Below are 144,179 nucleotides of genomic sequence, written 5' to 3'. Positions count from 1 at the left end.
CTGTTTCCGCCCAGTTTTGAACCGGGGACCTTTCGCGTGTGAGGCTAACGTGATAACCACTACACTACGGAAAAAACATGTTAAAGTAACTTCAATGACTGTATAGAATTTTACTTATATTCTTTGCATGTATTTGCGTTCCCATAATGAGGAGCACATAAAACACAGAGTTTTCCTTTATGTCTCAGAGGTCTCTGCTTCCGCACGGTTTTGAAACAGGGACCTAGAACGTTTGAGTCAAACGTGATAACCGCTACACTACGGAAACTGCTAGTTGAAGAGTCTACAAGGAGTAAACAGAATTTTACTGATTTTCTTTGCATTTATATGAATTCCCATAACGAGGCACTCTTGAAAAGAATTGTTCTCCTCTACTGTTTCAGAGATCTCTGTTTCCGACCAGTTTTGAACCGGGGACCTTTCGCGTGTGAGGCTAAGGTGATAACCACTACACTACGTAAAATACATGTTAAAGTAACTTCAATGACTGTATAGAATTTTACTTATATTCTTTGCATGTATTTGCGTTCCCATAATGAGGAGCACATAAAACACAGAGTTTTCCTTTATGTCTCAGAGGTCTCTGCTTCCGCACGGTTTTGAAACAGGGACCTAGAACGTTTGAGTCAAACGTGATAACCGCTACACTACGGAAACTGCTAGTTGAAGAGTCTACAAGGAGTAAACAGAATTTTACTGATTTTCTTTGCATTTAAATGAATTCCCATAACGAGGCACTCATGAAAAGGAATGTTCTCCTCTAATGTTTCAGAGATGTCTGTTTCCGCCCGGTTTTGAACGGGGGACCTTTCGCGTGTGAGGCGAACGTGGTAACCACTACACTACAGAAACTTCAGGTTGAAGAGTCTACAAGGAGTAAACTGAATTTTACTGATTTACTTTGCATTTATATGAATTCCCATAACGAGGCACTCTTGAAAAGAATTGTTCTCCTCTACTGTTTCAGAGATCTCTGTTTCCGCCCAGTTTTGAACCGGGGACGTTTCGCGTGTGAGGCAAACGTGATAACCACTACACTACGGAAATTATATGTTTAAAAAACTACAATGAGTATATAGAATTTTACTTATATTCTTTGCATGTATTTGCATTCCAAAAATGAGTACCACATAAAACGCAGAGTTTTCTGTTACGTCTTGTATGTGTCAGAGGTCTCTGATTTCGCACGGTTTTGAAACTGGGACCTAGAGCGGTTGAGTCAAACGTGATAACCTCTACACTACGGAAAATGCTAGTTGAAGAGTCTACAAGGAGTAAACAGAATTTTACTGATTTTCTTTCCATTTAAATGAATTCCCATCACGAGGCACTCATGAAAAGGAATGTTCTCCTCTAATGTTTCAGAGATGTCTGTTTCCTCCCGGATTTGAACCGGGGACCTTTCGCGTGTGAGGCAAACGTTATAACCACTACACTACGGCAACTACATGTTAAAAAAAGTACAATGAGTATATAGAATTTTACTTATATTCTTTGCATGTATTTGCGTTCCCATAATGAGGAGCACATAAAACAAAGAGTTTTCCTTTATGTCTCAGAGGTCTCTGCTTCCGCACGGTTTTGAAACAGGGACCGAGAGCGGTTGAGTCAAACGTGATAACCGCTACACTACGGAAACTGCTAGTTGAAGAGTCTACAAGGAGTAAACAGAATTTTACTGATTTTCTTTGCATTTAAATGAATTCCCATAACGAGGCACTCATGAAAAGGAATGTTCTCCTCTAATGTTTCAGAGATGTCTGTTTCCGCCCGGTGTTGAACCGGGGACCTTTCGTATGTGAGGCAAACATGATAACCACTACACTACGGAAACTACATGTTAAAAAATGTACAATGAGTATATAGAATTTTACTTATATTCTTTGCATGTATTTGCGTTCCAAAAATGAGTAGCACATAAAACGCAGAGTTTTCTGTTACGTCTTGTATGTGTCAGAGGTCTCTGATTTCGCACGGTTTTGAAACTGGGACCTAGAGCGGTTGAGTCAAACGTGATAACCTCTACACTACGGAAAATGCTAGTTGAAGAGTCTACAAGGAGTAAACAGAATTTTACTGATTTTCTTTGCATTTAAATGAATTCCCATCACGAGGCACTCATGAAAAGGAATGTTCTCCTCTAATGTTTCAGAGATGTCTGTTTCCGCCCGGTTTTGAACGGGGGACCTTTCGCGTGTGAGGCGAACGTGGTAACCACTACACTACAGAAACTTCAGGTTGAAGAGTCTACAAGGAGTAAACTGAATTTTACTGATTTACTTTGCATTTATATGAATTCCCATAACGAGGCACTCTTGAAAATAATTGTTCTCCTCTACTGTTTCAGAGATCTCTGTTTCCGCCCAGTTTTGAACCGGGGACCTTTCGCGTGTGAGGCTAACGTGATAACCACTACACTACGGAAACTACATGTTAAAAAAAGTACATTGAGTCTATAGAATTTTACTTATATTATTTGCATGTATTTGCGTTCCCATAATGAGGAGCACATAAACACAGAGTTTTCCTTTATGTCTCAGAGGTCTCTGCTTCCGCACGGTTTTGAAACAGGGACCTAGAGCGGTTGAGTGAAACGTGATAACCGCTACACTACGGAAACTGCTAGTTGAAGAGTCTACAAGGAGTAAACAGAATTTTACTGATTTTCTTTGCATTTAAATGAATTCCCATAACGAGGCACTCATGAAAAGGATTGTTCTCCTCTACTGTTTCAGAGATCTCTGTTTCCGCCCGGTTTTGAACGGGGGATCTTTCGCGTGTGAGGCGAACGTGGTAACCACTACACTACAGAAACTTCAGGTTGAAGAGTCTACAAGGAGTAAACAGAATTTTACAGATTTTCTTTGCATTTAAATGAATTCCCATAACGAGGCACTCATGAAAAGGAATGTTCTCCTTTAATGTTTCAGAGATGTCTGTTTCCGCCCAGTTTTGAACCGGGGACCTTTCGCATGTGAGGCAAACGTGATAACAGCTACACTACGGAAACTACATGTTAAAAAAAGTACAATGAGTATATAGAATTTTACTTATATTCTTTGCATGTATTTGCGTTCCAAAAATGAGCAGCACATAAAACGCAGAGTTTTCTGTTACGTCTTGTATGTGTCAGAGGTCTCTGATTTCGCACGGTTTTGAAACTGGGACCTAGAGCGGTTGAGTCAAACGTGATAACCTCTACACTACGGAAAATGCTAGTTGAAGAGTCTACAAGGAGTAAACAGAATTTTACTGATTTTCTTTGCATTTAAATGAATTCCCATCACGAGGCACTCATGAAAAGAATTGTTCTCCTCTACTGTTTCAGAGATCTCTGTTTCCGACCAGTTTTGAACCGGGGACCTTTCGCGTGTGAGGCTAACGTGATAACCACTACACTACAGAAAATACATGTTAAAGTAACTTCAATGACTGTATAGAATTTTACTTATATTCTTTGCATGTATTTGCGTTCCCATAATGAGGAGCACATAAAACACAGAGTTTTCCTTTATGTCTCAGAGGTCTCTGCTTCCGCACGGTTTTGAAACAGGGACCTAGAACGTTTGAGTCAAACGTGATAACCGCTACACTACGGAAACTGCTAGTTGAAGAGTCTACAAGGAGTAAACAGAATTTTACTGATTTTCTTTGCATTTAAATGAATTCCCATAACGAGGCACTCATGAAAAGGAATGTTCTCCTCTAATGTTTCAGAGATGTCTGTTTCCGCCCGGTTTTGAACGGGGGACCTTTCGCGTGTGAGGCGAACGTGGTAACCACTACACTACAGAAACTTCAGGTTGAAGAGTCTACAAGGAGTAAACTGAATTTTACTGATTTACTTTGCATTTATATGAATTCCCATAACGAGGCACTCTTGAAAAGAATTGTTCTCCTCTACTGTTTCAGAGATCTCTGTTTCCGCCCAGTTTTGAACCGGGGACCTTTCGCGTGTGAGGCGAACGTGATAACCACTACACTACGGAAATTATATGTTTAAAAAACTACAATCAGTATATAGAATTTTACTTATATTCTTTGCATGTATTTGCGTTCCAAAAATGAGTAGCACATAAAACGCAGAGTTTTCTGTTACGTCTTGTATGTGTCAGAGGTCTCTGATTTCGCACGGTTTTGAAACTGGGACCTAGAGCGGTTGAGTCAAACGTGATAACCGCTACACTACGGAAACTGCTAGTTGAAGAGTCTACAAGGAGTAAACAGAATTTTACTGATTTTCTTTGCATTTAAATGAATTCCCATAACGAGGCACTCATGAAAAGGAATGTTCTCCTCTAATGTTTCAGAGATGTCTGTTTCCGCCCGGTTTTGAACCGGGGACCTTTCGCATGTGAGGCAAACATGATAACCACTACACTACAGAAACTACATGTTAAAAAATGTACAATGAGTATATAGAATTTTACTTATATTCTTTGCATGTATTTGCGTTCCAAAAATGAGTAGCACATAAAACACAGAGTTTTCTGTTACGTCTTGTATGTGTCAGAGGTCTCTGATTTCGCACGGTTTTGAAACTGGGACCTAGAGCGGTTGAGTCAAACGTGATAACCTCTACACTACGGAAAATGCTAGTTGAAGAGTCTACAAGGAGTAAACAGAATTTTACTGATTTTCTTTGCATTTAAATGAATTCCCATCACGAGGCACTCATGAAAAGGAATGTTCTCCTCTAATGTTTCAGAGATGTCTGTTTCCTCCCGGATTTGAACCGGGGACCTTTCGCGTGTGAGGCAAACGTTATAACCACTACACTACGGAAACTACATGTTAAAAAAAGTACAATGAGTATATAGAATTTTACTTATATTATTTGCATGTATTTGCGTTCCCATAATGAGGAGCACATAAACACAGAGTTTTCCTTTATGTCTCAGAGGTGTCTGCTTCCGCACGGTTTTGAAACAGGGACCGAGAGCGGTTGAGTCAAACGTGATAACCGCTACACTACGGAAACTGCTAGTTGAAGAGTCTACAAGGAGTAAACAGAATTTTACTGATTTTCTTTGCATTTAAATGAATTCCCATAACGAGGCACTCATGAAAAGGAATGTTCTCCTCTAATGTTTCAGAGATGTCTGTTTCCGCCCGGTTTTGAACGGGGGACCTTTCGCGTGTGAGGCGAACGTGGTAACCACTACACTACAGAAACTTCAGGTTGAAGAGTCTACAAGGAGTAAACTGAATTTTACTGATTTACTTTGCATTTATATGAATTCCCATAACGAGGCACTCTTGAAAAGAATTGTTCTCCTCTACTGTTTCAGAGAGCTCTGTTTCCGCCCAGTTTTGAACCGGGGACCTTTCGCGTGTGAGGCTAACGTGATAACCACTACACTACGGAAACTACATGTTTAAAAAAGTACAATGAGTCTATAGAATTGTACTTATATTATTTGCATGTATTTGCGTTCCCATAATGAGGAGCACATAAACACAGAGTTTTCCTTTATGTCTCAGAGGTCTCTGCTTCCGCACGGTTTTGAAACAGGGACCTAGAGCGGTTGAGTCAAACGTGATAACCGCTACACTACGGAAACTGCTAGTTGAAGAGTCTACAAGGAGTAAACAGAATTTTACTGATTTTCTTTGCATTTAAATGAATTCCCATAACGAGGCACTCATGAAAAGGAATGTTCTCCTCTAATGTTTCAGAGATGTCTGTTTCCTCCCGGATTTGAACCGGGGACCTTTCGCGTGTGAGGCAAACGTTATAACCACTACACTACGGAAACTACATGTTAAAAAAAGTACAATGAGTATATAGAATTTTACTTATATTATTTGCATGTATTTGCGTTCCCATAATGAGGAGCACATAAACACAGAGTTTTCCTTTATGTCTCAGAGGTCTCTGCTTCCGCACGGTTTTGAAACAGGGACCTAGAGCGGTTGAGTCAAACGTGATAACCGCTACACTACGGAAACTGCTAGTTGAAGAGTCTACAAGGAGTAAACAGAATTTTACTGATTTTCTTTGCATTTAAATGAATTCCCATAACGAGGCACTCATGAAAAGGAATGTTCTCCTCTAATGTTTCAGAGATGTCTGTTTCCGCCCGGTTTTGAACGGGGGACCTTTCGCGTGTGAGGCGAACGTGGTAACCACTACACTACAGAAACTTCAGGTTGAAGAGTCTACAAGGAGTAAACTGAATTTTACTGATTTACTTTGCATTTATATGAATTCCCATAACGAGGCACTCTTGAAAAGAATTGTTCTCCTCTACTGTTTCAGAGAGCTCTGTTTCCGCCCAGTTTTGAACCGGGGACCTTTCGCGTGTGAGGCTAACGTGATAACCACTACACTACGGAAACTACATGTTTAAAAAAGTACAATGAGTCTATAGAATTGTACTTATATTATTTGCATGTATTTGCGTTCCCATAATGAGGAGCACATAAACACAGAGTTTTCCTTTATGTCTCAGAGGTCTCTGCTTCCGCACGGTTTTGAAACAGGGACCTAGAGCGGTTGAGTCAAACGTGATAACCGCTACACTACGGAAACTGCTAGTTGAAGAGTCTACAAGGAGTAAACAGAATTTTACTGATTTTCTTTGCATTTAAATGAATTCCCATAACGAGGCACTCATGAAAAGGATTGTTCTCCTCTACTGTTTCAGAGATCTCTGTTTCCGCCCGGTTTTGAACGGGGGATCTTTCGCGTGTGAGGCGAACGTGGTAACCACTACACTACAGAAACTTCAGGTTGAAGAGTCTACAAGGAGTAAACTGAATTTTACTGATTTACTTTGCATTTATATGAATTCCCATAACGAGGCACTCTTGAAAAGAATTGTTCTCCTCTACTGTTTCAGAGATGTCTGTTTCCTCCCGGTTTTGAACTGGGGACCATTCGCATGTGAGGCGAACGTGATAACCACTACACTACGGAAACTACATTTAAAAAAAACTACAATGAGTATATAGAATTTTACTTATATTCTTTGCATGTATTTGCGTTCCCATAATGAGGAGCACATAAAACAAAGAGTTTTCCTTTATGTCTCAGAGGTCTCTGCTTCCGCACGGTTTTGAAACAGGGACCGAGAGCGGTTGAGTCAAACGTGATAACCGCTACACTACGGAAACTGCTAGTTGAAGAGTCTACAAGGAGTAAACAGAATTTTACAGATTTTCTTTGCATTTAAATGAATTCCCATAACGAGGCACTCATGAAAAGGAATGTTCTCCTTTAATGTTTCAGAGATGTCTGTTTCCGCCCGGTTTTGAACCAGGGACCTTTCGCATGTGAGGCAAACGTGATAACCACTACACTACGGAAACTACATGTTAAAAAAAGTATAATGAGTATATAGAATTTTACTTATATTCTTTGCATGTATTTGCGTTCCAAAAATGAGTAGCACATAAAACGCAGAGTTTTCTGTTACGTCTTGTATGTGTCAGAGGTCTCTGATTTCGCACGGTTTTGAAACTGGGACCTAGAGCGGTTGAGTCAAACGTGATAACCTCTACACTACGGAAACTGCTAGTTGAAGAGTCTACAAGGAGTAAACAGAATTTTACTGATTTTCTTTGCATTTAAATGAATTCCCATCACGAGGCACTCATGAAAAGGAATGTTCTCCTCTAATGTTTCAGAGATGTCTGTTTCCTCCCGGATTTGAACCGGGGACCTTTCGCGTGTGAGGCAAACGTTATAACCACTACACTACAGAAACTACATGTTAAAAAAAGTACAATGAGTATATAGAATTTTACTTATATTATTTGCATGTATTTGCGTTCCCATAATGAGGAGCACATAAACACAGAGTTTTCCTTTATGTCTCAGAGGTCTCTGCTTCCGCACGGTTTTGAAACAGGGACCTAGAGCGGTTGAGTGAAACGTGATAACCGCTACACTACGGAAACTGCTAGTTGAAGAGTCTTCAAGGAGTAAACAGAATTTTACTGATTTTCTTTGCATTTAAATGAATTCCCATAACGAGGCACTCATGAAAAGGAATGTTATCCTCTAATGTTTCAGAGATGTCTGTTTCCGCCCGGTTTTGAACCGGGGACCTTTCGCGTGTGAGGCGAACGTGATAACCACTAAACTACGGAAACTACGTGTTAAAAGAACTACAATGAGTATATAGAATTTTACTTATATTCTTTGCATGTATTTGCGTTCCCATAATACGCAGAGTTTTCTGTTACGTCTTGTATGTGTCAGCGGTCTCTGCTTCCGCACGGTTTTGAAACAGGGACCTAGAGCGGTTGAGTCAAACGTGATAACAGCTACACTACGGAAACTGCTGGTTGAAGAGTCTACAAGGAGTAAACAGACTTTTACTGATTTTCTTTGCATTTAAATGAATTCCCATAACGAGGCACTCATGGAAAGGATTGTTCTCCTCTACTGTTTCAGAGATCTCTGTTTCCGCCCGGTTTTGAACGGGGGACCTTTCGCGTGTGAGGCGAACGTGGTAACCACTACACTACAGAAACTTCAGGTTGAAGAGTCTACAAGGAGTAAACTGAATTTTCCTGATTTACTTTGCATTTATATGAATTCCCATAACGAGGCACTCTTGAAAAGAATTGTTCTCCTCTACTGTTTCAGAGATCTCTGTTTCCGCCCAGTTTTGAACCGGGGACCTTTCGCGTGTGAGGCTAACGTGATAACCACTACACTACGGAAACTACATGTTAAAGTAACTTCAATGACTGTATAGAATTTTACTTATATTCTTTGCATGTATTTGCGTTCCCATAATGAGGAGCACATAAAACACAGAGTTTTCCTTTATGTCTCAGAGGTCTCTGCTTCCGCACGGTTTTGAAACAGGGACCTAGAGCGGTTGAGTCAAACGTGATAACCGCTGCACTACGGAAACTGCTAGTTGAAGAGTCTACAAGGAGTAAACAGACTTTTACTGATTTTCTTTGCATTTAAATGAATTCCCATAACGAGGCACTCATGAAAAGGATTGTTCTCCTCTACTGTTTCAGAAATCTCTGTTTCCCCCCGGTTTTGAACCGGGGACCTTTCGCGTGCGAGGCAAACATGATAACCACTACACTACAGACACTACGTTTTAAAAAAACTACAATGAGTATATAGAATTGTACTTATATTCTTTGCATGTATTTGCGTTCCCATAATGAGGAGCACATAAAACAAAGAGTTTTCCTTTATGTCTCAGAGGTCTCTGCTTCCGCACGGTTTTGAAACAGGGACCGAGAGCGGTTGAGTCAAACGTGATAACCGCTACACTACGGAAACTGCTAGTTGAAGAGTCTACAAGGAGTAAACAGAATTTTACTGATTTTCTTTGCATTTATATGAATTCCCATAACGAGGCACTCTTGAAAAGAATTGTTCTCCTCTACTGTTTCAGAGATCTCTGTTTCCGCCCAGTTTTGAACCGGGGACCTTTCGCGTGTGAGGCTAACGTGATAACCACTACACTACGGAAAAAACATGTTAAAGTAACTTCAATGACTGTATAGAATTTTACTTATATTCTTTGCATGTATTTGCGTTCCCATAATGAGGAGCACATAAAACACAGAGTTTTCCTTTATGTCTCAGAGGTCTCTGCTTCCGCACGGTTTTGAAACAGGGACCTAGAACGTTTGAGTCAAACGTGATAACCGCTACACTACGGAAACTGCTAGTTGAAGAGTCTACAAGGAGTAAACAGAATTTTACTGATTTTCTTTGCATTTATATGAATTCCCATAACGAGGCACTCTTGAAAAGAATTGTTCTCCTCTACTGTTTCAGAGATCTCTGTTTCCGCCAGTTTTGAACCGGGGACCTTTCGCGTGTGAGGCTAACGTGATAACCACTACACTACGGAAAATACATGTTAAAGTAACTTCAATGACTGTATAGAATTTTACTTATATTCTTTGCATGTATTTGCGTTCCCATAATGAGGAGCACATAAAACACAGAGTTTTCCTTTATGTCTCAGAGGTCTCTGCTTCCGCACGGTTTTGAAACAGGGACCTAGAACGTTTGAGTCAAACGTGATAACCGCTACACTACGGAAACTGCTAGTTGAAGAGTCTACAAGGAGTAAACAGAATTTTACTGATTTTCTTTGCATTTATAGGAATTCCCATAACGAGGCACTCATGATAATGATAGTCCTCCTCTACTGTTTCAGAGATCTCTGTTTCCACCCGGTTTTGAACCGGGGACCTTTTGCATGTGAGGCAAACGTGATAACCACTACACTACGGAAACTACATGTTAAAAAAACTACAATGAGTATATAGAATTGTACTTATGTTATTTGCATGTATTTGCGTTCCCATAATGAGGAGCACATAAAACACCGAGTTTTCCTTTATGTGTCAGAGATCTCTGCTTCCGCACGGTTTTGAAACAGGGACCTAGAGCGGTTGAGTCAAATGTGATTACCGCTACACTACGGAAACTACGTGTTTAAAAAACTACAATGAGTATATAGAATTGTACTTATATTATTTGCATGTATTTGCATTCCCATATGAGGAGCACATAAAACACAGAGTTTTCTGTTACGTCTTGTATGTGTCAGCGGTCTCTGCTTCCGCACGGTTTTGAAACAGGGACCTAGAGCGGTTGAGTCAAACGTGATAACCGCTACACTACGGAAACTGCTGGTTGAAGAGTCTACAAGGAGTTAACAGAATTGCACTGATATTCTTTGCATGTATTTGAATTCCCATAATAAAGTATTTCTGAAAAGCCGAGATATCTCTTACGAATATGGACCTTTTGCAAGTGAGACAAAGGTGTTGAGCACTAAACTATAGAAACTTCTGGTTAAAGCATCGACAAGGAGTAAACTGTATTTTATTGATTGATGTTGATTGATTGATTGATGTTTTTATATGAATTCCCATAATGAGGCATTGATGAAAAGCGACATTCTATGATTTATCCAGGTATTACACACGCCAGAGACCTCTATTTACGCCTGTTTTTCAAACAGGGTCATTTTGCGTGTGAGGCGAAAGCCATACTATTATGCATCGGAAACTTCTGGTTGAAAAGAATAATGAGTAAACAGAATTGTACTGATTTTTGTTGCATTTATATGAATTCCCTTAATGAGGAGCACATAAAAAGCAGAGTTTTCCGTTCTTACTTTTATGTGTCAGAGATCTGTTTCCGCCTAAATTTTGAACCTTTTTGCGTGTGAGGCAAATGTGATAACCTCGACACTACGGAAACTGCTGGTTGAAGAGTCTACAAGGAGTAAACAGAATTGTACTGATATTCGTTGCATTTATTTGAATTCCCATAACAAGGCATTCTGGGAAAGCAGTGTCTGCTGTCTTTTACTTCTCGCAGTCAGAGATCTGTGTTTCCGCCTGGTTTTGAAACAGGGACCTTTCGCGTGTGGGGCGAATGTAAAATCCACTACACTACGGAAACTTCTGGTTGGTCCATAAACAAGAAGTTAACTGTATTCTACGGATATTCCTTGCATTTATATGAATTCCCATAATGAGACATTAATGAAAAGCGGACTTCTCTGTTATGAATCAGGTACTTCTCGGATGTGATAATCACTACACTACAGAAACCGCTGGGTGAATCACCTACTTGGAGTTAACAGAGTTCATGAGGCATTGATGAAAAGCAGAGTTCTCTGTTATGAATCAGGTACTTCTCACATGTGTCAGAGATCTCTTTTTCTGCCCGTTTTTGAACCGGGGACCTTTGGTGTGTGAGCCGGATATAGTAAAGCTTTACTTTCCTTAATTTGTCCTATTAATTCTCTATAGTCATGTCACTATGGGTGTAATATATCTCTGGCCACTGGTTGGTTTTGTGGCTCTGTTCCACACCCCATAGGCTACTGTCTGTCAATACTATAACATTAGCTACTCCTCAGTAAAAGGCACATGACAGCCCGCTATGAATTTGCAAAAAGGCACCTAAAGACTTTCAGACCATGAGAAACAAGATTCTCTGGTCTGATGAAACCAAGATTGAACTCTTGTTAGTTTGTTATTTTTTATAACATTTGCAAAAATGTCTAAAAACCTGTTTTTGCTTTGTCATTATGGGGTATTGTGTGTAGATTGATGAGGGGGGAAAAACAATTTAATCAATTTTAGAATAAGGCTGTAACGTAACAAAATGTGGGAAAAGTCAAGGGGTTTGAATACTTTCCGAATGCACTGTATGTGTGAAATGCTTGATAGTGTGTGTGATGTAAACATAGAGGTCTACTTTCTTGGGGACCTGAATATTGACTGGTTTTCAGAAAGCTTTCCGCTCAAGAGGAAGCTTCTCACTGTAACCAGTGCATGTAATGTGGTTCAGGTTATTCATTAACCTACCAGTGTGTTTACATACACTACAGGAACAAGATCATCCACATGTATTGATCACATTTTTACTAATACTGTAGAACTTTGTTCTAAAGCTGTATCCGTACCCATTGGATGCAGTGATCACAATATAGTGGCTCTATCCAGGAAAGCCAAAGTTCCAAAAGCTGGGCCTAAAATAGTGTATAAGAGATCATACAAAAGATTTTGCTGTGACTCTTATGTGGATGATGTTAAAAATATTTGTTGGTCTGATGTGATTAATAAGGAGCATCCAGACGCTGCACTTGATGAATTTAGGAAATTGCTTCTTCCAATTATTGATAAACATGCACCTGTTAAGAAACTGACTGTTAGAACTGTTAAGGCTCCATGGATTGATGAGGAATTGAAAAACTGTATGGTTGAAAGTGTCGTGACGTGACTTTAACATTATTCTGAAGACTGTTAGCTCTAATTAACTAACTATGTTTAATTGTTACCCGATTAAATGAATCATGTAACAATTAACTCATCAGGATCTGGGGCACCACGAGAGCAGTGCTTTAAAGAGTTACCATCTCCTGAATTAAACTCTAAAAGGTCTTTACCTATCGCATCTATAAACAGTGAACTTATTAATCATAACGTCGTATCATGTCATCATTCTGAAATTCATAACCTCCTTGCATCTGCAAAAACTCTAGCCTTACTTATGACTCAATACTACACAAAAGTGTTTAATTATTTATTTACTAGCTTATTAAATGGGAACACAGGATAAACACACACACTCTGCAGCGGTTAGTGACTGGAGAAAACAGGTCCCTAGTGGAATGACAACAACATGGCTGCTTTTTCAACAGAAGAGATGGAGAGGAAGAAAGAGAGGGACAGAGACACTTAACCTTGACACATTCAGAAACTACTCTCACCTACAGTAATTACATACTTGGCACATGAACCGCCGCCCACATTGAGTAAGAAATCATGAATGTATTTACGTGAAATGTCTTAGTTCACCAGGGATCTCTCGGTGAACCGGGCTACCTTGGAAGGGGGGTGGGCCTGTTCACGGCACGCTTGTAAGTCTCTTATTGTTAAAAATGGTTCCAATAGTCTTCTACTGTTGTCTTTCTTCGTAGTTGTCCAGTCTCCGATAACTTGTCACATAGTCCTGAACAGAACTACAGAATAGATTTTCCTTCCATTTGCTCTTGAAGTTGCTTCTTTGAAGATAGGCTAGCCAGCCGTATCGATGGTTCCCCAGTGGGGTGATGAGAGGTTGGTTCTTTCAAGATAGGCTAGCCAGCCGTATCGATGGTTCCTCAGTGGGGTGATGAGAGGTTGGTTCTTTGAAGATAGGCTAGCCAGCCGTATCGATGGTTCCTCAGTGGGGTGATGAGAGGTTGGTTCTTTGAAGATAGGCTAGCCAGCCATATCGATGGTTCCTCAGTGGGGTTATGAGAGGTTGGTTCTGTGAAGATAGGCTAACCAGCCGTATCGATGGTTCCCCAGTGGGGTGATGAGAGGTTGGTTCTTTCAAGATAGGCTAGCCAGCCGTATCGATGGTTCCCCAGTGGGGTGATGAGAGGTTGGTTCTTTGAAGATAGGCTAGCCAGCCGTATCGATGGTTCCTCAGTGGAGTGATGAGAGGTTGGTTCTTTGAAGATAGGCTAGCCAGCCGTATCGATGGTTCCCCAGTGGGGTGATGAGAAGTTGGTTCTTTGAAGATAGGCTAGCCAGCCATATCGATGGTTCCTCAGTGGGGTGATGAGAGGTTAGTTCTTTGAAGATAGGCTAGCCAGCCGTATCGATGGTTCCCCAGTGGGGTGATGAGAGTAGCTTAATACGATAGTTTGAGCAGAGTAGCAGATGGTCCTACTTAAATTCACTTTCCAAGATACCTTACTTAGGACCAGTGGTGGAAAAAGTACTCAATTGTCATACTTGAGTAAAAGTAAAGATACCTTAATAGAAAATGACTCAAGTAAAAGTGAAAGTCAACCAGTAAAATACTACTTGAGTAAAAGTCTAAAAGTAGTTTTAAATATACTTAAGTATCAAAAGTAAAACTAAAAGTGTAAATCATTTCAAATTCCTTATATTAAGCAAACCAGATGGCGCCATTTTCTTGTTTTCTTAATTTACAGATAGCCAGGGGCACGTGCCAACACTCAGTCATCATTTATAAACGAAGAATTTGTGTTTAGTGAGTCCAGATCAGAGGCAGTAGGGGTGACCAGGGATGTTCTCTTGATAAGTGCATAAATTGGACCATTTTCTTGTCAAAATGTAACAAGTACTTTTGGGTGTCAGGGAAAATGTATGGAGTAAAAAGTACATTATTTTCTTTAGGAATGTAGTGAAGTAAAAGTTGGCAAAAATATAAATAGTAAAGTAAAGTACAGATACTCAAAAAAACGACTTAAGTATTTTTACTTAAGTACTTTACACCACTGCTTAGGAAAGGTAATCAGCCGTACCAGTGATTATCCGGGAGGTGGGTTTATTTTCTTCACCTCGTGTTGAGATTCAAAGTTCCAACCATTTTAAACGTGTGGCTGCCAGCTCACGCTTTTTTGGTCTAATGTGTTCATTCGTAACCTAACTTTTATACACTCTGCTCGAAAGGGGGTGGTTCCGTCAGGTTGACACGCTTTCTGACCTCACTTTGGGTGGTGACTACTAACTGTGCAAAGTTATGAAAAACAATTATCTCATGTAAGTTCTCAAATCACGTCCCTCTTTTAACAAAAACACTTTCATCATTTTTCATATTATATGCCCAATGCATAGGATGGACACTTCGTATATGTAGTGGGTATACTTTCCAAGTTACAGTATTTCCTTTATAACATTTTTAATGACATCACAAAATAATAAACCAAATGACATTCTATAGATCGCCTCCGACCATTCCCCACGTTCTATGTTAGAAATATTGTTCCAATATTCTCTTTTGAATGTGTTGGAGTTTCAGCGGAAAAGGTCTGTGGAGACAAAGGACATTCCTTTGGTGAATCTTGAGAGGGAGGGCCTTCTTTGTTGATTTACAACAGGGTGTGAGCTCTTAACCCCCCTCTATGGTGAATCTTGAGAGGGAGGGCCTTCTTTGTTGATTTACAACAGGGTGTGAGCTCTTAACCCCCCTCTATGGTGAATCTTGAGAGGGAGGGCCTTCTTTGTTGATTTACAACAGGGTGTGAGCTCTTATCCCCCCTCTATGGTGAATATTGAAAGGGAGGGCCTTCTTTGTTGATTTACAACAGGGTGTGAGCTCTTAACCCCCCTCTATGGTGAATCTTGAGAGGGAGGGCCTTCTTTGTTGATTTACAACAGGGTGTGAGCTCTTAACCCCCCTCTATGGTGAATCTTGAGAGGGAGGGCCTTCTTTGTTGATTTACAACAGGGTGTGAGCTCTTAACCCCCCTCATTGGTGAATCTTGAGAGGGAGGGCCTTCTTTGTTGATTTACAACAGGGTTTGAGCTCTTAACCCCCCTCTATGGTGAATCTTGAGAGGGAGGGCCTTCTTTGTTGATTTACAACAGGGTGTGAGCTCTTAACCCCCCTCTATGGTGAATCTTGAGAGGGAGAGCCTGGCCTTCTTTGTTGATTTACAACAGGGTGTGAGCTCTTAACCCCCCTCTATGGTGAATCTTGAGAGGGAGGGCCTTCTTTGTTGATTTACAACAGGGTGTGAGCTCTTAACCCCCCTCTATGGTGAATCTTGAGAGGGAGGGCCTTCTTTGTTGATTTACAACAGGGTGTGAGCTCCTAACCCCCCTCTATGGTGAATCTTGAGAGGGAGGGCCTTCTTTGTTGATTTACAACAGGGTGTGAGCTCTTAACCCCCCTCTATGGTGAATCTTGAGAGGGAGAGCCTTCTTTGTTGATTTACAACAGGGTGTGAGCTCTTAACCCCCCTCTATGGTGAATCTTGAGAGGGAGGGCCTTCTTTGTTGATTTACAACAGGGTGTGAGCTCTTAACCCCCCTCTATGGTGAATCTTGAGAGGGAGGGCCTTCTTTGTTGATTTACAACAGGGTTTGAGCTCTTAACCCCCCTCTATGGTCAATCTTGAGAGGGAGGGCCTTCTTTGTTGATTTACAACAGGGTTTGAGCTCTTAACCCCCCTCTATGGTGAATCTTGAGAGGGAGGGCCTTCTTTGTTGATTTACAACAGGGTGTGAGCTCTTAACCCCCCTCTATGGTGAATCTTGAGAGGGAGGGCCTTCTTTGTTGATTTACAACAGGGTGTGAGCTCTTAACCCCCCTCTATGGTGAATATTGAGAGGGAGGGCCTTCTTTGTTGATTTACAACAGGGTGTGAGCTCTTAACCCCCCTCTATGGTGAATCTTGAGAGGGAGGGCCTTCTTTGTTGATTTACAACAGGGTTTGAGCTCTTAACCCCACTCTATGGTGAATCTTGAGAGGGAGGGCCTTCTTTGTTGATTTACAACAGGGTGTGAGCTCTTAACCCCCCTCTATGGTGAATCTTGAGAGGGAGGGCCTTCTTTGTTGATTTACAACAGGGTGTGAGCTCTTAACCCCCCTCATTGGTGAATCTTGAGAGGGAGGGCCTTCTTTGTTGATTTACAACAGGGTTTGAGCTCTTAACCCCCCTCTATGGTCAATCTTGAGAGGGAGGGCCTTCTTTGTTGATTTACAACAGGGTGTGAGCTCTTAACCCCCCTCTATGGTGAATCTTGAGAGGGAGGGCCTTCTTTGTTGATTTACAACAGGGTGTGAGCTCTTAACCCCCCTCTATGGTGAATCTTGAGAGGGAGGGCCTTCTTTGTTGATTTACAACAGGGTGTGAGCTCTTAACCCCCCTCTATGGTGAATCTTGAGTGGGAGGGCCTTCTTTGTTGATTTACAACAGGGTGTGAGCTCTTAACCCCCCTCTATGGTGAATCTTGAGAGGGAGAGCCTTCTTTGTTGATTTACAACAGGGTGGAGCTCTTAACCCCCCTCTATGGTGAATCTTGAGAGGGAGGGCCTTCTTTGTTGATTTACAACAGGGTGTGAGCTCTTAACCCCCCTCTATGGTGAATCTTGAGAGGGAGGGCCTTCTTTGTTGATTTACAACAGGGTGTGAGCTCTTAACCCCCCTCTATGGTGAATATTGAGAGGGAGGGCCTTCTTTGTTGATTTACAACAGGGTGTGAGCTCATAACCCCCCTCTATGGTGAATCTTGAGAGGGAGGGCCTTCTTTGTTGATTTACAACAGGGTTTGAGCTCTTAACCCCACTCTATGGTGAATCTTGAGAGGGAGGGCCTTCTTTGTTGATTTACAACAGGGTGTGAGCTCTTAACCCCCCTCTATGGTGAATCTTGAGAGGGAGGGCCTTCTTTGTTGATTTACAACAGGGTGTGAGCTCTTAACCCCCCTCTATGGTGAATCTTGAGAGGGAGGGCCTTCTTTGTTGATTTACAACAGGGTGTGAGCTCTTAACCCCCCTCATTGGTGAATCTTGAGAGGGAGGGCCTTCTTTGTTGATTTACAACAGGGTTTGAGCTCTTAACCCCCCTCTATGGTGAATCTTGAGAGGGAGGGCCTTCTTTGTTGATTTACAACAGGGTGTGAGCTCTTAACCCCCCTCTATGGTGAATCTTGAGAGGGAGGGCCTTCTTTGTTTATTTACAACAGGGTGTGAGCTCTTAACCCCCCTCTATGGTGAATATTGAGAGGGAGGGCCTTCTTTGTTGATTTACAACAGGGTGTGAGCTCTTAACCCCCCTCTATGGTGAATCTTGAGAGGGAGGGCCTTCTTTGTTGATTTACAACAGGGTTTGAGCTCTTAACCCCCCTCTATGGTCAATCTTGAGAGGGAGGGCCTTCTTTGTTGATTTACAACAGGGTTTGAGCTCTTAACCCCCCTCTATGGTGAATCTTGAGAGGGAGGGCCTTCTTTGTTGATTTACAACAGGGTGTGAGCTCTTAACCCCCCTCTATGGTGAATCTTGAGAGGGAGGGCCTTCTTTGTTGATTTACAACAGGGTGTGAGCTCTTAACCCCCCTCTATGGTGAATATTGAGAGGGAGGGCCTTCTTTGTTGATTTACAACAGGGTGTGAGCTCTTAACCCCCCTCTATGGTGAATCTTGAGAGGGAGGGCCTTCTTTGTTGATTTACAACAGGGTTTGAGCTCTTAACCCCACTCTATGGTGAATCTTGAGAGGGAGGGCCTTCTTTGTTGATTTACAACAGGGTGTGAGCTCTTAACCCCCCTCTATGGTGAATCTTGAGAGGGAGGGCCTTCTTTGTTGATTTACAACAGGGTGTGAGCTCTTAACCCCCCTCATTGGTGAATCTTGAGAGGGAGGGCCTTCTTTGTTGATTTACAACAGGGTTTGAGCTCTTAACCCCCCTCTATGGTCAATCTTGAGAGGGAGGGCCTTCTTTGTTGATTTACAACAGGGTGTGAGCTCTTAACCCCCCTCTATGGTGAATCTTGAGAGGGAGGGCCTTCTTTGTTGATTTACAACAGGGTGTGAGCTCTTAACCCCCCTCTATGGTGAATCTTGAGAGGGAGGGCCTTCTTTGTTGATTTACAACAGGGTGTGAGCTCTTAACCCCCCTCTATGGTGAATCTTGAGTGGGAGGGCCTTCTTTGTTGATTTACAACAGGGTGTGAGCTCTTAACCCCCCTCTATGGTGAATCTTGAGAGGGAGAGCCTTCTTTGTTGATTTACAACAGGGTGGAGCTCTTAACCCCCCTCTATGGTGAATCTTGAGAGGGAGGGCCTTCTTTGTTGATTTACAACAGGGTGTGAGCTCTTAACCCCCCTCTATGGTGAATCTTGAGAGGGAGGGCCTTCTTTGTTGATTTACAACAGGGTGTGAGCTCTTAACCCCCCTCTATGGTGAATATTGAGAGGGAGGGCCTTCTTTGTTGATTTACAACAGGGTGTGAGCTCATAACCCCCCTCTATGGTGAATCTTGAGAGGGAGGGCCTTCTTTGTTGATTTACAACAGGGTTTGAGCTCTTAACCCCACTCTATGGTGAATCTTGAGAGGGAGGGCCTTCTTTGTTGATTTACAACAGGGTGTGAGCTCTTAACCCCCCTCTATGGTGAATCTTGAGAGGGAGGGCCTTCTTTGTTGATTTACAACAGGGTGTGAGCTCTTAACCCCCCTCTATGGTGAATCTTGAGAGGGAGGGCCTTCTTTGTTGATTTACAACAGGGTGTGAGCTCTTAACCCCCCTCATTGGTGAATCTTGAGAGGGAGGGCCTTCTTTGTTGATTTACAACAGGGTTTGAGCTCTTAACCCCCCTCTATGGTGAATCTTGAGAGGGAGGGCCTTCTTTGTTGATTTACAACAGGGTGTGAGCTCTTAACCCCCCTCTATGGTGAATCTTGAGAGGGAGGGCCTTCTTTGTTTATTTACAACAGGGTGTGAGCTCTTAACCCCCCTCTATGGTGAATATTGAGAGGGAGGGCCTTCTTTGTTGATTTACAACAGGGTGTGAGCTCTTAACCCCCCTCTATGGTGAATCTTGAGAGGGAGGGCCTTCTTTGTTGATTTACAACAGGGTTTGAGCTCTTAACCCCACTCTATGGTGAATCTTGAGAGGGAGGGCCTTCTTTGTTGATTTACAACAGGGTGTGAGCTCTTATCCCCCCTCTATGGTGAATCTTGAGAGGGAGGGCCTTCTTTGTTGATTTACAACAGGGTGTGAGCTCTTAACCCCCCTCATTGGTGAATCTTGAGAGGGAGGGCCTTCTTTGTTGATTTACAACAGGGTTTGAGCTCTTAACCCCCCTCTATGGTCAATCTTGAGAGGGAGGGCCTTCTTTGTTGATTTACAACAGGGTGTGAGCTCTTAACCCCCCTCTATGGTGAATCTTGAGAGGGAGGGCCTTCTTTGTTGATTTACAACAGGGTGTGAGCTCTTAACCCCCCTCTATGGTGAATCTTGAGAGGGAGGGCCTTCTTTGTTGATTTACAACAGGGTGTGAGCTCTTAACCCCCCTCTATGGTGAATCTTGAGTGGGAGGGCCTTCTTTGTTGATTTACAACAGGGTGTGAGCTCTTAACCCCCCTCTATGGTGAATCTTGAGAGGGAGAGCCTTCTTTGTTGATTTACAACAGGGTGGAGCTCTTAACCCCCCTCTATGGTGAATCTTGAGAGGGAGGGCCTTCTTTGTTGATTTACAACAGGGTGTGAGCTCTTAACCCCCCTCTATGGTGAATCTTGAGAGGGAGGGCCTTCTTTGTTGATTTACAACAGGGTGTGAGCTCTTAACCCCCCTCTATGGTGAATATTGAGAGGGAGGGCCTTCTTTGTTGATTTACAACAGGGTGTGAGCTCATAACCCCCCTCTATGGTGAATCTTGAGAGGGAGGGCCTTCTTTGTTGATTTACAACAGGGTTTGAGCTCTTAACCCCACTCTATGGTGAATCTTGAGAGGGAGGGCCTTCTTTGTTGATTTACAACAGGGTGTGAGCTCTTAACCCCCCTCTATGGTGAATCTTGAGAGGGAGGGCCTTCTTTGTTGATTTACAACAGGGTGTGAGCTCTTAACCCCCCTCATTGGTGAATCTTGAGAGGGAGGGCCTTCTTTGTTGATTTACAACAGGGTTTGAGCTCTTAACCCCCCTCTATGGTGAATCTTGAGAGGGAGGGCCTTCTTTGTTGATTTACAACAGGGTGTGAGCTCTTAACCCCCCTCTATGGTGAATCTTGAGAGGGAAAGCCTGGCCTTCTTTGTTGATTTACAACAGGGTGTGAGCTCTTAACCCCCCTCTATGGTGAATCTTGAGAGGGAGGGCCTTCTTTGTTGATTTACAACAGGGTGTGAGCTCTTAACCCCCCTCTATGGTGAATCTTGAGAGGGAGGGCCTTCTTTGTTGATTTACAACAGGGTGTGAGCTCTTAACCCCCCTCTATGGTGAATCTTGAGAGGGAGAGCCTTCTTTGTTGATTTACAACAGGGTGTGAGCTCTTAACCCCCCTCTATGGTGAATCTTGAGAGGGAGGGCCTTCTTTGTTGATTTACAACAGGGTGTGAGCTCTTAACCCCCCTCTATGGTGAATCTTGAGAGGGAGGGCCTTCTTTGTTTTTTTTACAACAGGGTGTGAGCTCTTAACCCCCCTCTATGGTGAATATTGAGAGGGAGGGCCTTCTTTGTTGATTTACAACAGGGTGTGAGCTCTTAACCCCCCTCTATGGTGAATCTTGAGAGGGAGGGCCTTCTTTGTTGATTTACAACAGGGTTTGAGCTCTTAACCCCACTCTATGGTGAATCTTGAGAGGGAGGGCCTTCTTTGTTGATTTACAACAGGGTGTGAGCTCTTAACCCCCCTCTATGGTGAATCTTGAGAGGGAGGGCCTTCTTTGTTGATTTACAACAGGGTGTGAGCGCTTAACCCCCCTCATTGGTGAATATTGAGAGGGAGGGCCTTCTTTGTTGATTTACAACAGGGTTTGAGCTCTTAACCCCCCTCTATGGTGAATCTTGAGCGGGATGACTTTCTTTGTTGATTTACAACAGGGTGTGAGCTCTTAACCCCCCTCTATGGTGAATCTTGAGAGGGAGGGCCTTCTTTGTTGATTTACAACAGGGTGTGAGCTCTTAACCCCCCTCTATGGTGAATCTTGAGAGGGAGGGCCTTCTTTGTTGATTTACAACAGGGTGTGAGCTCTTAACCCCCCTCTATGGTGAATCTTGAGAGGGAGGGCCTTCTTTGTTGATTTACAACAGGGTGTGAGCTCTTAACCCCCCTCTATGGTGAATCTTGAGAGGGAGAGCCTTCTTTGTTGATTTACAACAGGGTGTGAGCTCTTAACCCCCCTCTATGGTGAATCTTGAGAGGGAGGGCCTTCTTTGTTGATTTACAACAGGGTGTGAGCTCTTAACCCCCCTCTATGGTGAATCTTGAGAGGGAGGGCCTTCTTTGTTGATTTACAACAGGGTGTGAGCTCTTAACCCCCCTCTATGGTGAATATTGAGAGGGAGGGCCTTCTTTGTTGATTTACAACAGGGTGTGAGCTCTTAACCCCCCTCTATGGTGAATCTTGAGAGGGAGGGCCTTCTTTGTTGATTTACAACAGGGTGTGAGCTCTTAACCCCCCTCTATGGTGAATCTTGAGAGGGAGGGCCTTCTTTGTTGATTTACAACAGGGTGTGAGCTCTTAACCCCCCTCTATGGTGAATCTTGAGAGGGAGGGCCTTCTTTGTTGATTTACAACAGGGTGTGAGCTCTTAACCCCCCTCTAAGGTGAATATTGAGAGGGAGGGCCTTCTTTGTTGATTTACAACAGGGTGTGAGCTCTTAACCCCCCTCTATGGTGAATCTTGAGAGGGAGGGCCTTCTTTGTTGATTTACAACAGGGTGTGAGCTCTTAACCCCCCTCTATGGTGAATCTTGAGAGGGAGGGCCTTCTTTGTTGATTTACAACAGGGTGTGAGCTCTTAACCCCCCTCTATGGTGAATCTTGAGAGGGAGGGCCTTCTTTGTTGATTTACAACAGGGTGTGAGCTGTTAACCCCCCTCTATGGTGAATCTTGAGAGGGAGGGCCTTCTTTGTTGATTTACAACAGGGTGTGAGCTCTTAACCCCCCTCTATGATGAATCTTGAGAGGGAGGGCCTTCTTTGTTGATTTACAACAGGGTGTGAGCTCTTAACCCCCCTCTATGGTGAGTCTTGAGAGGGAGGGCCTTCTTTGTTGATTTACAACAGGGTGTGAGCTCTTAACCCCCCTCTATGGTGAATCTTGAGAGGGAGGGCCTTCTTTGTTGATTTACAACAGGGTGTGAGCTCTTAACCCCCCTCTATGGTGAATCTTGAGAGGGAGAGCCTTCTTTGTTGATTTACAACAGGGTGTGAGCTCTTAACACCCCTTTATGGTTAATCTTGAGAGGGAGGGCCTTCTTTGTTGATTTACAACAGGGTGTGAGCTCTTAACCCCCCTCTACGGTGAATCTTGAGAGGGAGAGCCTGTCCTTCTTTCTTGATTTACAACAGGGTGTGAGCTCTTAACCCCCCTCTACGGGTGAGAGTGGGTCTTATTGAAGTTATTCATTGCAAACCTGATCTGACCTATTTGGATTCTCGTGGACAGTCTTTACAAAAGAGATGGGGCAAAAGGAGTGGCTAATAAGTCTGGCTGCACTTCTGACTGGCTGACTTAACGCACATTGAGGAATTATGTGACTAAACTCAACAAAAAGAAGAAGAAACTGTATTATGAAGCCAAGATCAATGATATAAAGAATGATGGAAAAACACTTTGGAGTACTTTAAATGAAATTGTGGGCAGAAAGACAAATTCAACTCCATCTTTCATCGAGTCAGGTGGCTTATTCATCACAAAAGCATTTGATGTTGCCAATTATTTTAATGTTTACTTCATTGGCAAAGTGGGCAAACTTAGGCAGAAAATGCCAACAACAAACATTGAGCCATCGTATTTATGCATGAAAAAAACAAATAATGAAAGAAAAGCAAGTTTGAATTTTGTAAAGTTAGTGTGGGATAGCTGGAAAATTATTGTTATCGATCAATAATGACAAACCTCCGGCATTGACAACTTAGATGGAAAACTACTGAGGATGGTAGCTGACTCTATAGCCACTCCTATCTGTCATATCTTTAATCTGAGCCTAGAGGAAAGTCTTTGTCCTCAGGCCTGGAGAGAAGCCAAAGTAATTCCGCTACCCAAGAGTGGCAAAGCGGCCTTTACTGGTTCTAACAGTAGACCTATCAGCTTGCTACCAGCTCTTAGCAAACTGTTGGAAAATAATGATGTTTAACCAAATACAATGCTATTTCTCTGTAAACAAACTAACAACAGACTTTCAGCATGCTTATAGAGAAGGGCACTCAACATGTACTGCACTGACACAAATGACTGATGATTGGTTGAAAGAAATTGATAATACGAAGATTGTGGGAGCTGTACTGTTAGATTTCAGTGGAGCCTTTGATATTATTGACCATAACCTGTTGTTGAAAAAACTTGTTATGGCTTTCAACATCTGCCATATCGTGGATTCAGAGCTATCTATCTAATAGAACTCAAAGGGTTTTCGTTAATGGAAGATTCTCTAATGTCAAACATGTAAAGTGTGGTGTACCGCAGGGCAGCTCTCTAGGCCCTCTACTCTTTTCTATTGTTACCAATGACCTGCCACTGGCATTAAACAAAGCATGTGTGTCCACTCCAAGAAAAGCAAGTTTGAATTTTGTAAAGTTAGTGTGGGAGAGCTGGAAAATTATTGTTATCGATCAATAATGACAAACCTCCGGCATTGACAACTTAGATGGAAAGCTACTGAGGATGGTAGCTGACTCTATAGCCACTCCTATCTGTCATATCTTTAATCTGAGCCTAGAGGAAAGTCTTTGTCCTCAGGCCTGGAGAGAAGCCAAAGTAATTCCGCTACCCAAGAGTGGCAAAGCGGCCTTTACTGGTTCTAACAGTAGACCTATCAGCTTGCTACCAGCTCTTAGCAAACTGTTTAAAAAAATGATGTTTGACCAAATACAATGCTATTTCTCTGTAAACAAATTAACAACAGACTTTCAGCATGCTTATAGAGAAGGGCACTCAACACATACTGCACTGACACAAATGACTGATGATTGGTTGAAAGAAATTGATAATACGAAGATTGTGGGAGCTGTACTGTTAGATTTCAGTGCAGCCTTTGATATTATTGACCATAACCTGTTGTTGAAAAAACTTGTTATGGCTTTCAACATCTGCCATATCGTGGATTCAGAGCTATCTATCTAATAGAACTCAAAGGGTTTTCTTTAATGGAAGCTTCTCTAATGTCAAACATGTAAAGTGTGGTGTACCGCAGGGCAGCTCTCTAGGCCCTCTACTCTTTTCTATTGTTACCAATGACCTGCCACTGGCATTAAACAAAGCATGTGTGTCCATGTATGCTGATGATTCAACCATATACGCATCAGCAACCACAGCTAATGAAGTCACTGAAACCCTTAACAAAGAGTTGCATTCTGTTTTGGAATGGGTGGCCAGTAATAAATAATAATCTCTAAAACTAAGAGCATTGTATTTGGTACAAATCATTCCCTAAGTTCTAGACCTGAGCTGAATCTGGTAATGAATGGTGTGGCTGTTGAACAAGTTGAGGAGACTAAATTACTTGGCGTTACCTTACATTGTAAACTGTCATGGTCAAAACATATAGATTCAATTGTTGTAAAGATGGGGAGAGGTCTGTCCGTAATAAAGAGATGCTCTGCTTTTTTGACACCACACTCCAAAAAACTATTCCTGCAGGCTCTAGTTTTGTCTTATGATTATTGTCCAGTCCTGTGGTCCAGTGCTGCAAGGAAAGACCTAGTTAAGCTGCAGCTGGCCCAGAACAGAGCAGCACGTCTTGCTCTTCATTGTAATCAGAGGGCTGATATAAATAATATGCATGCCAGTCTCTCTTGGCTAAGAGTTGAGGAGAGACTGACTGCATCACTTCTTCTTTTTAAAAGAAACATTCATGTGTTGAAAATCCCAAATTGTTTGCATAGTCAACTTACACACAGCTCTGACACACACACTTACCCCACCAGACATGCCACCAGGGATCTTTTCACAGTCCCCAAATCCAGAACAAATTCAAGAAAACAACAGCTAATGGGGATCCTAATAAAATACCAAATACCAAAATACCAAACACTCATAAATATGCCATTGATTTCATTAAATTCAACCTCAATGTTAAGCAATCTTCTCTTGTTTTTTAAATTTAAATATTGTCTTTATATGCAATAAAATGGCAAATGCAACGTCCTCTAAATGCAAGACGTCCTCCAGCCATGTCTGAACTTTTACTTTTGAAAAGCGATATCCCAGGTATAAATGCAGTAAAGAACACACACAAAAGGGTAACAAAATAATATATAACAAATAAATATATTTTAGACAACTTTTTAGGTATTCAAGGTGTTGGTCTGATGGGAATCTGTGTTGTCATCTTGCATGAGGAACAATAGAGGAACAATAGAGAACAAAAGAGGAAATCCCCCACTTGTGCCACGTCATGACTTACCTGGACCACCTATTGAGATGCACCTCTTGTTCAGTAAATCAGGTGTTACATGAGGTGAAAAGGAGACGAGTGCCATTTTAAGAAAATAAAAAGCAATGTATGTACATTCACATATAAAACTGTTTACAATAAACAGACCTAAAACAACTATCTAGGTTTGTTCCATTAAGAAATGAATAAATAGGTGTTGATCATGAAGCGTGTAACTGCCGAGGTAGAATATTGAAAGTGGAACATTCCATTTTATTAGATTATCTTCAGATTGTGCTTTTAAAAACGTTACATCTCACAGGATATAGATGCCTTGCTCTGAAGAGGGACTCAGTTAATCACAGGATATAGATGCCTTGCTCTGAAGAGGCACTCAGTTAATCACAGTGGTTCCCCTCCTCTCCTGTAAATCTAGTTAATCACAGTGGGTCCCCTCCTCTCCTGTAAAACTAGTTAATCACAGTGGGTCCCCTCCTCTCCTGTAAAACCAGTTAATCACAATGGGTCCCCTCCTCTCCTGTGAAACTAGTTAATCACAGTGGGTCTCTTCCTCTCCTGTAAAACTAGTTAATCACAGTGGGTCTCCTCTTCTCCCGTAAATCTAGTTAATCACAGTGGGTCCCCTCTCCTGTAAAACGAGTTAATCACAGTGGGTCCCCTCCTCTCTTGTAAAACGAATTAATCACAGTGGGTCCCCTCCTCTCCTGTAAAACGAGTTAATCACAGTGGGTCTCCTCTTCTCCTGTAAATCTAGTTAATCACAGTGGGTCCCCTCTCCTGTAAAACGAGTTAATCACAGTGGGTCCCCTCCTCTCCTGTAAAACAAGTTAATCACAGTGGGTCCCCTCCTCTCCTGTAAAACAAATTAATCACAGTGGGTCCCCTCCTCTCCTGTAAAACTAGTTAATCACAGTGGGTCCCCTCCTCTCCTGTAAAACTAGTTAATCACAGTGGGTCCCCTCCTCCTGTAAAACGAGTTAATCACAGTGGGTCCCCTCCTCTCCTGTAAAACAAGTTAATCACAGTGGGTCCCCTCCTCTCCTGTAAAACGAATTAATCACAGTGGGTCCCCTCCTCTCCTGTAAAACTAATTAATCACAGTGGGTCCCCTCCTCTCCTGTAAAACTAGTTAATCACAGTGGGTCCCCTCCTCTCCTGTAAAACTAGTTAATCACAGTGGGTCCCCTCCACTCCTGTAAATCTAGTACATCACAGTGGGTCCCCTCCTCTCCTGTAAAACTAGTTAATCACAGTGGGTCTCCTCCTCTCCTGTAAAACTAGTTAATCACAGTGGGTCCCCTCCTCTCCTGTAAAACTAGTTAATCACAGTGGGTCTCCTCTTCTCCTGTAAATCTAGTTAATCACAGTGGGTCCCCTCTCCTGTAAAACGAGTTAATCACAGTGGGTCCCCTCCTCTCCTGTAAAACTAGTTAATCACAGTGGGTCCCCTCCTCTCCTGTAAAACTAGTTAATCACAGTGGGTCCCCTCCTCTCCTGTAAAACTAGTTAATCACAGTGGGTCCCCTCCTCTCCTGTAAAACTAGTTAATCACAGTGGGTCCCCTCCTCTCCTGTAAAACTAGTTAATCACAGTGGGTCCACTCCACTCCTGTAAATCTAGTACATCACAGTGGGTCTCCTCCTCTCCTGTAAAACGAGTTAATCACAGTGGGTCCCCTCCTCCTGTAAAACTAGTTAATCACAGTGGGTCCCCTCCTCTCCTGTAAAACTAGTTAAACACAGTGGGTCCCCTCCTCTCCTGTAAAACGAGTTAATCACAGTGGGTCCCCTCCTCTCCTGTAAAACTAGTTAATCACAGTGGGTCCCCTCCTCCTGTAAAACGAGTTAATCACAGTGGGTCCCCTCCTCTCCTGTAAAACTAATTAATCACAGTGGGTCTCCTCCTCTCCTGTAAAACTAGTTAATCACAGTGGGTCCCCTCCTCTCCTGTAAAACGAGTTAATCACAGTGGGTCCCCTCCTCCTGTAAAACTAGTTAATCACAGTGGGTCCCCTCCTCTCCTGTAAAACTAGTTAATCACAGTGGGTCCCCTCCTCTCCTGTAAAACTAGTTAATCACAGTGGGTCCCCTCCTCCTGTAAAACTAGTTAATCACAGTGGGTCACCTCCTCTCCTGTAAAACAAGTTAATCACAGTGGGTCCCCTCCTCTCCTGTAAAACGAATTAATCACAGTGGGTCCCCTCCTCTCCTGTAAAACTAATTAATCACAGTGGGTCCCCTCCTCTCCTGTAAAACTAGTTAATCACAGTGGGTCCCCTCCTCTCCTGTAAAACTAGTTAATCACAGTGGGTCCCCTCCACTCCTGTAAATCTAGAACATCACAGTGGGTCCCCTCCTCTCCTGTAAAACTAGTTAATCACAGTGGGTCCCCTCCTCCTGTAAAACAAGTTAATCACAGTGGGTCCCCTCCTCTCCTGTAAAACAAGTTAATCACAGTGGGTCCCCTCCTCTCCTGTAAAATGAATTAATCACAGTGGGTCCCCTCCTCTCCTGTAAAACTAATTAATCACAGTGGGTCCCCTCCTCTCCTGTAAAACTAGTTAATCACAGTGGGTCCCCTCCTCTCCTGTAAAACTAGTTAATCACAGTGGGTCCCCTCCACTCCTGTAAATCTAGTACATCACAGTGGGTCCCCTCCTCTCCTGTAAAACTAGTTAATCACAGTGGGTCTCCTCCTCTCCTGTAAATCTAGTACATCACAGTGGGGTCCCCTCCACTCCTGTAAATCTAGTACATCACAGTGGGTCCCCTCCACTCCTGTAAATCTAGTACATCACAGTGGGTCCCCTCCTCTCCTGTAAAACTAGTTAATCACAGTGGGTCCCCTCCTCTCCTGTAAAACTAGTTAATCATAGTGGGTCCCCTGCTCTCCTGTAAAACTAGTTAATCACAGTGGGTATCTTCCTCTCCTGTAAAACTATTTGGTCTGAGGGAATAAACCTTATTATAATAAATAATTGAAGACAATTGAAAAAAATCCATAAACTGATTAAACTTTATTAAAACTTGTAATGTAATTATTGTTTTAAGTGCAGGGTACCAACTTCTGAGGGACTAAACTATTGTGTTTATTTTAATAAACAGAGTAAACTTTGTTATCATGTGATTCATGTTTTAAGTACAGTGTAACAAGTATTGTAAATAATCATGTGTCCCTGGGTGGGATCGAACCCTGTCAAATAAAATGACAGAAAAGGTCAACTAAGGTCACCAAAATTGTGCTACGGCTATCCATGACTGGCCACCGCATGTTAGTCTAACGTGATAACCACTACACTACAGAAACTGCTGCTTGAAGCATCTACAAGGAGTAAACTGATTTTTACTGATATTCGTTGCATGTATTTGAATTCCGACAGTGAGGCAAACACGATAGCCACTACACTACGGAAAATTCTACTTGAAAAATGCTACTCTCTCACTGTCTCACTCTAACTGTCTCTCTCTCTCTCTCACCATCTCTCTGTCTGTCTCCCTAACGCTTCCAGTCTCAGTTCCCCCCCGGGTAAGGGTTATTAGCCAACCAGTCTGGAAACAATAGACCACTATGAAACATCTGGGAAACCAGGCCTGCTATTCATAGCACACTTTGAAAAGGCATTTGATAAAGTACGACTGGGGTTTATATATAAATGCCTGGAGCATATCAATTTTGGAGAATCTCTTATAAAATGGGTTAAAATCATGTATAGTAACCCTAGGTGTAAAATAGTAAATAATGGCTATTTCTCCTAAAGTTTTAAACTGTCAAGAGGAGTGAAAAAAGGTTGTCCACTATTGGCATATCTATTTACATTTTACATTTTAGTCATTTAGCAGACGCTCTTATCCAGAGCGACTTACAGTTAGTGAATACATTTTTTTTATTTATACTGGCCCCCCATGGGAAACGAACCCACAACCCTGGCGTTGCAAACGCCATGCTCTATCAACTGAGCTACATCCCTGCCGGCCATTCCCTCCCCTACCCTGGGCCAATTGTGCGCCGCCCATGAGTCTCCCGGTCGCGGCCGGCTGCGACAGAGCCTGGATTCGAACCAGGATCTCTAGTAGCACAGTTAGCACTGCGATGCAGTTAGCAATGCGATGCAGTGCCTTAGACCACTGCGCCACTCAGGAGCTATTTATTATGGCCATCGCTATTAAAATCAGATCCAACAATAATTTCAAGGGATTAGAAATCCAGGGCTTAAAAACAAAGGTGTCATTGTACGCTGTTGATTCATGTTTTCTTTTAAATCCACAACTTGAATCCCTCCACATCCTCATAGAGGATCTAGACACATTTTCTAACCTCTCTGGATCATTGTCATGCTGAAAGACCCAGCCACGTTTCATCTTCAATGCCCTTGCTGATGGAAGGAGGTTTTCACTCAAAATCTCACGATACATGGCCCCATTCATTCTTTCCTTTACACGGAACAGTCGTCCTGGTCCCTTTGCAGAAAAACAGCCCCAAAGCATGATGTTTCCACCCCCATGCTTCACAGTAGGTATGGTGTTCTTTGGATGCAACTCAGCATTCTTTGTCCTCCAAACACGACGAGTTGAGTTTTTACCAAAAAGTTCTATTTTGGTTTCATCTGACCATATGACATTCTCCCAATCCTCTTCTGGATCATCCAAATGCACTCTAGCAAACTTCAGACGGGCCTGGACATGTACTGGCTTAAGCAGGGGGACACGTCTGGCACTGCAGGATTTGACTCCCTGGCGGCGTAGTGTGTTGCTGATGGTAGGCTTTGTTAATTTGGTCCCAGCTCTCTGCAGGTCATTCACTAGGTCCCCCCGTGTGGTTCTGGGATTTTTGCTCACCGTTCTTGTGATCATTTTGACCCCACGGGGTGAGATCTTGCGTGGAGCATATGGGGGATTGGAAGTGATGCAGACAGTCTGTGTGTTTGAGGAACTAAAAGAGCACTTAATTAATCACTTTCAGACTATCAAAATGAAAAATTAGGAAACAATGAAGACCGGTGGAAATGTGTCCTTTGGTCTGGAGTCCAAACTGTTTCCAACCGCTGTGGCTTTGTGAGACGCGGTGTGTGTGAACGGATGATCTCCGCATGTGTATTTCCCACTGTAAAGCATGGAGGAGGAGGTGTTATGGTGTGAGGGGGCCTTGCTGGTGACACTGTCTGCGATTTATTTAGAATTCAAGGCACACTTAACCAGCATGGCTACCACAGCATTCTGCAGCGATACACCATCCCATCTGGTTTGGGCTTATTGGGACTATCATTTGTTTTTCAACAGGACAATGACCCAACACACATCCAGGCTGTGTAAGGGCTACTTTACCAAGAAGGAGAGTGATGGAGTGCTGCATCAGATGACCTGGCCTCCACAATCCCCCGACCTCAACCCAACAAGTGCTCAGCATATGTGGGAACTCCTTCAAGACTGTTGGAAAAGCATTCCAGGTGAAGCTGGTTGAGAGAATGCCAAGAGTGTGCAAAGCTGTCATCAAGGCAAAGGGTGGCTATTTGAAGAATCTCAAATATAAAATATATTTTCATTTGTTTAACACTTTTTTGGTTACTACATGATTCCATGTGTGTTATTTCATAGTTCTGATGTCTTCACTATTATTCTACAATGTAGAAAATAGTAGAAATAAAGAAAAACCCTTCAATGAGTAGGTGTGTCCAAACTTTTGACTGGTACTGTATGTGTACACACACTCACACACCCACTCACCCACTCACCCACTCACCCACACACCCACCCACTCACCCACACACTCACCCACTCACCCACACCCACACACATTTAGATGTACCCAGCCCTCCTTGAACCCAGAGAGAGGAACAGAGAGGAGGGTGTGTTGAGGGGAGGTTGAAGTGGGAGGAGAGAAGAGAGAGGGGGAGGAGAGAAGAGAGAGAGGAGGGTGTGTTGAGGGGAGGTTGGAGTGGGAGGAGAGAAGAGAGAGAGGAGGGGAGTGTTGAGAGGTTGGAGTGGGAGGAGAGAAGAGAGAGAGGAGGGGAGTGTTGAGAGGTTGGAGTGGGAGGAGAGAAGAGAGAGGGGGAGGAGGGAAGAGAGAGGGGGAGGCGAGAAGAGAGGGGGAGGCGAGAAGAGAGAGGGGGGAGGAGAGAAGAGAGAGGGGGAGGAGAGAAGAGAGAGGGGGGAGGATAGAAGAGAGAGGGAGGAGGAGGGAAGAGAGAGGGGAGGAGGGAAGAGAGAGGGGGAGGAGGGAAGAGAGAGGGGGGAGGAGGGAAGAGAGAGGGGAGGAGGGAAGAGAGAGGGGGGAGGAGGGAAGAGGGAGGGGGAGGAGGGAAGAGAGAGGGGGAGGAGGGAAGAGAGAGGGGGAGGAGGGAAGAGAGAGGGGAGGAGGGAAGAGAGAGGGGGAGGAGGGAAGAGAGAGGGGTAGGAGGGAAGAGAGAGGGGAGGAGGGAAGAGAGAGGGGAGGAGGGAAGAGAGAGGGGGAGGAGAGAAGAGAGAGGGGAGGAGGGAAGAGAGAGGGGAGGAAGAGAGAGGGGAGGAGGGAAGAGAGAGGGGGGAGGAGGGAAGAGAGAGGGGGAGGAGGGAAGAGAGAGGGGGAGGAGGGAAGAGAGAGGGGGAGGAGGGAAGAGAGAGGGGAGGAGGGAAGAGAGAGGGGGAGGAGGGAAGAGAGAGGGGAGGAAGAGAGAGGGGAGGAGGGAAGAGAGAGGGGGGAGGAGGGAAGTGAGAGGGGAGGAGGGGAGAGAGAGGGGGGAGGAGAGAAGAGAGAGGGGGAGGAGAGAAGAGAGAGGGGAGGAGGGAAGAGAAAGGGGGAGGAGGGAAGAGAGAGGGGGAGGAGAGAAGAGAGAGAGAGGAAAGAGAGAGGAAAGAAAGAGAGCAAAGAGAGCCGTTTGTGTGTCAGAGAGAAGAGAGGAGAGAGAGGGAGGGGGAAGGTTATAGAGAGAAGAGGGGAGAGAGAGAGAATAGGAAGACCATTATATCACTGCTGAGCGATACAGACCATGGCTGAACAGAGAGGTAGGGTTACAGCTCTGCCTGACACACACACATACACACACACACACACACACCACTTCCTTTTCTGTGACAACGTTACAATTGATGCAGTAAAGAGGTCAATGGGACGCAGGACGTTGTTCTAAATAGTGTCTGAATGTTCTAAATAGTGTCTGAATGTTCTAAATAAGAATTTCCCAAACTCGGTCCTCTGGACCCCAAGGGGTGCATTTTTTGTTTTTTGCCCTAGCACAACACAGCTGATGCACATGATCAACTAATCATCAAGCTTTGATCATTTGAATCAGCTGTGTAAAAAACCCAAAATGTGCACCCCTTGGGGTCCCCAGGACAGAATGTTCTAAATAGTGTCTGAATGTTCTAAATAGTGTCTGAGTGTTCTAAATAGTGTCTGAGTGTTCTAAATAGTGTCTGAGTGTTCTAAATAGTGTCTGAATGTTCTAAATAGTGTCTGAGTGTTCTAAATAGTGTCTGAATGTTCTAAATAGTGTCTGAATGTTCTAAATAGTGTCTGAGTGTTCTAAATAGTGTCTGAATGTTCTAAATAGTGTCTGAGTGTTCTAAATAGTGTCTGAATGTTCTAAATAGTGTCTGAGTGTTCTAAATAATATCTGAGTGTTCTAAATAGTGTCTGAATGTTCTAAATAGTGTCTGAGTGTTCTAAATAGTGTCTGAATGTTCTAAATAGTGTCTGAGTGTTCTAAATAGTGTCTGAATGTTCTAAATAGTGTCTGAGTGTTCTAAATAGTGTCTGAATGTTCTAAATAGTGTCTGAGTGTTCTAAATAATATCTGAGTGTTCTAAATAGTGTCTGAATGTTCTAAATAGTGTCTGAGTGTTCTAAATAGTGTCTGAATGTTCTAAATAGTGTCTGAGTGTTCTAAATAGTGTCTGAATGTTCTAAATAGTGTCTGAGTGTTCTAAATAGTGTCTGAATGTTCTAAATAGTGTCTGAGTGTTCTAAATAGTGTCTGAATGTTCTAAATAGTGTCTGAGTGTTCTAAATAATATCTGAGTGTTCTAAATAGTGTCTGAATGTTCTAAATAGTGTCTGAGTGTTCTAAATAGTGTCTGAATGTTCTAAATAGTATCTGAGTGTTCTAAATAGTGTCCGAGTGTTCTAAATAGTGTCTGAGTGTTCTAAATAGTGTCTGAGTGTTCTACAGCAGGTGCCTGAGGGTTCTAATGAATGTAGAGTTAGGTTTAGTGTCTGGTTTTGTGTTAGGGTTAGGTGTTACGGTTAAGGGTTAGAGGTTAGTTCTAAGGGGCTTTAGGGATTAGAGGATCGTTTTAGGTTAGTATGTGTAATATGGTGTCTGTCCTCCAAGCTCCCATGATGCTTTGCTTTCTCAAAGAGGAAGCCAACTTCCTGTTGCTGAGTCATGTCAGTCAGAGGGTCCACTTTTAACAGGAAGTGACTAGATGAGAGACTGTGAGGGTTGAGGTTAGTTTCTTTAGGTTTAGGATTCTTTTAAGGGTGTTCGGTCTCAGAGGACATTGGAAGGGTGAGAGGACAGTGGAATTTAATGTGAAAGGCTTAGAGGACTTTTTCCTAATTTTGTTGGGTTACAGCCTAAATTCAAAATGGATTAAATAGATTTTTTTCTCTCACCCGTCTACACACAATACCCCATAATGACAAAGTGAAAATATGTTTTTAGAAATGTTTGCAAATGTATTGAAAATGAAAGACAGAAATATCTCATTTCCATCAGTATTCACCCCCCTGAGTCAATACATGTTACAATCACCTTTGATTACAGCTGTGAGTGTTTCTGGGTCAGTCGCTAAGAGTTTTCCACTCCTGGATTGTACAATATTTGCAAATTATTATAAAAAAATTATTCAAGCTCTGTCAAGTTGGTTGTTGATCCTTGCTAGACAGCCATTTTCAAGTCTTGCCATAGATTTTCAAGCCGATTTAAGTCAAAACTGTAACTAGGCAACTCAGAAACGTTCAATGTAGTCTTGGTAAGCAACTACAGTGTATACAGTGGCTTGCAAAAGTATTCACCCCCCTTGGCATTTTTCCTATTTTGTTGCCTTACAACCTGGAATTAAAATGGATTTTTTGGGGGTTTGTATCATTTGATTTACACAACATGCCTACCACTTTGAAGATGCAAAATCTTTTTTTTTTGGAAACAAACAAGAAATAAGACAAAAAAACTTAAAACTTGAGCGTGCATAACTATTCACCCCCCCCCCCCCCCCCCCCCCCCCAAAGTCAATACTTTGTAGAGCCACCTTTTGCAGCAATTACAGCTGCAAGTCTCTTGGGGTATGTCACTATAAGCTTGGCACATCTAGCCACTGGGATTGTTGCCCATTCTTCAAGGCAAAACTGCTCCAGCTCCTTCAAGTTGGATGGGTTCCGCTGGTGTACAGCAATCTTTAAGTCATACCACAGATTCTCAATTGGATTGAGGTCTGGGCTTTGACTAGGCCATTCCAAGACATTTAAATGTTTCCCCTTAAACCACTCAAGTGTTGCTTTAGCAGTATGCTTAGGGTAATTGTCCTGCTGGAAGGTGAACCTCCGTCCCAGTCTCAAATCTCTGGAAAACTGAAACAGGTTTCCCTCAAGAATTTCCCTGTATTTAGCGCCATCCATCATTGCTTCAATTCTGACCAGTTTCCCAGTCCTTGCTGATGAAAAACATCCCCACAGCATGATGCTGCCGCCACCATGCTTCACAATGGGGATGGTGTTCTTTGGGTGATGATAGGTGTTGGGTTTGCGCCAGACATAGCGTTTTCCTTGATCACCAAAAAGCTCAATTCTAGTGTCATCTGACCAGAGTACCTTCTTCCATATGTTTGGGGAGTCTCCCACATGCCTTTTGGCGAACACCAAACGTGTTTGCTTATTTTTTTCTTTAAGCAATGGCTTTTTTCTGGCCACTCTTCCGTAAAGCCCAGCTCTGTGGAGTGTACGGCTTAAAGTGGTCCTATGGACAAATACTCCAATCTCCGCTGTGGAGCTTTGCAGCTCCTTCAGGGTTATCTTTGGTCTCTTTGTTGCCTCTCTGATTAATGCCCTCCTTGCCTGGTCTGTGAGTTTTGGTGGGCGGCCCTCTCTTGGCAGGTTTGTTGTGGTGCCATATTCCTTCCATTCTTTAATAATGGATTTAACGGTCCTCCGTGAGATGTTCAAAGTTTCTGATATTTGTTTTATAACCCAACCCTGATCTGTACTTCTCCACAACTTTGTCCCTGACCTGTTTGGAGAGCTCCTTGGTCTTCATGGTGCCGCTTGCTTGGTGGTGCCCCTTGCTTAGTGGTGTTGCAGACTCTGGGGCCTTTCAGAACAGGTGTATATATACTGAGATCATGTGACAGATCATGTGACACTTAGATTGCACACAGGTGGACTTTATTTAAATAATAAATGTGACTTCTGAAGGTAATTGGTTGCACCAGATCTTATTTAGGGGCTTCATAGCAAAGGGGGTGAATACATATGCACGCACCACTTTCCCGTTATTAATTTTCTAGAATTTTTTGAAACAAGTTATTTTTTTCATTTCACCAATTTTGACTATTTTGTTTATGTCCATTACATGAAATCCAAATAAAAATCCATTCAAATTACAGGTTGTAATGCAACAAAATAGGAAAAACGCCAAGGAGGATGAATACTTTTGCAAGGCACTGTATTTGGCCTTTTTGTGTGTTTAAGGTTATTGTCCTGCTGAAAGTTGAATTCATTTCCCAGTGTCTGGAGGAAAGCAGACTGAACCAGGTTTTCCTGTAGGATTTTGCCTGTGCTTAGCTCCATTCCATTTTCTTTTTTATCCTGATAAACTCCTCAGTCCTTAACGATGACAAGCATACCCTTAACATGATGCAGCCACCACTATGCTCAGTAATGTTTTATAATGGATTTGCCCCAAGCATAACACTTTGTATTCAGGACAAAAAGTTAATTGCTTTGCCACATTTTAAGCAGCATTACTTTTGTATTTGCATTTGTATTTATTATGGACCCCCATTAGTTCCTACCAAGGCAGCAGCTACTCTTCCTGGGGTTTATTATGGATCCCCATTAGTTCCTGCCAAGGCAGCAGCTACTCTTCCTGGGGTTTATTATGGATCCCCATTAGTTCCTGCCAAGGCAGCAGCTACTCTTCCTGGGGTTTATTATGGATCCCCATTAGTTCCTGCCAAGGCAGCAGCTACTCTTCCTGGGGTTTATTATGGACCCCCATTAGTTCCTGCCAAGGCAGCAGCTACTCTTCCTGGGGTTTATTATGGATCCCCATTAGTTCCTGCCAAGGCAGCAGCTACTCTTCCTGGGGTTTATTATGGATCCCCATTAGTTCCTGCCAAGGCAGCAGCTACTCTTCCTGGGGTTTATTATGGATCCCCATTAGTTCCTGCCAAGGCAGCAGCTACTCTTCCTGGGGTCCAAACACATTAAGGCACTTACATTACACATAGAACAAAATATAAAACAGTACATCATATACATTATACCACTACATATCTACAATACAAAATGTAGAATACCACCATACAACAATATTACAATGTATGTGTGTGTAGAGTGCGTGTGCTAGTGTGTGTGTATGCGTGTGTCTGTACCTGTGTGTGTGTCTCTTCACAGTCTCCGCTGTTCCATAAGGTGTATTTTTATCTGGTTTTGAAATCTGATTCTACTGCTTGCATCAGTTACCTGATGTGGAATAGAGTTCCATGTAGTCATGGCTCTATGTAGTACTGTGCGCCTCCCATAGTCTGTTCTGGACTTGGGGACTGTGAAGAGACCTCTGGTGGCATGTCTTGTGAGGTACGCATGGGTGTCCGAGCTGTGTGCCAGTAGTTCAAATCAAATCAAATCAATTCAAATTTGTCACATGCGCCGAATACAACAGGTGTAGACCTTACAGCGAAATGCTTACAAGCCCTTAACCAACAATGCAGTTTAAAAAAAGAATTTAAAAAAAAATCACACAAAAAATACAATACAAATAAAACGAAATAAAAGTAACAAATAATTAAAGGAACAATAATTAAATAACAGACAGCTCGGTGTATTCAGCTTGTCAACACCTCTTACAAAAACAAGTAGTGAATCAGTCAAACTCTCCTCCACTTTGAGCCATGAGAGATTGACATGCATATCATTGATGTTAGCTCCCCGTGTACTTTTAAGGGCCGGCCGTGCTGCCCTGTTCTGAGCCAATTGCAATTTTCCTAAGTCCCTCTTTATGGCTCCTGACCACACGACTGAACAGAAGTCCAAGTGTGACAAAACTAGAGCCTGTAGGACCTGCCTTGTTGATAGTGCTGTTAAGAAGTTAGAGCAGCGCTTTATTATGGACAGACTTCTCCCCATCTTAGCTACTGTTGTATCAATATGTTTTGACCATGACAGTTTACAATCCAGGGTTACTCCAAGCAGTTTAGTCACCTCAACTTGCTCAATTTCCACAGTATTCTTATAATATTTAGTTGAGGTTTGGTGAATGATTTGTCCCAAATACAATGCTTTTACTTTTTGAAATATTTAGGACTAACTTATTCCTTGCTACCCATTCTGTAACTAACTGCAGTTCTTTGTTAAGTGTTGCAGTCATTTCAGTCACTGCAGTAGCTGAGGTGTATAGTGTTGAGTGATCCGCATACATAGACACACTGGCTTTACTCAAAGCCACTGGCATGTCATTAGTAAAGATTGAAAAAAGTAAGGGGCCTCGACAGCTGCCCTGGGGAATTCCTGATTCTACCTGGATGATGTTAGAGAGGCTTCCATTAAAGACACCCTTTGTGTTCTGTTGGACAAGAAACTCTTTATCCACATTATAGCAGGGGGTGTAAAGCCATGACACATATGTTTTTCCATCAAAAGACTATGATCGATAATGTCAAAAGCCGCACTAACGTCTAACAAAACAGCCCCCACAATCTTTTTATCATCAATTTCTCTCAGCCAATCATCAGTCATTTGTGTAAGTGCCGTGCTTGTTGAATATCCTTCTCTATAAGCATGCTGAAAGTCTATTGTCAATTTGTTTACTGTAAAATAGCATTATATCTGGTCAAAAACATTTATTTCTAGAAGTTTACTAAGGGTTGGTAACAGGCTGATTGGTCGGCTATTTGAGCCAGTAAAGGGGGCTTATTCTTAGGTAGCGGAATGACTTTTGCTTCCCTCCAGGTCTGAGGACACACACTTTCTAGTAGGCTTAAATTGAAGATATGGCAAATAGGAGTGGCAATATCGTCCACTATTATCCTCAGTAATTTTCCATCCAAGTTGTCAAATCCCGGTGACATGTCATTGTTGACATTAGTGCCTTGTTGCAAACAGGAAGCATGTTTTGGAATATTTGTATTCTGTACAGGCTTTTTTCTTTCTTCTTTGTCAATTAGTGACTACAGTGTTGTTGATCCATCCTCAGTTTTTCTCCTATCACAGCCATTAAACTCTGTAATTCTTTTAAAGTCTCCATTGGCCTGATGGTGAAATCCCTGAGTGGTTTCCTTCCTCTCCGCCAACTGTATCTTTGTAGTGACTGGGTGTGTTGACACACCATCCAAAGTGTAAATAATAACTTCACCATGCTCAATGGGATATTCAATGTCTGCTTTTTATATTTTTACCCATCTTCCAATAGCGAGGCTTTGGAAAACTTCCCTGGTATTTGTGGTTGAATCAGTGTTTAACATTCGCTGCTTGACTGAAGGACCTTACAGATACAGAGAGAGGTAATCCTTCGAAAATCATGTTAAACACTATTATCGCACACAGTGAGTCCATGCAACGTATTATCCCACACAGTGAGTCCATGCAGCGTATTATCCCACACAGTGAGTCCATGCAGCGTATTATCCCACACAGTGAGTCCATGCAACGTATTATCCCACACAGTGAGTCCATGCAGCGTATTATCCCACACAGTGAGTCCATGCAGCGTATTATCCCACACAGTGAGTCCATGCAACGTATTATCGCACACAGTGAGTCCATGCAACGTATTATCCCACACAGTGAGTCCATGCAGCGTATTATCCCACACAGTGAGTCCATGCAGCGTATTATCCCACACAGTGAGTCCATGCAACGTATTATCCCACACAGTGAGTCCATGCAACGTATTATCCCACACAGTGAGTCCATGCAGCGTATTATCCCACACAGTGAGTCCATGCAACGTATTATCCCACACAGTGAGTCCATGCAACGTATTATCCCACACAGTGAGTCCATGCAGCGTATTATCCCACACAGTGAGTCCATGCAACGTATTATCCCACACAGTGAGTCCATGCAACGTATTATCCCACACAGTGAGTCCATGCAACGTATTATCCCACACAGTGAGTCCATGCAGCGTATTATCACACACAGTGAGTCCATGCAACGTATTATCACACACAGTGAGTCCATGCAACGTATTATCCCACACAGTGAGTCCATGCAGCGTATTATCCCACACAGTGAGTCCATGCAACGTATTATCCCACACAGTGAGTCCATGCAACGTATTATCACACACAGTGAGTCCATGCAGCGTATTATCCCACACAGTGAGTCCATGCAACGTATTATAACACACAGTGAGTCCATGCAACGTATTATCACACACAGTGAGTCCATGCAACGTATTATCCCACACAGTGAGTCCATGCAACGTATTATCGCACACAGTGAGTCCATGCAACGTATTATCCCACACAGTGAGTCCATGCAACGTATTATCCCACACAGTGAGTCCATGCAGCGTATTATCCCACACAGTGAGTCCATGCAGCGTATTATCCCACACAGTGAGTCCATGCAACGTATTATCACACACAGTGAGTCCATGCAACGTATTATCCCACACAGTGAGTCCATGCAGCGTATTATCCCACACAGTGAGTCCATGCAACGTATTATCCCACACAGTGAGTCCATGCAGTGTATTATCACACACAGTGAGTCCATGCAACGTATTATCCCACACAGTGAGTCCATGCAGCGTATTATCACACACAGTGAGTCCATGCAACGTATTATCCCACACAGTGAGTCCATGCAGCGTATTATCCCACACAGTGAGTCCATGCAACGTATTATCCCACACAGTGAGTCCATGCAACGTATTATCACACACAGTGAGTCCATGCAACGTATTATCCCACACAGTGAGTCCATGCAACGTATTATCACACACAGTGAGTCCATGCAGCGTATTATCCCACACAGTGAGTCCATGCAGCGTATTATCCCACACAGTGAGTCCATGCAACGTATTATCCCACACAGTGAGTCCATGCAGCGTATTATCCCACACAGTGAGTCCATGCAGCGTATTATCCCACACAGTGAGTCCATGCAACGTATTATCCCACACAGTGAGTCCATGCAGCGTATTATCCCACACAGTGAGTCCATGCAGCGTATTATCCCACACAGTGAGTCCATGCAACGTATTATCCCACACAGTGAGTCCATGCAGCGTATTATCCCACACAGTGAGTCCATGCAGCGTATTATCCCACACAGTGAGTCCATGCAGCGTATTATCACACACAGTGAGTCCATGCAGCGTATTATCCCACACAGTGAGTCCATGCAACGTATTATCACACACAGTGAGTCCATGCAACGTATTATCCCACACAGTGAGTCCATGCAGCGTATTATCCCACACAGTGAGTCCATGCAACGTATTATCCCACACAGTGAGTCCATGCAGCGTATTATCACACACAGTGAGTCCATGCAACGTATTATCCCACACAGTGAGTCCATGCAACGTATTATCCCACACAGTGAGTCCATGCAGCGTATTATCCCACACAGTGAGTCCATGCAACGTATTATCCCACACAGTGAGTCCATGCAACGTATTATCACACACAGTGAGTCCATGCAGCGTATTATCCCACACAGTGAGTCCATGCAGCGTATTATCCCACACAGTGAGTCCATGCAACGTATTATCCCACACAGTGAGTCCATGCAGCGTATTATCCCACACAGTGAGTCCATGCAACGTATTATCCCACACAGTGAGTCCATGCAACGTATTATCCCACACAGTGAGTCCATGCAACGTATTATCCCACACAGTGAGTCCATGCAGCGTATTATCCCACACAGTGAGTCCATGCAGCGTATTATCACACACAGTGAGTCCATGCAGCGTATTATCACACACAGTGAGTCCATGCAGCGTATTATCCCACACAGTGAGTCCATGCAACGTATTATCACACACAGTGAGTCCATGCAACGTATTATCCCACACAGTGAGTCCATGCAGCGTATTATCCCACACAGTGAGTCCATGCAACGTATTATCCCACACAGTGAGTCCATGCAGCGTATTATCACACACAGTGAGTCCATGCAACGTATTATCCCACACAGTGAGTCCATGCAGCGTATTATCACACACAGTGAGTCCATGCAACGTATTATCCCACACAGTGAGTCCATGCAGCGTATTATCCCACACAGTGAGTCCATGCAACGTATTATCCCACACAGTGAGTCCATGCAACGTATTATCACACACAGTGAGTCCATGCAACGTATTATCCCACACAGTGAGTCCATGCAACGTATTATCCCACACAGTGAGTCCATGCAGCGTATTATCCCACACAGTGAGTCCATGCAGCGTATTATCGCACACAGTGAGTCCATGCAGCGTATTATCCCACACAGTGAGTCCATGCAACGTATTATCCCACACAGTGAGTCCATGCAGCGTATTATCCCACACAGTGAGTCCATGCAGCGTATTATCCCACACAGTGAGTCCATGCAGCGTATTATCGCACACAGTGAGTCCATGCAGCGTATTATCACACACAGTGAGTCCATGCAGCGTATTATCCCACACAGTGAGTCCATGCAACGTATTATCGCACACAGTGAGTCCATGCAGCGTATTATCCCACACAGTGAGTCCATGCAGCGTATTATCACACACAGTGAGTCCATGCAGCGTATTATCGCACACAGTGAGTCCATGCAGCGTATTATCACACACAGTGAGTCCATGCAGCGTATTATCCCACACAGTGAGTCCATGCAACGTATTATCACACACAGTGAGTCCATGCAACGTATTATCCCACACAGTGAGTCCATGCAGCGTATTATCCCACACAGTGAGTCCATGCAACGTATTGTCCCACACAGTGAGTCCATGCAGCGTATTATCACACACAGTGAGTCCATGCAACGTATTATCACACACAGTGAGTCCATGCAGCGTATTATCACACACAGTGAGTCCATGCAACGTATTATCACACACAGTGAGTCCATGCAGCGTATTATCCCACACAGTGAGTCCATGCAACGTATTATCACACACACTGAGTCCATGCAGCGTATTATCCCACACAGTGAGTCCATGCAACGTATTATCACACACAGTGAGTCCATGCAACGTATTATCCCACACAGTGAGTCCATGCAGCGTATTATCCCAAACAGTGAGTCCATGCAACGTATTATCCCACACAGTGAGTCCATGCAGCGTATTATCCCAAACAGTGAGTCCATGCAACGTATTATCCCAAACAGTGAGTCCATGCAACGTATTATCACACACAGTGAGTCCATGCAGCGTATTATCCCACACAGTGAGTCCATGCAACGTATTATCCCACACAGTGAGTCCATGCAGCGTATTATCCCACACAGTGAGTCCATGCAACGTATTATCCCACACAGTGAGTCCATGCAGCGTATTATCCCACACAGTGAGTCCATGCAACGTATTATCCCACACAGTGAGTCCATGCAGCATATTATCCCACACAGTGAGTCCATGCAACGTATTATCCCACACAGTGAGTCCATGCAGCGTATTATCCCAAACAGTGAGTCCATGCAACGTATTATCCCACACAGTGAGTCCATGCAGCGTATTATCCCAAACAGTGAGTCCATGCAACGTATTATCCCAAACAGTGAGTCCATGCAACGTATTATCACACACAGTGAGTCCATGCAGCGTATTATCCCACACAGTGAGTCCATGCAACGTATTATCCCACACAGTGAGTCCATGCAGCGTATTATCCCACACAGTGAGTCCATGCAACGTATTATCCCACACAGTGAGTCCATGCAGCGTATTATCCCACACAGTGAGTCCATGCAACGTATTATCCCACACAGTGAGTCCATGCAGCATATTATCCCACACAGTGAGTCCATGCAACGTATTATCCCACACAGTGAGTCCATGCAGCGTATTATCCCACACAGTGAGTCCATGCAGCGTATTATCCCACGCAGTGAGTCCATGCAGCGTATTATCCCACACAGTGAGTCCATGCAACGTATTATCGCACACAGTGAGTCCATGCAGCGTATTATCCCACACAGTGAGTCCATGCAACGTATTATCACACACAGTGAGTCCATGCAACGTATTATCCCACACAGTTAGTCCATGCAGCGTATTATCCCACACAGTGAGTCCATGCAACGTATTATCCCACACAGTGAGTCCATGCAGCGTATTATCCCACACAGTGAGTCCATGCAGCGTATTATCCCACACAGTGAGTCCATGCAGCGTATTATCCCACACAGTGAGTCCATGCAGCGTATTATCACACACAGTGAGTCCATGCAGCGTATTATCCCACACAGTGAGTCCATGCAACGTATTATCCCACACAGTGAGTCCATGCAACGTATTATCCCACACAGTGAGTCCATGCAGCGTATTATCCCACACAGTGAGTCCATGCAACGTATTATCCCACACAGTGAGTCCATGCAGCGTATTATCACACACAGTGAGTCCATGCAACGTATTATCACACACAGTGAGTCCATGCAGCGTATTATCACACACAGTGAGTCCATGCAACGTATTATCACACACAGTGAGTCCATGCAGCGTATTATCCCACACAGTGAGTCCATGCAACGTATTATCACACACAGTGAGTCCATGCAGCGTATTATCCCACACAGTGAGTCCATGCAACGTATTATCACACACAGTGAGTCCATGCAACGTATTATCCCACACAGTGAGTCCATGCAGCGTATTATCCCACACAGTGAGTCCATGCAACGTATTATCCCACACAGTGAGTCCATGCAGCGTATTATCACACACAGTGAGTCCATGCAACGTATTATCACACACAGTGAGTCCATGCAGCGTATTATCACACACAGTGAGTCCATGCAACGTATTATCACACACAGTGAGTCCATGCAGCGTATTATCCCACACAGTGAGTCCATGCAACGTATTATCCCACACAGTGAGTCCATGCAGCGTATTATCCCACACAGTGAGTCCATGCAACGTATTATCCCACACAGTGAGTCCATGCAGCGTATTATCCCACACAGTGAGTCCATGCAACGTATTATCCCACACAGTGAGTCCATGCAGCGTATTATCCCACACAGTGAGTCCATGCAACGTATTATCCCACACAGTGAGTCCATGCAGCGTATTATCCCACACAGTGAGTCCATGCAGCGTATTATCCCACACAGTGAGTCCATGCAGCGTATTATCCCACACAGTGAGTCCATGCAACGTATTATCGCACACAGTGAGTCCATGCAGCGTATTATGTGACTTGTGAAGCAGATTATTACTCCTGAACTTATTTAGGCTTTTCATAACAAAGGAGTTGAATACTTATTGACTGAAGACATTTCAGCTTTTCATTGTTAATTAATTAGTCTCAATTTAATCAATTTTAAATTCAGGCTGTAACACAACAAAATGTGGAAAAAGTCAAGGGGTGTGAAGACTTTCTGATGGCACTGTAAACATGTTTCTATAATGTGAAAGGGTTAAGGTTAGAGGACAGTTATAGTTGATATAAATATGTTTCTATATTGAACCCTGACCCTACATTGTGAAAGGGTTAGGGGACAGTAGAAGGTGATATCAATATATTTATATATTGAAACCTACATTGTGAAAGGGTTAGGGGACAGTAGAAGGTGATATCAATATATTTATATATTGAAACCTACATTGTGAAAGGGTTAGGGGACAGTAGAAGGTGATATCAATATATTTATATATTGAAACCTACATTGTTAAAGGGTTAGGGGACAGTAGAAGGTGATATCAATATATTTATATATTGAAACCTACATTGTGAAAGGGTTAGGGGACAGTAGAAGGTGATATCAATATATTTATATATTGAAACCTACATTGTGAAAGGGTTAGGGGACAGTAGAAGGTGATATCAATATATTTATATATTGAAACCTACATTGTTAAAGGGTTAGGGGACAGTAGAAGGTGATATCAATATATTTATATATTGTAACCTACATTGTGAAAGGGTTAGGGGACAGTAGAAGGTGATATCAATATATTTATATATTGAAACCTACATTGTGAAAGGGTTAGGGGACAGTAGAAGGTGATATCAATATATTTATATATTGAAACCTACATTGTGAAAGGGTTAGGGGACAGTAGAAGGTGATATCAATATATTTATATATTGAAACCTACATTGTGAAAGGGTTAGGGGACAGTAGAAGGTGATATCAATATATTTATATATTGAAACCTACATTGTTAAAGGGTTAGGGGACAGTAGAAGGTGATATCAATATATTTATATATTGAAACCTACATTGTGAAAGGGTTAGGGGACAGTAGAAGGTGATATCAATATATTTATATATTGAAACCTACATTGTTAAAGGGTCATTCACCAGAAGCTTAAGGTACAACTCTAAGGCATCTTGAGCTAATATGTAAGGCAGAAACGTGTTGGTTTGCTGAAAGTAAAAACTATTTCCATTGTTTTTAGAAGGTTAAAGAACTGTGGTTTCCGGTGTTGTTAGAGTGCTAAAGAACTGTGGTCTGAATTTCGTCCATGACAAAAACTATAATGAATGGATTTTATTTTACAAATCTATCATGACACACAGGACTCTGTACTCTGAGGGTGGAAGGTGTGTGTGTTGGAGTGTGTGTGTGTGTAGTGGTGTCGTCAGATTGAACACAAGAATGGAGCAACATTAATATCTAACACGCGAGAAGAGACACTGTCTTTCCTTTTCCCTTACGTCAACTGGCCCTAACCCTGGCCCTAACCCTGGCCCTAACCCTGGCCCTAACCCTGGCCCTAACCCTGGCCCTAACCCTGGCCCTAACCCTGGCCCTAACCCTGGCCCTAACCCTGGCCCTAAGCCTGGCCCTAACCCTGGCCCTAACCCTGGCCCTAACCCTGGCCCTAACCCTGGCCCTAACCCTGGCCCTAAGCCAAGACTTCACTGATGACCTCATCACATTAAACAGTACAATACTAACCACACCCTAACCCAAGGCTTCACTGATTACCTCATCACTTTAAACAGCACAATACTAACCCTAACCCTCACCCAAGGCTTTACTGATTAACTCATCACTTTAAACAGCACAATACTAACCCTAACCCAAGGCTTTACTGATTAACTCATCACTTTAAACAGCACAATACTAACCCTAACCCTCACCCAAGGCTTTACTGATTAACTCATCACTTTAAACAGCACAATACTAACCCTAACCCAAGGCTTTACTGATTAACTCATCACTTTAAACAGCACAATACTAACCACACCCTAACCCAAGGCTTCACTGATTACCTCATCACTTTAAACAGCACAATACTAACCCTAACCCTCACCCAAAGCTTTACTGATTAACTCATCACTTTAAACAGCACAATACTAACCCTAACCCAGGGCTTCACTGATTATCTCAAGTTTTGTCGCACCTGGACTACTGTTCAGTCGTGGGGTCATGTGCCACAAAGATGGACTTACAATTGGCTCAGAACAGGGCAGCACGGCTGGCCCTTGGATGTATACAGAGAGCTAACATTAATAATATGCATGTCAATCTCTCCTGGCTCAAAGTGGAGGAGAGATTGACTTCATCACTATTTGTTTTTGTGAGAAGTAATGAGCTGTCTGTTAAAACTACTACAGTGGATCCTCGTTTAAAAGTAGTGTCATACTGCAGCACATCTTGCTGCTGAGTGTTATGACATGTTGGAGGGCATGAAGCCATAGTATTTTACTGGGGAGGGCATGAAGCCATAGTATTTTACTGGGGAGGGCATGAAGCCATAGTATTTTACTGTCAGCCGTTGTTGCCATTTATGCTAGTTTGACCACCAGAGGGCATCTTTGATGGCGTCTTTATGAAACTTGTTTGTGTTTGCTTACTTTTCCAAATAATCCTACAGAGGTCCATGCAGGCCAGACGTTTTGATTGCGATACCCTATCCGAAAGACCATATTCCAAGGTTTGTAATTAACGTAGTTTTGCCAAACAACACAAAATATTTTACAGATGGTCTCTCTTTCAAAATAGGTTTTCCTAGAATAACCACAGCTCCATAAATACTGATGACAATCAGCAAATACCCATTTGGGGAAAATATCCTTTCGATTTTATTCTCTTATATTCCACCATATGCATATTGTAAAGGGCTGGGGAATATAAGCAAGTTCATTCCATTGGCGCAGCCAGAGCCTCAGCACATGCGGCTTTGAGGATAAAATGCTCCGAAAGTTTTAGTCTATTATGATATTTATCTCAATGTAGGCCTACTGCTAGAGTGGGAAATAAATATATTAGGGAAAAGTCAGGGACAGGTGGGTTTAAGGCTTTTATTTAAATGAAGTTATTGAAATGCCATGGAGCTGTAGGCCTAAGAGCCCTGTTTACTGTAGCTGTTTTAGTGGAACTTACTTATTGGCATAAAGACCTTCTTCAAAATACATTATATCAATCAATTATTCATTCATTTGTGCGTGTCGTCACACAGCATACAAGTCATCCATGTCTTTAAATACAGTCAAGCATTTTAGTTATAAAACGAAATAACAAAGGGAGCCTTGAATAATTAAACAATGAATAAATCGCAACGTCAGCTAAAGTGATTTAATTCACAAATGCATTAATAAATCAAATAAAATCAAATTGTATTTGTCACATGCGCCGAATACAACAGGTGTAGACCTTACAGTGAAATGCTTCCTTACAAGTCCTTAACCAACAATGCAGTTTTAAGAAAGAATACCTAAAAAAAATAAGGACAAAAAGTAACAAATAATTAAAGAGCACCAGTAAAATAACAATAGCGAGGCTATTTACAGGGGGTACCGGTACTGAGTTAATGTGCGGGGGCACCGGTAAGTCAAGGTAATTGAGGTAATACAGTGCCTTGCAAAAGTATTCATCCCCCTTGGCGTTTTTCCTATTTTGTTGCATTACAACCTGTAATTTAAATGGATTTTTATTTGGATTTCATTTAATAGACATACACAAAATAGTCCAAATTGGTGAAGTGAAATGAAAAAAATAACTTGTTTCAAACAAATTCAAAAAAATTAATAACGGAAAAGTGGTGTGTGCATATGTATTCACCCCCTTTGCTATGAAGCCCCTAAATAAGATCTGGTGCAACCAATTACCTTCAGAAGTCACATTTATTAGTTAAAGTCCACCTGTGTGCAATCTAAGTGTCACATGATCTGTCACATGATCTCAGTATATATACACCTGTTCTGAAAGGCCCCAGAGTCTGCAACACCACTAAGCAAGGGGCACCATAAGACCAAGGAGCTCTCCAAACAGGTCAGGGACAAAGTTGTGGAGAAGTACAGATCAGGGTTGGGTTATAAAAAAATATCCGAAACTTTGAACATCCCACGGAGCACCATTAAATCCATTATTAGAAAATTGAAAGAATATGGCACCACAACAAACCTGCCAAGAGAAGGCCACCCACCAAAACTCACGGACCAGGCAAGGAGGGCATTAATCAGAGAGGCAACAAAGAGACCAAAGATAACCCTGAAGGAGCTGCAAAGCTCCACAGCGGAGATTGGAGTATCTGTCCATAGGACCAATTCAAGCCGTACACTCCACAGAGCTGGGCTTTACGGAAGAGTGGCCAGAAAAAAGCCATTGCTTAAAGAAAAAAATAAGCAAAACATTTGGTGTTCGCCAAAGGGCATGTGGGAGGCTCCCAAAACATATGGAAGAAGGTACTCTTGAGCTATTTGGCCATCAAGGAAAACGCTATGTCTGGCGCAAACCCAACACCTCTCATCACCCCGAGAACACCATCCCCATAGTGAAGCATGTTGGTGGCAGCATCATGCTGTGGGGATGTTTTTCATCAGCAAGGACTGGGAAACTGGTCAGATTTGAAGGAATGATGGATGGCACTAAATACAGGGAAATTCTTGAGGGAAACCTGTTTCAGTCTTCCAGAGATTTGAGACTGGGGCGGAGGTTCACCTTCCAGCAGGACAATGACCCTAACCATACTGCTAAAGCAACACTCGAGTGGTTTAAGAGGAAACATTTAAATGTCTTGAAATGCCCTAGTCAAAACCCAGACCTCAATCCAATTGAGAATCTGTGGTATGACTTAAAGATTGCTGTACACCAGTGGAACCCATCCAACTTGAAGGAGCTGGAGCAGGTTTGCCTTGAAGAATGGGCAACAATCCCAGTGGCTAGATGTGCCAAGCTTACAGAGACATACCCCATGAGACTTGCAGTTGTAATTGCTGCAAAAGGTGGTTCTACAAAGTATTGATTTTGTTTCACAAAAAATCATTTTAAATTCCAGGTTGTAAGGCAGGGGGGTGAATACTTTCGCAGGCCACTGTATGTACATGTAGGTAGAGTTATTAAAGTGACTATGCATAGATAATGAATAGAGAGTAGCAGCAGCGTAAAAGTGTGTGTGGGGGGGAGAGGGAGGGGGGGGGGGGGGGGTGCAATGCAAATAGTCTGGGTAGCCATTTGATTAGATGTTAAGGAGTCTTATGGCTTGGGGGTAGAAGCTGTTTATATTGGCTGTACAAGAGACTTTAAAACCTTGTTACGTTAGATCCGACTATATGGGATTGATTATAATTTGTTTGTAAATCATTATTGTATTTGTTGTGCTGTTTAAACTGTTAAAAATGTTTTATTTATCCGTGCTGAGTAGCCGAGGCTTCATGGCTTCGCCATCAACCTGTTCATTTAGCAGACATCACTTGCGTATATTCAGTCAACACATATATTTTAAGATTATAATGGAATATAACATGACATTTTAGTTTCTCTTAGAATAAAAACCTTCCAGTGTAACAACAGTTTTAGTAAGTAATAAGCTACGGTCCAGTTACAGATTCTTCTGACAAAGTAGAAACAAAAAACAAATTGTCTCCTGAGTGGCGCAGTGGTCTAAGGCACTGCATTGCAGTGCTAGCTGTGCCACTAGAGATCCTGGTTTGAATCCAGGCTCTGTCGTAGCTGGCCGCGACAGGGAGACCCATGGGGCGGCGCACAATTGGCCCAGGGTAGTGGAGGGAATGGCTGGCAGAGCAAAGGAATATATTAAATAGCCGACTAAATAGGCCAAGCCTAAAGGAATATATTAAATAGCCTACTAAATAGGCCAAGCCTAAAGGAATATATTAAATAGCCGACTAAATAGGCCAAGCCTAAAGGAATATATTAAATAGCCGACTAAATAGGCCAAGCCTAAAGGAATATATTAAATAGCCGACTAAATAGGCCAATCCTAAAGGAATATATTAAATAGCCGACTAAATAGGCCAAGCCTAAAGGAATATATTAAATAGCCTACTAAATAGGCCAAGCCTAAAGGAATATATTAAATAGCCGACTAAATAGGCCAAGCCTAAAGGAATATATTAAATAGCCGACTAAATAGGCCAAGCCTAAAGGAATATATTAAATAGCCGACTAAATAGGCCAAGCCTAAAGGAATATATTAAATAGCCTACTAAATAGGCCAAGCCTAAAGGAATATATTAAATAGCCGACTAAATAGGCCAATCCTAAAGGAATATATTAAATAGCCGACTAAATAGGCCAAGCCTAAAGGAATATATTAAATAGCCGACTAAATAGGCCAAGCCTAAAGGAATATATTAAATTGCCTAAATAAACTAGTACGTTTCATAAATAAATGAAGAAGCTCAGGACTTGAAAATACGGGCAACCTTTTCCCCCTCCATATCCTCCCTGTCCTCCCTGTCCTCCCTGTCCTCCCTGTCCTCCATATCCTCCCTGTCCTCCCTGTCCCCCTGTCCTCCCTGTCCTCCCTGTCCTCCCTCCCCTCCCTGTCCTCCCTGTCCTCCTGTCCTCCCTCCCCTCCCTGTCCTCCCTGTCCTCCCTGTCCTCCCTGTCCTCCTGTCCTCCCTGTCCTCCCTGTCCTCCCTCCCCTCCCTGTCCTCCCTGTCCTCCTGTCCTCCTGTCCTCCCTGTCCTCCCTCCCCTCCCTGTCCTCCCTGTCCTCCCTGTCCTCCCTGTCCTCCTGTCCTCCCTGTCCTCCCTGTCCTCCCTGTCCTCCTGTCCTCCCTGTCCTCCTGTCCTCCCTGTCCTCCCTGTCCTTCCTGTCCACCCTGTCCTCCCTGTCCTCCCTGTCCTCCCTGTCCTCCCTGTCCCCCTGTCCTCCCTGTCCTCCCTGTCCTCCCTCCCCTCCCTGTCCTCCCTGTCCTCCTGTCCTCCTGTCCTCCCTGTCCTCCCTCCCCTCCCTGTCCTCCCTGTCCTCCCTGTCCTCCCTGTCCTCCTGTCCTCCCTGTCCTCCCTGTCCTCCCTGTCCTCCCTGTCCTCCTGTCCTCCCTGTCCTCCTGTCCTCCCTGTCCTCCCTGTCCTTCCTGTCCACCCTGTCCTCCCTGTCCTCCCTGTCCTCCCTGTCCTCCCTGTCCTCCCTGTCCACCCTGTCCTCCTGTCCTCCCTGTCCTCCCTGTCCTCCCTGTCCTCCCTGTCCTCCCTCCCCTCCCTGTCCTCCCTGTCCTCCCTGTCCTCCCTGTCCTCCTGTCCTCCCTGTCCTCCCTGTCCTCCCTGTCCTCCTGTCCTCCCTGTCCTCCTGTCCTCCCTGTCCTCCTGTCCTCCCTGTCCTCCCTGTCCTCCCTCCCCTCCCTGTCCTCCCTGTCCTTCCTGTCCACCCTGTCCTCCCTGTCCTCCCTGTCCTCCCTGTCCTCCCTGTCCTCCCTGTCCACCCTGTCCTCCCTGTCCTCCCTGTCCTCCCTGTCCTCCCTGTCCACCCTGTCCTCCCTGTCCTCCCTGTCCTCCTGTCCTCCCTGTCCTCCTGTCCTCCCTGTCCTCCTGTCCTCCCTGTCCTCCCTGTCCTTCCTGTCCACCCTGTCCTCCCTGTCCTCCCTCCCCTCCCTGTCCTCCCTGTCCTCCTGTCCTCCTGTCCTCCCTGTCCTCCCTCCCCTCCCTGTCCTCCCTGTCCTCCCTGTCCTCCCTGTCCTCCCTCCCCTCCCTGTCCTCCCTGTCCTCCCTGTCCTCCTGTCCTCCCTGTCCTCCTGTCCTCCCTGTCCCCCTGTCCTCCCTGTCCCCCTGTCCTCCCTGTCCCCCTGTCCTTCCTGTCCACCCTGTCCTCCCTGTCCCCCTGTCCTCCCTGTCCCCCTGTCCTCCCTGTCCCCCTGTCCTCCCTGTCCCCATGTCCTCCCTGTCCCCCTGTCCTCCCTGTCCCCCTGTCCTCCTGTCCTCCCTGTCCTCCCTGTCCTCCCTGTCCTTCTGTCCTCCCTGTCCTCCCTGGACTCTTTCATTCAGTTTCTTCTTCACATCAGTAAAGAAGGACACTGTGTTTCAGAAACCCACTTTATATAGATGGGCTGTCACTCTTTCACATTGTGGTAAATAAAGCCAGTTTGTTATTTAGAATGATTTATTTCTGTTTTTAAAGGGAGAGAAACCAAAAGCCCACCGTGCCTATTTTTTGAAAATCGTCAGTCCACATGTCAAGTGTAATTGCGGCATTGTACTTACTCAAGTTCTCTCTCAACTCCGGGACCACCGCCAGCTATTTCTTTTTTCCCTGATGCAGGACTCTAGCGCCAGAGAAGAGAGACTCTCGGACTGAAACATTCACACCTCCATTAATTTACCAAAAGATAGTCAATTTGTGCCACAGTTTAGACTACCGATAGATCAGCGTTCTAACTCCCCCTTGTGATAGTGTGGTGGAACTCTATTCCACATCAAGTAATTCATGCAAGCAGTAGAATCAGATTTAAAAACAGATAAAAATACACCTTCTGGAACAGCGGGGACTGTGAAGAGACACACACACACAGGTACAGACACATACACACACACACATGACCCATACCCACTATACACACACGTACACATGGATTTTGTGTTGTAGATATGTGGTAGTAGAGTAGAGGCCTGAGGGCACACACTTAATGTGCTTCACTGATTAACTAATCACATTCAACAGTAAAATACTAACCCTAACCCTAACCCTAACCCAAGGCTTCACTGATTGACTCCTCTCATTAAACAGCACAATCCTAACCCTAACTCAAGGCTTCACTGATCGACTCCTCTCATTAAATAGTACAATACTAAGCCTAACCCTAACCCAAGGCTTCGCTGATTAACTTCTCTCATTAAACAGTACAATAATAAGCCTAACCCAAGGCTTCGCTGATTAACTTCTCTCATTAAACAGTACAATACTAAGCCTAACCCTAACCCAAGGCTTCACTGATCGACTCCTCTCATTAAACAGTACAATACTAAGCCTAACCCTAACCCAAGGCTTCGCTGATTAACTTCTCTCATTGAACAGTACAATACTAAGCCTAACCCTAACCCAAGGCTTCACTGATTAACTTCTCTCATTGAACAGTACAATACTAAGCCTAACCCTAACCCAAGGCTTCGCTGATTAACTTCTCTCATTAAACAGTACAATACTAAGCCTAACCCTAACCCAAGGCTTCACTGATTAACTTCTCTCATTGAACAGTACAATACTAAGCCTAACCCTAACCCAAGGTTTCGCTGACTAACTTCTCTCATTAAACAGTACAATACTAACCCTAACCCTATCCCAAGGCTTCGCTGATTAACTTCTCTCATTGAACAGTAAAATACTAACCCTAACCCAAGGCTGATTAACCTCTCTCATTGAACAGTACAATACTAACCCTAACCCTAACCCAAGGCTGATTAACTTCTCTCATTGAACAGTACAATACTAAGCCTAACCTAACCCAAGGCTGATTAACTTCTCTCATTAAACAGTACAATACTAAGCCTAACCCTAACCCAAGGCTGATTAACTTCTCTCATTAAACAGTACAATACTAAGCCTAACCCTAACCCAAGGCTGATTAACTCATTAAACAGTACAATACTAAGCCTAACCCTAACCCAAGGCTGATTAACTTCTCTCATTAAACAGTACAATACTAAGCCTAACCCAAGGCTGATTAACTTCTCTCATTAAACAGTACAATACTAAGCCTAACTGTAACCCAAGGCTGATTAACTCCTATCATTAAACAGTACAATACTAAGCCTAACCCTAACCCAAGGCTTCACTGATTAACTTCTCTCATTAAACAGTACAATACTAAGCCTAACCCAAGGCTGATTAACTTCTCTCATTGAACAGTACAATACTAAGCCTAACCTAACCCAAGGCTGATTAACTCATTAAACAGTACAATACTAAGCCTAACCCTAACCCAAGGCTGATTAACTTCTCTCATTAAACAGTACAATACTAAGCCTAACCCAAGGCTGATTAACTCCTCTCATTAAACAGTACAATACTAAGCCTAACCCTAATCCAAGGCTGATTAACTTCTCTCATTGAACAGTACAATACTAAGCCTAACCCTAACCCAAGGCTTCGCTGATTAACTTCTCTCATTAAACAGTACAATACTAAGCGGGATGAAAATTGATTTAATTGTCATTTTTTGTCTACGCTCTACACAAAATACTCTGTAATGTCAAAGTGGAAGACAAATTCGAACATTTGTAGAATAATATGAAAAATAAAAAACTGTTATATCTTGATTAGATAAGTAGGCAAACCCCTGAGTCAATACATGTTAGAATCACCTTTGGCAGCGATTACAGCTGTGAGTCTTTCTGGGTAAGTCTCTAAGAGCTTTCCACACCTGGATTGTACAATATTAGCCCATTACTCTTTTCACAATTCTTCAAGCTCTGTCAAATTGGTTGTTGATCATTGCTAGAAAACCATTTTCAGGTGTTGCTATACATTTCAAGCAGATTTAAGTCAAAACTGAAACTCGGCCACTCAGGAACGTTCAATGTCTTCTTGATAAGCAACTCTAGTGTAGATTTGGCCTTGTGTTTTAGGTTATTGTCCTGCTGAAAGGTGAATTCATCTCCCAGTGTCTGGTGTAAAGCAGACAGAACCAGGTTTTCCTCTTGGATTTTGCCTGTGTTTAGCTCCATTCCATTTATTTTTTATCCTGAAAAACTCCCCAGTCCTGAACGATTACAAGCATACTCATAACATGATGCAGCCACCACTATGCTTGAAGATATGGAGAGTGGTACTCAGTAATGTGTTGTATTGGATTTGCCCCAAACATAATGCTTTGTATTCAGGACATAAAGTTAATTGCTTTGCCACATTTTTTGCAGTATTACTTTAGTGCCTTGTTGCAAACAGGATGCATGTTTTGGAATATTTGTATTCTGTTCAGGGTTCCTTCTTTTCACTCTGTCAATTAGGTTAGTATTGTGGAGTAACTACAATGTTGTTGATCCATCCTCAGTTTTCTCCTATCACAGCCATTAAACTCTGTAACTGTTTTAAAGTCACCATTGGCCTCGTGGTGAAATCCCTGAGCGGTTTCCTTCCTCTCCGGCAACTGAGTTAGGAAGGATGCCTGTATCTTTGTAGTGACTGAGTGTATTGATACACCATCCAAAGTGTAATTAATAACTTCACCATGCTCAAAGGGATATTCAATGTCTGCTTCAAATTTTTAAAAACCCATCTACCAATAGGTGCCCTTCTTTGCGAGGCATTGATGATCATTCATAATTGCCAGCTACATTTTCCCCATCTTATACCTCCACATGCGTTGTTGTTGTCGGCTCTTAGCATGTATTTCGGCTAATTGAAAAGCTCATTCTTTGCTCGACTGAAGGACCTTACAGATAATTGTATGTGTGTGGTACAGAGATGAGGTAGCCATTCAAAAATCATGTTAAACACTATAGTCTATGCAACTTATTACAGTATGTGACTTGTTAAGCAAATTGTTCTCCTGGACTTATTTAGGCTTGCCATTATGAAAGGGTTGAATACTTATTGACTCAAGACATTTCAGCTTTTCATTTTTTATTAATTAAAATAATAATTCCACTTTGACATTATGTGGTATTTTGTATAGGTCAGTGACTAAATATATATGTGTAATCCATTTTAATTGAAGGCTGTAAAACAACAAAATGTGGAAAAAGTCAAGGGGTGTTATTAAAGGAATAAAAAGATGAGTATTTGGTCCCATATTCCTAGCACGCAATGACTATATTAAGCTTGTGACTGTACAAACTTGTTGGATGCATTTGCTTTTTTTGGTTGTGTTTCAGATTATTTTGTGCCCAATAGAAATGACTGGTAAATAATGTATTGTGTCATTTTGGAGTCACTTTAATTGTAAATAAGAATATAATATGTTTCTAAACACTTCTAAATTAATGTGAAGCTACCATGATTAAGGATAATCCTGAATGAATCGTGAATACTGATGAGTGAGAAAGTTACAGATGAACAAATATCATATCCCCAAGACATGCTAACCTCTCGCCATTAACAAATATCATATCCCCAAGACATGCTAACCTCTCGCCATTAACTAATATCATATCCCCAAGACATGCTAACCTCTCGCCATTAACAAATATCATATCCCCAAGACATGCTAACCTCTCGCCATTATTATAAGAGGGGCGGGAGTACAGACCCAAATCAACAAACGACTTGTCACTGTCCCTAAACTGTTGGAGCTCACTGTATCTATCTTCAACCTAGAATAAAACTACTATTTTCCGTAATTTAGTTAGCTAGCTAACTAGCTAGGCGGTTTAAGTTTTGCTTTGCAATGAGGGGATAGGAATTGCTGTTCACATTGATATCCACACTGAATGAAGCAGTTAAGGGACCTCAGGGGCACCCTTGATTTTTGTAAACATAATTTAAGGGGAAAATGTAGCTTCAAATATTTTCTGCAACTGTCTTAAAGTTACGGTAACTTTAACAGAAAAGTTAAGGGGGAAATGTGTGTGAGTGTGTGTGCGCGTGTGTATATGTCCGTTTGCGTGTTTGTGCTTTCCTGCGTGTGTGTGGATGTGTGTGTGTGGTGCTTGTGCGTGCTTGTCTGTGTGCGCAGGCACGGGCAGGAAGGGAGGCTAACCCACATGGGATCTATGGCTGAAAGAACTACTGCAGGAAGGGAAACTAACCCACATGGGATCTAAGGCTGAAAGAACTACTGCAGGAAGGGAAGCTAACCCAGAAGGGTCCTAAGGCGGACAGAACTACTGCAGGAAGGGAGTCCCCACTTCCTCCTCCCCAAACACACACACAGCTTCGAGACAGACATTGGCTCCCCTAATAAGCCCCTTTCAGAGTTTAACACACACAGACACACACACACTTCAGCTGAGTTTCCATGCCGACAGGATGCACTGCCCAGGCTTGGAGAGGAAATGCCAAACTCTGTGTCTCAGTGCCTGTTCCTATGAAATGCACAAACACAAACACACAGGGCTGCAACTCAGTTCTTTTGAGATGGATGAACCTCCTGGTTCTAGAAAAGACCAGCCATATCACATAGTTAACTGTTAGCTCTCCCTCTCTCCCACTCTCTTCTTCCCCTTTCTTTCTATCTTTCTCTCTCTGTCCCTCTCTCTATCCCTCTCTCTATCCCTCTCTCTATTCTTTCCCTTTCTTTCTATCTTTCTCTCTCTATCCCTCTCTCTATCCCTCTCTCTATCCCTCTCTCTATCCCTCTCTCTATTCCTCTCTCTATCCCTCTCTCTATTCCTCTCTCTATCCCTCTCTCTATTCCTCTCACTGTCCTCCCTCTCTCTCTCTGTTCTCCCTCTGTCTATTCTCTCTCTTTCTCTGTCCACACTCTCTCTGTTTCTACTCTGTCTGTCTTCGTAGTAAGTAGTATCAATGTCTGAGTACTTCTGGAGTGGAAGCTTTCAAATATATATGGATCTCCCATTGGGACTCTCCAACTGTTTCTGTGAAAATCACATGCTAACATCGACAGGTTTCCCCAGCATCTGTCCTTTGCCTTTGTAGAATTTCACCATCTTATGTGCTTCATCGGTAGTATCAAGCTCTAACCATGCCTCCTGTCTGAAGAAAAATGGTTTACAACGTTCACGTTGCCTCCTGTCTGAAGAAGAATGGTTTACAACGTTCACGTTGCCTCCTGTCTGAAGAAGAATGGTTTACAACGTTCACGTTGCCTCCTGTCTGAAGAAGAATGGTTTACAACGTTCACGTTGCCTCCTGTCTGAAGAAGAATGGTTTACAACGTTCACGTTGCCTCCTGTCTGAAGAATAATGGTTTACAACGTTCACGTTGCCTCCTGTCTGAAGAAGAATGGTTTACAACGTTCACGTTTGCTCGCTCTGCCAGTTTTCCATCCCTTGAAGAATCCTTTGACTCCAGTGATGCATCCCCTCCAGTATCGTTGTCGAGTTTATCCAATGTAACAAAATCAATCATATTGATCAATCATATTGATTTCCACTTGGCTCCGGGCAGCCGAGCGGAAATGGAGGAAAACGAGACTCCCTGCGGACCTGGCATCTTTTCACTCCCTCCTCTCTACATTTTCTTCATCTGTTTCTGCTGCTAAAGCCACTTTCTACCACTCTAAATTCCAAGCATCTGCCTCTAACCATAGGAAGCTCTTTGCCACCTTCTCCTCCCTGCTGAATCCGCCCCCCTCCGTCCATCCGTCCATCCGATCCTCGTTTGTTAAGTCAAATGACACTGCTGGTCCTGCTCACACTGCCCTACCCTATGCTTTGACTTCTTTCTCCCCTCTCTCTCCAGATGAAATCTTGCGACTTGTGACGGCCGGCCGCCCAACAACCTGCCCACTTGACCCTATCCCCTCCTCTCTTCTCCAGACCATCTCCGGTGACCTTCTCCCTTACCTTACCTCGCTCATCAACTCATCCTTGACCGCTGGCTATGTCCCTTCCGTCTTCAAGAGAGCGAGAGTTGCACCCCTTCTCAAAAAACCTACACTCGATCCCTCCGATGTCAACAACTACAGACCAGTATCCCTTCTTTCTTTTCTCTCCAAAACTCTTGAGCGTGCCGTCTTTAGCCAACTCTCTTGCTATCTCTCTCAGAATTACCTTCTTGATCCAAACCAGTCAGGTTTCAAGACTGGTCATTCAACTTAGACTGCTCTTCTCTGTGTCACAGAGGCTCTCCGCACTGCTAAAGCTAACTCTCTCTCCTCTGCTCTTGTCCTTCTAGACATGTCTGCTGCCTTTGATACTGTGAACCATCAGATCCTCCTCTCCACCCTCTCCGAGTTGGGCATCTCCGGCGCGGCTCACTCTTGAATTGCGTCCTACCTGACAGGTCGCTCCTACCAAGTAGCGTGGCGAGAATCTGTCTCCGCACCACGTGCTCTCACCACTGGTGTCCCCCAGGGCTCAGTTCTAGGCCCTCTCCTATTCTCGCTATACACCAAGTCACTTGGCTCTGTCATATCCTCACATGGCCTCTCCTATCATTGCTACGCAGATGACACACAACTAATCTTCTCCTTTCCCCCCTCTGATAACCAGGTGGCGAATCGCATCTCTGCATGTCTGGCAGACATATCAGTGTGGATGACGGATCACCACCTCAAGCTGAACCTCGGCAAGACGGAGCTGCTCTTCCTCCCGGGGAAGGACTGCCTGTTCCATGATCTCGCCATCATGGTTGACAACTCCGTTGTGTCCTCCTCCCAGAGTGCAAAGAGACTTGGCGTGACCCTGGACAACACCCTGTCGTTCTCTGCTAACATCAAGGTGGTGACCCGATCCTGTAGGTTCATGCTCTACAACATTCGGAGAGTACGACCCTGCCTTACACAGGAAGCGGCACAGGTCCTAATCCAGGCACTTGTCATCTCCCGTCTGGATTACTGCAACTCGCTGTTGGCTGGGCTCCCTGCCTGTGCCATTAAACCCCCACAACTCATCCAGAATGCCGCAGCCCGTCTGGTGTTCAACCTCCCAAGTTCTATCAGGTAGGGTTTTAAGTGTCTCTGGAAGGTGGTCAGTGACTCCGCTGTCCTGGTGTCGTGGGGGAGCTTGTTCCACCATTGGGGTGCCAGAGCAGCAAATAGCTTTGACTGGGCTGAGCGGGAACTGTGCTTCCGTAGAAGTAGGGGAGCTAGCAGGCCAGAGGTGGATGAATGTAGTGCCCTCGTTTGGGTGTAGGGTCTGATCAGAGCCTGAAGGTAAGGAGGTGCCATTCCCCTCACAGCTCCGTAGGCAAGCACCATGTTCTTGTAGTAGATGCGAGCCTCAACTGGAAGCCAGTGGAGTGTGCGGAGGAGCGGGGTGACATGAGAGAACTTGGGAAGGTTGAACACCAGACGGGCTGCAGCGTTCTGGATAAGTTGTAGGGGTTTAATGGCACAGGCAGGGAGCCCAGCCAACAGCGAGTTGCAGTAATCCAGACGGGAGATGACAAGTGCCTGGATTAGGACCTGTGCCGCTTCCTGTGTAAGGTAGGGTCGTACTCTGCGAATGTTGTAGAGCATGAACCTGCAGGATCGGGTCACCGCTTTGATGTTAGCGGAGAACGACAGGGTGTTGTCCAGGGTCACGCCAAGGTTCTTTGCACTCTGGGAGGAGGACACAATGGAGTTGTCAACCGTGATGGCGAGATCATGGAGTGGGCAGTCCTTCCCCGGGAGGAAGAGCAGCTCCGTCTTGCCGAGGTTCAGCTTGAGGTGGTGATCCGACATCCACACTGATATGTCTGCCAGACATGCAGAGATGCGATTCGCCACCTGGTTATCAGAAGGGGAAAGGAGAAAATCAATTGTGTGTCGTCTGCGTAGCAATGATAGGAGAGACCATGTGAGGATATGACAGAGCCAAGTGACTTGATGCATAGAGAGAATAGGAGAGGGCCTAGAACTGAGCCCTGGGGGACACCAGTGGTGAGAGCACACGGTGCGGAGACAGATTCTCGCCACGCCACCTGGTAGGAGCGACCTGTCAGGTAGGACGCAATCCAAGAGTGAGCAGCGCCGGAGATGCCCAACTCAGAGAGGGTGGAGAGGAGGATCTGATGGTTCACAGTATCAAAGGCAGTGGATAGGTCTAGAAGGATAAGAGCAGAGGAGAGAGAGTTAGCTTTAGCAGTGCGGAGAGCCTCTGTGACACAGAGAAGAGCCAGTCTCAGTTGAATGACCAGTCTTGGAACCTGACTGGTTTGGATCAAGAAGGTCATTCTAAGAGAGATAGCAGGAGAGTTGGCTAGAGACAGCACGCTCAAGAGTTTTGGAGAGAAAAGAAAGAAGGGATACTGGTCTGTAGTTGTTGACATCGGAGGGATCGAGTGTAGGTTTTTTGAGGAGAGGTGCAACTCTCGCTCTCTTGAAGACGGCAGGGACATGGCCTGCGGTCAAGGAGGTCAAGGATGAGTTGATGAGCGTGGTGAGGTAAGGGAGAAGATCTCCGGAAATGGTCTGGAGAAGAGAGGAGGGGATAGGGTCAAGCGGGCAGGTTGTTGGGCGGCCGGCCGTCACAAGTTTGTAAGATTTCATCTGGAGAGAGAGGGGAGAAAGAAGTCAAAGCATAGGGTAGGGCAGTGTGAGCAGGACCAGCGGTGTCATTTGACTTAATAAATGAGGATCAGATGTCGTCAACCTTCTTTTCAAAATGGTTGACGAAGTCATCCACAGAGAGGGAGGAGGGAGGGGGAGGAGGAGGAGGATTCAGCAGGGAGGAGAAGGTGGCAAAGAGCTTCCTAGGGTTAGAGGCAGAGGCTTGAAATTTAGAGTGGTAGAAAGTGGCTTTAGCAGCGGAAACAGAGGAAGAGAATGTAGAGAGGAGGGAGTGAAAAGATGACAGGTCCGCAGGGAGTCTAGTTTTCCACCATTTCCACTCGGCTGCCCGGAGCCCTCTTCTGTGAGCTCACAATGAGTCGTCAAGCCACGGAGCAGGAGGGGAGGACCAAGCCGGCAGGGAGGATAGGGGACATAGAGAGTCAAAATATGCAGAAAGGGAGGAGAGGAGGGTTGAGGAGGCAGAATCAGGAGATCGGAGGAAGAAGGATTTAGCAGAGGGAAGAGATCATAGGATGGAAGAGGAGAGAGTAGCTGGAGAGAGAGCGAAGGTTGCGACGGCACATTACCATCTGAGTAGGGGCAGAGTGAGTAGTGTTGGAAGAGAGCGAGAGAGAAAAGGATACAAAGTAGTGGTTGGAGACTTGGAGGGGAGTTGCAGTGAGATTAGTAGAAGAGCAGCATCGAGTAAAGATGAGGTCAAGCGTATTGCCTGCCTTGTGAGTAGGGGGGGACGGTGAGAGGGTGAGGTCAAAAGAGGAAAGGAGTGGAAAGAAGGAGGCAGAGAGAAATGAGTCAAAGGCAGACGTAGGGAGGTTAAAGTCACCCAGAACTGTGAGGGGTGAGCCATCCTCAGGAAAGGAACTTATCAGCATTCAACACCATAGTGCCCTCTAAGCTCATCACTAAGCTAAGGATCCTGGGACTAAACACCTCCCTCTGCAACTGGATCCTGGACTTCCTGACGGGCCGCCCCCAGGTGGTAAGGGTAGGTAACAACACATCTGCCACACTGATCCTCAACACGGGGGCCCCTCAGGGGTGCGTGCTCAGTCCCCTCCTGTACTCTCTGTTCACCCATGACTGCATGGCCAGGCACGACTCCAACACCATCATTAAGTTTGCCGACGACACAACAGTGGTAGGCCTGATCACAGACAACGATGAGACAGCCTATAGGGAGGAGGTCAGAGATCTGGCCGTGTGGTGCCAGGACAACAACCTCTCCCTCAACGTGACCAAGACAAAGGAGATGATTGTGGACTACAGGAAAAAAAAGAGGACTGAGCACGCCCCCATTCTCATCGACGGGGCTGTAGTGGAACAGGTTGAGAGCTTCAAGTTCCTTGGTGTCCACATCACCAACGAACTATCATGGTCCAAACACACCAAGACAGTCGTGAAGAGGGCACGACAAAGCCTATTCCCCCTCAGGAGACTAAAAAGATTTGGCATGGGTCCTCAGATCCTCAAAAAATTCTACAGCTGCACCATCGAGAGCATCCTGACTGGTTGCATCACCGCCTGGTATGGCAACTGCTTGGCCTCTGACCGCAAGGCACTACAGAGGGTATTGCGTACGGCCCAGTACATCACTGGGGCAAAGCTCCCTGCCATCCAGGACCTCTATACCAGGCGGTGTCAGAGGAAGGCCCTCAAAATTGTCAAAGACTCCAGCCACCCTAGTCATAGACTGTTCTCTCTGCTACCGCACGGCAAGCGGTACCGGAGTGCCAAGTCTAGGTCCAAAAGACTTCTCAACAGCTTCTACCCCCAAGCCATAAGACTCCTGAACAGCTAATCATGGCTACCCGGACTATTTGCACTGCCCCCCCACCCCATCCTTTTTACGCTGCTGCTACTCTGTTAAGTATTTATGCATAGTCACTTTAACTCTACCCACATGTACATATTACCTCAACTACCTCAACTAGCCGGTGCCCCCGCACATTGACTCTGCAACGGTACCCCCCTGTATATATAGCCTCCTTACTGTCACTTTATTTTACTGTATATATAGCCTCCCTACTGTCACTTTATTTTACTTCTGCTCTTTTTTTCTCAACACTTTTTTGTTGTTGTTGTTTTATTCTTACTTTTTTTGTTTAAAATAAATGCACTGTTGGTTAAGGGCTGTAAGTAAGCATTTCACTGCAATGTCTGCACCTGTTGTATTCGGCGCATGTGACCAATAAAATTTGATTTGATTTGATTTGATTTGATTTGATTTATCAAGGCGTCAAACTCATTGATGAACTCTCCAAAGGAACCCGGAGGGCGATAAATGACAAGGATATTAAGCTTGAATGGGCTAGTGACTGTGACAGCATGGAATTCAAATGAGGAGATAGACAGATGGGTCAGGGGAAAAAGAGAGAATGTCCACTTGGGAGAGATGAGGATTCCTGTGCCAACGCCGCGCTGACCAGATGGTCAGACGAGGAAAGAGCCGTAGGAGTAGCAGTGTTTTCTGTGGTAATCCATGTTTCCGTCAGTGCCAAGAAGTCGAGGGACTGGAGGGTAGCATAGACGCCATAGCCATCCTTGGTCTAAGGCACTGCATCGCAGTGCTAGCTGTGCCACTAGAGATCCTGGTTCGAATCCAGGCTCTGTCGTAGCCGGCCGCGACCGGGAGACACATGGGGTGGCGCGCAATTGGCCCAGCGTCGTCCAGGTTAGGGGAGGGAATGGCCGCAGGGACATAGCTCAGTTGATAGAGCATGGTGTTTGCAATGCCAGGGTTGTGGGTTCAATTCCCACAGGGGGTATGAAAAAATATTAATATACGCATTAACTAACTGTAAGTCGCTCTGGATAAGAGCGACTGTAAATAGCATGCTAGCTTCCAATAATACGGTTTAGCACCAATACCCACCAGTGTGTTAACACACCAAGCAGATCATTCGTGTCTAACGTTGTGTAAAGTTTTGGGTTAGTTTTGACAGTTTGAGTGAGTACGTCGTCAACTTATTCAGCCAGTTAGTTAGCTAGAATAGTTAGCATACTAGCTAGCCATTGCTCTCTGCCAACGAACCAACCCCTCCTCCCACGGCACGAACACACAGAGAGAGCCAAGCTAACGTTAACTAGTCACCCATGTCCCAAATCCCCTTGAACGACTCTGGTTACCAGTATGTAAAAACAAAACATACTTTCTCAGCAGGTTGTTTGTCTGTACTGGGTCTCTCTTTGTTTGTGGAGTTTGAGCCCAACACATGACATCATCACAACAGACACAACAGCCAATCAGCAAAGGATACGATTTTCTCTCCGCTCCACAGCGACTTCTCAACTCAGAGCACGAATCCAAACAACAGAAGACGCACACAATTCAAGCGCCATGAGTGAAGTCCAAGCTCCACAATTCTCAAAAGTTCCCCCAATTCATCCAACACCTGGAGCAATAGAAAGAGCAACCAGACACCATTCCCCTCTCTCCACAGTGAGTAGCGCCAAGTCAGAGCAACCAGACACCATTCCCCTCTCTCCACAGTGAGTAGCGCCAAGTCAGAGCAACCAGTCACCATTCCCCTCTCTCCACAGTGAGTAGCGCCAAGTCAGAGCAACCAGACACCATTCCCCTCTCTCCACAGTGAGTAGTCAGAGCAACCAGACTCCATTCCCCTCTCTCCACAGTGAGTAGTCAGAGCAACCAGACACCATTCCCCTCTCTCCACAGTGAGTAGCGCCAAGTCAGAGCAACCAGACACCATTCCCCTCTCTCCACAGAGATTAGTCAGAGCAACCAGACACCATTCCAAACACATTTGTCATAAGAAACTAGCTCCCTGGTATACAGAAAATACCCGAGCTTTGAAGCAAGCTTCCAGGAAATTGGAACGGAAATGGCGCCACACCAAACTGGAAGTCTTCCGACTAGCTTGGAAAGACAGTACCGTGCAGTACCGAAGAGCCCTCACTGCTGCTCGATCATCCTACTTTTCCAACTTAATCGAGGAAAATAAGAACAATCCAAAATTTCTTTTTGATACTGTTGCAAAGCTAACTAAAAAGCAGCATTCCCCAAGAGAGGATGGCTTTCACTTCAGCAGTGATAAATTCATGAACTTCTTTGAGGAAAAGATCATGACCATTAGAAAGCAAATTACGGACTCCTCTTTGAATCTGCGTATTCCTCCAGGGCTTAGCTGTCCTGGATCTGCACAGCTCTGCGAGGGCCTGGGATCGGGAGAGACACTTAAGTGTTTTAGTACTATATCTCTTGACACAATGATGAAAATAATCATGGCCTCTAAACCTTCAAGCTGCATACTGGATCCTATTCCTACTAAACTGCTGAAGGAGCTGCTTCCTGTGCTTGGCCCTCCTATGTTGAACATAATAAACAGCTCTCTATCCACCGGATGTGTACCAAACTCACTAAAAGTGGCAGTGATAAAGCCTCTCTTGAAAAAGCCAAACCTTGACCCGGAAAATATAAAAAACTATCGGCCTATATCGAATCTTCCATTCCTCTCAAAAATTTTAGAAAAAGCTGTTGCGCAGCAACTCACTGCCTTTCTGAAGACAAACAATGTATACGAAATGCTTCAGTCTGGTTTTAGACCCCATCATAGCACTGAGACTGCACTTGTGAAGGTGGTAAATGACCTTTTAATGGCGTCAGACCGAGGCTCTGCATCTGTCCTCGTGCTACTAGACCTTAGTGCTGCCTTTGACACCATCGATCACCACATTCTTTTGGAGAGACTGGAAACCCAAATTGGTCTACACGGACAAGTTCTGGCCTGGTTTAGATCCTACCTGTCGGAAAGATATCAGTTTGTCTCTGTGAATGGTCTGTCCTCCGACAAATCAACTGTACATTTCGGTGTTCCTCAAGGTTCCGTTTTAGGACCACTATTGTTTTCACTATATATTTTACCTCTTGGGGATGTTATTCGAAAACATAATGTTAACTTTCACTGCTATGCGGATGACACACAGCTGTACATTTCAATGAAGCATGGTGAAGCCCCAAAATTGCCCTCGCTAGAAGCCTGTGTTTCAGACATAAGGAAGTGGATGGCTGAAAACTTTTTACTTTTAAACTCGGACAAAACAGAGATGCTTGTTCTAGGTCCCAAGAAACAAAGAGATCTTCTGTTAAATCTGACAATTAATCTTGATGGTTGTAAAGTCGTCTCAAATAAAACTGTGAAGGACCTAGGCGTTACTCTTGACCCTGATCTCTCTTTTGACGAACATATCAAGACTGTTTCAAGGACAGCTTTTTTCCATCTACGTAACATTGCAAAAATCAGAAATTTTCTGTCCAAAAATGATGCAGAAAAATTAATCCATGCATTTGTTACTTCTAGGTTAGACTACTGCAATGCTCTATTTTCCGGCTACCCGGATAAAGCACTAAATAAACTTCAGTTAGTGCTAAATACGGCTGCTAGAATCCTGACTAGAACCAAGAAATTTGATCATATTACTCCAGTGCTAGCTTCCCTACACTGGCTTCCTGTTAAGGCAAGGGCTGATTTCAAGGTTTTACTGTTAACCTATAAAGCGTTACATGGGCTTGCTCCTACCTATCTTTCCGAGTTGGTCCTGCCGTACATACCAATACGTACGCTACGGTCACAAGACGCAGGCCTCCTAATTGTCCCTAGAATTTCTAAGCAAACAGCGGGAGGCAGGGCTTTCTCCTATAGATCTCCATTTTTATGGAACAGTCTGCCTACCCATGTGAGAGACGCAGACTCGGTCTCAACCTTTAAGTCTTTACTGAAGACTTATCTCTTCAGTAGGTCATATGATTGAGTGTAGTCTGGCCCAGGAGTGTGAAGGTGAACGGAAAGGCTGGAGCAACGAACAGCCCTTGCTGTCTCTGCCGGGCCGGTTCCCCTCTCCACTGGGGTTCTCTGCCTCTAACCCTGTTGCAGGGGCTGAGTCACTGGCTTGCTGGTGCTCTTTCATGCCGTCCCTGGGAGGGGTGCGTCACTTGAGTGGGTTGAGTTACTGACGTGATCTTCCTGTCTGGGTTGGCGCCCCCCCCTTGGTTTGTGCTGTGGTGGAGACCTCTGTGGGCTATACTCGGCCTTGTCTCAGGATTGTAAGTTGGTGGTTGGGGATATCCCTCTAGTGGTGCGGGGGCTGTGCTTTGGCGGAGTGGGTGGGGTTATATCCTTCCTGTTTGGCCCTGTCCGGGGGTTTCTTCGGATGGGGCCACAGTGTCTCCGGACCGCTCCTGTCTCAGCCTCCAGTATTTATGCTGCAGTAGTTTATGTGTCGGGGGGCTGGGGTTAGTTGGTTATACCTGGAGTACTTCTCCTGTCTTATCCAGTGTCCTGTGTGAATTTAAGTATGCTCTCTCTAATTCTCTCGTTCTCTCTTTCTCTCTGAGAACCTGAGCCCTAGGACCATACGTCAGGACTACCGGGCATGATGACACCTTGCTGTCCCCAGTCCGCCTGGCCTTGCTGCTATTCCAGTTTCAACTGTTCTGCCTGCGGCTACGAAACCCCTACCTGTCCCAGACCTGCTGTTTTCAACTCTTAATGATCGGCTATGAAAAGCCAACTGAGAGACCTGAGCCCTAGGACCATACGCCGGGACTACCGGCCGTGGTGACTCCTTGCTGTCCCCAGTCCGCCTGGCCTTGCTGCTATTCCAGTTTCAACTGTTCTGCCTGCGGTTATGGAACCCCTACCTGTCCCAGACCTGCTGTTTTCAACTCTTAATGATCGGCTATGAAAAGCCAACTGAGATTTATTCCTGATTATTACTTGACCATGCTTGTCACTTATGAACATTTTTGAACATCTTGGCATGGTTCTGTTATAATCTCCACCCGGCACAGCCAGAAGAGGACTGGCCACCCCTCATAGCCTGGTTCCTCTCTAGGTTTCTTCCTAGGTTTTGCCTTTCTAGGGAGTTTTTCCTAGCCACCGTGCTTCTACACCTGCATTACTAGCTGTTTGGGGTTTTAGGCTGGGTTTCTGTACAGCACTTCGAGATATTAGCTGATGTAAGAAGGGCTATATAAAATAAAATTGATTGATTGATTCCCCTCTCTCCACAGTGAGTAGTCAGAGCAACCAGACACCATTCCCCTCTCTCCACAGTGAGTAGCGCCAAGTCAGAGCAACCAGACACCATTCCCCTCTCTCCACAGTGAGTAGCGCCAAGTCAGAGCAACCAGACACCATTCCCCTCTCTCCACAGTGAGTAGTCAGAGCAACCAGACACCATTCCCCTCTCTCCACAGTGAGTAGTCAGAGCAACCAGACACCATTCCCCTCTCTCCACAGTGAGTAGCGCCAAGTCAGAGCAACCAGACACCATTCCCCTGTCTCCACAGTGAGTAGCGCCAAGTCAGAGCAACCAGACACCATTCCCCTCTCTCCACAGTGAGCAGCGCCAAGTCAGAGCAACCAGACACCATTCCCCTCTCTCCACAGTGAGTATTCAGAGCTACCAGACACCATTCCCCTCTCTCCACAGTGAGTAGCGCCAAGTCAGAGCAACCAGACACCATTCCCCTCTCTCCACAGTGAGTAGTCAGAGCAACCAGTCATCATTCCCCTCTCTCCACAGTGAGTAGCGCCAAGTCAGAGAAACCAGACACCATTCCCCTCTCTCCACAGTGAGTAGCGTCAAGTCAGAGCAACCAGACACCATTCCCCTCTCTCCACAGTGAGTAGCGCCAAGTCAGAGCAACCAGACACCATTCCCCTCTCTCCACAGTGAGTAGCGCCAAGTCAGAGCAACCAGACACCATTCCCCTCTCTCCACAGTGAGTAGCGCCAAGTCAGAGCAACCAGACACAATTCCCCTCTCTCCACAGTGAGTAGCGCCAAGTCAGAGCAACCAGACACCATTCCCCTCTCTCCACAGTGAGTATTCAGAGCAACCAGACACCATTCCCCTCTCTCCACAGTGAGTATTCAGAGCAACCAGACACCATTCCCCTCTCTCCACAGTGAGTAGCGCCAAGTCAGAGCAACCAGACACCATTCCCCTCTCTCCACAGTGAGTAGTCAGAGCAACCAGTCACCATTCCCCTCTCTCCACAGTGAGTAGCGCCAAGTCAGAGCAACCAGACACCATTCCCCTCTCTCCACAGTGAGTAGTCAGAGCAACCAGACACCATTCCCCTCTCTCTACAGTGAGTAGCGCCAAGTCAGAGCAACCAGACACCATTCCCCTCTCTCCACAGTGAGTAGTCAGAGAAACCAGTCACCATTCCCCTCTCTCCACAGTGAGTAGCGCCAAGTCAGAGCAACCAGACACCATTCCCCTCTCTCCACAGTGAGTAGTCAGAGCAACCAGACACCATTCCCCTCTCTCCACAGTGAGTAGTCAGAGCAACCAGACACCATTCCCCTCTCTCCACAGTGAGTAGCGCCAAGTCAGAGCAACCAGACACCATTCCCCTCTCTCCACAGTGAGTAGCGCCAAGTCAGAGCAACCAGACACCATTCCCCTCTCTCCACAGTGAGTGGTCAGAGCAACCAGACACCATTCCCCTCTATCCACAGTGAGTAGTCAGAGCAACCAGACACCATTCCCCTCTCTCCACAGTGAGTGGTCAGAGCAACCAGACACCATTCCCCTCTATCCACAGTGAGTAGTCAGAGAAACCAGTCACCATTCCCCTCTCTCCACAGTGAGTAGTCAGAGCAACCAGACTCCATTCCCCTCTCTCCACAGTGAGTAGCGCCAAGTCAGAGCAACCAGACACCATTCCCCTCTCTCCACAGTGAGTAGCGCCAAGTCAGAGCAACCAGACACCATTCCCCTCTCTCCACAGTGAGTAGTCAGAGCAACCAGACACCATTCCCCTCTCTCCACAGTGAGTAGCGCCAAGTCAGAGCAACCAGACACCATTCCCCTCTCTCCACAGTGAGTAGCGCCAAGTCAGAGCAACGAGACACCATTCCCCTCTCTCCACAGTGAGTAGTCAGAGCAACCAGACACCATTCCCCTCTCTCCACAGTGAGTAGCGCCAAGTCAGAGCAACGAGACACCATTCCCCTCTCTCCACAGTGAGTAGTCAGAGCAACCAGACTCCATTCCCCTCTCTCCACAGTGAGTAGTCAGAGCAACCAGACACCATTCCCCTCTCTCCACAGTGAGTAGTCAGAGCAACCAGACACCATTCCCCTCTCTCCACAGTGAGTAGCGTCAAGTCAGAGCAACCAGACACCATTCCCCTCTCTCCACAGTGAGTAGCGCCAAGTCAGAGCAACCAGACACCATTCCCCTCTCTCCACAGTGAGTAGTCAGAGCAACCAGACACCATTCCCCTCTCTCCACAGTGAGTAGTCAGAGCAACCAGTCACCATTCCCCTCTCTCCACAGTGAGTAGTCAGAGCAACCAGACACCATTCCCCTCTCTCCACAGTGAGTAGCGCCAAGTCAGAGCAACCAGACACCATTCCCCTCTCTCCACAGTGAGTAGTCAGAGCAACCAGACTCCATTCCCCTCTCTCCACAGTGAGTAGCGCCAAGTCAGAGCAACCAGACACCATTCCCCTCTCTCCACAGTGAGTAGTCAGAGCAACCAGACACCATTCCCCTCTCTCCACAGTGAGTAGCGCCAAGTCAGAGCAACCAGACACCATTCCCCTCTCTCCACAGTGAGTAGCGCCAAGTCAGAGCAACCAGACACCATTCCCCTCTCTCCACAGTGAGTAGCGCCAAGTCAGAGCAACCAGACACCATTCCCCTCTCTCCACAGTGAGTAGTCAGAGCAACCAGACACCATTCCCCTCTCTCCACAGTGAGTAGCGTCAAGTCAGAGTAACCAGACACCATTCCCCTCTCTCCACAGTGAGTGGTCAGAGCAACCAGACACCATTCCCCTCTATCCACAGTGAGTAGTCAGAGCAACCAGTCACCATTCCCCTCTCTCCACAGTGAGTAGTCAGAGCAACCAGACTCCATTCCCCTCTCTCCACAGTGAGTAGCGCCAAGTCAGAGCAACCAGACACCATTCCCCTCTCTCCACAGTGAGTAGTCAGAGCAACCAGACACCATTCCCCTCTCTCCACAGTGAGTAGCGCCAAGTCAGAGCAACCAGACACCATTCCCCTCTCTCCACAGTGAGTAGCGCCAAGTCAGAGCAACCAGACACCATTCCCCTCTCTCCACAGTGAGTAGTCAGAGCAACCAGACACCATTCCCCTCTCTCCACAGTGAGTAGCGCCAAGTCAGAGCAACCAGACACCATTCCCCTCTCTCCACAGTGAGTAGCGCCAAGTCAGAGCAACCAGACACCATTCCCCTCTCTCCACAGTGAGTAGCGCCAAGTCAGAGCAACCAGACACCATTCCCCTCTCTCCACAGTGAGTAGCGCCAAGTCAGAGCAACCAGACACCATTCCCCTCTCTCCACAGTGAGTAGTCAGAGCAACCAGACACCATTCCCCTCTCTCCACAGTGAGTAGCGCCAAGTCAGAGCAACCAGACACCATTCCCCTCTCTCCACAGTGAGTAGCGCCAAGTCAGAGCAACCAGACACCATTCCCCTCTCTCCACAGTGAGTAGTCAGAGCAACCAGACACCATTCCCCTCTCTCCACAGTGAGTAGCGCCAAGTCAGAGCAACCAGTCACCATTCCCCTCTCTCCACAGTGAGTAGTCAGAGCAACCAGACACCATTCCCCTCTCTCCACAGTGAGTAGCGCCAAGTCAGAGCAACCAGTCACCATTCCCCTCTCTCCACAGTGAGTAGTCAGAGCAACCAGACACCATTCCCCTCTCTCCACAGTGAGTAGCGCCAAGTCAGAGAGCTACAATAGCGTCAGTCACTTCTTCACTTGGAATATACAGTAGAGTAGCAGCTTGTTTTACCTTGTTCAGATGAAATCTTTACCTCCGATCCGATGTTTGATCAAGCTGATAAACCATTCGTCGGCATTCCATCCAGCGGTAGTTTTTTGACAAATATAAAGGCAATTCGTAATCCAATAACAAACTAGCCTTGAGGCGACAGGTATGTGATGCAGTAGTCAGACGTGCTTCCAAAGTAACCACAGAACAGTTCATCCAAAAGATAATTGCATAGGCTACATTCCATCGATGAACAAAGTCAAAGCGATCAGATTTAAACTGTAAACAAAAGGTAGCAACTTTCTTAGTGGCGTGGCGTGACGTGGTGTGGCGTGACGTGGCATGACGTGGCGTGACGTGGCATGGCGTAGTGTAGCGGTCGAAACACTGTAAGGTACCGCCATGCCTGAGGCCTAGTAGACCCATACTGCCAAAAACCTAAATAGGTAAAGGGAAGGAGAACAAACAGGTAAAGGGAGTGGCCCAGGAAAGGCTCCATCATTCTATCAAATACCCATGATAACCATAGACAACCAAACAACATGAGCTCATCAACCATACTCCATCATTCCTAATACAAAACATATACTTATATTCAATAATCATATTTTTCTAAATGGAGTAAAACAATAAATAGAGCACAAATAAAGAAAATGAGAATTTGTCTCTAACATCTGCTAAATATGTGTATGCTACCAATAACATTGTATTTGATTTGAGAAAGAGTTCAAGCCGTAGGGTAGTTCTGTGTGAGTGTGACCAGTGGACTCAATAGGCTGAGTGAATGAGGAGAGGATGTTGTCAACCTTTTCAAAGTGGTTGACAAAGTAGTCCGCAGAGAGGGAGGAGGGAAGGAGAGGGGTGCAGGATTAAGAAGGGAGGAGAAGGTGGAAAATAGTTTCCTAGGGGGGAACCTCTGGTTAGAGCGTAACTTGAGTTCATGTGGACATTTAAAACACATTTAGAACGAGTCCCTAGTTACACAACAACAACAACAACAACAACAGAAGCAACAATAACAACAACACTCAGAACCCTAATGTCATCAATAATACAGATGTGACATCATCAACAGCTAGATGGAAGATGCTAACTCTCTCTCTCCAACTTTCCCTCTCTTCTTACCTCTCTCCCTCTCTCCTTCTCTCCTCCTCCATTTCTCTCTCCGTCCTCTCTTCACCTCCTCTCTCCTCCCTCTCACCCTCTCTCCTCCTCTCTCATCTTCTCCCTCTTCCTCAGAGATTAAAGAAAATAACGCCTGGCATAAGGCTGTGATCCTCTTCATCACTGTGCTTGTTATCACAGCGATAGTTGCCCTGGTGACAACAGCAGTATTGCAGAACCAGCCTCTCCTACAGAAGTACAAGGTACCAGATTTTTCAGATTCTGTGGCTTGGATGGAAAATGTCATAATATTGTAGTCGTGCCAGTCGGAGAAACTATAGTATGCATTGGTTGAAGCTCGATGTTGCATTTAAATATCCCTACCATCATATCTAAGCCAATATGACACCAATGTTTATGAAAATTCACAAATCAACTTGATTGGAGGTACACAGCACACACCCTACCTCTCCTCATGAGCTGTCCGGCCATTACCAAGAACCACATACCGGATATCTTAACAGGGTCGTTGACTATTTAGTTTTCAGAGTATTTTCTGCGTCTACCTAGCTCAAATTCTAGATGTCGGATTAAAACGAGACTGTAGCATCCATAAAGTGACCATTGGACTTAAACAATGTCTGATTGGCTAAGGTGCATCAGTTTTTATTAAATGTATAATTTATCACATGCTCATTTCTGTCCATTAAGAACCAACGATGTGCTACCAGGACCAGCAACTCGATTGCTGCGTAACAGCAGCAGCTAGCTAGTAGCAGGCTAGCAGCTGTAGCTAACTAGCTAACACCAGTCAGATGAGAAGCAAGCTACAAGCAAAGGAAACTAGCTAGATAGGTGTATTTTTCTATGGAAGGTTTTTCATATGGCTGAAGTCATCTGTGTAAAATAAATCAGAGCACAAACAAACAAGCTAGCGAACGTCCTTGGCTGCTATTATAACCAGTTAGCTAGCCAATTAGCCAGTAGCCAGTAGTCACAAGCCAACGAGACTATGCCATACAGTGCCTTCAGAAAGTATTCACACCCCTTGACTTTTTCCACATTTTGTTGTCTTACAGCCTGAATTTAAAATGGTTAACGTTGAGATTTTGTGCACTGATCTACACACAATATCCCACAATGTAAAAAGTGGAATTTCTGTTATAGACATTTTTACCAATTATTTAAAAATGTAAAGCTAAAATGTCTTGAGTCAATAAGTATTTGACCTCTTTGTAATGGCAAGCCTAAATACATTCAGGAGTAAAAATAAACAAGTCACATTGTTTTTTTCTCTTATATAATATGTTGCATGGACTCACTGTGTGCAATAATAGTGGTTAACATGATTTTTGAGGGATTACCACATCTCTGTACCCCACACATACAATTACCTGTAAGGTCAAGCACAGATTCAACCAAAAAGACCAGGGAGGTGCACAGATTCAACCACAAAGACCAGGGAGGTGCACAGATTCAACCACAAAGACCAGGGAGGTGCACAGATTCAACCACAAAGACCAGGGAGGTGCACAGATTCAACCACAAAGACCAGGGAGGTGCACAGATTCAACCACAAAGACCATGGAGGTTTCCCAGTGCCTCGCAAAGAAGGACACCTATTGGTAGATGGGTAAAAAAAAGCAGACACTGAATATCCCTTTTAGCATGGTGAAGTTATTCATTACGTTTTGGATGGTGTATCAATACACCCAGTCATAGGAGGGTTTTATAAATAAATATTGACCAGTGTGTCTTGCGTTATACAGAGATGACCAGTTTACAGAGGAGTATAGAGTGCAGTGATGTGTCCTATAAGGAGCATTGGTGGCAAATCTGATGGCCGAATGGTAAAGAACATCTAGCCGCTCGAGAACACCCTTACCTACTGATCTATAACTTACGTCTCCGTAATCTAGCATGGGTAGGATAGTAATCTGAATCAGGGTTAGTTTGGCAGCTGGGGTGAAAGAGGAGAGATTACGATAGAGGAAACCAAGTCTAGATTTAACCTTAGCCTGCAGCTTTGATAAGTGCTGAGAGAAGGACAGTGGACCGTCTAGCCGTACTCCCAAGGACTTGTATGAGGTGACTACCTCAAGCTCTAAACCCTCACAGGCAGTAAATCCAGGGAGGGGCCAGCTGAATATTAGACTGTATCATCTGTATATAAATGGATGAGAGAGCTTCCTACTGCCTGAGCTACAGTGCCTTCAGAAAGTATTCACCCCCTGGACTTTTTCCACATGTTGTGTTACAGCCTGAATTTAAAATGGATTAAGTTTAGATTTTTTGTCATAAATGGAATTATGTTTTTTGAAACGTTTACCAATTAATGAAAAATGAAAAGATGAAATGTCTTGAGTCAATAAGTATTCAAGCACTTTGTTATGACAAGCCTAAATAAGTTCAGATGTAAAAATGTGCTTAACAAGTCACATAATAATTAGCATGGACTCACTTTGCATGCGATAATAGTGTTTAACATGATTTTTAAATGACTACCTCATCTCTGTACCACACACATACAATTATCTGTAAGGTCCTTACATTTACATTTAAGTCATTTAGCAGACGCTCTTATCCAGAGTGACTTACAAATTGTAAATATATATTTGTAAATTATAATAATTATTATTTTTAATTATTATAATTATTTTATATATTTTGTGGGGGTGGGTGGGGGGGGGTAGAAGGATTACTTTTATACTATTCCCAGGTCAGCAGCCTATCTTTTACCCCTGTGGAAACGTAGATGTGCTCAGGAGGGCAGGTAGCAGGAGCGGGTTCCCTCCCCAGAGCCTGGCGGTTGTCCACATCAGAGTGAGCAGGTGACAATTAGGAGAAAATGGTTGAGGGGTCAGCCACCAATGGAGTGAGCTTGGAGATGGCTTCATTTGCATTCCTGTAGTCCACTGTCACCCGCCAGTCACCAATTGATTTTTTCACTGGCCATACTAGGCTATCAGAGGCAGAGTACCACTGGCCATACTGGGCTATCAGAGGCAGAGTACCACTGGCCATACTGGGCTATCAGAGGCAGAGTACCACTGGCCATACTAGGCTATCAGAGGCAGAGTACCACTGGCCATACTAGGCTATCAGAGGCAGAGTGGGTCTTCAACAATATACATGTCCCATAGATCTCTAATCACCATAGCTTCAATACCCATGTCCCATAGATCTCTAATCACCATAGCTTCAATACCCATGTCCCATAGATCTCTAATCACCATAGCTTCAATACCCATGTCCCATAGATCTCTAATCACCATAGCTTCAATACCCATGTCCCATAGATCTCTAATCACCATAGCTTCAATACCCATGTCCCATAGATCTCTAATCACCATAGCTTCAATACCCATGTCCCATAGATCTCTAATCACCATAGCTTCAATACCCATGTCCCATAGATCTCTAATCACCATAGCTTCAATACCCATGTCCCATAGATCTCTAATCACCATAGCTTCAATACCCATGTCCCATAGATCTTTAATCACCATAGCTTCCTTGCTAATGGGATATTGTTTTGTGCAAGGTGGGGCCACACCTGTCAAGCACACTGGTTCAATGTCCAAAGTTCCACACTCATTTTTCTTCATAGTCCAAATAGGATGGTTCTGAACTGTAGATCCCAGCAGTTGCCACGTCACCTTTCCTTCAGAGATGTTCAGTGTTCACTGCAAAGTTGTTAACCAGTATGTTCACATATATCCATCAGATTTCATATGTACACCAGCTGAGATGGGCCGTAAGAGGGGGTCTGTTAGTTCACCTCCACAGCATCCAGCAAACTCTGCTGCTGAGCCGGAGAGAGCTTCTTACATCAGCATTGTGTATTTGGGGCTGTTGTCCTGTTTCCATTTTCCCTTGGATGGCCCCTGCTTCTCCTGGCCACTTCTCATAAGGACACGTTTTCTTTTCCATGTTGACATCCGGAGCAGCTGCCCTTTTCCAGAGTTGTTTTCTCACTTAAATATGGCATTACATTAACTTCAAAAGTTGTATAATATATATTACATTTACATGTTACATTTATGTCATTTAGCAGACGCTCTTATCCAGAGCGACTTACAAATTGGTGCATTCACCTTATAGCCAGTGGGATAACCATTTGACAATATGTATTTATTTATTTTTTTTGGGGGTGGGGTAAGGGGGGGTAGAAGGATGACTTTATCATATCCCAGGTATTCCGTAAAGAGGTGCGGTTTCAAGTGTCTCCGGAAGGTGGTGAGTGACTCCGCTGTCCTGGCATCGTGAGGGAGCTTGTTCCACCATTGGGGTGCCAGAGCAGCAAACAGTTTTGACTGGGCTGAGCGGGAACTATGCTTCAGCAGAGGTAGGGGAGCCAGCAGGCCAGAGGTGGATGAACGCAATGCCCTTGTTTGGGTGTAGGGACTGATGAGAGCCTGAAGGTACGGAGGTGCCGTTCCCCTCACAGCTCCGTAGGCAAGCACCATGGTCTTGTAGCAGATGCGAGCTTCAACTGGAAGCCAGTGGAGTGTGCGGAGGACCGGAGTGACGTGAGAGAACTTGGGAAGTTTGAACACAAGACGGGCTGCGGCGTTCTGGATGAGTTGTAGGGGTTTAATGGCACAGGCAGGGAGCCCAGCCAACATCGAGTTGCAGTAATCCAGACGGGAGATGACAAGTGCCTGGATTAGGACCTGTGCCGCTTCCTGTGTAAGGCAGGGTCGTACTCTCTGAATGTTGTAGAGCATGAACCTACAGGATCGGGTCACCGCCTTGATGTTAGCGGAGAACGACAGGGTGTTGTCCAGGGTCAAGCCAAGGCTCTTTGCACTCTGGGAGGAGGACACAACGGAGTTGTCAACTGTGATGGCGAGATCATGGAACGGGCAGTCCTTCCCCGGGAGGAAGAGCAGCTCCGTCTTGCCGAGGTTCAGCTTCAGGTGGTGATCCGTCATCCACACTGATATGTCTGCCAGACATGCAGAGATGCGATTCGCCACTTGGTTATCAGAAGGGGGAAAGGAGAAGATTAGTTGTGTGTCGTCTGCGTAGCAATGATAGGAGAGGCCATGTGAGGATATGACAGAGCCAAGTGACTTGGTGTATAGCGAGAATAGGAGAGGGCCTAGAACTGAGCCCTGGGGGACACCAGTGGTGAGAGCACGTGGTGCGGAGACAGATTCTCGCCACGCCACTTGGTAGGAGCGACCGGTCAGGTAGGACGCAATCCAAGAGTGAGCCGCGCCGGAGATGCCCAACTCGGAGAGGGTGGAGAGGGTGGAGAGGAGGATCTGATGGTTCACAGTATCAAAGGCAGCAGACAGGTCTAGAAGGACAAGAGCAGAGGAGAGAGAGTTAGCTTTAGCAGTGCGGAGAGCCTCCGTGACACAGAGAAGAGCAGTCTCAGTTGAATGACCAGTCTTGAAACCTGACTGGTTTGGATCAAGAAGGTCATTCTGAGAGAGATAGCAAGAGAGTTGGCTAAATACGGCACACTCAAGAGTTTTGGAGAGAAAAGAAAGAAGGTATACTGGTCTGTAGTTGTTGACATCGGAGGGATCGAGTGTAGGTTTTTTGAGAAGGGGTGCAACTCTCGCACTCTTGAAGACGGAAGGGACATAGCCAGCGGTCAAGGATGAGTTGATGAGCGAGGTGAGGTAAGGGAGAAGGTCACCGGAGATGGTCTGGAGAAGAGAGGAGGGGATAGGGTCAAGCGGGCAGGTTGTTGGGCGGCCAGCCGTCACAAGTCGCAAGATTTCATCTGGAGAGAGAGAGGAGAAAGAAGTAAAAGCATAGGGTAGGGCAGTGTGAGCAGGACCAGCAGTGTCATTCGACTTAACAAACGAGGATCGGATGTCGTCTACCTTCTATTCAAAATGGTTGACGAAGTCATCCACAGAGAGGGAACGGTGGGGGAGGGGGAGGAGGATTCAGCAGGGAGGAGAAGGTGGCAAAGAGCTTCCTAGGTTTAGAGGCAGATGCTTGGAATTTAGAGTGGTAGAAAGTGGCTTTAGCAGCAGAAACAGAGGGAAAAAATGTAGAGAGGAGGGAGTGAAAAGATGCCAGGTCCGCAGGGAGTCTAGTTTTCCTCCATTTCCACTCGGCTGCCCGGAGCCCTGTTCTGTGAGCTCGCAATGAGTTGTCAAGCCACGTAGCAGGAGGGGAGGACCGAGCCGGCCGGGAGGATAGGGGACATATAGAGTCAAAGGATGCAGAAAGGGAGGAGAGGAGGGTTGAGGAGGCAGAATCAGGAGATTGGTGGGAGAAGGGTTATATATATATATATATATATATTTTTTTTTAACCTTTATTTAACCAGGTAAACCAGTTGAGAACAAGTTCTCATTTACAACTGCGACCTGGCCAAGATAAAGCAATGCAGTGCGATAAAAACAACAACACAGAGTTACATATGGGGTAAAACAAAACAAAGTCAAAAATACAACAGAAATACATATATATACAGTGTGTGCAAATGTAGCAAGTTATGGAGGTAAGGCAATAAATAGGCTATAGTGCAAAATAATTACAATTAGTATTAACACTGGAATAATAATAAATAATATGCCATTTAGCAGACGCTTTTATCCAAAGCGACTTACAGTCATGCGTGCATACATTTTTGTGTATGGGTGGTCCCGGGGATCGAACCCACTACCTTGGCGTTACAAGCGCCGTGCTCTACCAGCTGAGCTACAGAGGACCAGGAATGATAGATGTGCAAGAGATGATGTGCAAATAGAGATACTGGGGTACAAATTAGCAAAATAAATAACAATATAGGGATGAGGTAGTTGGGCGGGCTAATTTCAGATGGGCTGTGTACAGGTGCAGTGATCGGTAAGGTGCTCTGACAACTGATGCTTAAAGTTAGTGAGGGAGATAAGTGTCTCCAGCTTCAGAGATTTTTGCAATTTGTTCCAGTCATTGGCAGCAGAGAACTGGAAGGAATGGCGGCCAAAGGAGGTGTTGGCTTTGGGGATGACCAGTGAGATATACCTGCTGGAGCGCAGACTACGGGTGGGTGTTGCTATGGTGACCAATGAGCTAAGATAAGGCGGGGATTTGCCTAGCAGTGATTTATAGACGGCCTGGAGCCAGTGGGTTTGGCGACGAATATGTAGTGAGGACCAGCCAACAAGAGCGTACAGGTCACAGTGGTGGGTAGTATATGGGGCTTTGGAGACAAAACGGATGGCACTGTGATAGACTACATCCAATTTGCTGAGTAGAGTGTTGGAGGCTATTTTGTAAATGACATCGCCGAAGTCAAGGATCGGTAGGATGGTCAGTTTTACGAGGGCATGTTTGGCAGCATGAGTGAAGGAGGCTTTGTTGCGAAATAGGAAACCGATTCTAGATTTAACTTTGGATTGGAGATTCTTAATGTGAGTCTGGAAGGAGAGTTTACAGTCTAACCAGACACCTAGATATTTGTAGTTGTCCACATACTCTAGGTCAGACCCGTCGAGAGTAGTGATTCTAGTCGGGTGGGCGGGTGCAAGCAGCGTTCGGTTGAAGAGCATGCATTTCGTTTTACTAGTGTTTAAGAGCAGTTGGAGGCTACTGAAGGAGTGTTGTATGGCATTGAAGCTCGTTTGGAGGTTTGTTAACACAGTGTCCAATGAAGGGCCAGATGTATACAAAATGGTGTCGTCTGCGTAGAGGTGGATCTGAGAGTCACCAGCAGCAAGAGTGACATCATTGATATACACGGAGAAAAGAGTCGGCCCAAGAATTGAACCCTGTGGCACCCCCATAGAGACTGCCATAGGTCCAGACAACAGGCCCTCCGATTTGACACATTGAACTCTATCTGAGAAGTAGTTGGTGAACCAGGCGAGGCAGTCATTTGAGAAACCAAGGCTATTTAGTCTGCCAATAAGAATGCGGTGGTTGACAGAGTCGAAAGCCTTGGCCAGGTCATTGAAAACGGCTGCACAGTACTGTCTATTATCGATCGCGGTTATAATATCGTTTAGGACCTTGAGCGTGGCTGAAGTGCACCCATGACCAGCTCGGAAACCGGATTGCATAGCGGAGAAGGTACGGTGGGATTCGAAATGGTCGGTGATCTGTTTGTTGACTTGGCTTTCAAAAACTTTTGAAAGGCAGGGCAGGATGGATATGGGTCTGTAACAGTTTGGATCTAGAGTGTCACCCCCTTTGAAGAGGGGGATGACCGCGGCAGCTTTCCAATCTCTGGGGATCTCAGACGTTACGAAAGAGAGATTGAACAGGCTAGTAATAGGGGTTGCGACAATTTCGGCGGCTAGTTTTAGAAAGAAAGGGTCCAGATTGTCTAGCCCAGATGATTTGTAGGGGTCCAGATTTTGCAGCTCTTTCAGAACATCAGCTGTCTGGATTTGTGTGAAGGAGAAGCGGGGGGGGCATGGGCAAGTTGCAGCGGAGGGTGCAGAGCTGGTGGCCGGGGTAGTGGTAGCCAGGTGGAAAGCATGGCCAGCCGTAGCAAAATGCTTGTTGAAATTCTCGATTATTGTAGATTTATCGGTGGTGATAGTGTTTCCTAGCCTCAGTGCAGTGGGCAGCTGGGAGGAAGTGCTCTTATTTTCCATGGACTTTACAGTGTCCCAAAACTTTTTGGAGTTAGTGCTACAGGATGCAAATTTCTGTTTGAAAAAGTTAGCCTTTGCTTTCCTAACTGCTTGTGTATATTGGTTCCTAACTTCCCTGAAAAGTTGCATATCGCGGGGGCTATTTGATGCTAATGCAGTACGCCACAGGATGTTTTTGTGCTGGTCAAGGGCAGTCAAGTCTGAGGAGAACCAGGGGCTATATCTGTTCTTAGTTCTGTATTTTTTGAATGGGGCATGTTTATTTAAGATTGAGAGGAAATTACTTTTAAAGAACAACCAGGCATCCTCTACTGACGGAATGAGATCTATATCCATCCAGGATACCTGGGCCAGGTCAATTAGGAAGGCCTGCTCGCTGAAGTGTTTTTGGGAGCGTTTGACAGTGATGAGGGGTGGTCGTTTGACCGCGGGTTAGGGTTAGGGTTAGAAGAACAGCATCTAGTATAGATGAGGTCAAGCGTATTGCCTGCCTTGTGAGTAGGGGGGGACGGTGAGAGGGTGAAGTCAAAAGAGGAGAGGAGTGGAAAGATGGAGGCAGAGAGAAATGAGTCAAAGGTAGACGTAGGGAGGTCAAAGTCACCCAAGACTGTGAGGGGTGAGCCATCCTCAAGAAAGGAACTTATCAATGCGTCAAGCTCATTGATGAACTCTCCAAGGGAACCAGGAGGGCGATAAATGACAAGGACGTTAAGCTTGAATGGGCTAGTGACTGTGACAGCATGGAATTCAAATGAGGAGATAGACAGATGGGTCAGGGGAAAAAGAGAGAATGTCCACTTGGGAGAGATGAGGATTCCTGTGCCACCGCCGCGCTGACCAGATGCACTGTATGTGTTTATATATTTATAACCCCCTGAGGACTCAAACCTCTATCTATAGAACACAACTTGTTAACCATAAAACTTGTGTTTACTTCAAAAGCTTGTTGAGGACTCGAACCTCCTAAAACTTGTGTTCACTTCAAAAGCTTGTACAAGGCTTACATTACCCTAAATTGCTCCTTAACTAGCAACTCACTTCTATGCAACAAGAAGGTTTCACACCCTTAATCAATCATAGCTCATTTTAACTGATAGAGCTTTTACAAAGGACTCAAACCCCTATAAATCACAGATAGGTATCACTCTTCTATTAACCTGATTTGGTTCTTTTAGATGATGGTCTAGACTCATCCAGCAATATGCCGTCTATCAGGAGATGAAGAGCTGACTCCCACAGCCCTCTCTCTTTCCCCTGGATCAACACACAGTTGATTCGTTTTTTATTGTTGTTGGTCCAGACCAATTCATCCGGGTCACGGCACAATGTGTTAGCAGTTTATGTTATTCTTCAATAACACAGACCCCAAAGCAAATCAGGGGGAGAAAAATATATTTATTCAAAGAGAACAAATCATAGTTGTTATGCTGGAAAGTAGATGGTAGACGTTCATTCTTCCCTGTCCTCAATGTTTCTCCACTGAACAAATGTAGTTTATACCCAAGCCTAGCCTGTGGTTGACCAATTAGAATTCCTTGCAATAAAATTGGGCCAATGGCCAAATACCAAGTATCCCGTTTCAGGCTCAATGTATAGACAATTTGGACCAATGGGAACTTGCCACATGTAGCTATAAGTCCCAGACTGGAGCCCCTACACAGATTCTAAACAGATGTTGAACTGATAACAACTATTTCCATTGATCGTTAATTCTCTCTTGACCTCTAGTCCTCTGCATTGTGTATTTATCTTTGAATATTCTTACAATGCCAAATCTTTTCAGCCTTCTGAGGGGGAAGAGGCGTTGTCGTGTCGTCTTCATGACTGTGTTGGTGTGTTTGGACCATGATAGGTCCTTAGTGATGTGGACACCGAGGAACTTGAAGCTCTCGACCCGCTCCATAACTGCCTCGTCGATGTGAATGGGGGCGTGTCCAGCCCTCTGTTTGCTGTAGTCCACACTAAGCCCCTTTGTCTTGCCCAAGTTGAGAGAGCGGTTGTTGTCTCTGACCTCCTCCCTATAAGCTGTCTCTTCATTGTCGGTGATCAGGCCTTCCACCGTTGGATCGTCTGCAAACTTAATGATGGTGTTAGAGTTGTGCACGGCAAAGCAGTTGTGGGTGAACAGGCAGTAAGGGAGGGGACTAAGCATGCACCCCTGAGGGGCCCCCGTGTTGAGGGTCAGATTGGCGGATGTGTTGTTGCCTACCCTCACCACCTGGCGGCGGCCCGTCAAGAAGTCCAGGATCCAGTTGCAGAGGGTGGTGTTCAGTCCCAGGGTCCTTAGCTTAGTGATGGGCTTGGAAGGCACTATGGTGTTGATCGCTGAGCTGTATTCAATGAACAGCATTCTCACGTAGGTGTTCCTTTTGTCCAGGTGGGAAAGGGCAGTGTGGAGTGCATTAGAGATTGCGTCATCTGTGGATCTGTTGGGGCGGTATGCGAATTGGAGTGTGTCCAGGGTTTCTGGGATGATGGTGTTGATGTGAGCCATGACCAGCCTTTCAAAGCATTTCATGGCTACAGATGTGAGTGCCACGGGGTGGTAGTCATTTAGACAGGTTACATTCTTAGGCACAGGGATTATGTCAGTTTGCTTGAAACATGTAGGTATTACAGACAGGATCAGAGAGCGGTTGGAAATGTCTCTCTCTCCCTCTCTCAGTATTACAGACTGGATCAGAGAGCGGTTGGAAATGTCTCTCTCTCCCTCTCTCAGTATTACAGACTGGGTCAGAGAGCGGTTGGAAATGTCTCTCTCTCCCTCTCTCAGTATTACAGACTGGGTCAGAGAGCGGTTGGAAATGTCTCTCTCTCCCTCTCTAAGTATTACAGACTGGGTCAGAGAGCGGTTGGAAATGTCTCTCTCTCCCTCTCTCAGTATTACAGACTGGGTCAGAGAGCGGTTGGAAATGTCTCTCTCTCCCTCTCTCAGTATTACAGACTGGGTCAGAGAGCGGTTGGAAATGTCTCTCTCTCCCTCTCTCAGTATTACAGACTGGGTCAGAGAGCGGTTGGAAATGTCTCTCTCTCCCTCTCTCAGTATTACAGACTGGGTCAGAGAGCGGTTGGAAATGTCTCTCTCTCCCTCTCTCAGTATTACAGACTGGGTCAGAGAGCGGTTGGAAATGTCTCTCTCTCCCTCTCTCAGTATTACAGACTGGGTCAGAGAGCGGTTGGAAATGTCTCTCTCTCCCTCTCTCAGTATTACAGACTGGGTCAGAGAGCGGTTGGAAATGTCTCTCTCTCCCTCTCTCAGTATTACAGACTGGGTCAGAGAGCGGTTGGAAATGTCTCTCTCTCCCTCTCTAAGTATTACAGACTGGGTCAGAGAGCGGTTGGAAATGTCTCTCTCTCCCTCTCTCAGTATTACAGACTGGGTCAGAGAGCGGTTGGAAATGTCTCTCTCTCCCTCTCTCAGTATTACAGACTGGGTCAGAGAGCGGTTGGAAATGTCTCTCTCTCCCTCTCTCAGTATTACAGACTGGGTCAGAGAGCGGTTGGAAATGTCTCTCTCTCCCTCTCTCAGTATTACAGACTGGGTCAGAGAGCGGTTGGAAATGTCTCTCTCTCCCTCTCTCAGTATTACAGACTGGGTCAGAGAGCGGTTGGAAATGTCTCTCTCTCCCTCTCTCAGTATTACAGACTGGGTCAGAGAGCGGTTGGAAATGTCTCTCTCTCCCTCTCTCAGTATTACAGACTGGGTCAGAGAGCGGTTGGAAATGTCTCTCTCTCCCTCTCTCAGTATTACAGACTGGGTCAGAGAGCGGTTGGAAATGTCTCTCTCTCCCTCTCTCAGTATTACAGACTGGGTCAGAGAGCGGTTGGAAATGTCTCTCTCTCCCTCTCTCAGTATTACAGACTGGGTCAGAGAGCGGTTGGAAATGTCTCTCTCTCCCTCTCTCAGTATTACAGACTGGGTCAGAGAGCGGTTGGAAATGTCTCTCTCTCCCTCTCTCAGTATTACAGACTGGGTCAGAGAGCGGTTGGAAATGTCTCTCTCTCCCTCTCTCAGTATTACAGACTGGGTCAGAGAGCGGTTGGAAATGTCTCTCTCTCCCTCTCTCAGTATTACAGACTGGGTCAGAGAGCGGTTGGAAATGTCTCTCTCTCCCTCTCTCAGTATTACAGACTGGGTCAGAGAGCGGTTGGAAATGTCTCTCTCTCCCTCTCTCAGTATTACAGACTGGGTCAGAGAGCGGTTGGAAATGTCTCTCTCTCCCTCTCTCAGTATGGAATCGTCCTGGATGCTGGCTCCTCACATACAGCAGTGTATATCTACGAGTGGCCGGCAGAGAAGGAGAATGACACAGGAAGAGTGCAGCAGACACACGCCTGCAAAGTCAAAGGTAGACAAACACACACTATAATCATAAAAACCTAACAATGCTAACGTTATCTAGCTAATATGTGTGTGTGTGTGTGTGTGTGTTTCGTGTCCAGGTGCTGGTATCTCCAGCTACTCTGTGTTTCCAGGGCAGGCAGGGGCGTCTCTGAAGAGCTGTATGAAGGAAGCAGAGAGCCTCATCCCCCTACGCAGGCATCCCGAGACCCCTCTCTACCTGGGGGCCACCGCCGGAATGAGGCTGCTCAGGTACCCTGACCCTTGGACACAACATGTCCTTTCGTAGGAAAGCCGGAGGCAAAGCCAATATTATCAGTTGGATGATTGGTTGAGCTTTCTTGGGTGCGTGACCACTCCGAGCCCTTACCAAAACACAAAATATGGCAGACAATTTCTCTCGCCTCAGATCTGAAAGATTTCCACCAGATAGTACAGCCACAAAGTCAAAATTGGCTATATAGTAAAAATAAACTAAAATTAAAGGTTAGGGTTAGGCATAAGGTTAGCAATGTGGTTACGGTTACGATTAGGGTTAGGGTTAGGTTTAGGTTTAAAACCTAATTATAAGATGATAAATTGTAGAAATAGGCGGGGTTTCTGACTTTGTGGCTCTGGTAACTAGTGACGACAGATCAGAAATTAGTAGTAACGAACCCCCAACTTCAATGATGGTTATCTTAAAGTTATCCACTGATCACCGCATTTAGGAAGATAGCAAAAATTACTGAAATGACTCTCAGGCATTAGCCACTACTAGCCATCTAATAGGGGATTACTTATTCTTTGACACATTTGGGTAATCTTGCTTATATCAAGCAATAGACAGTTTGTGGAAAGGTAAAAATAACAATTAGTGGACTCGTTTTATGAATGATCAGACAGTGAAACTTCACTGAACAACAATATAAACAAAACGTGTAACGTGTTGGTCCCATGTTTCATGAAGCTGAAATAAAAGATCCCTGACATTTTCCAGACGCACAAAAAGCTTATTTTGTGCACAAATGTATTTACATCCCTGTTAGTGAGCATTTCTCCTTTGCCAAGATAATCCATCCACCTGACAGGTGTGGCATATCAAGAAGCTGATTCAACAGCATGTTCATTACACAGGTGTGCCTTGTGTTGGGGACAATGAAAGGCCACTCTAAAATGTGCAGTTTTGTGACACAACACAATGCCACAGATGTCTCAAGTTTTGAGGGAGCCTACAATTGGCATGCTGACTGCAGGAATGTCCACCATTAGTGTTGCCAGATAATTGAATATTCCTTTTTCTACCATCCAAAGTTGTTTTAGAGACCGGCCTCACAACCGCAGACCACATGTATGGCGTTGTGTGGGCGAGCGGTTTGCTGATATCGACATTGTGAACGAAGTGCCCAATAGTGGCGGTGGGGTTATGGAATGGGCAGGCACAATCTACGGACAGTGAACACAATTGCATTTTATCGATGGCAATTTTAATGCACAGAAATACCGTGACGAGATCCTGAGGCTCATTGTCGTGCCATTCATCCGCCGCCATCACCTCATGTTTCAGCATGATAATGCAAGGCCCCATATCGCAAGGATCTGTACACAATTCCTGGAAGCTGAAAATGTCCCAGTTCTTCCATGTCCTGCATACTCACCAGACATATCACCCATTGAGCATGTTTGGGATGCTCTGGACCGCCGTGTACGACAGTGTGTTCCAGTTCCCGGCAATATCCAGCAACTTCACACAGCCATTGAAGAGGAGTGGAACAACATTCCACAGGCCACAATCAACAGCCTGATCAACTCTATGCGTAGGAGATGTGTCGCGCTGCATGAGGCAAATCGTGGTCACACCAGATACTGACTGGTTTTCTGATCCACACCCCTACTTTTCTTTGTGACCAACAGATGCATATCTTTATTCCCAGTCGTGAAATCCATAGATTAGGTTGTAATTTATTTATTTCCATTTCCTGATATCCTTATATGAACTGTAACTCAGTAAAATCTTTGAAATTGTTGCATGTTACGTTTATATTTTTGTTCAGTATAAAATAGCTTGTGAGGCTTTCGTTTATTTCCCAATGAATGAAGCTGAAGCTGGGTTTCCCAAGTCGTTCAGCGCTTACTGCTAATGCTGGCCAGCCAGCTAAATAGACAGCTCTGCAGCGGATCAGTGTTATTGGGATGTTATTGGGATCCATATTAGCTATTAGCCAGGGGTCCACATGCCCAAGAAGGCTCAACCAATCACCAGACTCATGGATATTATTGACTTTGCCTCCGGCTATAATATGAAAGGAAATGTCGCCCCCAGGACACTAACCAGGAAGTTAACATAAAAACACTGGACACTAACCAGCAAGTTAACATAAAAACACTGGACACTAACCAGCAAGTTAACATAAAAACACTGGACATTAAACAGGAAGTTAATATGAAAACACTGGACATTAAACAGGAAGTTAATATGAAAACATTGGACACTATACAGGAAGTTAACATGAAAAAACTGGACACTAACCAGAAAGTGAATATGAAAGCACTGGACACTAACCAGGAAGTAATTATGAAAACACTAGACACTAACCAGGAAGTTAATATGTAAACACTGGACACTAACCAGGAAGTAATTATGAAAACACTGGACACTAACCAGGAAGTAATTATGAAAACACTAGACACTAACCAGGAAGTTATTATGAAAACAATAGACACTAACCAGGAAGTTATTATGAAAACACTAGACACTAACCAGGAAGTTATTATGAAAGCACTGGACACCAACTAGGAAGTTACTGGACACTAACCAGGAAGTTAATATGAAAACACTGGACACTAACTAGGAAGTTACTGGACACTAACCAGCAAGTTAATATGAAAACACTGGACAATAACCAGGAAGTTAATATGTAAACACTAGACACTAACCAGGAAGTTAATATATAAACACTGGACACTAACCAGGAAGTTAATTTGTAAACACTGGACACTAACCAGGATGTTAATATGAAAACACTAGACACTAACTAGGAAGTTAATATGAAAACACTGGACTCTAACCAGAAAGTGTGTGTGTGTGTGTGTGTGTGTGTGTGTGTGTGTGTGTGTGTGTGTGTGTGTGTGTGTGTGTGTGTGTGTGTGTGTGTGTGTGTGTGTGTGTGTGTGTGTGTGTGTGTGTGTGTGTGTGTTAGGATGGAGAACCAGAGTTTGTCTGATCAGGTGCTTGGGTCGGTAGAGGAGGCGTTGCGTTCCTCTCCGTTCTCCTATCAGGGCGCTCGCATCATCACAGGCCAGGAGGAGGGAGCCTTCGGCTGGGTCACTGTTAACTACCTGAGTGACCGACTGAAACAGGTGAGGGATCAACTGAAACTAGACAAAACTGGACTTCTCTTTCGCATTGAAACACAGATCATCCATAATGTTTGCACCCCGGTGCCGGATGCGGGATATGCCTCGAAAACGTCCCTCAATCTAGGGGTGGAAGGTGTAGCTGTACTCCAAATTATCCCATTATCCGAAAAGACAAATCGAGAAGCAGTGGTGGAAAAAGTACCCAATTGTCATACTTGAGTAAAAGTAAAGATACCTTAATAGAAAATGACTCAAGTAAAAGTGAAAGTCACCCAGTAAAATCCTACTTGAGTAAAAGTCTAGAAGTATTTGGTTTTAAATATGCTTAAATATCAAAAGTAAATGTAATTGCTAAAATATACTGAAGTATCAAAAGTAAAAGTATAAATCATTTTAAATTCCTTATATTAAGCAAACCACACAGCACCATTTTCTTGTTTTTTAAATTTACGGATAGCCAGGGGCACACTCCAACATCTATACAAACGAAGCATGTGTGTTTAGTGAGTCCGCCAGATCAGAGGCAGCAGGGATGACCAGATCAGAGGCAGCAGGGATGACCAGATCAGAGGCAGCAGGGATGACCAGATCAGAGGCAGCAGGGATGACCAGATGAGAGGCAGCAGGGATGACCAGATCAGAGGCAGCAGGGATGACCAGATCAGAGGCAGCAGGGATGACCAGGGATGTTCTCTTGATTAGTGTGTGAATTAGAATATCTTCCTGTCGTGCTAAGCATTCAAAATGTAACAAGTACTTTTGGCTGTCAGGGAAAATGTATGGAGTAAAAAGTACATGATTTTCTTTAGGAATGTAGTGAAATAAAAGTACAAGTTGTCAAAAATATGAATAGTAAAGTACAGTACAGATACCTCAAAACACGACTTAAGTAGTACTTTAAAGTATTTTTACTGAAGTACTTTACACCACTGTGATTAGGTGAACACACAGCCCCTAATGAAGTGCTGAAGTACTTTACACCACTGATAGTTATGAATTAAACTGCTTTTGTCTTCCTCATGCTGGACAAACTAATATTAAAGCAGCCCATGTAATGAAGGTATTTCTGTTTTTTATTTTATATACATTTGCAACAATTTCTAAAACCTGTTTTCACTTTGTCATAATGGGGTATTGTGTGTAGATTGATGAGGAAATTCTTTATTTAATCAATTTTATAATAAGGCTGTATTGTAACAAAATGTGGAAAAAGGGAAGGGGTCTGAATACTTTCTGAATGCACTGTATCTCACCTGAGAAAGCATTAGAGTGAGCGAAACAGCGCCCCTCTGTCTCTGCATGTGTAGGTCATCTATCTGATGCTGTTGGTTCAAAAGAGTAGGACGTTGTTGCCGCCCGTGGCTACTAACCCTAACCCCATAGCATTGGGAAGCCAGCGAGCATCTGGCCTGAAGTTTACTAACCCTAACCCCATAGCATTGGGAAGCCAGCGAGCATCTGGCCCGTAGCTACTAACCCTAACCCCATAGCATTGGGAAGCCAGCGAGAATCTGGCCTGAAGTTTACTAACCCTAACCCCGTAGCATTGGGAAGCCAGCGAGCATCTGGCCCGTAGCTACTAACCCTAACCCCATAGCATTGGGAAGCCAGCGAGAATCTGGCCTGAAGTTTACTAACCCTAACCCCATAGCATTGGGAAGCCAGCGAGCATCTGGCCCGTAGCTACTAACCCTAACCCCATAGCATTGGGAAGCCAGCGAGCATCTGGCCCGTAGCTACTAACCCTAACCCCATAGCATTGGGAAGCCAGCGAGCATCTGGCCTGAAGTTTACTAACCCTAACCCCATAGCATTGGGAAGCCAGCGAGCATCTGGCCCGTAGCTACTAACCCTAACCCCATAGCATTGGGAAGCCAGCGAGCATCTGGCCCGTAGCTACTAACCCTAACCCCATAGCATTGGGAAGCCAGCGAGCATCTGGCCCGTAGCTACTAACCCTAACCCCATAGCATTGGGAAGCCAGCGAGCATCTGGCCCGTAGCTACTAACCCTAACCCCATAGCATTGGGAAGCCAGCGAGCATCTGGCCTGAAGTTTACTAACCCTAACCCCATAGCATTGGGAAGCCAGCGAGCATCTGGCCTGAAGTTTACTAACCCTAACCCCATAGCATTGGGAAGCCAGCGAGCATCTGGCCTGAAGTTTACTAACCCTAACCCCATAGCATTGGGAAGCCAGCGAGCATCTGGCCCGTAGCTACTAACCCTAACCCCATAGCATTGGGAAGCCAGCGAGCATCTGGCCTGAAGTTTACTAACCCTAACCCCATAGCATTGGGAAGCCAGCGAGCATCTGGCCTGAAGTTTACTAACCCTAACCCCATAGCATTGGGAAGCCAGCGAGCATCTGGCCTGAAGTTTACTAACCCTAACCCCATAGCATTGGGAAGCCAGCGAGCATCTGGCCCGTAGCTACTAACACTAACCCCATAGCATTGGGAAGCCAGCGAGCATCTGGCCTGAAGTTTACTAACCCTAACCCCATAGCATTGGGAAGCCAGCGAGCATCTGGCCTGAAGTTTATTAACCCTAACCCCATAGCATTGGGAAGCCAGCGAGCATCTGGCCTGAAGTTTACTAACCCTAACCCCATAGCATTGGGAAGCCAGCGAGCATCTGGCCTGAAGTTTACTAACCCTAACCCCATAGCATTGGGAAGCCAGCGAGCATCTGGCCTGAAGTTTACTAACCCTAACCCCATAGCATTGGGAAGCCAGCGAGCATCTGGCCTGAAGTTTACTAACCCTAACCCCATAGCATTGGGAAGCCAGCGAGCATCTGGCCTGAAGTTTACTAACCCTAACCCCATAGCATTGGGAAGCCAGCGAGCATCTGGCCTGAAGTTTACTAACCCTAACCCCATAGCATTGGGAAGCCAGCGAGCATCTGGCCTGAAGTTTACTAACCCTAACCCCATAGCATTGGGAAGCCAGCGAGCATCTGGCCCGTAGCTACTAACCCTAACCCCATAGCATTGGGAAGCCAGCGAGCATCTGGCCCGTAGCTACTAACCCTAACCCCATAGCATTGGGAAGCCAGCGAGCATCTGGCCCGTAGCTACTAACCCTAACCCCATAGCATTGGGAAGCCAGCGAGCATCTGGCCCGTAGCTACTAACCCTAACCCCATAGCATTGGGAAGCCAGCGAGCATCTGGCCTGAAGTTTACTAACCCTAACCCCATAGCATTGGGAAGCCAGCGAGCATCTGGCCTGAAGTTTACTAACCCTAACCCCATAGCATTGGGAAGCCAGCGAGCATCTGGCCTGAAGTTTACTAACCCTAACCCCATAGCATTGGGAAGCCAGCGAGCATCTGGCCCGTAGCTACTAACCCTAACCCCATAGCATTGGGAAGCCAGCGAGCATCTGGCCTGAAGTTTACTAACCCTAACCCCATAGCATTGGGAAGCCAGCGAGCATCTGGCCTGAAGTTTACTAACCCTAACCCCATAGCATTGGGAAGCCAGCGAGCATCTGGCCTGAAGTTTACTAACCCTAACCCCATAGCATTGGGAAGCCAGCGAGCATCTGGCCTGAAGTTTACTAACCCTAACCCCATAGCATTGGGAAGCCAGCGAGCATCTGGCCTGAAGTTTACTAACCCTAACCCCATAGCATTGGGAAGCCAGCGAGCATCTGGCCTGAAGTTTACTAACCCTAACCCCATAGCATTGGGAAGCCAGCGAGCATCTGGCCTGAAGTTTACTAACCCTAACCCCATAGCATTGGGAAGCCAGCGAGCATCTGGCCTGAAGTTTACTAACCCTAACCCCATAGCATTGGGAAGCCAGCGAGCATCTGGCCCGTAGCTACTAACCCTAACCCCATAGCATTGGGAAGCCAGCGAGCATCTGGCCCGTAGCTACTAACCCTAACCCCATAGCATTGGGAAGCCAGCGAGCATCTGGCCTGAAGTTTACTAACCCTAACCCCATAGCATTGGGAAGCCAGCGAGCATCTGGCCTGAAGTTTACTAACCCTAACCCCATAGCATTGGGAAGCCAGCGAGCATCTGGCCTGAAGTTTACTAACCCTAACCCCATAGCATTGGGAAGCCAGCGAGCATCTGGCCCGTAGCTACTAACCCTAACCCCATAGCATTGGGAAGCCAGCGAGCATCTGGCCTGAAGTTTACTAACCCTAACCCCATAGCATTGGGAAGCCAGCGAGCATCTGGCCTGAAGTTTACTAACCCTAACCCCATAGCATTGGGAAGCCAGCGAGCATCTGGCCTGAAGTTTACTAACCCTAACCCCATAGCATTGGGAAGCCAGCGAGCATCTGGCCTGAAGTTTACTAACCCTAACCCCATAGCATTGGGAAGCCAGCGAGCATCTGGCCTGAAGTTTACTAACCCTAACCCCATAGCATTGGGAAGCCAGCGAGCATCTGGCCCGTAGCTACTAACCCTAACCCCATAGCATTGGGAAGCCAGCGAGCATCTGGCCCGTAGCTACTAACCCTAACCCCATAGCATTGGGAAGCCAGCGAGCATCTGGCCCGTAGCTACTAACCCTAATCCCATAGCATTGGGAAGCCAGCGAGCATCTGGCCTGAAGTTTACTAACCCTAACCCCATAGCATTGGGAAGCCAGCGAGCATCTGGCCTGAAGTTTACTAACCCTAACCCCATAGCATTGGGAAGCCAGCGAGCATCTGGCCTGAAGTTTACTAACCCTAACCCCATAGCATTGGGAAGCCAGCGAGCATCTGGCCTGAAGTTTACTAACCCTAACCCCATAGCATTGGGAAGCCAGCGAGCATCTGGCCCAAAGCTACTAACCCTAACCCCATAGCATTGGGAAGCCAGCGAGCATCTGGCCTGAAGTTTACTAACCCTAACCCCATAGCATTGGGAAGCCAGCGAGCATCTGGCCTGAAGTTTACTAACCCTAACCCCATAGCATTGGGAAGCCAGCGAGCATCTGGCCCGTAGCTACTAACCCTAACCCCATAGCATTGGGAAGCCAGCGAGCATCTGGCCCGTAGCTACTAACCCTAACCCCATAGCATTGGGAAGCCAGCGAGCATCTGGCCCGTAGCTACTAACCCTAACCCCATAGCATTGGGAAGCCAGCGAGCATCTGGCCCGTAGCTACTAACCCTAACCCCATAGCATTGGGAAGCCAGCGAGCATCTGGCCTGAAGTTTACTAACCCTAACCCCATAGCATTGGGAAGCCAGCGAGCATCTGGCCTGAAGTTTACTAACCCTAACCCCATAGCATTGGGAAGCCAGCGAGCATCTGGCCTGAAGTTTACTAACCCTAACCCCATAGCATTGGGAAGCCAGCGAGCATCTGGCCCGTAGCTACTAACCCTAACCCCATAGCATTGGGAAGCCAGCGAGCATCTGGCCTGAAGTTTACTAACCCTAACCCCATAGCATTGGGAAGCCAGCGAGCATCTGGCCTGAAGTTTACTAACCCTAACCCCATAGCATTGGGAAGCCAGCGAGCATCTGGCCTGAAGTTTACTAACCCTAACCCCATAGCATTGGGAAGCCAGCGAGCATCTGGCCTGAAGTTTACTAACCCTAACCCCATAGCATTGGGAAGCCAGCGAGCATCTGGCCTGAAGTTTACTAACCCTAACCCCATAGCATTGGGAAGCCAGCGAGCATCTGGCCTGAAGTTTACTAACCCTAACCCCATAGCATTGGGAAGCCAGCGAGCATCTGGCCTGAAGTTTACTAACCCTAACCCCATAGCATTGGGAAGCCAGCGAGCATCTGGCCTGAAGTTTACTAACCCTAACCCCATAGCATTGGGAAGCCAGCGAGCATCTGGCCCGTAGCTACTAACCCTAACCCCATAGCATTGGGAAGCCAGCGAGCATCTGGCCCGTAGCTACTAACCCTAACCCCATAGCATTGGGAAGCCAGCGAGCATCTGGCCTGAAGTTTACTAACCCTAACCCCATAGCATTGGGAAGCCAGCGAGCATCTGGCCTGAAGTTTACTAACCCTAACCCCATAGCATTGGGAAGCCAGCGAGCATCTGGCCTGAAGTTTACTAACCCTAACCCCATAGCATTGGGAAGCCAGCGAGCATCTGGCCCGTAGCTACTAACCCTAACCCCATAGCATTGGGAAGCCAGCGAGCATCTGGCCTGAAGTTTACTAACCCTAACCCCATAGCATTGGGAAGCCAGCGAGCATCTGGCCTGAAGTTTACTAACCCTAACCCCATAGCATTGGGAAGCCAGCGAGCATCTGGCCTGAAGTTTACTAACCCTAACCCCATAGCATTGGGAAGCCAGCGAGCATCTGGCCTGAAGTTTACTAACCCTAACCCCATAGCATTGGGAAGCCAGCGAGCATCTGGCCTGAAGTTTACTAACCCTAACCCCATAGCATTGGGAAGCCAGCGAGCATCTGGCCCGTAGCTACTAACCCTAACCCCATAGCATTGGGAAGCCAGCGAGCATCTGGCCCGTAGCTACTAACCCTAACCCCATAGCATTGGGAAGCCAGCGAGCATCTGGCCCGTAGCTACTAACCCTAATCCCATAGCATTGGGAAGCCAGCGAGCATCTGGCCTGAAGTTTACTAACCCTAACCCCATAGCATTGGGAAGCCAGCGAGCATCTGGCCTGAAGTTTACTAACCCTAACCCCATAGCATTGGGAAGCCAGCGAGCATCTGGCCTGAAGTTTACTAACCCTAACCCCATAGCATTGGGAAGCCAGCGAGCATCTGGCCTGAAGTTTACTAACCCTAACCCCATAGCATTGGGAAGCCAGCGAGCATCTGGCCCAAAGCTACTAACCCTAACCCCATAGCATTGGGAAGCCAGCGAGCATCTGGCCTGAAGTTTACTAACCCTAACCCCATAGCATTGGGAAGCCAGCGAGCATCTGGCCTGAAGTTTACTAACCCTAACCCCGTAGCATTGGGAAGCCAGCGAGCATCTGGCCTGAAGTTTACTAACCCTAACCCCATAGCATTGGGAAGCCAGCGAGCATCTGGCCTGAAGTTTACTAACCCTAACCCCATAGCATTGGGAAGCCAGCGAGCATCTGGCCCAAAGCTACTAACCCTAACCCCATAGCATTGGGAAGCCAGCGAGCATCTGGCCTGAAGTTTACTAACCCTAACCCCATAGCATTGGGAAGCCAGCGAGCATCTGGCCTGAAGTTTACTAACCCTAACCCCGTAGCATTGGGAAGCCAGCGAGCATCTGGCCTGAAGTTTACTAACCCTAACCCCATAGCATTGGGAAGCCAGCGAGCATCTGGCCTGAAGTTTACTAACCCTAACCCCATAGCATTGGGAAGCCAGCGAGCATCTGGCCTGAAGTTTACTAACCCTAACCCCATAGCATTGGGAAGCCAGCGAGCATCTGGCCTGAAGTTTACTAACCCTAACCCCATAGCATTGGGAAGCCAGCGAGCATCTGGCCTGAAGTTTACTAACCCTAACCCCATAGCATTGGGAAGCCAGCGAGCATCTGGCCTGAAGTTTACTAACCCTAACCCCATAGCATTGGGAAGCCAGCGAGCATCTGGCCTGAAGTTTACTAACCCTAACCCCATAGCATTGGGAAGCCAGCGAGCATCTGGCCTGAAGTTTACTAACCCTAACCCCATAGCATTGGGAAGCCAGCGAGCATCTGGCCTGAAGTTTACTAACCCTAACCCCATAGCATTGGGAAGCCAGCGAGCATCTGGCCTGAAGTTTACTAACCCTAACCCCATAGCATTGGGAAGCCAGCGAGCATCTGGCCTGAAGTTTACTAACCCTAACCCCATAGCATTGGGAAGCCAGCGAGCATCTGGCCTGAAGTTTACTAACCCTAACCCCATAGCATTGGGAAGCCAGCGAGCATCTGGCCTGAAGTTTACTAACCCTAACCCCATAGCATTGGGAAGCCAGCGAGCATCTGGCCTGAAGTTTACTAACCCTAACCCCATAGCATTGGGAAGCCAGCGAGCATCTGGCCTGAAGTTTACTAACCCTAACCCCATAGCATTGGGAAGCCAGCGAGCATCTGGCCTGAAGTTTACTAACCCTAACCCCATAGCATTGGGAAGCCAGCGAGCATCTGGCCTGAAGTTTACTAACCCTAACCCCATAGCATTGGGAAGCCAGCGAGCATCTGGCCTGAAGTTTACTAACCCTAACCCCATAGCATTGGGAAGCCAGCGAGCATCTGGCCTGAAGTTTACTAACCCTAACCCCATAGCATTGGGAAGCCAGCGAGCATCTGGCCTGAAGTTTACTAACCCTAACCCCATAGCATTGGGAAGCCAGCGAGCATCTGGCCTGAAGTTTACTAACCCTAACCCCATAGCATTGGGAAGCCAGCGAGCATCTGGCCTGAAGTTTACTAACCCTAACCCCATAGCATTGGGAAGCCAGCGAGCATCTGGCCTGAAGTTTACTAACCCTAACCCCATAGCATTGGGAAGCCAGCGAGCATCTGGCCTGAAGTTTACTAACCCTAACCCTTGTTTTTCAACCACTCCACAAATGTCTTGTTAACAAACTATAGTTTTGGCAAGTCGGTTAGGACATCTACTTTGTGCATGACACAAGTAACTGTTCCAACAATTGTTTACAGACAGATTATTTCACTTATAATTCACTGTATCACAATTCCAGTGGGTCAGAAGTTTACATACACTAAGTTGACTGTGCCTTTAAACAGCTTAGAAAAGTCCAGAAAATGACATCATGGCTTTAGAAGCTTCTGATAGGCTAATTGACATCATTTGAGTCAATTGGAGGTGTACCTGTGGATGTATTTCAAGGCCTACCTTCAAACTCAGTGCCTCTTTGCTTGACATCATGGGAAAATCAAAAGGAATCTAGGATAATTGGAGACCTCCACAAGTCTGGTTCATCCTTGGGAGCAATTTCCAAACGCCTGAAGGTACCACGTTCATCTGTACAAACAATAGTATGCAAGTATAAACACCATGGGACCACGCAGCCGTCATACCGCTCAGGAAGGAGACGCGTTCTGTCTCCTAGAGATGAACGTACTTTGGTGCGAAAAGTGAAAATCAATCCCAGAACAACAGCAGAGGACCTTGTGAAGATGCTGGAGGAAACAGGTACAAAATTATCTATATCCACAGTAAAACGAGTCCTATATTGACATAACCTGAAAGGCTGCTCAGCAAGGAAGAAGCCACTGCTCCAAAACCGCCATAAAAAAGCCAGACTACATTTTGCAACTGCACATGGGGACAAAGATTGTACCTTTTGGAGAAATGTCCTCTGGTCTGATGAAACAAAAATAAAACTGTTTGGCCATAATGACCATTGTTATGTTTTGAGGAAAAAGGGGGATGCTTGCAAGCCGAAGAACACCATCCCAACCGTGAAGCACGGGGGTGGCAGCATCATGCTGTGGGGGTGCTTTGCTGCAGGAGGGACTGGTGCACTTCACAAAATAGATGGCATCATGAGGAAGGAAAATTATATGGATATATTGAAGCAACATCTCAAGACATCAGTCAGGAAGTTAAAGCTTGGTCGCAAATGGGTCTTCCAAATGGACAAAACGGCTTAAGGACAACAAAGTCAAGGTATTGGAGTGGCCATCACAAAGCCCTGACCTCAATCCTATAGAACATTTGTGGGCAAAACTGAAAAAGCGTGTGCGAGCAAGGAGGCCTACAAACCTGACTCAGTTACACCAGCTCTGTCAGGAGGAATGGGCCAAAATTCACCCAACTTATTGTGGGAAGCTTGTGGAAGGCTACCCGAAACGTTTGACCCAAGTTAAACAATTTAAAGGCAACGCTACCAAATACTAATTGAGTGTATGTAAACTTCTGACCCACTGGGAATGTGATGAAAGAAAGAAAAGCTTAAATAAATAATTCTCTCTACTATTATTCTGACATTTCACATTCTTAAAAAAAGTGGTGATCCTAACTGACCTAAAACATGGAATTTTTACTAGGATTAAATATTAGGAATTGTGAAAAACTGAGGTGTATGTAAACTTCTGACTTCAACTGTATATCACGGTCGCAAGGCATATGAAGTAACAGGTTATAGAGCAAACAATGCAATTACCACATCACATAGGTTGTAATATGGCTCTGTGTGTGTGTGTGTGTGTGCGTGTGTGTATGTGTGTGTGTGTGTGTGTGTGTGTGTGTGTGTGTGTGTGTGTGTGTGTGCGTGTGCGTGTGTGTGCGTATGCTGCAGGGCTCAGGGACCACCGGAGCTCTTGACCTGGGCGGAGCCTCCACTCAGATCAGCTTTGTGGCCAATCAGGATGGGGCGGAGGAATCGTCGGAGAACGCTGTGACCTTCCGTCTCTATGGAAATGACTACTTCCTTTACACACACAGCTTCCTGTGCTACGGGAAAGACCAGGTGCTCAAACTGGCACTTTCTCAGCAGACTCAGGTAATCCTGACCCCTGACCTCTGACCCCTGATGTCTTACCTTTGATCCCTGGCTCCTAACTCTCTGTCTGTGTGTCAGTCTGGGGACAGCTCAGTACTGGACCCGTGTTTCCACCCAGGTTAGGGTTAGGGTTAACTCTCTGTCTGTGTGTCAGTCTGGGGACAGCTCAGTGCTGGACCCGTGTTTCCACCCAGGTTAGGGTTAGGGTTAACTCTCTGTCTGTGTGTCAGTCTGGGGACAGCTCAGTGCTGGACCCGTGTTTCCACCCAGGTTAGGGTTAGGGTTAACTCTCTGTCTGTGTGTCAGTCTGGGGACAGCTCAGTGCTGGACCCGTGTTTCCACCCAGGTTAGGGTTAACTCTCTGTCTGTGTGTCAGTCTGGGGACAGCTCAGTGCTGGACCCGTGTTTCCACCCAGGTTAGGGTTAGGGTTAACTCTCTGTCTGTGTGTCAGTCTGGGGACAGCTCAGTGCTGGACCTGTGTTTCCACCCAGGTTAGGGTTAGGGTTAACTCTCTGTCTGTGTGTCAGTCTGGGGACAGCTCAGTGCTGGACCCGTGTTTCCACCCAGGTTAGGGTTAGGGTTAACTCTCTGTCTGTGTGTCAGTCTGGGGACAGCTCAGTGCTGGACCCGTGTTTCCACCCAGGTTAGGGTTAGGGTTAACTCTCTGTCTGTGTGTCAGTCTGGGGACAGCTCAGTGCTGGACCCGTGTTTCCACCCAGGTTAGGGTTAGGGTTAACTCTCTGTCTGTGTGTCAGTCTGGGGACAGCTCAGTGCTGGACCCGTGTTTCCACCCAGGTTAGGGTTAGGGTTAACTCTCTGTCTGTGTGTCAGTCTGGGGACAGCTCAGTGCTGGACCCGTGTTTCCACCCAGGTTAGGGTTAGGGTTAACTCTCTGTCTGTGTGTCAGTCTGGGGACAGCTCAGTACTGGACCCGTGTTTCCACCCAGGTTAGGGTTAGGGTTAACTCTCTGTCTGTGTGTCAGTCTGGGGACAGCTCAGTGCTGGACCCGTGTTTCCACCCAGGTTAGGGTTAGGGTTAACTCTCTGTCTGTGTGTCAGTCTGGGGACAGCTCAGTGCTGGACCCGTGTTTCCACCCAGGTTAGGGTTAGGGTTAACTCTCTGTCTGTGTGTCAGTCTGGGGACAGCTCAGTACTGGACCCGTGTTTCCACCCAGGTTAGGGTTAGGGTTAACTCTCTGTCTGTGTGTCAGTCTGGGGACAGCTCAGTGCTGGACCCGTGTTTCCACCCAGGTTAGGGTTAGGGTTAACTCTCTGTCTGTGTGTCAGTCTGGGGACAGCTCAGTGCTGGACCTGTGTTTCCACCCAGGTTAGGGTTAGGGTTAACTCTCTGTCTGTGTGTCAGTCTGGGGACAGCTCAGTGCTGGACCCGTGTTTCCACCCAGGTTAGGGTTAGGGTTAACTCTCTGTCTGTGTGTCAGTCTGGGGACAGCTCAGTACTGGACCCGTGTTTCCACCCAGGTTAGGGTTAGGGTTAACTCTCTGTCTGTGTGTCAGTCTGGGGACAGCTCAGTGCTGGACCCGTGTTTCCACCCAGGTTAGGGTTAGGGTTAACTCTCTGTCTGTGTGTCAGTCTGGGGACAGCTCAGTGCTGGACCCGTGTTTCCACCCAGGTTAGGGTTAGGGTTAACTCTCTGTCTGTGTGTCAGTCTGGGGACAGCTCAGTGCTGGACCCGTGTTTCCACCCAGGTTAGGGTTAGGGTTAACTCTCTGTCTGTGTGTCAGTCTGGGGACAGCTCAGTGCTGGACCCGTGTTTCCACCCAGGTTAGGGTTAGGGTTAACTCTCTGTCTGTGTGTCAGTCTGGGGACAGCTCAGTGCTGGACCTGTGTTTCCACCCAGGTTAGGGTTAGGGTTAACTCTCTGTCTGTGTGTCAGTCTGGGGACAGCTCAGTGCTGGACCCGTGTTTCCACCCAGGTTAGGGTTAGGGTTAACTCTCTGTCTGTGTGTCAGTCTGGGGACAGCTCAGTGCTGGACCCGTGTTTCCACCCAGGTTAGGGTTAGGGTTAACTCTCTGTCTGTGTGTCAGTCTGGGGACAGCTCAGTGCTGGACCCGTGTTTCCACCCAGGTTAGGGTTAGGGTTAACTCTCTGTCTGTGTGTCAGTCTGGGGACAGCTCAGTGCTGGACCCGTGTTTCCACCCAGGTTAGGGTTAGGGTTAACTCTCTGTCTGTGAGTCAGTCTGGGGACAGCTCAGTACTGGACCCGTGTTTCCACCCAGGTTAGGGTTAGGGTTAACTCTCTGTCTGTGTGTCAGTCTGGGGACAGCTCAGTGCTGGACCCGTGTTTCCACCCAGGTTAGGGTTAGGGTTAACTCTCTGTCTGTGTGTCAGTCTGGGGACAGCTCAGTGCTGGACCCGTGTTTCCACCCAGGTTAGGGTTAGGGTTAACTCTCTGTCTGTGTGTCAGTCTGGGGACAGCTCAGTGCTGGACCCGTGTTTCCACCCAGGTTAGGGTTAGGGTTAACTCTCTGTCTGTGTGTCAGTCTGGGGACAGCTCAGTGCTGGACCCGTGTTTCCACCCAGGTTAGGGTTAGGGTTAACTCTCTGTCTGTGTGTCAGTCTGTGGACAGCTCAGTGCTGGACCCGTGTTTCCACCCAGGTTAGGGTTAGGGTTAACTCTCTGTCTGTGTGTCAGTCTGGGGACAGCTCAGTGCTGGACCCGTGTTTCCACCCAGGTTAGGGTTAGGGTTAACTCTCTGTCTGTGTGTCAGTCTGGGGACAGCTCAGTGCTGGACCCGTGTTTCCACCCAGGTTAGGGTTAGGGTTAACTCTCTGTCTGTGTGTCAGTCTGGGGACAGCTCAGTGCTGGACCCGTTTTTCCACCCAGGTTAGGGTTAGGGTTAACTCTCTGTCTGTGTGTCAGTCTGGGGACAGCTCAGTGCTGGACCCGTGTTTCCACCCAGGTTACAGTGTTGATCGGGACTACTCTAGCGTGTACTCCAGCCCCTGCGTCATGACTGGGAAACCCCTCGTCTCCAGGGACAGTTTCACCCACATAGGAACAGGAAACGCATCGCAGTGCCAGGAAGTAGTCAGAAGAATCTTCAACTTCAGTGGCTGCAGCTTCAGTCGCTGTTCTTTCAACGGGGTCTACCAGCCACCACTACAGGGGCCGTTTGGGGTGAGCTTACCTTTTACCCTAACCCTACATTCTTAGAAAAAAGGGTTCCAAAAGGGTTCTTCGGCTGTCCTTATAGGATAACCGTTTTTGGTTCCAGGTAGAACCCTTTTTAGTTTCAGGTAGAACCCTCTTGGAACCGTCTGTGGAAAGGGTTATTCATGGAACCCAAAATGATTCTTCAATGGGCTCCTTCGACAGGGTCTTGTCAACCCCTGGTAACCCCTTCTGGGATTAAAAAAATGCAGAACACTTCTTAGTGATGAGAATGACAAGTTGTGAGAAAATGCTCAGAATCATCTCTATCTTTTTAATTTAACTGTCTCTTTCTCTCTCTCTCTTTCTGTCTCTCTCTTTCTGTCTCTCTGTCTGTCTCTCTCTTCTCTCTCCCTCTCTTTCTGTCTCTCTCTTTCTGTCTCTCTGTCTGTCTCTCTCTTTCTCTCTCTCTCTTTCTGTCTCTCTCTTTCTGTCTCTCTGTCTGTCTCTCTCTTCTCTCTCCCTCTCTTTCTGTCTCTCTCTTTCTGTCTCTCTGTCTGTCTCTCTCTTCTCTCTCCCTCTCTTTATTTCTCTCTCTTCTCTCTCCCTCTCTTTCTGTCTCTCTCTGTCTCTCTCTGTCTCTCTCTGTCTGTCTCTGTCTGTCTCTCTCTTCTCTCTCCCTCCCTTTCTGTTCCTCTCTGTCTCTCTCTCTTCTCTCTCCCTCTCTGTCTGTCTGTCTCTGTCTCTCTCTCTTCTCTCTCCCTCTTTCTGTCTCTCTGTCTCTCTCTTCTCTCTCCCTCTCTTTCTGTCTCTCGCTCTCTCTTCTCTCTCCCTCTCTTTCTGTCTCTCTCTGTCTGTCTCTCTTCTCTCTCCCTCTCTTTCTCTCTCCCTCTCTTTATTTCTCTCTGTCTGTCTGTCTCTCTATTCTCTCTCCCTCTCTTTCTGTCTCTCTCTTCTCTCTCCCTCTCTTTCTGTCTCTCGCTGTCTGTCTGTCTCTCTCTTCTCTCTCCCTCTCTTTGTCTCTCTCTCCCTCTATTTATTTCTCTCTTCTCTCTCTCTTTATTTCTCTCTCTTCTTTCTCTCTTTATTTTTCTCTCTTCTCTCTCCCTCTCTTTATTTCTCTCTCTTCTCCCTCTCTCTCTCTTTATGTCTCTCTCTTCTCCCTCTCTCTCTTTATGTCTCTCTCTTCTCCCTCTCTCTCTTTATGTCTCTCTGTCTCTCTCTCTCCCTCTCTCTTTATGTCTCTCTCTTCTCCCTCTCTCTCTCTTGTCTCTCTCAGGCATTCTCAGCATTCTACTTTGTGATGAACTTTCTGAACTTGACATCAGACTCTCTGGAAAGGAGCAGGGAGAAGCTGGCGCTCTACTGTTCTACACCCTGGACCCAGGTACACACACACACACACACACACACACACACACACACACACACACACACACACACCCATACACATACACACACACACGTACACATTAACTTTGTGTTGTATATACAGTATGTGGTAATAGAGTAGTGGCCTGAGGGAACATACTTAATGTGTTGTGAAAAGTGTTATGAAATGTAATCTCATGTAGTTTTTAGAACTAATGGGGATCCATAATAAACCCCAGGAAGAGTAGCTGCTGCCTTGACAGGAACTAATGGGGATCCATAATAAACCCCAGGAAGAGTAGCTGCTGCCTTGGCAGGAACTAATGGGGATCCATAATAAACCCCAGGAAGAGTAGCTGCTGCCTTGATAGGAACTAATGGGGATCCATAATAAACCCCAGGAAGAGTAGCTGCTGCCTTGGCAGGAACTAATGGGGATCCATAATAAACCCCAGGAAGAGTAGCTGCTGCCTTGGCAGGAACTAATGGGGATCCATAATAAACCCCAGGAAGAGTAGCTGCTGCCTTGGCAGGAACTAATGGGGATCCATAATTAATACAAATACACACACACACACTGTCAAGTTGTGTATGGTTCACACTGCAGCTCTTTGCCCAAACTTGAAAAAGGCCTCTTTTAAGGACTGAAGGACGCAAGGGACAACTCAATTTTCTTCTGACTTCTTTTATTTAATTCCAGTTCGTTAGTCAGTTAGTTAGTCAGTTAGTCAGTTAGGTTGATAACCTTTAAAGGAAAAACACAAAAAGAAATATACATTACTTCAAATAAAGGTCATTTCAAATTAAATATATAATCTCAATGTAGTCATTATCTAAATTATACTATATATACTAAATTAGACAATTGGTCTCAATTCTCAACACAAATAAACACTGGCAACAATTTTACACAACAATGTCCATGTGCCTACCGGATGAGTCTCCAGAATCCTAAATGAGCTGAATGTGTATGAATGAGAGTCTCCTCTTCCATGAAGGAACTCCAGTGAAATGCATTTTCACCAAACATTTCACCACCTGCTGTCACAAAGGTGCACCAGTATATATGTTCCCCAGGGAAACACAAGCTAATGATGGGTTCCACAATGCATACACTTTTTCGCCCCCTGCTGGTATTTTATCTTTGAAATAAGTTGAAAATGTGAATGCCTTGAATATGAATATCTGTCTTTTGACGCAACACCTCCCACTTGATCTCCTGGTTGTTGAACCCAAGGAGGTCACATCGGCTTCATCTTCGATGGCTTTACTTCTGCTCTTCTACAGGTAATAACACAACCAAACGCCTGACATCCCTGTGAAGAACTGTAGCAGGGATTTTGGTTGAACGTTTCTTTGTTTTGTCTCCATGAACATGCTTCAAAGTTGAGATGGGATAACTTGGGAAGGTTCGTATATTTGCATCTCTCACAATGCCCTTGTCAGCGTTGACATTGACGACCCTACCAAGCTTATACTGACTCCTTAAAGCGTTCTGGTCTGCAAGCCAGACGACGTCTCCAACGGCCACGTTTCGCTGCTTTGTGTGCCACTTACTCCTCACAAACAGGTCCAGCCAACTGACTCCACTTCCTCCAGAACCAGTTAACTTCCGCTTGAATGACTCTTAAACGTTTGTAGGAGTAGTCTTCAAACTCAAAGCTTCCTAAGTCTCCCCTAGGTCCTTCCAAGCAGAAGAGAATTAGGGCTGATTAATTCTATGCAGTCCTCCCGGCTCTGAGTCCTGGCACCTACGGGCCTTTCATTGGCAAGGTTAGCAGCCATGAACATAAATGTTTGAAACTCACTCCATGTGAAGAGTCCTTCTCCTCTCATATTGTGCAAGGCCCGTTTCACAGTGCGAACAGCTGCTTCTGCAGCACCATTCCTGTGAGGGGAGTCTGCTGGGCGGATCTTCCAGCTCCATTCCTGTGAGGGGAGTCTGCCGGGCGGATCTTCCAGCACCATTCCTGTGAGGGGAGTCTGCCGGGCGGATCTTCCAGCTCCATTCCTGTGAGGGGAGTCTGCCGGGCGGATCTTCCAGCTCCATTCCTGTGAGGGGAGTCTGCCGGGCGGATCTTCCAGCTCCAATCCTGTGAGCGGAGTCTGCCGGGCGGATCTTCCAGCACCATTCCTGTGAGGGGAGTCTGCCGGGCGGATCTTCCAGCACCATTCCTGTGAGGGGAGTCTGCCGGGCGGATCTTCCAGCACCATTCCTGTGAGGGGAGTCTGCCGGGCGGATCTTCCAGCTCCATTCCTGTGAGGGGAGTCTGCCGGGCGGATCTTCCAGCTCCATTCCTGTGAGGGGAGTCTGCCGGGCGGATCTTCCAGCTCCATTCCTGTGAGTGGAGTCTGCCGGGCGGATCTTCCAGCTCCATTCCTGTGAGGGGAGTCTGCCGGGCGGATCTTCCAGCTCCATTCCTGTGAGCGGAGTCTGCCGGGCGGATCTTCCAGCTCCATTCCTGTGAGCGGAGTCTGCCGGGTGGATCTTCCAGCTCCATTCCTGTCAGGGGAGTCTGCCGGGCGGATCTTCCAGCTCCATTCCTGTGAGGGGAGTCTGCCGGGCGGATCTTCCAGCACCATTCCTGTGAGGGGAGTCTGCCGGGCGGATCTTCCAGCACCATTCCTGTGAGGGGAGTCTGCCGGGCGGATCTTCCAGCTCCATTCCTGTGAGGGGAGTCTGCTGGGTGGATCTTCCAGCTCCACTCTGTTCCATGCTTTGAAGCTTCATTTTCAAGCTCAGATGTAATTTGTTGATCCAGGAAGTGGTCTGCACCACAACGTTCTTTCCAGGATCTGACCCCAGTTTCTTTGGATGCCCTCTCAGTGCCGTGAATCTTTGGTAGGCCAGTAAGAAGCATTCAGTTGACTGGTCACTGACAACATCTGTGTGTATAGCTCTGGATGCCATACAGCAGAAGACAATTCCCCACACCTTGAGCTTGACTTTCTCACCTCGTCCTTGACTTCATATGGTCCAAATAAGTCCACTGTTGTGTACTCAAATGATCTGGCTGGTGTTATACGCTCCGGTGGAAGGTCACTCATGATCTGTTGGCAATTTCTGGCCCTAGCCTTTCTGCACACCACACAGTTGTCAACTCTCTTTTTAGCCAGCTTCCGGCCTTTTATCACCCAGGCTTTCTTCCTCATCCGGAGGAGTGTACCTGCTATTTCTTTATGGTTTGCATCATGGGCCTCTTGAGCTAGGAGAGTGGATATCCATGCCTCATATGGTAGAATTGGTACAGCAGTCTCGTCCTCATCAAAGATCTTGAACCTCCCTCCACAAACCAAGAGCCCAGTCTCTTCATCTCTGTAAACAGCGAGTCTGTTGAGAGTGGTGTCTTGAAAGGTTATACCTTCTTGAGCTGCAAGGAACAGGTCTCTTAGTGCATCTTCACACTCCCCAACAGTGAGTACAGCTTGTTTGCCACTGGACCTCCAGTTTGTTGAAAACATTCCCTCCCACTTTGGTTTATCTGAGGCTGAATTCTTGGTCAACACTTCTTTCCATTTCGTTGCAGCTCTCCAAACCCAGGCAGTGACTCACCACAGTTTGACTGTCCAGCAGATGGAGCCATCGTTCAATTTCTATACGACTGTGTTTTTCAACGTACTTTCGAAGTCGTGCTGCGCAGACAGCACCGCAGATTTCAGCTTTCACTGCTTCCCCCTTTTGGTCCAAAGGTGTGAGTTTTGCTTTGGACTCAACCAACCTGACATGGATGCCTTGCTCGGTTTCCCATCTGAAGTACACTACGGCTCCATAGCTCTTCTCACTTCCGTCAGAGTGTTATTCCCCAAGGTTCACCAATCCAGTTGACTGGTGTGAGGCTTCTGTGGAAGGTGATTTGGCCAAGACGCGTGTACTCCTCAAACAGTTTGATGGCTTCTTCTCTCAATTGTTCAGACAGAGGTTTGTCCCACGTGTTTCGGGTCAGAGTTTTGCCTCCAGCTTCTTAAAACACCTTTCTGACAAGAATAGCACCCTTTTGTTTGGCAAGTGTGACGAGGCCTATTGGGTCATACAGGCTAGCTACTTGGCTTAGCAGTTCTCTTCTCGTCAGTGGGTTTGGAGTTTTCCCTCTCACCTCTTCTTCAAGGAGGTTTTGTCCGACTCTCATCTTCTTTTTCCTCTTTGAGAAATTGATTGAAGTCATAAGGTGCAGTTTATCCTCTTCAACAAGGTATCCAACTCCAAGGGCTTTAGTGTCTCCTTTCCTCATCTGGATTGGGAGAATAAGTACTGTGCTTGACTCCGCTCCTTGTTCTCCTGGTACGATCTCCTGCCTCCCACTTTGGCCTGACCGGACCCAGGGTTTGAGGAAGAATCCGCCTGTCCTCAGGATCTCTTCAACTCTTTTGGTGTCCTTGTCCAGCTTTTGTAAGTCATTATGGGAAGTCAGGATGTCATCGACATTGGCATCCTCTTCAAGGATCCTACGTTCCTCCTCCAGGTGAGCGAACATGGCCAGTTGTGCTGTCTCCCTCATGGCCAGTTGTGCTGTCTCCCTCATGGCCAGTTGTGCTGTCTCCCTCATGGCCAGTTGTGCTGTCTCCCTCATGGCCAGTTGTGCTGTCTCCCTCATGGCCAGTTGTGCTGTCTCCCTCATGGCCAGTTGGGCAACGCATCCTGCTGGTTGATCGCCAATGTTGACTCTGGGGATGGCATACTCTTCAACCTCTTCTTCCTCAGTGTTTCTCCAGAGAAATCTGTGGAGATGCATCTCCAGGTTTTCTAACCACACCGAATTGTACATCTTCCTGATGTCGCCAAGAGCAGCATGGACACCTCTTCTGAACCTGAGTAGTACTGCTCGGATGGGATTGAGGACATCAGGTCCTTTCAGCAGCAGGTCATTCATGCTGACCCCTTTAAACTTCTGGCTGCTGTTCAAAAACAGACGCACAGGTGTTGTGACAGAGTGTGGGTTTGGCGCCACCAAGTGGCTGACATACCATACTGGTCCTTTCCAGCTGGTGATCATCTCTTTGGTGAGTTTCTTTGCTGCTCTTCTCTCCACCATTTCATGCACTTGAGCTGTGTATGCTATTTTCCACTCTGGCTCTTTTTTGAGTTGTTTTTCTGTTCTTAAGAAGGTGGCTTCAACCCCACTCCTGTTGTAGGGAAGGGACCATGGATCTTGAATCCAGGGGTATTTTGTGTCCCAGTGCGGTTCATCGCTGTGAGCATCTGCTTTGATGTAGGTGAGGCCTTTCCTTATGATCTCCAGCTCTCTTTCCTCACTCAGAGTCATTTCCTTGCCTCCTGGTTGACAATTGCCGCACCGGCATCCTCCACACTTCGGTTCGCCAGCTGCTCCAATGCTATCCCATTTCCACCAATCCAAGAACTCTCTGCGAGCAACTGTCCTTTTGGTTTCAGCTGTGAACTCTTGTGTTTTAGTTATCTCTTGATACTTGACAGCGGTTGCTCTCATGGATCGAGCAAAGTGCGTTCCAGACCTGTGTGCGGCCATATCGACTTCTTCAAACAGATCTGGATGTGCTCCACCAACAGTCTTTCCTAGTGGGCTCTCCCATAAGACAAGGTCTCCAATCACCTTCACTCTTTGCGGAGCAAGTCTTCCTTCGCAGTGGCTTATCAGTAGCTCAATGCTCTCCGGTCTCCTCAGATCTCCTAGATTGACTTCTGGGAAGAACTTCTTGAGTTGCTCAGGTTTGATGACTCTGTGGATGTTGGCAATTTCATTCAAACCATAGCAGACAAGCTCATGGGCTCTTTCTGTGCCTCTAGGCATTTTGACCCTCACTCTGAGGAGATATCTTCTGGTTGTAACCTTCATGGCCATTCCCCCAACTCCATGGACGACTAAAGTGATGTTTTCACTTCGAAGATTTAATCTCCTGGCAGCTCTGTGGGTGATATAATTTGTGTCCGATGCCAAGTCGATCAGGGTTCCAATTTTTGTCCTGCATTGGCAGTTACCTCGAGCAGCATTAGAATAACTGGCAATTATTATACTGCACTTGACACAATCTCTCCAAGCTGGATCTTTTCAACACAGTTTGTCTTTGCGGTGATGTTGGTGAACGCTCTCTTGAATTTGTCCGCCATCTCTGGGGAGAGTTTAGATACAAATTCCTCCTGCTCCTCAGTCCACTTATGCCTTCTCACATTGAATTGTCTTCTTTCTGAGTCACTCCTCTTGAAGTCTCCCTTCAGGCATAGAAAGAAATTGTGGTCTTTTTTACAGTTTCTGTTCCTGCAAAGGTATGTCTCTTTGCATTCATCATCTTCTCCATGACAGACCAAGCACCTCTTGCAGGCCCCCAGCTTTTCTACAGCAGCCAACTTTTCCACCGGCTTCAGTTCTTTGAAACGCTTGCAAAATAATATATTTTCTCTGTGCTTTTCATCTCCACACACAACACAGCCGCCTTTCGTTGTGGACCGCGTGGACGCATATTTCCTCTCCATGCAAGCATTTTTCTATTCAGGCCTTTCACTCACTCCCAGCTGCTCCAGTTTTTCAAGAATTTCCTCTTGTGTTTTCAGGAATTTAAGAAGGTTCTCAAAGTGATTGTCTGGTGTGACATTATTCCTCGGATTAACCATGAAGACAAGCCAATCTCTCTTGATGTTGTCAGGTAACTTGCTTTCTATGGATCTGATCACTAGAGGGTTGTTGATGGCGCCTGTGTTTCCAAGCTCCATGAGGTCATCCAGGGCCTTCTCTATAGTTTGGATCATGTCGATAACTTTCCTAGGCTGATTTGCCCTTAAAGCAGGACTTTTCTCCAGATCCTCCATTATCTCCAAGGCAATTGTAGACTTGTTTCCATACCTGTTCTCCAGATCCTCCATTATCTCCAAGGCTTGTTTCCATACCTGTTCTCCAGATCCTCCATTATCTCCAAGGCTTGTTTCCATACCTGTTCTCCAGATCCTCCATTATCTCCAAGGCTTGTTTCCATACCTGTTCTCCAGCACCCTGAACATGTCCTCAGCAGTGTTGTGAGAAGACAAACGGAGGTCTCTGCATATCCTCTCATCTCTCCTGTCAATGAGTTGGATCTTCTTTACTTCGACTGAGCCTGTTGGTTCCCCCTGCTTTTGCAGACTCTCCCAGTCTCTTCTCCATCGATGGACATTTCTTTTATACCCACTGAACCTGGGTAGACAGATTGGCTTTATCCTCAGTGCTGTGAGAAATCCTGCCCTCCTTGCTTCAAGGTTGTTGCCGAATGCCTTCAGATCCTTCACTCTGCCTCCCAGCCTTTCCTTTTCCACCACTGGAATCCACATCTCCCACTCTGCTAGGCTTGTGATTGCATTTTGGATTGCATTTTGGAATAGTGTTTTCACACTATCCCACCGTAGCTCAAAGCCATCTCTGTTTACAGCGGTAACAGGTATCTGAGCAACTCCATCACAGGCTGTCTCGGCTTCATGGATTGCAGACTTCACCTCATTCTCACCGTATCTAGGCCATAGATTGGACCATCTCCCTGACCTCATCCAATCGTGCTTCGCATTCTTGGAACGTCTTCTCAAGTTCAGTCTGCTGCTCCTTGCTCAGTTCAGCTTCTTCACCCTCATCGGTTCCAGCTTCAATGTCTGCCAGAAGGCCAGCCCTGTATTCGTCATTTGTCTCACTGACCGTCCTCGCCTCCGACTTGAGCTTCTTGAACTCCTCTTGTAGTTCTCTTTTAGTCATGTGCTTTGCGCCTCTGCTGAGGAAGTTTGCCTGCTTGGTAAAAGTGCTTTTAGCTAAAGTTATTTTTTGCTTCAGCTCCTTCACTGTTATTCCAAGAGCTTCCTCCGCCATGTTGAGATGATCAATACTCCTCTCTGCGACGACAGCTTTCCTGACTTCAGGCCGTTAATCCTTTTGTCTTCACTGCCACGCCGGTTATCAACTGTCAAGTTGTGTATGGTTCACACTGCAGCTCTTTGACCAAACTTGAAAAAGGCCTCTTTAAGGACTGAAGGACGCAAGGGACAACTCAATTTTCTTCTGACTTATTTTATTTAATTCCAGTTCGTTAGTTAGTTAGTTAGTCAGTTAGTCAGTTAGTCAGTTAGTTAGTTAGTTAGTTAGGTTGATAACCTTTAAAGGCAAAACACATACATAAATATACATTACTTCAAGTAAGGTCATTTCAAATTAAATATATAATCTCAATGTAGTCATATTATCTAAATTATACTATATATACTAAATTAGACAATTGTTCTCAATTCTCAACACAAATAAACACCTAACTGGCAACAATTTTACACAACAATGTCCATGTGCCTACCGGTTGAGTCTCCAGAATCCTAAATGAGCTGAATGTGTATGAATGAGAGTCTCCTCTTCCATGAAGGAACTCCAGTGAAATGCTTTTTCACCAAACATTTCACCACCTGCTGTCACAAAGGTGCACCAGTATATATATGTTCCCCAGGGAAACACAAGCTAATGATGGGTTCCACAATGAACAGCGCCGGAAGAAGATGTACTATTATGTGTGTTTTTCCGCGTTATTTGTAATTTATTTTGTACATAATGTTTCTGCCATCGTCTCTTATAACCAAAGAGAGCTTCTGGATATCAGGACAGCGATTACTCACCTCGCGTTGGACGAACACTTTTTCTTCAACGAGGCGTTCGCGAAGGATATTCTACAGACTCCCGACAAGGCCCAGATCCCCGTCATTCGCGTGAGGAAGAGACGGAGATATCGTGGACGCAGATCCGGGTGCCTTGTAAGGATCCGACGGCGAACGAGTAAACTGCCTCTCCCATCAATCCTATTAGCCAACGTTCAAGCTTTGGAGAATAAAATGGACGATTTAAGATTACGGTTATCCTACCAACGGGACATTAAAAACTGTAATATCTTATGTTTCACGGAGTCGTGGCTGAACGACGACAATGATAACATTCAGCTAGCAGGCTATACGCTACATCGGCAGGACAGAACGGCAGACTCGGGTAAGACGAGGGGTGGCGGTCTCTGTATATTTGTAAACAACAGCTGGTGCACAAAATCAAATACTAAGGAAGTCTCAAGGTTTTGCTCGCCTGAGGTAGAGTATCTTATGATAAGCTGTAGACCACACTATTTACCAAGAGAGTTTTCATCTATATTTTTCATAGCTGTCTATTTACCACCACAAACCAATGCTGGCATTAAGATTGCACTGAATGAGTTGTACAAGGCCATTAATCAACAGGAAAACGCTCATCCAGATGCAGCGCTCCTAGTAGCAGGGGACTTTAATGCAGGGAAACTTAAATCCGTTCTACCTAATTTCTACCAGCATGTTAAATGTGCAACCAGAGGGGAAAAAACTCTAGACCACCTTTACTCCACACACAGAGACGCATACAAAGCTCTCCCTCGCCCTCCATTTGGCAAATCTGACCATAACTCTATCCTCCTGATTCCTGCTTATAAGCAAAAACTGAAGCAGGAAGCACCAGTGATTCGGCTAATAAAAAAGTGGTCAGATGACGCAGATGCTAAGCTACAGGACTGTTTTGCTAGCACAGACTGGAACATGTTCCGGGATTCTTCAGACAGCATTGAGGAGTACACCACATCAGTCACTGGCTTCATCAATAAGTGCATCGATGATGTCGTCCCCACAGTGACCGTACGTACATACCCCAACCAGAAGCCATGGATTACAGGAAACATCCGCACTGAGCTAAAGGGTAGAGCTGCCGCTTTCAAGGAACGGGACTCTAACCCGGACGCTTATAAGAAATCCCGCTATGACCTCCGACGAACCATCAAACAGGCAAAGAGTCAATACAGGTCTAAGATTGAATCATACTACACTGGCTCTGACGCTCGTCGGATGTGGCAGGGCTTGAAAACTATTACAGACTACAAAGGGAAGCACAGCCGCGAGCTGCCCAGTGACACAAGCCTACCAGACGAGCTAAACCACTTCTATGCTCGCTTCGAGGCAAGCAACACTGAAGCATGCATGAGAGCACCAGCTGTTCCGGACGACTATGTGATCACGCTCTCCGTAGCCGATGTGAGTAAGACTTTTAAGCAGGTCAACATTCACAAGGCCGCAGGGCCAGACGGATTACCAGGACGTGTACTCCGAGCATGTGCTGACCAACTGGCAAGTGTCTTCACTGACATTTTCAACATGTCCCTGACTGAGTCTGTAATACCAACATGTTTCAAGCAGACCACCATAGTCCCCGTGCCCAAGAACTCTAAGATAACCTGCCTAAATGACTACCGACCCGTGGCACTGACGTCTGTAGCCATGAAGTGCTTTGAAAGACTGGTCATGGCTCACATCAACAGCATAATCCCAGAAACCCTAGACCCACTCCAATTTGCATACCGCCCCAACAGATCCACAGATGATGCAATCTCTATCGCACTCCACACTGCCCTTTCCCACCTGGACAAGAGGAACACCTACGTGAGAATGCTATTCATTGACTACAGCTCAGCATTCAACACCATAGTGCCCTCAAAGCTCATCACTAAGCTAAGGATCCTGGGACTAAACACCTCCCTCTGCAACTGGATCCTGGACTTCCTGACGGGCCGCCCCCAGGTGGTAAGGGTAGGTAACAACACATCTGCCACACTGATCCTCAACACGGGGGCCCCTCAGGGGTGCGTGCTCAGTCCCCTCCTGTACTCTCTGTTCACCCATGACTGCATGGCCAGGCACGACTCCAACACCATCATTAAGTTTGCCGACGACACAACAGTGGTAGGCCTGATCACCGACAACGATGAGACAGCCTATAGGGAGGAGGTCAGAGATCTGGCCGTGTGGTGCCAGGACAACAACCTCTCCCTCAACGTGACCAAGACAAAGGAGATGATTGTGGACTACAGGAAAAAAAAGAGGACTGAGCACGCCCCCATTCTCATCGACGGGGCTGTAGTGGAACAGGTTGAGAGCTTCAAGTTCCTTGGTGTCCACATCACCAACGAACTATCATGGTCCAAACACACCAAGACAGTCGTGAAGAGGGCACGACAAAGCCTATTCCCCCTCAGGAGACTAAAAAGATTTGGCATGGGTCCTCAGATCCTCAAAAAATTCTACAGCTGCACCATCGAGAGCATCCTGACTGGTTGCATCACCGCCTGGTATGGCAACTGCTTGGCCTCTGACCGCAAGGCACTACAGAGGGTAGTGCGTACGGCCCAGTACATCACAGGGGCAAAGCTCCCTGCCATCCAGGACCTCTATACCAGGCGGTGTCAGAGGAAGGCCCTCAAAATTGTCAAAGACTCCAGTCACCCTAGTCATAGACTGTTCTCTCTGCTACCGCACGGCAAGCGGTACCGGAGTGCCAAGTCTAGGTCCAAAAGACTTCTCAACAGCTTCTACCCCCAAGCCATAAGACTCCTGAACAGCTAATCATGGCTACCCGGACTATTTGCACTGCCCCCCCACCCCATACTTTTTACGCTGCTGCTACTCTGTTAAGTATTTATGCATAGTCACTTTAACTCTACCCACATGTACATATTACCTCAACTACCTCAACTAGCCGGTGCCCCCGCACATTGACTATGCAACGGTACCCCCCTGTATATATAGCCTCCCTACTGTCACTTTATTCTATTGTATATATAGCCTCCCTACTGTCACTTTATTTTTACTTCTGCTCTTTTTTTCTCAACACTTTTTTGTTGTTGTTTCATTCTTACTTTTTTGTTTAAAATAAATGCACTGTTGGTTAAGGGCTGTAAGTAAGCATTTCACTGTAATGTCTGCACCTGTTGTATTCGGCGCATGTGACCAATACAATTTGATTTGATTTGATTTGACAATGCATACACCTTTTCGCCCCCTGCTGGTGTTTTATCTTTGAAATAAGTTGAAAATGTGAATGCCTTGAATATGAATACCTGTCTTTTGACGCAACACACACAAACACGTAAGCACACACATGCACTTTCTCCCACTCCCACTCAGTGTGTAATGTGTGTGTGTGTGCAGATCAAGCAGCAGCACCCTGATGTGAAGGAGAAGTATCTGGCAGAGTACTGTTTCTCTGGGAGCTACATCCTCTCTCTACTGACTGACGGATACAACTTCACCTCAGACACCTGGACACACATCACATTCATCAAGAAGGTCAGACACACACACCTGTCGATATAAACAGGCCTGTAGAAACATGTTATCTGTATTGATAGCTGATGACTGTTAAGAGTTGGTAAAAACATGTTCTCTGTATTGATAGCTGATGACTGTTAAGAGTTGGTAGAAACATGTTCTCTATATTGATAGCTGATGACTGTTAAGAGTTGGTAGAAACAAGTTATCTGTATTGATAGCTGATGACTGTTAAGAGTTGGCATGTTGTTAGTAGTAAAATATGCATTCATGTCATACTATCAGTCTTCATGTTCAAGTTTTTATTCACAAGTACAGTGAAATGCCTTTTTTGCAAGCTCTTTTCCCAACAATGCAGTAATCAATATCAGTATAGTACTATAAAATAGAGTAAAGTCTAACAAAAACACAGTAGAAATATAAAAATAAGAAATAAGGAGAACATTATAAAGTATGCAAGCTGTATACATGGTCAGTTCCAATACCATATTAACGATGTGCAGGGATTCTGGAGTGATAGATGTAGATATGTATAGGGATATGTGCCATTAAACCCCTACAACTCATCCAGAATGCCACAGCCCGTCTGGTGTTCAACCTTCCCAAGTTCTCTCACGTCACCCCGCTCCTCCGCACACTCCACTGGCTTCCAGTTGAAGCTTGCATCTGCTACAAGACCATGGTGCTTGCCTACGGAGCTGTGAGGGGAACGGCACCTCCGCACCTTCAGGCTCTGATCAGTCCCTACACCCAAACGAGGGCATTGCGTTCATCCACCTCTGGCCTGCTGGCCCCCCTACCTCTGCGGAAGCACAGTTCCTGCTCAGCCCAGTCAAAACTGTTCGCTGCTCTGGCACCCCAATGGTGGAACAAGCTCCCTCACGACGCCAGGACAGCGGAGTCACTCACCACCTTCCGGAGACACTTGAAACCCCACCTCTTTAAGGAATACCTGGGATAGGATAAAGTAATCCTTCTACCCCCCCCCCCCCCCTTACCCCCCCCCCCCCCCCCCCCCCCCCAAAAAAAAAAACATATTGTAAAGTGGTTATCCCACTGGCTATAAGGTGAATGCACCAATTTGTAAGTCGCTCTGGATAAGAGCGTCTGCTAAATGACGTAAATGGAGTGATGGATATGTTTTTATTTTGTATGTTTTATATATATTTTTTTTAGTTATTTAGCAGCTGCTCTTATCCAGAGCGACTAACAGTTAGTGAGTGCGTACATTTTTATTTTATTTTTTTCATACTGGCCCCCGTGGGAATCGAACCCACCACCCTGGCATTGCAAGCGCCATGCTCTACCAACTGAGTTACACGGGGGGAAGGTGACTAGGCATCAGGATATATGATACACCACTTCTTGTTTTTATAAGAAACATTAATGTGTTGAAAATCCCAAATCTTTTGCATAGTCAATTTACACACAGCTCTGACACACACACTTACCCCACCAGACATGCCACCAGGGGTCTTTTCACAGTCCTGACACACACACTTACCCCACCAGACATGCAACCAGGGGTCTTTTCACAGTCCCCAGGTCCAGAACAAATTCAAGAAAGTGTACAGTATGATATAGAGCCATTATTGCATGAAACTCCATCCCATCTCATATTGCTCAAATGAACAGCAAAACCTGGTTTAAAAAAACAGATAAAGCAACACCTCACGGCACAACGCCTCTCCCATATTTGACCTAGATAGTTTGTGTGTATGTATTGATATGTAGGCTACGTGTGACTTTTTTAAATTGATGTAGTTCTCTTCTTGAGCTGTTGCTGTCTGTTAATGTTCTGTATTATGTCATGTTTCATGTTCTGTGTGGACCCCAGGAAGAGTAGCTGCTGCTTTCACAACAGCTAATGGGGATCCTAATAAAATACAAAAAATACCAATCATTTAGATTCTATATCCTGATCTGAACAATGTTCTCTACTGAGGATCATTTAGATTCTATATCCTGACCTGAACAATGTTCTCTACTAAGGATAATTTAGATTCTATATCCTGACCTGAACAATGTTCTCTACTGAGGATCATTTAGATTCTATATCCTGACCTGAACAATGTCTCTACTGAGGATCATTTAGATTCTATATCCTGACCTGAACAATGTTCTCTACTGAGGATCATTTAGATTCTATATCCTGACCTGAACAATGTTCTCTACTGAGGATCATTTAGATTCTATATCCTGACCTGAACAATGTTCTCTACTGAGGATCATTTAGATTCTATATCCTGACCTGAACAATGTTCTCTACTGGGGATCATTTAGATTATATATCCTGACCTGAACAATGTTCTCTACTGAGGATCATTTAGATTCTATATCCTGACCTGAACAATGTTCTCTACTGAGGATCATTTAGATTCTATATCCTGACCTGAACAATGTTCTCTACTGAGGATCATTTAGATTCTATATCCTGACCTGAACAATGTTCTCTACTGAGGATCATTTAGATTCTATATCCTGACCTGAACAATGTTCTCTACTGAGGATCATTTAGATTCTATATCCTGACCTGAACAATGTTCTCTACTGAGGATCATTTAGATTCTATATCCTGACCTGAACAATGTTCTCTACTGAGGATCATTTAGATTCTATATCCTGACCTGAACAATGTTCTCTACTGAGGATCATTTAGATTATATATCCTGACCTGAACAATGTTCTCTACTGAGGATCATTTAGATTATATATCCTGACCTGAACAATGTTCTCTACTGAGGATCATTTAGATTATATATTCTGACCTGAACAATGTTCTCTACTGAGGATCATTTAGATCTACAGTTTAAGTCGGAAGTTTACATACACCTTAGCCAAATACATTTAAACTCAGTTTTCACAATTCCTGACATTTAATCCTAGTACAAATTCCCTGTCTTAGGTCAGTTAGGATCACCACTTTATTTTAAGAATGTGAAATGTCAGAATAATAGTAGAGAGAATGATTTATTTCAGCTTTTATTTCTTTCATCACATTCCCAGTGGGTCAGAAGTTTACATACACTCAATTAGTATTTGGTAGCATTGCCTTTAAATTGTTTAACTTGGGTCAAATGTTTTGGGTAGCCTTCCACAAGCTTCCCAAAATAAGTTGGGTGAATTTTGGCCCATTCCTCCTGACAGAGCTGGTGTAACTGAGTCAGGTTTGTAGGCCTCCTTGCTCGCACACACTTTTTCAGTTCTGCCCACCCATTTTCTATAGGATTGAGGACAGGGCTTTGTGATGGCCACTCCAATACCTTGACTTTGTTGTCCTTAAGCCATTTTGCCAATACTTTGGAAGTATACTTGGGGTCATTGTCCATTTGGAAGACCCATTTGCGACCAAGCTTTAACATCCTGACTGATGTCTTGAGATGTTGCTTCAATATATCCACATAATGTTCCTTCCTCATGATGCCATCTATTTTGTGAAGTGCACCAGTCCCTCCTGCAGCAAAGCACCCCCACAGCATGATGCTGCCACCCCCGTGCTTCACGGTTGGGATGGTGTTCTTCGGCTTGCAAGCCTTCCCCTTTTTCCTCCAAACATAACGATGGTCATTATGGCCAAACAGTTCAATTTTTGTTTCATCAGACCAGAGGACATTTCTCAAAAAAGTACGATCTTTGTCCCCATGTGCAGTTGCAAACCGTAGTCTGGCTTTTTTATGGCAGTTTTGGAGCAGTGGCTTCTTCCTTGCTGAGCAGCCTTTCAGGTTATGTCGATATAGGACTCGTTTTACTGTGGATATAGATACTTTTGTACCTGTTTCCTCCAGCATCTTCACAAGGTCCTCTGCTGTTGTTCTGGGATTGATTTTCACTTTTTGCACCAAAGTACGTTCATCTCTAGGAGACAGAACGCGTCTCCTTCCTGAGCGGTATGACGGCTGCGTGGTCCCATGGTGTTTATACTTGCGTACAATTGTTTGTACAGATGAACGTGGTACCTTCAGGCATTTGGAAATTGCTCCCAAGGATGAACCAGACTTGTTGAGGTCTACTATTTTATTTTCTGAGGTCTTAGCTGATTTCTTTTGATTTTTTACATGATGTCAAGCAAAGAGGCACTGAGTTTGAAGGTAGGCCTTGAAATACATCCACAGGTACACCTCCAATTGACTCAAATGATGTCTCCTGAGTGGCGCAGTGGTCTAAGGCCACTAGAGATCCTGGTTCGAATCCAGGCTCTGTCGCAGCCGGCCGCGACCGGGAGACTCATGGGCGGCGCACAATTGGCCCAGCGTCGTCCAGGGTAGGGGAGGGAATGGCCGGCAGGGATGTAGCTCAGTTGATAGAGCATGGCGTTTGCAATGCCAGGGTTGTGGGTTCGATTCCCACGGGGGGCCAGTATAAAAAAATAAAATAATGTATTCACTAACTGTAAGTCGCTCTGGATAAGAGCGTCTGCTAAATGACTAAAATGTAAATGTAATTAGCCTATCAGAAGCTTCTAAAGCCATGACATCATTTTCTGGAATTTTCCAAGCTGTTTAAAGGCACAGTCAACTTAGTGTATGTAAACTTCTGACCCACTGGAATTGTGATACAGTGAATTATAAGTGAAATCATCTGTCTGTAAAACATTGTTGGAAAAATGACTTGTGTCATGCACAAAGTAGATGTCCTAACCGACTTGCCAAAACTATAGTTTGTTAACAAGACATTTGTGGAGTGGTTGAAAAACTAGTTTTAATGACTCCAACCTAAGTGTATGTAAACTTCCGACTTCAACTGTATATCACTCCCCTTATCACGTAGACTGGGATATGTTCCGGGTAGCCTCTGAGAATAATATAGACGCATACACTGATTCAGTGAGTGGGTTTATAAGGAAGTGTATAGGAGATGGTGTACCCACTCTGACTATTAAAACCTACCCTAACCAGAAACCGTAGATAGATGGCAGCATTCGCGAAAAACTGAAAGCACGAACCACCGCATTTAACCATGGCAAGGTGACTGGGAATATGGAAGAATACAAACAGTGTAGCTACTCACTCCGCAAGGCAATTAAACTGGCAAAACATCAGTATAGAGACAAAGTGGAGTCGCAATTCAACGGCTCAGACACCAGACGTATGTGACAGGTTCTACAGACAATCACGGACTACAAAAGGAAAACCAGCCACGTCGCCGACACCGACGTCTTGCTGCCAAACAATCTAAACAAGTTCTTCGCCCGCTTTGAGGATAACACAGTGCCACCGACGCGGCCAGCTGCCAAGGACTGTGGCCTCTCCTTCTCCATGGCCGACGTGAGTTAGACATTTAAGCGTGTTAACCCTCGCAAGGCTGCCGACCCAGACGGCATTCCTAGCCGCGTCCTCAGAGCATGCGCAGACCAGCTGGCTGGTGAGTTTACGGACATATTCAATCTCTCCCTATCCCAGTCTGCTGTCCCCACATGCTTCAAGATGGCCACCATTGTTCCTGTACCCAAGAAAGCGAAGGTAACTGAACTAAATGACTATCGCCCCGTAGCACTCACTTATATCATCATGAAGTGCTTTGAGAGACTAGTCAAGGATCATATCACCTCTACCTTACCTGTCACCCTAGACTCACTTCAATTTGCTCACCGCCCCAATAGGTACACAGACGATGCAATCGCCATCACACTGCACACTGCCCTATCCCATCTGGACAAGAGGAATACCTATGTAAGAATGCTGTTCATTGACTATAGCTCAGCATTCAACACCATAGTACCCTCCAAGCTCATCTCCACTTCACTGATCCTCAACGCTGGGGCCCCACAAGGGTGTGTGCTCAGCCCCCTCCTGTACTCCCTGTTCACCCATGACTGCATAGCCATGCACACCTCCAACAAGTTTGCAGACGACACAACAGTAGTAGGCTTGATTACCAACAACAATGAGTCAGCCTACAGGGAGGAGGTGAGGGCTCTCAGAGTGTGGTGTCAGGAGAATAACCTCTCACTCAACATAAAAAAAACAAAGGAGATGATCGTGGACTTCAGGAAACAGCAGAGGGAGTACCCCCCCATCCACATCGACGGGACAGCAGTGGCGAAGGTGGAAAGTTTTAAGTTCCTCGGCGTACATATCACTGACAAACTGAAATGGTCCACCCACACAGACAGTGTGGTGAAGAAGGCGCAACAGAGCCTCTTCAACCTCAGGAGGCTGAAGAAATTTGGCTTAGCACCTAAGACCCTCACAAACTTTTACAGAGTCACAATTGAGAGCATCCTGTTGGGCTGTATCACCGCCTGGTACAGCAACTGCACCGCCCGCAACCGCAGGGCTCTCCAGACGGTGGTGCGGTCTGCACAACGCATCACCGGGGGCAAACTACCTGCCCTCCAGGACACCTACAGCACCCGATGTCACAGGAAGGCCAAAAAGATAATCAAATCAAATCAAATCAAATCAAATCAAATCAAATCAAATTTTATTGGTCACATGCGCCGAATACAACAGGTGCAGACATTACAGTGAAATGCTTACTTACAGCCCTTAACCAACAGTGCATTTATTTTAAACAAAAAAGTAAGAATAAAACAACAACAAAAAAGTGTTGAGAAAAAAAGAGCAGAAGTAAAATAAAGTGACAGTAGGGAGGCTATATATACAGTAAAATAAAGTGACAGTAGGGAGGCTATATATACAGGGGGGTACCGTACCGTTGCATAGTCAATGTGCGGGGGCACCGGCTAGTTGAGGTAGTTGAGGTAATATGTACATGTGGGTAGAGTTAAAGTGACTATGCATAAATACTTAACAGAGTAGCAGCAGCGTAAAAAGGAGGGGGTGGGGGGGCAGTGCAAATAGTCTGGGTAGCCATGATTAGCTGTTCAGGAGTCTTATGGCTTGGGGGTAGAAGCTGTTGAGAAGTCTTTTGGACCTAGACTTGGCACTCCGGTACCGCTTGCCGTGCGGTAGCAGAGAGAACAGTCTATGACTAGGGTGGCTGGAGTCTTTGACAATTTTGAGGGCCTTCCTCTGACACCGCCTGGTATAGAGGTCCTGGATGGCAGGGAGCTTTGCCCCAGTGATGTACTAGATCAAGGACAACTACCACCCGAGTCACTGCCTGTTCACCCCACTATCATCCAGAAGGCGAGGTCAGTACAGGTGCATCAAAGCTGGGACCGAGAGACTGAAAAACAGCTTCTATCTCAAGGCCATCAGACTGTTAAATAGCCATCACTAGCATATTAGAGGCAGCTGCCTACATACAGACTTGAAAATCACTGGCCACTTTAATAAATGGAACACAGGTCACTTTAATAATGCCACTTTATTTGTTGTTATTCTGTCTCTCACTGTTCAAATAAACCTACCATTAAAATTATAGACTGATCATGTCTCTGTCAGTGGGCAAACGTACAAAATCAGCAGGGGATCAAATACTTCTTTCCATCACTGTATATATTCTTATTCCATTCCTTTACTTAGATTTGTGTGTATTAGATATTTGTAGTGGAACTGTTAGATATTACTGGCTAGATATTACTGCACTGTCGGAACTAGAAGCACAAGCATTTCACTACACTAGCAATAACATCTGCTAACCATGTGTATGTGACCAATACATTTGATTTGATTTGATTTTGATTTGACCTGAACAATGTTCTCTACTGAGGATCATTTAGATTCTATATCCTGACCTGAACAATGTTCTCTACTGAGGATCATTTAGATTCTATATCCTGACCTGAACAATGTTCTCTACTGAGGATCATTTAGATTCTATATCCTGACCTGAACAATGTTCTCTACTGAGGATCATTTAGATTCTATATCCTGACCTGAACAATGTTCTCTACTGAGGATCATTTAGATTCTATATCCTGACCTGAACAATGTTCTCTACTGAGGATCATTTAGATTCTATATCCTGACCTGAACAATGTTCTCTACTGAGGATCATTTAGATTCTATATCCTGACCTGAACAATGTTCTCTACTGAGGATCATTTAGATTATATATCCTGACCTGAACAATGTTCTCTACTGAGGATCATTTAGATTATATATCCTGACCTGAACAATGTTCTCTACTGAGGATCATTTAGATTCTATATCCTGACCTGAACAATGTTCTCTACTGAGGATCATTTAGATTCTATATCCTGACCTGAACAATGTTCTCTACTGAGGATCATTTAGATTCTATATCCTGACCTGAACAATGTTCTCTACTGAGGATCATTTAGATTCTATATCCTGACCTGAACAATGTTCTCTACTGGGGATCATTTAGATTCTATATCCTGTTCTCTTGACTTTCTGAAATATATCTTCAACACTGACTGTGATGTTTTGTGTGTTTGTGTGTGTGTGTGTGTAGATTTCAGGTAGTGATGCAGGTTGGACGTTGGGCTACATGCTGAATCTGACCAATATGATTCCAGCCGAGGCTCCAGAAACTCCACCTCTTCCTCACGCCGGCTACATCACCCTCCTCTTCTTCATCTCTCTCCTCCTCTTCTTCTTCCTCCTCTTCCTCAGTCTCCGATCCCGGTGGCCGCGCTGCAACTCCCAGACACAGATTATATAGACGCACTGGACACAATATGGACACCTGTGTGTGTGTGTGTGTGTGTGTGTGTGAACATGATGTTTCTAAAATGTATCTCATAATGTTATGCTTCTTATTCTCCAGTAAAGTTCAGACGTATAAAAACGGACCGACTGACTGACTGTCATTTATTGACTCTTTGAAAGAATGTTCAGATTACATATTCACATTACATACTCACCTGACATATTCACATGACATATTCAAATGATGTAAAAATGACGTATTGCCTATATGAACAGGTTTATAACAGGTTTATAGCAGGATTGTATTGACTGTATGAACAGGTTCTTAACAGGTTGATAACAGGTTTGTATTGACTATATGAACAGGTTTATAACATTTGTATTGAATATATGAACAGGTTTATAATAATTTATAACATTTGTATTGAATATATGAACAGGTTTATATCAGGTATGTATTGACTATATGAACAGATTTATAACAGGTATATATTGACTATATGAACAGATTTATAACAGGCATATATTGACTATATGAACAGATTTATTATAGGTTTTTAACAGGTATGTGTTGACTATATGAATAGTTTTATATCAGGTATGTATTGACTATATGAACTGGTTTATAACATGTTTGTATTGACTATATGAACAGATTTTTAACAGGTTTATAATAGGTTTACAACATGTTCGTATTTCGTAAGCCTATATGAACAGGTTTATAACGGATTTGCATTGACTATGTGAACAGGTTTATAACAGGTTTATTTGCATTTGTATTTATTATGGATCCCCATTAGCTGCTGCCAAGGTAGCAGCTACTCTTTCTAAAAACATTACAATACATTCATAACAGATTTCACAACACACTAAGTGTGTGCCCTCTACTCCACTACCACATATCTACAACACAAAATCCATGTGTATGGTATAGTGGGTATGTGGGTATGTTATCATGTGTGTGCATGTAACTGTGCCTATGTTTGTGTTGCTTCACTGTCCCCGCTGTTCCATAAGGTGTATTTTTATCAATTTTCTAAAATCTGATTCTACTGCTTGCATCAGTTACCTGATGTGGAATAGAGTTCAATGTAGTCATGGCTCTATGTAGTACTATGTGCCTCCCATAGTCTGTTCTGGACTTGGGGACTGTGAAGAGACCTCTGGTGGCATGTCTTGTGGGGTGTGCATGGTTGTCTGAGCTGTGTGCTAGTCGTTTAAACAGACAGCTCGGCGCTTTCAACATGTCAATACAAGTAGTGATACAAGTAGTGATGAAGTCAATCTCTCCTCCACTTTGAGCCAGGAGAGATTGACATGCATATTATTAATGTTTGCTCTCTGTGTACATCCAAGGGCCAGCCGTGCTGCCCTGTTCTGAGCCAATTGCAATCTTCCTAAGTCCCTCTTTGCGGCACCTGACCACACAACTGAACAGTAGTCCAGGTGTGACAAATCTTTTTCAAACAGAAATTTGCATCCTGTAGCACTAACTCCAAAAAGTTTTGGGACACTGTAAAGTCCATGGAGAATAAGAGCACTTCCTCCCAGCTGCCCACTGCACTGAGGCTAGGAAACACTATCACCCCCGATAAATCTACAATAATCGAGAATTTCAACAAGCATTTTGCTACGGCTGGCCATGCTTTCCACCTGGCTACCACTACCCCGGCCACCAACTCTGCACCCTCCGCTGCAACTTGCCCATGCCCCCCCCCGCTTCTCCTTCACACAAATTCAGACAGCTGATGTTCTGAAAGAGCTGCAAAATCTGGACCCCTACAAATCAGCTGGGCTAGACAATCTGGACCCTTTCTTTCTAAAACTAGCCGCCGAAATTGTCGCAACCCCTATTACTAGCCTGTTCAACCTCTCTTTCGTAACGTCTGAGATCCCCAGAGATTGGAAAGCTGCCGCGGTCATCCCCCTCTTCAAAGGGGGTGACACTCTAGATCCAAACTGTTACAGACCTATATCCATCCTGCCCTGCCTTTCGAAAGTATTTGAAAGCCAAGTTAACAAACAGATCACCGACCATTTCGAATCCCACCGTACCTTCTCCGCTATGCAATCCGGTTTCCGAGCTGGTCATGGGTGCACTTCAGCCACGCTCAAGGTCCTAAACGATATTATAACCGCGATCGATAATAGACAGTACTGTGCAGCCGTTTTCATCGACCTGGCCAAGGCTTTCGACTGTCAACCACCGCATTCTTATTGGCAGACTAAATAGCCTTGGTTTCTCAAATGACTGCCTCGCCTGGTTCACCAACTACTTCTCAGATAGAGTTCAATGTGTCAAATCGGAGGGCCTGTTGTCTGGACCTATGGCAGTCTCTATTGGGGTGCCACAGGGTTTAATTCTCGGACTGACTCTTTTCTCTGTGTACATCAATGATGTCGCTCTTGCTGCTGGTGACTCTCAGATCCACCTCTACGCAGACGACACCATTTTGTATACATCTGGCCCTTCATTGGACACTGTGTTAACAAACCTCCAAACGAGCTTCAATGCCATACAACACTCCTTCAGTAGCCTCCAACTGCTCTTAAACACTAGTAAAACTAAATGCATGCTCTTCAATCGAACGCTGCTGGCACCCGCCCACCCGACTAGAATCACCACTCTCGACGGGTCTGACCTAGAGTATGTGGACAACTACAAATACCTAGGTGTCTGGTTAGACTGTAAACTCTCCTTCCAGACTCACATTAAGAATCTCCAATCCAAAGTTAAATCTAGAATCGGCTTCCTATTTCGCAACAAAGCCTCCTTCACTCATGCTGCCAAACATGCCCTCGTAAAACTGACTATCCTACCGATCCTTGACTTCGGCGATGTCATTTACAAAATAGCCTCCAACACTCTACTCAGCAAATTGGATGTAGTCTATCACAGTGCCATCCGTTTTGTCTCCAAAGCCCCATACACTACCCACCACTGTGACCTGTACGCTCTTGTTGGCTGGTCCTCACTACAAACCCACTGGCTCCAGGCCATCTATAAATCACTGCTAGGCAAATCCCCGCCTTATCTTAGCTCATTGGTCACCATAGCAGCACCCACCCGTAGTCTGCGCTCCAGCAGGTATATCTCACTGGTCATTCCCAAAGCCAACACCTCCTTTGGCCGCCATTCCTTCAAGGTTCTCTGCTGCCAATGACTGGAACGAATTGCAAAAATCTCTGAAGCTGGAGACTCTTATCTCCCTCACTAACTTTAAGCATCAGTTGTCAGAGCACCTTACCGATCACTGCACCTGTACACAGCCCATCTGAAATTAGCCCACCCAACTACCTCATCCCTATATTGTTATTTATTTTGCTCTTTTGCACCCCAGTATCTCTATTTGCACATAATCTCTTGCACATCTAGCATTCCAGTGTTAACACTAATTGTAATTATTTTGCACTATAGCCTATTTATTGCCTTACCTCCATAACTTGCTACATTTGCACACACGGTATATATATTTTCTGTTGTATTTTTTGACTTTATGTTTTTTTACCCCATATGTAACTCTGTGTTGTTGTTTTTCTCGCACTGCTTTGCTTTATCTTGGTCAGGTCGCAGTTGTAAATGAGAACTTGTTCTCAACTGGCTTACCTGGTTAAATAAAGGTGAAATAAATAAAATAAATAAAACAATTCCACATGATTTATTACAATATTTAGTTGAGGTTTATGGTTTAGTGAATAATTTGTCCCAAATACATTGCTTTTGAAGTATTTAGGACTAACTTATTCCTTGCCACCCATTCTGAAACTAACTGCAGCTCTTTGTTAAGTGTTGCAGTCATTTCAGTTGCTGTAGTAGCTGACGTGTATAGTGTTGAGTCATCCGTATACATAGACACACTGGCTTTACTCAAAGCATGTTGTCAGTAAAGATTGAAAAAGGTAAGGGGCCTAGACAGCTGCCCTGGGGAATTCCTGATTCTACCTGGATTATGTTTGAGAGGCTTCCATTAAAGAACACCGTCTGTGTTCTGTTAGACAGGTAATTCTTTATCCACAATATAGCAGGGGGTGTAAAGCCATAACGCATGAGTTTTTCCAGCAGCAGACTATGATCGATAATGTCAAAAGCCGCACTGAAGTCTAACCAAACAGCCCCCAAAATCTTTTTTGCATCAATTTCTCTCAGCCAATCATCAGTCATTTGTGTAAGTGCTGTGATTGTTGAATGTCCTTCCCTATAAGCGTGCTGAAAGTCTGTTGTCAATTTGTGTTGGTAACAGGCTGATTGGTCGGCTATTTGAGCGAGTAAAGGGGGCTTTACTATTCTTAGGTAGCGAAATTACTTTTGCTTCCCTCCAGGCCTGAGGGCACACACTGTAGGCTTAAATTGAAGATATGGGTTGGTAAAATAGTAAAATAATATAAAATAGTAATAAACAAATAGTAATTCTCCATCCAAGTTGTCAGACCCCGGTGGCTTGTCATTGTTGATAGACAACAATACTTTTTTCACCTCTTCCACACTAACTTTACGGAATTCAAAATTACAATTCTTGTCTTTCAGAATTTGGTCAGATATACTTGGATGTGTAGGGTCAGTGTTTGTTCCTGGCATGTCATGTCTAAGTTTTCTAATATTGCCAATGAAAAAACAATTAAAGTAGTTGGCAATATCAGTCGGTTTTGTGATGAATGAGCCATCTGATTCAATGAATGATGGAGCTGAGTTTGCCTTTTTTCCAGAATTTCATTGAAGGTGCTCCAAAGCTTTTTACTATCATTCTTTATGTCATTTATCTTTGTTTCATAGTATAGTTTCTTCTTCTTTTTATTCAGTTTAGTCACATGATTTCTCAATTTGCGGTACGTTTGCCAATCGGTTGTGCAGCCAGACTTATTTGCCATTCCTTTTGCCTCATCCCTCTCAACCATACCATTTTTAAATTAATCATCAATCCACGGGGAATTAACAGTTTCTACAATCATTTTCTTAATGTGTGCTTGGTTATTAGAAACTGGGATAAGCAATTTCATAAATGTGTCAAGTGCAACATCTGTTTGCTCCTCATTACACACCACGGACAAAAACATATTATTTACATCAACAACATAGAAATCACTACAAAACTTATTGTATGACCTCCTATACACTATATTAGGCCCAGCCTTCGGAACTTTGGTTTTCCTAGACACAGTGGTGGAAAAAGTACCCAATTGTCGTACTTGAGTAAAAGTAAATATACCTTAATAGAAAATGACTCAAGTAAAAGTGAAAGTCACCCAGTAAAAAAGTATTCGGTTTGAAATATACACTACCGGTCAAAAGTTTTAGAACACCTACTCATTCAAGGGTTTTCTTTATTTTTACTATTTTCTACATTGTAGAATAATAGTGAAGACATCAACACTATGAAATAACACACATGGAATCATGTAGTATCCAAAAAGTGTCCAAAATATATTTTATATTTGAGATTCTTCAAATAGCCACCCTTTGCCTTGATGACAGCTTTGCACACTCTTGGCATCTCTCAACCAGCTTCACCTGGAATGCTTTTCCAACAGTCTTGAAGGAGTTCCCACATATGCTGAGCACTTGTTGGCTGCTTTTCCTTCACTCTGCGGTCCGACTCATCCCAAACCATCTCAATTTGGTTGATGCAGCACTCCATCACTCTCCTTCTTGGTAAAATAGCCCTTACACAGCCTGGAGGTGTGTTGGGTCATTGTCCTGTTGAAAAACAAATGATAGCTAAGCCCAAACCAGATGGGATGGTGTATCGCTGCAGAATGCTGTTGTAGCCATGCTGGTTAAGCGTGCCTTGAATTCTAAATAAATCACAGACAGTGTCACCAGCAAAGCACCCCCACACCATAACACCTCTTGGCCCAAGCAAGTCTCTTCTTCTTATTGGTGTCATTTAGTAGTGGTTTCTTTGCAGCAATTCAACCATGAAGGCCTGATTCACACAGTCTCCTCTGAACAGTTGATGTTGAGATGTGTCTTTTACTTGAACTCTGTGAAGCATTTATTTGGGCTGCAATTTCTGAGACTGGTAACTCTAATGAACTTATCCTCTGCAGCAGAGGTAACTCTGGGTCTTCCATTCCTGTGGCGGTCCTCATGAGAGACAGTTTCATCATAGTGCTTTATGTTTTTTGCGACTGCACTTGAAGAAAGTTCTTCAAATTTTCCGTACTGATTGACCTTCATGTGTTAAAGTAATGATGGACTGCCGTTTCTCTTTGCTTATTTGAGCTGTTCTTGCCATAATATTGACTTGGTCTTTTACCAAATAGGGCTATCTTCTGTATACTCCCCCTACCTTGTCACAACCCAACTGATTGGCTCAAACGCATTAAGAAGGAAAGAAATTCCACAAATTAACTCTTAACAAGGCACACCTGTTAATTGAAATGCCTTCCAGGTGACTACCTCATGAAGCTGGTTGAGAGAATGTGTGCAAAGCTGTCATCAAGGCAAAGGGTGGCTACTTTGAAGAATCTCAAATATAAAATATATTTAGATTTGTTTAACACTTTTTTGGTTACTACATGATTCCATATGTGTTATTTCATAGTTTTGATGTCTTCAGTATTAATCTACAATGTAAAATTTTTTTTGTAAAAATAAAGAAAAACCCTTGAATGAGTACAGTTGAAGTCGGAAGTTTACAAACACTTACGTTGGAGTCATTAAAACGTGTTTTTCAAACACTCCACAAATTTCTTGTTAACAAACTATCGTTTTGGCAAGTCGGTTAGGACATCTACTTTGTGCATGACACAAGTCATTTTTCCAACAATTGTTTACAGACAGATTATTTCACTTATAATTCACTGTATCACAATTCCAGTGGGTCAGAAGTAAATTGACTGTGCCTTTAAACAGCTTGGAAAATTCCAGAAAATGACGTCATGGCTTTAGAAGCTTCTGATAGGCTAATTGACATCATTTGAGTCAATTGGAGGTGTACCTGTGGATGAATTTCAAGGCCTACCTTCAAACTCAGTGCCTCTTTGCTTGACATCATGAGAAAATCAAAATAAATCAGCCAAGACCTCAGAAAAAAAATGTGTAGACCTCTACAAGTCTGGTTCATCCTTGGGAGCAATTTCCACAACGTGTTCTGTCTTCTAAGGATCAATCCCAGAACAAGCGCAAAGGACCTTGTGAAGATGCTGGATGAAACAGGTACAAAAGTATTTATATCCACAGTGAAATGAGTCCTATATCACCTGAAAGGCCGCTCAGCAAGGAAGAAGCCACTGCTCCAAAACCGCCATAAAAATAGCCAGACTACGGTTTGCAGCTGCACATGGGGACAAAGATCGCACTTTTTGGAGAAATGTCCTCTGGTCTGATGAAACAAAAATAGAACTGTTTGGCCATAATGACCACCGTTATGTTTGGAGGAAAAAGGGGGGGCTTGCAAGCCAAAGAACATACCTATTTAAAGGTTTGTGTCAAATTTGAATAGGGTTTTTAAGGTGGCGCTAAATTTATATTCACAATTAAACTGCGGCTGTCACGGTTTTTGAGAGTCATGATGGCTCGCAGTGATTACGCAAAAAATTAACAATTGATTGAATTAACTATTGATGAACTCACGAGTAATTAACTTTCCAATCACCATTGATCATTTCTTGTTTTTTATCGGCGAGAGAAGCGCTACACCTGGATGGAAGAGGCTGTACGGCCAGAATGAGTTGAATAATGCGCTACACCTGGATGAAAGAGGCTGTACGGCCAGAATGAGTTGAATAATGCGCTACACCTGGATGAAAGAGGCTGTACGGCCAGAATGAGTTGAATAATGCGTGCCGTACGTTACGTCGTGTCACAACACAATTTAACGTACAGCGTCAGAGGGGTCCGTTTTTTTCAACTTTTCTCTGATACTATTGGCCCATTACCATGTCAATCAACACTTGAATGAAACGTAGTTCACACCCCGGATTTTGATGCCAAGACAGTCGCTACAGTCCCATTAGTTTTCATTCTGATGCCAAGACAGTCGCTACAGTCCCATTAGTTTCCATTCTGATGCCAAGACAGTCGCTACAGTCCCATTAGTTTTCATTCTGATGCCAAGACAGTCGCTACAGTCCCATTAGTTTCCATTCTGATGCCAAGACAGTCGCTACAGTCCCATTAGTTTTCATTCTGATGCCAAGACAGTCGCTACAGTCCCATTAGTTTTCATTCTGATGCCAAGACAGTCGCTACAGTCCCATTAGTTTTCATTCTGATGCCAAGACAGTCGCTACAGTCCCATTAGTTTCCATTCTGATGCCAAGACAGTCGCTACAGTCCCATTAGTTTTCATTCTGATGCCAAGACAGTCGCTACAGTCCCATTAGTTTTCATTCTGATGCCAAGACAGTCGCTACAGTCCCATTAGTTTTCATTCTGATGCCAAGACAGTCGCTACAGTCCCATTAGTTTTCATTCTGATGCCAAGACAGTCGCTACAGTCCCATTAGTTTTCATTCTGATGCCAAGACAGTCGCTACAGTCCCATTAGTTTTCATTCTGATGCCAAGACAGTCGCTACAGTCTCATTAGTTTTCATTGCAGCCTTGTTTGAATGCCACGGTGTCACGGTTTCGGCCGAGGCGGCTCCTTCTCCTTGTTCGGGCAGGCTTCGGCGGTCGTCGTCTCCGGAGTACTAGCTGCCACCGTTCGATGTTTCATGTTAGATTGGTTTTGTCTGTTTGTTACACCTGTTCATTGTTAAGTGTTCATTAGGCACCCTATTTAGTTCTCTTGTGTTTGGTCAGGTGTTGTGTGTAATTGTTCGATGTCACGTGTTGTTGTTGGTCCGCTGTTCTGTGCTCTCTGTATTTCGTTTTGTTTAAGTGAGTCCTGCACGTTGTGCGCATTTACTTTGGACATTCCAGTGTGCGTATGTTTCGCCTGTGGCCTGTTGCCGTGTTGGCTTGTACTGTCGGACTTCACTAAAGACATCTGTTTTTTGAATCTCTGTGTCCTGCGTGTGATTCCACGTTCCCTCTACACTCAACCCTGACAGAATTACACACCATCTATATGGAATCAGCAGGAGCACCCGCACCCACCGAGATCATGGAGGAGCGCCTTCGTGGTCAGGAGGACAGAATCAACCAAATCGGGCACGCCCTGGACCGAGTGATGAACACCCTCCATCGATGGGAGACCAGCGGAGTACCCACACCCCCACCTACCGCACCATCACCATCGGTCAGCCCGCCCGTCCAACTACCGGAACCCAGTGGGATTCGGCTCTCGCTCCCGAGGGCGTACGACGGCACCGCTGCCGGGTGTCAGGGGTTCCTGTTACAAGTTGAACTCTACCTCGCCACCGTACACCCGGCGCCCTCGGGACACGAGAGCGTTTCCGCCCTCATCTCCTGTCTCACCGGCAAGGCGTTGGAGTGGGCCAACGCCGAATGGAGGAGAATAGACGCCGCTACTATCACCTATGCGGAGTTCTCCCGCCGCTTCCGTGCAGTGTTCGACCATCCACCAGAGGGGAAGGCGGCGGGGGAGCGTCTATTCTACCTCCGGCAGGGGATGAGGAGCGCTCAGGAGTTTGCACTGGAGTTCCGGACTCTAGCGGCAGATGCAGGGTGGAATGAGCGGGCACTCATAGACCACTTCCGCTGCAGCCTCCGGGAGGACGTCCGCAGAGAGTTGGCGTGCAGGGATACTACGCTTTCATTTGACCAGTTGGTTGACATGGCCATTCGGCTGGACACCCTGCTCGCTACCCGCGGACGCCCATTCCACCCTCCAGCACCTCCGAGCCGAGCCCGATGGAGCTCGGAGGTGCTGGCGCTAGAGGAAGGAGAAGAAGGAGCCCGAGGGGGGCCGTCCCCTGCACCAACTGTGGCCGTGGAGGGCACACCACGGCTAGGTGCTGGGGAGGGTCCCCTGGTGGAGGAGAAGGCAGGTCACACATTGGGGAGTCCTCCCAGGTGAGTAGGCGCCCCACTTACCCAGAGCTTTCTGTCGTACACATAACCATACCTGTTTGTTTTCCACAGGTTGCACCTCGTTCCCAGCATAAGGCGCTAGTAGATTCAGGCGCAGCTGGGAATTTTGTAGATCGCAAATTCTGTGTAGAGTTAGGGATTCCCCTCCTTCCGGTTAATAATCCTTTCCCTGTACATGCCCTAGATAGTCGTCCGTTAGGATCCGGGTTGATTAGGGAGGTCACAGCGCCACTTAGGATGGAGACGCAGGGGGGTCATGAGGAGACGATTCAGCTCTATCTGATCGACTCTCCTGCGTATCCGGTGGTACTGGGGCTTCCCTGGTTGATTACCCATGATCCTACTATTTCGTGGCGAGAGAAGGCTCTTAAAGGGTGGTCTGCTCAGTGTGAGGGGCTATGTCTGGGTGTTTCCGTAGGGGCGACCTCGGTGGAGAGTCAGAACCAGATGCCCGCATTGCACATTCCCCCCGAGTATGAGGATTTGGCACTCGTGTTTAGCAAGACAAGAGCGGCACGGTTGCCGCCTCATAGACAGGGGGATTGTGCGATAGACCTCCAGGCAGGAGCTGCGCTCCCGCGGAGCCATGTGTATCCGTTGTCACAGGAGGAGAAGAGGGCAATGGAGACATACATTGCCGAGTCTCTGAGACAGGGATACATACGGCCCTCCATTTCACCCGCGTCCTCGTGCTTCTTTTTTGTGAAGAAAAAGGATGGAGGTTTGCGCCCGTGTATTGATTACCGCGGTCTAAATCAGGTTACTGTGAAATATAGTTATCCACTTCCGCTGATTGCGACTATGACGGAGTCATTACACGGGGCACGGTTCTTCACAAAATTGGACCTCAGGAGCGCATATAACTTGGTGCGCATTAGAGAGGGCGATGAATGGAAGACAGCATTTAGTACTACCTCCGGTCATTACGAGTATCTCGTCATGCCATATGGGTTAATGAATGCTCCATCAGTCTTCCAATCCTTTGTAGATGAGATTTTCCGGGACATGCAGGCGCAGGGAGTAGTGGTGTACATAGACGATATTCTGGTGTACAGTTCTACCCGGGCCGAACATGTAGCCCTGGTGCGCAGAGTATTGAGGAGATTGTTGGAGCATGACCTGTATGTCAAAGCCGAGAAATGTCTGTTCTTCCAGGAGTCGGTCTCCTTTTTGGGTTATCAGTTGTCTGCGTCAGGGGTGAGGATGGAGGTTGACCGTGTGTCAGCCGTGCGTAATTGGCAAACCCCAACCACGGTTAAAGAGGTGCAGCAGTTCTTGGGTTTTGCGAATTACTACCGGAGGTTTATCCGGGGTTTTGGACAGGTGGCAGCTCCCATAACGTCCCTTCTGAAGGGGGGTCCAGTGCACTTGCGGTGGTCAGCTGAGGCGGACAGGGCTTTTGGGAAACTGAAGGACCTGTTTACCTCGGCTCCAGTGCTGGCGCACCTGGATCCCACTTTACCATTCCAAGTGGAGGTGGACGCGTCTGAAGCCGGTATCGGGGCTGTTCTCTCACAACGGTCCGGCACACCACCTAAACTCCGCCCCTGTGCTTTTTATTCGAAAAAGCTCAGTCCGGCGGAGCGTAATTATGACGTAGGGGACAGGGAGCTGTTAGCCGTGGTACATGCCCTAAAGGTGTGGAGGCATTGGCTTGAGGGGGCTCAACACCCTTTTCTCATTCTGACTGACCACCGTAACCTGGAATACATTCGGGCAGCTAGGAGACTGAATCCTCGCCAGGCTCGGTGGACTATGTTTCTAGCCCGGTTCGTGTTTAAGATCACTTACATCCCTGGGTCCCAGAACGGGAAGGCAGATGCCCTGTCTCGGCGGTATGACACGGAGGAGAGGTGCGTGGAGCCCACTCCCATACTACCTAAGTCTTGTCTGGTTGCACCGGTGGTATGGGAGGTCGATGCGGAGATCGAGCGGGCATTACGCACCGACCCTAGCCCTCCACAGTGTCCGGTGGGTCGGACGTACGTCCCGCTTGAGGTCCGGGATCGGCTTATTTATTGGGCTCACACGTCACCCTCCTCTGGGCATCCATGTATTGGCCGGACGGTGCACTGCCTTAGTACAAAGTACTGGTGGCCAACGTTAGCCAGGGATGTGAGGATTTATGCCTCCTCCTGCTCAGTGTGTGCCCAGTGTAAGGCGCCCAGACACTTGCCCAGGGGTAAGTTACAACCCCTGCCCGTTCCACAACGACCCTGGTCTCACCTCTCGGTGGATTTTGTTACCGACCTTCCCTCCTCACAGGGGAATACCACCATCCTGGTCGTTGTGGATCGGTTCTCGAAGGCCTGTCGTCTCCTTCCCATGCCGGGTCTTCCTACTGCCCTACAGACCGCTGAGGCTCTATTTACTCACGTCTTCCGGCATTACGGGGTACCCGAGGATATAGTGTCTGATCGAGGCCCCCAGTTTACCTCCAGAGTCTGGAGAGCGTTTATGGAACGGTTGGGGGTTTCGGTGAGCCTTACCTCGGGTTACCACCCGGAGAGTAATGGGCAGGTCGAACGTGTCAACCAGGATGTGGGTAGGTTTCTGAGGTCATATTGCCAGGGCCGGCCGGAGGAGTGGGCGAGATATGTGCCCTGGGCCGAGATGGCACAGAACTCTCTCCGCCACTCCTCCACTAAACTAACCCCTTTCCAGTGTGTGTTAGGGTACCAGCCGGTTCTGGCACCTTGGCATGAGAGCCAGATCGAGGCCCCTGCGGTGGATGAGTGGGTGCGGCGCTCGGAGGAGACGTGGAACGCTGCACACGTCCATCTGCAGCGAGCCATCCGTCGACAGAAGACGAGCGCCGACCTCCACCGCAGTGAGGGGCCAGTGTACGCACCTGGAGATCGAGTCTGGCTCTCAACCAGAAACCTGCCCTTCCGCCTGCCCTGCCGGAAGCTGGGTCGGCGGTTTGTGGGGCCTTTTAAAGTCCTGAGGAGATTGAACGAGGTGTGTTACAGGTTACAACTGCCCATTGATTACAAAAATATTAACCCCTCGTTCCATGTGTCTCTCCTCAGGCCGGTGGTAGCTGGTCCACTCCAGGACTTTGAGATAGAAGAGACTCCTCCGCCCCCGTTGGACATCGAGGGGGCTCCGGCGTACACTGTTCGGACCATCCTAGATTCGAGACGCCGGATGGGGGGTCTCCAATATCTCATGGAGTGGGAGGGGTACGGCCCGGAGGAGCGGTGCTGGGTGCCGAGGAGGGACATCCTAGACCCGTCTCTTCTGACCGAGTTCCATCGTGGTCCTCCTGGTCGTCCCCGAGGCCGGGGGCGGCGCACGGCTGGAGCCGCGCGTCAAGGTTGGGGTACTGTCACGGTTTCGGCCGAGGCGGCTCCTTCTCCTTGTTCGGGCAGGCTTCGGCGGTCGTCGTCTCCGGAGTACTAGCTGCCACCGTTCGATGTTTCATGTTAGATTGGTTTTGTCTGTTTGTTACACCTGTTCATTGTTAAGTGTTCATTAGGCACCCTATTTAGTTATCTTGTGTTTGGTCAGGTGTTGTGTGTAATTGTTCGATGTCACGTGTTGTTGTTGGTCCGCTGTTCTGTGCTCTCTGTATTTCGTTTTGTTTAAGAGAGTCCTGCACGTTGTGCGCATTTACTTTGGACATTCCAGTGTGCGTATGTTTCGCCTGAGGGACATCCTAGACTCGTCTCTTCTGACCGAGTTCCATCGTGGTCCTCCTGGTCGTCCCCGAGGCCGGGGGCGGCGCACGGCTGGAGCCGCGCGTCAAGGTTGGGGTACTGTCACGGTTTCGGCCGAGGCGGCTCCTTCTCCTTGTTCGGGCAGGCTTCGGCGGTCGTCGTCTCCGGAGTACTATAATATAAATATAATATAATATGCCATTTAGCAGACGCTTTTATCCAAAGCGACTTACAGTCATGCGTGCATACATTTTTGTGTATGGGTGGTCCCGGGGATCGAACCCACTACCTTGGCGTTACAAGCGCCGTGCTCTACCAGTTGAGCTACAGAGGACCACAGCTGCCACCGTTCGATGTTTCATGTTAGATTGGTTTTGTCTGTTTGTTACACCTGTTCATTGTTAAGTGTTCATTAGGCACCCTATTTAGTTCTCTTGTGTTTGGTCAGGTGTTGTGTGTAATTGTTCGATGTCACGTGTTGTTGTTGGTCCGCTGTTCTGTGCTCTCTGTATTTCGTTTTGTTTAAGAGAGTCCTGCACGTTGTGCGCATTTACTTTGGACATTCCAGTGTGCGTATGTTTCGCCTGTGGCCTGTTGCCGTGTTGGCTTGTACTGTCGGACTTCACTAAAGACATCTGTTTTTTGAATCTCTGTGTCCTGCGTGTGATTCCACGTTCCCTCTACACTCAACCCTGACACACGGTTGCGCAAATGTGTACGGATTGGGGTTAGTCACCGTTACATTTGGGTGTCAGGGAAAATGTATGGAGTAAAAAGTACATTATTTTCTTTAGGAATGTAGTGAAGTAAAAGTTGTCAAAAATATAAATAGTAAAGTACAGATACCACCAAAAACTACTTCAGTACTACACCACTGGTTAGATATGGATACCATATTGGGATCACTACATCCGATGGATTTGGATACTGCTTTCAAGCACATTTCTGCAGCATTAGTAAAGATGTGATCAATACATGTTGATGATTTCATTCCTGTGCTGTTTGTAACTACCCTGGTGGGTTGACTGATAACCTCAACCAGGTTGCAGGCACTGGTTACAGTTTGAAGCTTTTTCTTGAGTGGGCAGCTTGATGAAAGCCAGTCAATATTTAAATCATCCAGAAAGTATACCTCTATTGATATCACATAGATTATCAAGCATTTCACACATCTAGTCCAAATACTGACTTTTAGCACTTGGTGGTCTATAGCAGCTTCCCACCAGAATGGGCTTTAGGTGAGGCAGATGAACCTGTAGCCATATTACTTCAACAGTATTTAACATGAGATCCTCTCTAATCTTTACAGGAATGTGGTTCTGAATATAAACAGCAACACCTCCACCACCGGCATTTCTGTATTTTCTGTAAATGTTATAACCTTTTATTGCTACCACTGTATCATCAAAGGTATTATCTAAGTGAGTTTCAGAGATAGTCAGAATATGAATGTCATCTGTTACTAGCAAATTATTGATTTCATGAACCTTGTTTCTTAAGCTACAAATCTAATAAGTTTATAACAGGTTTGTATTGACTATATGAACAGGTTTATAATAGGATTATAATAGGATTGTATTGACTATATGAACAGGTTTATAATAGGATTATAATAGGATTGTATTGCCTATATGAACAGGTTTATAACAGGTTTGTATTGCATTTTTGTATTGACTATAATGAAAGTTTTATAATAGGTTTATAACAGGTTTGTATTGCTTTTAATGAACAGGTGTATAACAGGTTTGTACTGACTATATGAACAGGTTTACAGCAGGTTTGTACTGACTATATGAACAGGTTTATATCAGGTTTGTACTGACTATATGAACAGGTTTACAGCAGGTTTGTACTGACTATATGAACAGGTTTATAACAGGTTTGTACTGACTATATGAACAGGTTTATAGCAGGTTTGTACTGACTATATGAACAGGTTTATAACAGGTTTGTACTGACTATATGAACAGGTTTATAGCAGGTTTGTACTGACTATATGAACAGGTTTATAACAGGTTTGTACTGACTATATGAACAGGTTTACAGCAGGTTTGTACTGACTATATGAACAGGTTTATAGCAGGTTTGTACTGACTATATGAACAGGTTTATAACAGGTTTGTACTGACTATATGAACAGGTTTATAACAGGTTTGTACTGACTATATGAACAGGTTTACAACAGGTTTGTACTGACTATATGAACAGGTTTATAGCAGGTTTGTACTGACTATATGAACAGGTTTATAGCAGGTTTGTACTGACTATATGAACAGGTTTACAGCAGGTTTGTACTGACTATATGAACAGGTTTACATCAGGTTTGTACTGACTATATGAACAGGTTTATAACAGGTTTGTACTGACTATATGAACAGGTTTATAACAGGTTTGTATTGCCTTAATGAACAGGTTTACAGCAGGTTTGTACTGACTATATGAACAGGCTTATAACAGGTTTGTACTGACTATATGAACAGGTTTATAACAGGTTTGTACTGACTATATGAACAGGTTTACAGCAGGTTTGTACTGACTATATGAACAGGTCGAATTGCTGCAAAGAAACCGCTACTAAAGGACACTGATAAGAAGAAGTGACCTGCTTGGGCCAAGAAACACGATCAATGGACATTAGACCGGTGGAAATGTGTCCTTTGGTCTGGAGTCCAAATTTGAGATTTTTGGTTCCAACCGCCGTGTCTTTGTGAGACGCAGTGTGGGTGAACGAATGATCTCTGCATGTGTAGTTCCCACCGTAAAGCACGGAGGAGGAGGTGTTATGTTGTGGGGGTGCTTTGCTGGGGACACTGTTTATAACAGGTTTGTATTGACTATATGAACAGGCTCTTAATAGGTTTATAACAGGTTTTGATATGACGTCTTTTCATAGTGTTGAAGGAACAAATTTAAATATGTTAGATAGGTAACTCTTGGTGCCACAGAGTCTGAATGCCAAGGATTCCAGTATGTCGAGGGAGCTTACTCGTGTTTATTTTAGAATGATTGATAGATGGAATATACTGACTTTTGTACAAGGTGATACCATCAGAGTGGGGAGTGCCCACTGATGGTTACCAGATGTTGTTGAGGAAGTCAACTCAGTAGACCGGTATCTGGCAGGACAGTGACCATTAAGAATAAATCAGAACTTGATTTACCTCGTAGAGAACGAAAGGTAATGACGAAATTATTGCAGACAAATCCGCATCTAAAACATATCTCTTTTAAAAGTATCGAAAATCAAACACCATGCGAATGGATGTTAATTAAATTAGGATTTTTCTATGTGGAACCATATCTCAGTGATTTATCAGCATGGACAGATAATGACTATCCTCAAGATGGTAGTTTTAAAAGGGATAAATTACAGGTAGCGAGAAAATATATAATTGATAATACAGCTGTAAGCAACCCGAAATGGGATTTAGTGATTGGTTATTTATAGAATCTTATGGAAGTCAGGCTAAGAAAAAAAGTATTCCTAAAATCAGTTCAACATACATGTTTCCTATAGTTAACAGATAACTTTGAGAGAAGACGGTGGCGTGAGGAATGTAGGGCATTGTGGTTACAACGATTTAGTAGAGCTATCGAAATGGCAGAAAGAAGGTTTAGAGGTAATGCAGGACAAATAGAAATTGAAAAAATGAAATATACTAGAGAAAGTATGGAAAGTCAATATAAAAAGGTATTTGCAATAGTCAGACAAAGCCAAAACGTTGATTTAAACGATAGATTAGCAAATAAAATTATGGCATTTTTTGTTGAAGCAGTGAAACGATACCAATTAGAGAAAAATATTCAACTTGATCCAACATCCTCAGTTCATACAGGGGGTATAAAAGGATCTATCTATATGGATCTTGGATCTATCTATATGGATCTTGGATCTATCTATATGTATCTTGTATTTTAGTGAAGTGAAAAATATTTCTCAGAAAGTTCAATTGATTGTGGATGATTTGGCATGTAGAGGTGGAAGTAGACCATATGAAGAGGATAATATACAGGAGGACCAAGTGATGGCACCGCTGTTAG

At 45.4% G+C, this 144,179-nt stretch overlaps 1 protein-coding gene across 1 annotated transcript; it reads left to right on the top strand.

Moving 5' to 3' along the window:
- The first annotated feature begins 33,188 nt into the window (after positions 1-33,188).
- On the top strand, positions 33,189-126,681 carry LOC311110737 (ectonucleoside triphosphate diphosphohydrolase 1-like). The gene is made up of 10 exons (XM_084153297.1): positions 33,189-33,306; positions 74,958-75,085; positions 87,612-87,729; positions 87,824-87,974; positions 90,902-91,061; positions 101,250-101,453; positions 104,338-104,595; positions 105,848-105,955; positions 117,896-118,033; positions 126,341-126,681. Exons 1-10 carry the CDS (start codon positions 33,291-33,293, stop codon positions 126,548-126,550), a joined length of 1,491 nt encoding a protein of 496 aa, XP_084009423.1. The 5' UTR covers positions 33,189-33,290; the 3' UTR covers positions 126,551-126,681.
- The last annotated feature ends 17,498 nt before the right edge of the window (positions 126,682-144,179 follow it).

The sequence above is a fragment of the Coregonus lavaretus genome (assembly GCF_964263955.1).
Source record: "Coregonus lavaretus genome assembly, chromosome: 36".
Taxonomy (NCBI): domain Eukaryota; kingdom Metazoa; phylum Chordata; class Actinopteri; order Salmoniformes; family Salmonidae; genus Coregonus; species Coregonus lavaretus.
Note: the sequence above shows the minus strand (reverse complement) of the source record. Positions and strands in the feature narration are given on the sequence as shown.

What these genes read in the sequence shown, in the direction of transcription:
- LOC311110737 (XM_084153297.1), top strand. An exon ending in CTCTCCTACAGAAGTACAAG is followed by an intron (nt 75,086 to 87,611) that starts GTACCAGATTTT and finishes TCCCTCTCTCAG; the next exon opens with TATGGAATCGTCCTGGATGC. An exon ending in CACTTTCTCAGCAGACTCAG is followed by an intron (nt 101,454 to 104,337) that starts GTAATCCTGACC and finishes TCTGTGTGTCAG; the next exon opens with TCTGGGGACAGCTCAGTGCT.